The sequence below is a fragment of the Fundulus heteroclitus genome, chromosome 5, assembly GCF_011125445.2.
Source record: "Fundulus heteroclitus isolate FHET01 chromosome 5, MU-UCD_Fhet_4.1, whole genome shotgun sequence".
Taxonomy (NCBI): Eukaryota; Metazoa; Chordata; class Actinopteri; order Cyprinodontiformes; family Fundulidae; genus Fundulus; species Fundulus heteroclitus.
In genome coordinates, this window is record NC_046365.1 from 21452839 (window position 1) to 21586660 (window position 133822).

Below are 133822 nucleotides of genomic sequence, written 5' to 3' on the forward strand. Positions count from 1 at the left end.
CATGAGCAAACATGCATGTGTGTGAGCCCACAGACCCACACCTGTCTGCATGACTCAGATCTGTAGCTGTAAATAATAGAAGAGCATGCTGAGGTCAGACTGTTCAAATGGGGAGAGGAGGGGAGAGTCTTTGTTTAAGCACGCCAGACATTTCTAATAAGCCTGAAAAGAAACTCTGTCGCCCAGAAGAAACTAGGTCAAAACACCATGACATCATCGTGAGCTTCCATCTGTAACAACATTCAGTGGGTGACGATTGCCTCAATAATAGGAAATGAAGTTATATCCAAAAAGCCCGGTGTTATTTATTAGCTTCCCAGTGAATAATATTTATGTTACCAATGTTTGAGTTAGTTTTATTGTCATCTTCATGGATGGCAGTTTTTATTCACTGCTGTTGTTTCTTTAAATAAAATAAAAATAGATATTTGCTCCCATCTAGTGGTTATGCTGTGTCATTGCAGCAGGAGCTTGACAGGTGCACTTTGTATGACCGCTTCACCTCCGAGCCCACTAACTGCACTGAACCTTGTGGATTACAGTGAATTTAAAACTAAATTAAATTATATTACTGCTCATGAAACTACCAGCCTGCTAATATGTCAAAATCAGTCTGAAAAGGGAGTAATTTCTTTGCAAGTTACCCTAAAACAAAGCATGAGAAGATTTCTGTACATTTTGAATAGTTAAAAATGTATTAAAACAAAGATTGAGAGTTTGATTAAAATTATGAAATAACTGGAGAGAGGTTATTCAGAAATTCCTTTTTCATTTATTTTTCTTCCAAACACAATCTAATTACTACTGATTAAAACAAAAAAAATAGTACAAAGCAAAAGTAAACAACTAAATGACTGAATTATAATAATAATCATTTCAAGGTACACACTACTCATCTGTGGAAGAATTGAGAATGATGAACAAAGAACAAGAACTACAAAAATAAAATAATAAAACTCATCAGAAGCCAAAAATGTGTCAACTTTTAACATTCACTGATGACACCAGGGTGCTCGGCCTCATCAGCAACCAGACCCCATTCACGACCGAGGCGCAACATCTGGCATCATGCTGTGATAACAACAACTTGGTTTTAAACATCAAAAAGACCAAGGAAATATTTTAGGTTTTTACAGGGACACACAAAACCACTCTACACTCCATTAGCGTTGAGCTGGTGGAGAGGGCCCAACTTTAAATACCTGGGAGTAACCATTTCGGAGGACCTGTACAGTCGAGAACATTGGTCTCGGACAGGAGGAGCTGATGAGCAGGAGCTCATTGCGGCCGCTTCCCACTCTGCAGCAAACCACTCCAGCGCACGCTGGAGGTTATGGGCTGAAGAAGCCACCAGAACCCAATCATCTGACAATAGGAAAGATGAGATCCTCAGGTTCCCAAACCAGATATCCTCCACGACTTCACCTTGAGCTCCGTCCATTAACACCACAGATAGGATCGGCGACATGGGGAAGTCCTGGCGGAGCTCACTGTGGACTGGGAACAGGCGTGGCTTTGCTTTTGGAATGTGGACACAGCTCTTGCTTTGGGCATATATTGACTGATAGCTTTTCAAAGCACCACCCCACCAAAAAATAAATAAAAAAATACCTTGGGAGTTGTAAACCTTCTCTAAATGCACAAAGCCCATGTAAACAGAAGAACATTTCCACGATCCCCTGAGCATTTCTGCAACAGTACAGATGGCTATACCAAAAGCCACATTGCTCCTCCTGGATCCTAAGTCTTTGACACCCCAGAATAAGCCTTCCCAGTGAGGCTGAGAAGTGGAAACTCTCGATAATTGGAACACACTATTTGGTCCCCTTTTCTTGAACTAGGGATCCAACATCCCTGTCTACCTACCCAACAGCGTCGTCCACGTCCTCCTTGCGACGCTAGCAGAGGCGTCTCAGCTATGACAGCCACACGATGTCCAGAGCCTTCAAAAACTCAGGCTGAATCTTATTCACTGGTTATTAACTAGTTGATTTCATTAGACTGATAAGAAATGTATTAAGCGACTATAATTCACTAGCTGGATAGGTTGCTACACCTCAACACAACATGTCCGCATGCTTTGGGAGTGCCTTTGGGTGCTTGGGACTGGAATCCTTGTGATCTCCTGAGATGAGCTGGAGACAACTACACCAGGTCTCTGAGCTGGTTCTCACAAATGTATTTATTATCATTGAAGATGTTCAAAACCTTTAGTCAAAAGTCAAATCAATTCAAATGTATTTCTGAAGCACATTTAAAATAACACCTTTTGACTAAAAGTGCTTTACCTCTGGATTAATCAAATAGCACACAAACATAGGGCCAAAATAACAAAATTATACATATAATGAAGAAAAAAAAATGGAATAAAAAGTTAACAGCAATAAAAAGTAATGGAACACATTCTGATTTAATAGCCACAACGTAAAAGTGGGTTTTCAAGCAGGATTCAAGCGTGTCTAATGTTGGAGAGGTCTTGATGTGAAGGGACACCTTGTTCCATACGTAGTTTTTGGAGCAGCAACAGCAAAGGCCCGTCTCCTCTGACCTCTGAACAGCAAGGAGCTTTCTATCCATAGATCTCTATTGGCGCCAACCAATGCAGAGCCTCAAAATAAAGTAAGATAATCTAAAGACCAATTTCAAGACCGACTAGCAGCCAGTGTGAGGAAGCTAGTGCATTACATATGTGGTCCTGCTTCAATGTGCCGCATAGTAACTGTGCTGCAGGACTTTGGATCAGCTCCAGTCGGTTTAATGATGACAGATTTACACCTGAATGAAGTATACTGCATTTGTCAAGTTTAGATGGAATTAACACGTGAATTCAATTCTTTATCAAAGTCTCTGGAACAGGAATGGTTTCACTTTTGCGAATTGATGAAGATGAAAAAGACGAGCTTTTATCACCACAAGGTGTGGGATTTGTCTGCAACAACGGTAAACGTATTGCATAAGTATGCATTAAAGTATTCTCAAAATCAATACAAATACTCAGGCCCCATAGTGTTTATACTCCTTCCTGAATCTTCTTTCTCATCAAAGAAAAAAACAAAACTAATTAAATGTGATTATAATCTTTGTGCCGGTACTCTTTTAAAAAAGAAAGCTAGAAAACGGAAAACTAGACAGTCTGTGTGCTTAAAGCAGCACCAAGATATTTTGTTACTGTAATCACATTGGTCTCAACAGGGAATCCAAAGAGAGTCCAGATTTATAGTTTTAATCGGATCATTGTGCAGAAAATACAGACAGTGATACAAATGGGTTGAGAGCAAAGTGCATGTAACGAACAAAATAATTAATCCGTTATGAAGTGATATTTGTGCCTTTTATTGCATTTACAACTGCAATATTACAGTCATTGAAACATAGATGCTTAGCTCATTCACACTAACTGAACCTGTTTATTGCTCTTACGTCTTCATACCCCTGAACATGCAGCTTGGAATAAAGGACAGGTTGAATTTCTGACATGACAGCTTCCAGGAGTCATTCGAGGCCGCAAACCATACTGCTAGGAATGGGAAGCTTGGAGCCTGAGGTTTTGGGTTATTTTATACAATAGAAATATACAGTAATAACGTATTGAATAAATCGAAGAGCCTGACAGGAAAAAGTTGTTTTTTTTGTTGTGAGGTTGAGTTTACGAAGGTGCGCTAAGATACATCCGCAGAGCAGGTGTGAAGATTAAAACAGTTCCGAGGATTGACACTGTGAGGAAGGCCCACAGAAAAATCCTGTCCAACACCTGAGCCACAAATTTCCAGTCCTGGACAACCTGTTGACACACACAGAGAAGTAGAGACACATCATTTAGTTCCCAAAGATTACATTTGTTGCATAAATAACTTTTCAACTTTTTAGACAGGAGGATGAAGCTCAAATGATGATAATATTGAAATTTTTTTTTTTAGACGCATGCAACCACATTTCTCCTATCTGCCTGCCTCCGCACCTCCCGTATGAAGTGCTCCTTCCTGATGTGACGGCTGATGTAGCGAACTGAGCTCGTGGCTTTCTCCAGCATTGCCAACCACGCTTGCTTCTCATCCTCCTTCCCTCCGAAGGCTCCTCTCTGCTGGTTTCCACCGTGACCAGGGACAGCCCTCCTCCCCGCGCCCCGGCGGTGCTTCAGCTCCGGGCTTCGCATCTCGATATCTGGGAAGTGATATCTGGAGAGAATGGCACGAGCTGTCGTCATTATTTTAGTGGGTTTGGAGAAGCTACATGTTCACTGTGAAATGTCTGATTTGGGATTCCTACACATCTTCTATTTCAAATGTCCATACATTTCGAGACCCAGTTTTCAAAGATTTTCCAGACGCTTTGGAAAAACAATAACAGTTGACTTTTATTTTTCTTAGTTTATTAAACCATGAAACATGTCTAGTTTGGTATCTGGCAAAAGGCATTGGTTTATGTCTAATTTTGTTTGCCCAGTCGATAATGCTTGGATTTGTCAAACCTAGATGGAGTTATCCTACACTTTGTACATTTTTGATAGCTTTATTCTGTTTTATTGCTTTGTTTGATTCCTGAACAGGACCCACCTTTAAAAACACTCAAAAGTTTGTCTAAAACTCTGATTTCAGAAGGTGTTGGTGTAATAAAAGCATGGCTTTTGCTCTTTTTGGTTATGTTTTTTAAGGATTTCTGGGGTTCACACTGACCAATACTAAAACCCATTGTATGTCTTTTTTCTTCAACTTACTTTAAAACGATCATGAAATTTGTTCACATCCATAGCACAGAACTGAGAAAAACAAATATAAGTAAAATAAAATATTTTTTTGGATTTATGTGGCTCTTTAAAACCAATTTTCTATCAATTATTGTGACAAACAGAAATTGAATTGAGATTAGGGCGGACGATACAGAAGAAAAGCATATCACTAAAAAAAATTGTATTGATAGATAATGATAATCACCGAAAAATTCAAAACATATATTTTAAGTGCAGCCCTGACCATTTTATGCTGTTGCTTGATGACCAATTTTTAGATAAAGGACAAACGCTGAATTCAACCTCAACCCTTTATTGAACCAACATTTTACCAAATTGCAAGTTAAAAAAATAAAAATAAAAAAGAACGTGTGTTCTCTGAACCCCTTGAAGGGGGCAGAGCTTAGTGGTGGAGCCTTCCTATTCATCTATTGAACTTTTTATTTTTTTTGCTATATTTTTTTTATTGCACTACACATCTATCGATCAATATATATTCTTATTGAATTATCGTCCGGCCCTAATTGAGATGCAGGAATTTTGCATGTTCTCCCTGTGCATGCGTGGATTCTCTCCGTTCCTCCGGCTCCCTCCCACAGTCCAAAAACTTGACTATTAGGTTATCTGGTTACTCTTTACTGTTTCATGAAAAATCTGAGGCTATATGTAAAAAAAGATATGTCTATCTAAGCTTACCTGTCAGTGTGGCCCCTCATACAGAGCAGCTTGGGCAGTCTCTGTAGAAACAGGGTTTTTACCCAGGGAGCCATGGGGTGGTAGGTGGTAGAGGAGCGATGATGAACATTAATCACAAAAACTGTGACAATGATCGAAAAGGTGACGAAGATCATGATGAAGAGGAGGTACTCTCCGATAAGTGGGATCACCTGTTAAAGCAGAAGAAAACACTGATTTAAAAACTTTTAAGCTAAAATATGATGTACTTAGAGGTGTAACTCACCATGAAAGTGAGTTTATTTACATAACACAACACAGCACAATCAGCCCATTTGTTTTCTAAATTATTGTCAATGTTTAATCTAAATATCAAAATATCAAATCCTCCCAGACTAAAACCCATGTTTTAATTAATATTTTATTGCGGCACTATAATCTCACACAGAGCATTTATTCAGTACTGAATTTTATTTTCAATAAAAATGTTTATGTATCCAAAACAGTTCTTTTAAACATAAATGCAGTCAAATATCATTGCATTTGTAATTTATACTTTACTTTTTAAATTCCCTGAGATTTTCTAGGAACTTTTAATTACTTTTAATTATAAAGCATGACTGCCTATTTCCCTGCGGTACAAATGTGACGTGACGCAGAGGCCTGTTTCTCTTAGTGACTCTTAGAAATTGGAGAGTCACGACAACAGTTGTGGGCTGCTCTGCAACAAATAGGAAAAGGCTAAAAGATGATGGCTACTCTCCTTAATTGGCCTATATCTACAGTCACAACAATAATGTGGGGGTGATTTTTGTTAGAATACTTTTGTTAGAATACTTTTGTTAGAATACGTTTTCCACACTCTTTGATTTATTTACTTTTTCGAGAAAAAGTGCAAGTGACATTAATGTTCAGTAACTCTGACTTTTTGAGATTGTAGAATTCAAACACATTTATTTTACACAATCTCACCCCTTCTAGCTCCAAATCTCAAATTGCTGGTGAAGATTCTCAGTCATCCAGGTGACTGGAACAAATCTCAAATACTTTTGGCAAGTCTGAAAATTTTTCACCAAAATGCGTTTTAAAACACAGTTTGAGATTGTACAATCTATTAAGAAAAAAAACAAACACTAAACTATGACCATCATAGTTTGAGACATGCATAAAAGCGAAACATATCCATTTGTCAAACCTGGACTAATAATTCTTAACAGATCATAATTTCTTAAAAGACAATTTGTGACAAGGGCATCCAGTATTTTAGACTTTAAGCAGAATGAGTGAGACAGCAAAAAGGCATGCTCTATACAATTGAAAAAAAAACATGAGATTGAGAGAATGGTTTCTTTTGCAAACCTTTGAAGATGAAGGGATGATTTCCTCTATCACCAAAAGGAATACAGTGAGTGACACCAGCACTGACGTGGAGAGGGACAGCTTTTCTCCCTCGTCTGATGGCAAATAAAAGACCAGCACCGTTAGAAAGGACAGGCCGAGGCACGGGATGATGAGGAAGAGAGTGTAGAACAGGGGCAGCCTTTTGAGGATGAAAGAGTAGGTGATAAATGGGTACCAGTACATCCCATCCCTCCTGCTTCCTTTCATTCCCGTGGCGTTGAGGATCTCCCATTCCCCGTTATCAAAGAAGTCTTTACGATCCACACAGTGGTCCACAAGGACCAGGTCCACCATGTGCCCATCGTAGGTCCATGAGCCAAATTTCATGGAGCAGTTCTGTCGGTCAAAGGGGAAGAAGGTGACGTCCATGGTGCAGGAGGATTTATAACTGGCCGGGGGAGTCCATGTTATAGTGCCATCCCAGCGAACTATGGCTTTAGTCATCAAAGAACCTTCAAAGCGGCCATCAGCACTTGCAGAGTATGAAAAATAGAGAGTAGACATTAACATTTGAATCAAATTGATTGAATTGCATGGGTCTGAATGAGCATTGTAAATATACCAAGGAAAATATGCAATATAATGTGTGATTTTGTTTGAAACAGTAGCATCCAGCTGTTGTTAAGATAATACATGTTAAATATTACAGTTATTATAATGTTATCTAGGACATTAATCTATTATTATTTTGATAAATAGACTTAAGTTAAAAGATACTGAATAGAATATCCATGCAAATTTGATTTCTGCTTGTTTTATGGTAACGATGTGAATCTAACTAAATGATTTAAGTAGTTTCATCAGACGGCCTCTCTACCTTAGTGGGTGGGGCCTACAGTTGAATGCTTAATAAAAAGGTGTGCAGCTCTAAGCTTGCCTACTTTTGTTTTAAAACATTGCTTCCTTCATAAGACTGACGGGCGGCACCGTTCTATATTCGATATATTGACTATCCATGTATTTCATTTAAAAACCCTTTTCAAAATGTCCGATTTGTCTTTCTCGGAAGCAACCGAAACGTGTAGCAGCCTTCTTTCAGCAAGCTGACTGTCAGGGTACAGCAACAGCCAGAGCAGTGTTTTGTTACTTTATCCTTCTATGCTACGGACAGTATATAAAAAGAAAAAAACTTGAATCACTTCTTCTGGCATTCCTGTTAAAATAACTGTAAAATACAGCAAAACCATGAGGGAAAATTCTAGTAGTTTGGAAGCCATAGCATTCTAAAATATTGATATTGAGATCAGGCCATGCCCTGAGGGAACAGGTTACACTGTAATGTGGAGAGAGCGGCGGGACTCACTTTTCATAAAGAACAATGTCAGGCAGCCATATGGTCTCTGATGGCACTCTGATAGACGTAATGCCCCCGTAGTCCTCTGGGTTCCACCTCAGCTTCACATCAGTCCACTCCTATTAAAATATAACACTCAATATGATGCCTTTAGACAACTTCAGCCCAAATGAGTCTGTGCAGCACCATTCACCATTCAAATATGAGTGTTTGTATTTTCATTCCAGCTATTTGACAAACTACCATGAAAACCAAATTATGTTTTTTGTTTGGCAAGAGGAATTGTTAACAGTGGCTCTGAGCTTGAGACAAAAATGTAAAACTGGCAAATGCTTAAGTTCATACATTGTTGGTATATTGCTCTGAATATTAAAGAGTTCCTTGACAAATCATCTTCATTTGTCCACTAAGTGATTAAGAACTTTGTCATTCAGGTTAGACTCAGCTCACCCATCAATTCTGAACTGGCTCTCTGATATTTGTTGGAATATGAAGCAATACTTGTCACTTCACCGAATCAGTATGGAAGGTTCTGCTGAATGTCCCTCCTGTGCCCAAATGGTTTGATGGAAGCAGACCCAGACTGATAACATGCAGAACAGAGACTCCTACTTCAGTGTTGTCTTTTACTACCAGAAAGTTGTGAATATTTTTTCCTTAAGGCTGGTTTACACAACAGGATTTTTACCCTGCTTTTCACCCCTATCCTCCGATTATCAGCGTGTCTCTTAGGATAACCTTAAGGCAAGGTAGGGTAAATTTATTTGTATAGCACATTTCCGTACAAGGACAACGCAAAGAGCTTTACATGATTAAAACATAGGAAAAATAAAAGCAGAAAAAAAGCAAGTATGAATAAATTGTAGATTTATTTGTAACAAAATTAAACATGGGAAAATGGAAACTGAAAGCAAATATTAATGATTATAAAAACAGTTGGGTTACAAACTTCAACTAATAATGTTTTAGTAAAACAGTTTAACTAGAACAGTCGAAGGCAGTCCTAAACAAATGTGTTTTTAATCTTGATTTAAAAGAACTCAGGCTTTCAGCCCTTTTACAGTTTTCTAGAAGTTTGTTCCAGATAAGTGGAGCATAGGAACTAAATGCTGCTTATCCATGTTTGGTTCTGGTTCTAGGTATGCAGAGTAGGCTGGAGCCAGAAGACCTGAGTGGTCTGGAGGGTTGATACACTGATAATAAGTCAGCGATGTATTTAGGTGCTAAGCTATTCAGTAATTTATAGACTAACAGAAGTATTTTAAAGTCTATTCTCTGAGATACAGGGAGCCAGTGTAAGGACTTTAGAACTGGGGTGATGTGCTCTACTTTCTTAGTCTTAGTGAGGATGGGGGCAGCAGCGTTCTGGATCAGCTGAAAACACCGTTGCAGTAATCAAATCTACTGGTGATAAATGCGTGGATTAGTTTTTCCAGATCCTCCTGAGACATCAGTGCTTTAATCTCTTTAGGTGCTTTCGGAGGTTCAGGTCTGAGTCCATCACTACACCCAGATTTGGGGCCTGATGGATGGTTACTAGCTGATGCAACTGAAGCTGTGTGCTAACTTTTGACCGCTCGTCTATTGATCCAAAAATTATTACTTGAGTTTTGCTTTTATTCAATTGAAGAACATTTTGGCACATCCATGCATTGATTTCTTCTAAGCATTTACTCAGCACTTGAATAGGTTCGTAGTCACCTGGTGACATAGTGATGTAGAGCTGTGTGTCGTCTGCATAGTTATGGTTGCTGATGTTATTGTTTTTATGATCTGAGCTAGAGGGAGCATGTAGAAATTGAATAGAAGGGGACCCAGGATGGACCCTTGGGGAACACCACATGTGATTTTTGTCGTCTCTGATGTAAAGTTACCTACTGACACAAAAAACTCTCTGCTTAAGTAGGATTTAAACCAGTTGAGTGCTCTACCAGAAAGGCCGACCCAGTTTGCAGGCACTCTAACCGAATGGAGTAATCCACAGTATCGCTGCACTGAGATCCAATGATATCAGCACTGTGGTTCTTAAGATATATTCCTGCCGTGTGTGGTGTGTTAAGAGCCATCAGGTCCACTCGGTGGATCGTCGGGACCGCTCCGACCTCAAATCGAGGATATCCAACATCTTGGATTGTCTTTCCCCGATATCCTACCGTGTGTGGTGTCCCCCGAGGACAAATGAGCACGCAGCCTGTTGAATGTGACGTGTAGCCAATCAGAAAGCGAGGTGAGGGATTCCCCGAGAGATAAAAAAAAAACTCACCTCCATTTCATAGTGCAGCAATCGTAGAGCCCCCGGTTGCATCGTCTCCGCTTCTTTAACCAATGCCTTTTCTTTTTAGGTTTTTTTTCTCTGTTAAAATCAGTCTACAAACGATCGTCATTATCCTTCCAGGTCGTCGACGTCTATTTACTCTGTGAACTCACTTTTTGATGTTGAAAGGATTTAAAATATTTCCCGTCTGATATGTGAAATATCGGAACAGCGAAATCTGTTCATGTGTGGTGTGTTGTGTTCGCCGTCTGGCCAGACACCACACACTGTACGAGCAAACATGTTTTATCTAGGATTTTAAAAATGTTCGGTACATGTGTTGTCTGTCAGGCTTTGAAAATCGCCCGACTACTTTAAAATCCTGCTGTGTGAACCAGCTTTTATGTGTTTACTAGGTGGACATTATTTCCTTTGTAACAAAGGCCAAAGAGAGCACCTGCCAGGTCCAGATGCGTTTTCTTCCTTTTTAATATATGGGTCTAATGGGCAATTGCCTGAAGTGGCACTAGAAAGGGGGATACATATGTAGCATATTTTATATGTATAATATTTATGTTTTAGCTGGGGATATGTTTAGCTGTACCAAACAAGGTTTTTGAAGAATGTACATCTTCACAAATTTAGACTGTTACAGAGCATGATTGTGGGATGGAGGTGGTCATAAACAGTAGAAAGCATAGTGCACAAACAGGTGTTTAGCACAGCTTTGGGTAAAGGTGTAAGCAATTCTCTTTGGTTACAGCAATGATCCAAATCACTGCATCATTCCTATTTGCGATGGAAACAAATCTCCCTCTACGATGATGGGTTACAGTATAGGTTACACCCTGGCTGCTACTATAACACAGACAGGAATGTGAACCAAAAACCAAAAAAAACAACACGCATTGCACAGGTTGGACCCACTTATTTATGATTCACTATAGGGCCAGTGGTGTGTTGTACTTTCATCGCAATCATCGTATTCAATTAAACATATATGGAAACAAGAGGCTGGAAACAGATGAAATTAAATCAAATACCTAAATGCATACTTTAGGAATCCTTTTTGTAAACTACATTTTTTTAAGCGCATCGAGTTCTTATTTTTACCTGCCAGAGCCAGACATTTGTAGTCATCAGCTGGTTTTTTTCATCCTGCAAGAAAAAGGAGAAAGAAAAAAAAAAACAACCTTTGTGCAAGATTAATAAAGCTTCTTACTGGGAATGGTAAGAAAGGCTAATGAGGAGCAAATCAGAAGCTGGAATAAAGTTAAGTTTAATGAAAGAGAGAAAATTAACTGAGAGATGACCCATTTATGTTCTTGTAATGTTTTGACCTGAGAAAGTACAGTAGAGCAGCTTTCAGTCTTATCTGCCTTGTTACAGTTCGCACAATGCTTCACAAGTAAAATACTATCTCAACAAGGTTGTTTTGTAAGGAGAGTAAAAATTAAATGTGTCTTTGAGGCATCTAAAACTAGACTTTTTAAGACAATTTTTTTCACAGGTTTTTTTTTCACACTTAAACAAAAACATAATTTCTACTCTTAGGACTTGGTCTAAGAGTTTTTTGCAGTCTTAGGATTTAGCTGTTGACAGTTGCCTCATGACACATTTAAATCTTCTAGTTGTGGCCTTACTGTCCTGAATAAAACTTTAATTTTATTCCAATGCAATTACAGATGACATTTTCCAAATTAAATTTTCAAAAGTGTGCCTTGCTTCCACGCTTTAGATTCTGTGTGTTTCTATTTGTTAGTCTTGCACCACCCAGCATGTTAAGATAGAGGGCTGGCATTCCGGAGACAATTTCTGTTCGAAGTCGCCTTTCAGTTTGATTAGATTTGAATTGAAGTGTAATAAACAAAAATGAAAACATTAAATTGGACCTGGATTTGATTGGGGCCTGTTTACTTTTATTTCTGCACAGTGCCCGAGGATGGATTTTGCAGTAAAATGAAACTGGATGATTAAAATGCTTTGCAATAATACAAACTGGACTGGATATTTCAGTGAGAACACAGAGCATATGACCTTTTCAGATGGGCTTCATTTAGTTTCTAATTTCATCCAGTGTCTGACTGGCTTTAAAAATGAAGTCAAAAATACCCTGTCCTTTCTCTGTCAGCTATCAAATCATAATGTAACCATGCTTTTCACAAATTTGATGAAGCACTTAAAATCTGGATCCGATAAACCTGTGTGTCATCGAAAAAGAAACTTTTCAGTACTTTGTTAAATTGCTTTTCATGTACCTTCAAACGAAACATGTTTCATTTATTCAAAGATTGAAGAAAGACAAGCATAGATTTGAGGTAAAATACAAAACTAGCAATGATCAATTTGACCAGGAAAATATTAAAAGAGATATGACAAATATTGGGCTCCCCTGTGGATATTTTCAGCTGCTATCAGTTGCTATAAAGAATAATTTGATTTCAACTTTGTTAAAACTGCTGAGGAGCATCCTTAAAGGGGACACATGATGTTTTTCATGCTTTCCTTGTCACATTTAAATATTCTAGTTGTGGTCTATTTAAACTGCAAGGCTTTGGTCTGAAATCCTCTGCATTGTCCCACAGCCCCTCTTTTGCCCCTGTTATGAGGTGCGTCTGAGAGCAACTTGGTTTGGTGCTGTCTCTTTAAATTCAAAGGGGACACTTCACACCCCGCCTCCTTCAGATTTTTGACCTTGTTTAGCAGCTCCACAGCAAATACTGTGACGTAATTGTTCAAGAAATGTAACAGAGAAAAGAGAAAACTGAACGGCTTGGAAAATACGATCCAAGCAGAATATAAAGATACGTTCACAGCAGCTGGAGAGACTAAATTCAAGGTTTTTGCACTCTAGAGACTCCAAGTACACAACAAAATGTTTAGGGAATTTAACATGACGTGTTTCCATCAAATTTCTAACTTTGAACTTATTGCACCAGATTTGCATGGTGGTTTGATGGATTCTGATGCTATTTTGTGATGGTATCAATGTACTAAAGGCAGTATCCACCATCAAGGTAACATTGCTGCCTCCATATTAGAAACAGAGCTTCTCCATTGTAGAGTCAAATTAATCTTCCTGAGGATCTTCTAATGTCACTCAGTGGCTGATCACATTCTGAGACCACAGTTTTCATTAGCAGACTTTATTTTCATAAATCTGACTAAAGTAGCCCAGCAATACTGATGGTGGGTGCAAAGTTTTGCCATAGAGAAACAATATGTATATTGCTTGGGAAGACCGTTCAATCTTCATAAAAGGTAAATCCCTTGCATTGTCTGATGCAAATGAAACCTGAAATCAATTTTAAATGTCATGTCCTCACCACATCGACCAGCTGTGAGATCTTCAATCCAAAGCGTACAGTTATGGTGTCATTGGCATGCCCGACAGGCCGCACCCACTTCTGATAACCTTTGAAGAGGTTTTTCAGCAAGGAATCTTCCAGCTCAGCCAGTGACACAAAGTCCTCCTGGTCTGTAAAAGATGAAAGGGGTGATACAAAAAAGAACATGATAAATATGATAATGATCGATTTATTATGTCTTTCTTGATTTGAAAAATTTGTCAATAAGGCAAGTGAGTATTTTGGACATATCATCAGCTCTGTGCATATTTTAAAACTCCAAGTTGTATAATGTTGAATGCTTGGATAATGTTGGATTTAAGCCAGTCAGGTAATGTCTATTTGTATAATGATGGAGGTTGTAGTGTAAGCAGATCCACACCCTATATTAACATTTATTATATGAACCTGCGAAGTATAAAATTCAATAATTTCTTTTACAGAGATGCTGTACTTGTGATATTGCCAATATATTAGAGAGCAAACACAGAGAACGATCAAAACGTTAAGTCCAGATTTTTAATGAAGTTAAAAGAAATGCATTGATAAACAAAACTGGAAGTTAACTGCCAAAAGTTTCAGAGGAATAATAAATAAAGCTACTAAGAAGTAATTCTTCTCCAGTGTTTTCATATTCAGAACGGCAACTTACCTGGAATGCCCAGAGAATGTATATTAGAGAATGTAGAGGCCTCAGAGACATTGTTATGGTAAGAAATCCTGAAATCCAACCTCGACAAAACCAGCCCCATAAGCTGAAATACCAAGACTGATTAATAAAATATCTGAAGGTTTTTAAAACTGTTTGTTTATTTTTCTCCACTGAATAAATAAAAAAGTAAAAGATATAGGAGAATTTTTTATTTAGTTGTGTAATAATTTGTAGAAAAATTGTCCAAAAACATAGACATTCTCCTCAGAAAGCCAAAACGTCACTTTTACTTTCTCACATAACATTTAGATGCTAGGGTTGGATAAAATTTTGAATGAACTGAAGGTGCAATAGTTTTTAAATAGTAAAAATTACTATATAACACAGAGTATTTTTTACAACGATCAATCCAGATAATTCTACAGAAGAAACATACTGAACATCTGCAGATATCTGAAAAACTATTTTATATTTTACATTTACATTTCTTTGGACATTCATCTATCTATTTAAAAAGCATTTTAAAATGATCCATTTACCCCTGAACCACAAGGGGCGATTTAATTGTTCTGATTTTATGTGTCAGACCAACACAAATCAGTCAATAATTGTGAAGTGGAAGTAAAATAAAAAAATAATTAGTATAAAAAGTCTGTTTTTTCACATATATTCAGCTCCTTTTAATCCATTTCTACAAAATAATAATAATAATAAATTGCCGGACGTGTAAAATGAGTTATCCTCTATTTACCACAGTTGCCTCTATAGACTTCATTAGTCAGTTCGTGAGAGAGTGATTCGGGCCAAATCCTCAGGGCATGTGTGTGGGTGTGACACGCTGTGCATTCTCATTCACCTTGTTACTTTGTTGAGACTCCACTGTAATCGATGCATTAGCAAGAGAACACAGGCTAACTTCATTATTTATAGCTTTCTTACCATTAGAAGACATTACGTCTCAAAACAAAAGACCTATGAAGTCGCAGCGGAAGGTGCTTTTTCTCTTCTCCCATGAATGTGCACAACACTGGTGTAATTTCAACTTGACGCCAGAGGGGGCAGACATCTGCCAAAATCCTGCAACTTACGCAATGCTTCTTTAAGGCGAAGCAGCCAACTGACCCATTCTGTCATGCTGCAGCCTTGCTTGCTGCACCATGGACATTTCAAGACACTTTCCACCTTTCATACAGCTCCAGTCTCCAGCTCAGTAATCATGTACACCTGCCAGCCACCCTATTTAAGCTCCCTGCTTTTAGTCCTCCCCTGTCGGTTCGTTCTGTTAGTTTATGTTTACTCTTGTTGACTTTGCTCATTGCTGCTCACCTCATCTTGTTCTCATCCAGCCTGAGTTCTCCGCCTGTCTGCTGTGATTCTGGTCCAGCTCCCACTCCAGTCGTGCAAGTATTCATCCAGTCGTGCTGCTTATCCTGCTATGGTTCTGGCTCGCAAGTATTCATCCAGTGTACTGCTGATCAAGTCTGGTTCTCAAGTCTACATTTTACTGTGCTGCTGGTTCTGCCGTCTCTATGCTCCGGCTCCGTCCTGCTTGCCAGCTCCAGCCATTTACAGCTCCAGCCTGGTCTGAACTCTGGTCATTTTCCTCCATAATTCTTCATCTTCAATAAACTCTCTTTTATACAGTACTCTGTGTGTGGTTACTTTCTGGTTCATCTAAAACATGACACATTCTAAGTCTGGAGGAGGTTAACAGATCCACATCTCAGGCAAGAGAGTCTGTTGACAGAAGTTGTGGACTCCCTAAATGTTGCCTTTATGAAGGAGAGGCAGAAAGCAAGCCACTCAAAGAAGTCATATGCGCATTTTGCCACAACCCATGCAGGAGACACAGCAAATGTGTATCAGACCATGCCCAGGTCAGGGAGGTGGATGAGTGACCCTAAACACACCATGCATGCTTGCAGCTGCAGCATCATGCTCAGGGGCCTTTCTTCATCATGGACGGGAAAAGTTATCACACTTGACGTAAGAATGGATGAAGTTGAAATATCCTGGAAGTAAACCTGTTATAAGCAACAAAAGAGTTCATTTAGCAAGGCAATGCCTCGACACAAACAGCAAGAGTTACAACACAGTTTCCTTTTAGATCAAATCAGCGTTAATGTGGCCCACTTAGTTCAAGCCTAGATTGAGTTTCAAGACTTCAGACACTATCCTGTCGCAAACTGTAGCAACCATATATATATATATATATATATATATATATATATATATATATATATATATATATATATATATATATATATATAACAGCCAATAGTCATTAATTAACGTACCCAACTGTCTGCTCACTCTCAGAAGCAAGTGCGAGTATATGAGGTCATGTCCTCAGAGCCTCACACATGCAGCAAAAGTCAACATCAGACTGTGGGCTGGTCATGGCCAAACGGATGCATCCAAGCTCTTGAGGCCAACGAAATGATCACGCTGACACAATCACCTCAGACAGATCAGCTGCCAGGGGAAATAAAAAGAACTCAGAACGCTCTGTGCAGTTAGCCACAAGGCATGGTCGTCAGAGTAAAAAGTGACATCCGCACTCTGTTGGGAAACTATGCAACGAAGCCGCAGCACTCTCACTGCGTCAGCGGTCATTCATTTGCAAACAGCTGGGAGATTTAAGATCCCAAAGGTGGGCACTAACAAAGAACACCATGCAGAAATGTGACTGCGCATTAAGTGATTCCACATAACTTTACTGATCAGCTGAAAGTAGATAAAATGTGTAAGTATCAAAAGGTAAACCAAAACTATCTTACTGTTTACAATTTTGACTTATACTGGCATTCCCTGGCAAATTGTTTTAATATAGGACAGATAACCCTGTTATTCATTATGCAGCTTTGAGATTAAAATGGCAGCCACTATCGCTCTACGCTTGGAGCAGTATCTGGCATTTTTACATGAGCAACACACAAGAGCCTTCTTAAGTGATGCCGTGGCTTCATGAGCTGAAAGCTCGAGGCGTTTGTCCACATAAGAAAGTGATGTTTGGCACAGTCTGTGGTGCAGAGTTGCAATAGAGGGTAATGGACAGAAGAGAGTGAGTTTAATTCAGCAGCCTTTCATATAAGGGGAATGCATCGGAGGGGTGGTGAGAGCTGATAAGGAAGGGAGTAAGACATACTGACCCAGACTAATTCCCTCCTGCATCGTAGAGAAGCAGGATGTTGGAGAAGGAGCAAGCCGATGGTAAAAATTAACTGGGACAGGAGGAAGGAGAACAGACAGCAAAACTGATGTTAACGAGAAACTAATTCACATTTCTCTTTGCATCTGAACACAGTTTTTTTGTTGTCGTTTTCTTTTACTTCGTAAGCCAAATCTTTTGACTGGCTAAATAAAAAACGGCTGGGGGTCATGTGCTGGGGCCAATGTGTCTGGGCAAACCACTGAGACCTAAAGCCTCATTTCAGGCACGAGGAATAAAAACTCTACCAATTCTTAGAAGAATTGCATTCTGCAATTTAGGTCTGCTTTGGTCTGAGAGCAACAAGTATCAGTGACATATTGCATCCCTGCCCTCAAGTTCCAGTATAATGCAGTACATCATATTTTTATCTGAAATTTGTCCAAACTCTGACAATGTCAAACATGATAAAGTTTAAGAATATCTTTTGAGACAGTGGAATGTGACATACTGCAGACAAATTAACAGACAGACACTCAAAGCAGCAGTCGGTTAATTGGAAATATAATCAGCAACACATCAGATCATTAAACTCATTAACACGACTGCTAAACTTTCCAGCTTTTACTTAAGGCGACCAGCTGCATGCAGATGTCTAATTTTCTGAACATAAGCTAAGTGAACAGGTGATTATGCTCTAAATGAGGAGAAAAGGAAACTTTTCAACACCTACACAGAAGTTGTTTTGAAATAAGCTCACAATTATTTTAAAGTGGTAAAATCAACTCTTGGTATTCTGGTTCAGTCAAATGGATGCGCTTTATAACACCTACTGTTAAATAAGCTATTACTAGTAAAAGTAGGGATTTAAAATTTCCAAAATTATATCCAATAACTTATGGAGCTAATATGAATGTGGATTCAACCTGATGGGAACCAGCTTTGGGTTTAAGGACTTTTTAACAGAGAAAATTACAAAAAGTGTAAACAATGCTGCTCCTAGATTTGAATACATTCATCATGTGTGTTGCATTATCTTTTAATGATGCATTTGAAGCGGTCTTTTTTCAAGGTGGAATGATTTTCCAATACAGAAGTTTTATCAGTTTTGAAAAGAAGAATTGGGTGCTCGAGTTGGAACTTATGGTGGAGTCTCTTAAATTCAAAATTCAACATAAAATTTCAAATGTACAGTCATGTTAAAAACCCTAAGTCAGCTTGTGTGTTAATTTGGTCCATTGCTAAGTATTTCACCATGTTTATACCATATATTAGTTTTGCCAGCTCCTGACTGTTGAAGTGGTGCGATCTTAAGAGTTTCCTGAAGCCTGGGGAAAGATGACTGTAGGAGCTAATGAGTCTGGTGAGGAAATTAAAGAGCTCTCAAAAGAATTTTAAATCTGCTATTCCATTATATGGATTTTAGTCTAGAGGCGGAGGACATTTAAAAGCTACAACAAATCTAGAACATTTCCAGAACCAAGATAAATAAGTTTAAATATGATATGATTGTACACACTAATACAAATTATTCATTGGTTCAGTTTTCAACCAGGTGCTACATGAAAAAAGATGATTAAATAAATAATTCAATAATGCATTAATCATAAAAATTTTAAACAAATAACTTTTTAACTCTCACCACAAATTTGAACTTATGTATTTTCTTCTGAGGGTGACAGGTGGTCACTGAAGCACTACTGGAAAATTTATAAGCAATTAATTTTAGCTCTCCAGCTCTAAAAAAAAAAGAACAGAAGTGATGGCAACAAGAACAAAAAAATATTATTCTGTTTTGTGTTCAACTGTCATGCTGCTGGTCTAGGTGAGGGTCTCTCTCCCTTTCTCTCTGCTACAGGGTGTGACATGCAGGTGTTTTGCATCTCAGCTGATTAAGGCACCTACTTAAGGAGCCGAGACCAGGAGGAGGGCGTCAGTTCTTTCTCGCTACCAGCGTGGTACATGACCGACCTTAAACTCTGTCCCGAGTTCTTCCGGACCAACCCTAACTCAGCGTTTTCGATCTCTTGCAGAAAATCGACCAAGGATCCTAGAGGCTCACAAGCCTGGAGCCCTCTGACTGCCAGTCTGCCTGGGTCCTCCTCTTGCACTGACCTGCCTGTCCACCCTCCACCTCTAACAACACTGGAGAGAGTCACTGGATACACCTGGACCAAAGACACACTTCCCCCCGGACCCCTGCCAAGCACCAGCCTCCGTGAGTTCAGCCCTCTCCACCTCTCCATCTATCTCAGCCCTGTCATTTACCACTGTCCTCATCTCTCCCAGCAGAACCAAGAACAATCCGACCAGGAACACTACCCACTCTGTTCAATAAAAGATCATTTTTTATTGGAACTGACTGACTCCGTTGTTGCCCTGATTCAGAGTCGCTTCTTTCAAATATGACAGAAAGAACTGACCAACCCGACTCTGGGGAGCAACTACGGAGCGCGGTCACTCATCAGGGACAATTGTTAGGGCAACATGAGACCCTCCTTCAGTCTATGAGCCAACAACAGAGCCAACTTGTGCAGATGATGAATGTTTTAACCCATGGCTTTCAGGACCTAAGAAACCAATTAAGCGTGATTCAGCCTACCTCCACTTCTCCACCGGCAGCCCAGCCTCCCGCTGATCCCGCGCCGCTTACAGTTCCCGGCGTCGGGGTTTCCACCTCCACCCCCGAACCCTTCTTCGGTGAGTTAAATAAATCCAGGGGCTTTCTACTGCAGTGCTCTTTGGTATTTAACCGCTCACCTCGGTCTTTTCCTGATGACGTCGGTAGGATCTCATATATTGTCGGGCTTCTTCGCGGAAGAGCCCTGAGCTGGGCAGAATCGTTTATTGACGAGACCAGCATTCTTAGCCTCAGTTACTCTGACTTCCTCGCCCGATTTAAAAGAACTTTCACTTCCTCGTTGTCCGAGGAGGAAGCGGCAAAGAGACTGTGGTCTTTAAAACAGGGAAATAGATCCGTGGCTGACTACGCGGTCGACTTTCGTACCCTGGCGGCGCAAACTGGCTGGAACGATCTCGCTCTTAAAGCGGCGTTTTTAAATGGCCTTTCCGAAAAAACAAAGGACGAACTAGCCAGCCGGGATAAGCCCCCGAATCTAGAAGACCTTATTGAGCTAGCGGTAAGAGTAGATGATCGACTCCGGGACAGGGCTCGCGAGAGGCGGAGCCAAGCTCCACCCTCAACGCTACCGCCCGCAGCATCCACCTCTGTTACGTCACCTATGCCCCGTTCGGTTCCCTCCGAGAGCCAACCTTTGGAAGAGCCTATGCAGTTAGGAAACGCCAAATTAATCCCCGAAGAAAAAGATAGGCGAATGAGGGCGAGACTATGCCTTTACTGTGGCGCCTTAGGGCATTTTAGGTTAAACTGTCCTCTTCGCCCAAAAGATCCCGTCCGCCAGTAATCCAGGGGATACTGGCGGGCGTATGCTCTAAAAACCCGGCCCCCTGGTTAACGTTACAAGCCGTTATCTGTTTCCTAGACACTCAACATCCAGTCACGGCCCTTGTTGATTCAGGTTCTGAGCAAAGTCTAATAGATCCTAGCTTAGTTAATAAATTGCGCGTCCCTGTTCGTTTACTACCTTCCCCCATTTCAGTCGCTGCCTTGGATGGCAGGCCCTTATCCACTATTACGCACCAGACCGTTCCACTGAAATTTATTTCTTCCGGTAATCATCACGAGAACATCTCGTTTCTTGTCTTCCCTACTAAGCACTCGCCTGTAGTTTTAGGGCATCCGTGGTTGGCTGTGCACAACCCTCATATTAATTGGAGGGAGTCACGAATTGAGACATGGAGCACCAGTTGCCTGGCCTCATGTTTACAGTCAGCCCTTCCTCGTTCTTCGGCTGACTCTGCCTGTCCTGAGGCTTCTCCTGATCTATCCCAGGTTCCCCCCGAGTATCATGACCTCCAGCGGGTATTCAGTAAGGATCTAGCCCTCAGCCTACCGCCTCACCGTCCTTATGATTGTTCAATAAACCTTCTCCCAGGAGCTCCTTTACCATCTGCACGCCTGTATAAACTTTCTCAATCTGAACAGGGCGCCATGGAGAGTTACATTGCTGACTCACTGAAAGCGGGCATAATTCGCCCTTCATCCTCCCCTGTTGGGGCAGGTTTTTTTTTTTGTTGCCAAGAAGGATAAATCATTGCGTCCCTGTATAGATTACCGAGGCCTAAACCAGATAACAGTCAAAAATAAGTATTCTTTACCCCTGTTAGCTTCTGCCTTTGAGACGGTTAGGGGCGCAACTGTCTTCACTAAACTGGATCTCCGCAATGCCTACCATCTCGTCCGTATTCGTGAAGGAGACGAATGGAAGACAGCCTTCAAGACCCCGCTCGGCCATTTCGAGTATCTAGTCATGCCCTTCGGCCTTACCAATGCACCCGCCGTGTTCCAGGCCCTTATAAATGATGTCCTCAGGGACTTCATCAACCACTTTGTTTTCGTTTACCTTGATGACATTCTTATTTTCTCAAAAGATCCCAGCCAACACCAACAGCACGTCCGTCAGGTCCTCCAACGACTCCTCGAGAATCGCCTGTTCGTCAAAGCTGAAAAATGTGAGTTCCACCGCAAGTCCATCAGTTTCCTCGGCTACATCTTCGAGGGTGGACAGGTGAAGACCGACCCGGCCAAGGTTAAGGCAGTGGAAGACTGGCCCACACCCAAGTCCCGGAAGGATCTCCAACGCTTCCTGGGGTTTGCCAATTTTTACCGAGTATTTATTAAGAACTTCAGTGTCATTGCATCACCCCTTTCTGCTCTCACCTCCACTAAGCTAGCTTTTACCTGGACACCCGCTGCTGATCAAGCTTTCCAACTCCTCAAGAAGAGGTTCACTCAGGCTCCCATTCTCACCTACCCCGACCCCACGGCCCAATTCACTTTGGAGGTCGACGCCTCGGATTCCGGAACCGGGGCCATTCTGTCACAGATGTCTCCTTCTGATGGGAAGCTCCACCCTTGTGCCTTCTTTTCTAGGCGTTTTTCCCCAGCTGAGAGAAACTATGATGTGGGAGACCGAGAACTTCTCGCCATCAAGCTGGCCCTAGAAGAATGGCGTCATTGGCTAGAGGGAACAGAGTTGCCCATCATAATCTGGACTGACCATAAAAACCTTTCTTACATTCAGTCAGCCAAACGATTGAATTCCCGCCAAAGCCGCTGGGCATTATTTTTCTCACGCTTTCATTTTACTATTACCTACCGCCCGGGCTCCAAGAACATCAAACCCGATGCCTTGTCCCGACAGTTCTCCACCGTCTCCGAACCCATAGGCCCAGAACCCATCGTTCCCACGTCCTGTGTGGTGGGTGCTCTCACCTGGGAACTAGAAAGGCTGATCCGACGAGCTCAAGAGAACGAACCAGATCCCGGGGGCGGCCCTCCTCGACGTCTGTATGTTCCGACTGCTGTTCGTTCCCAGGTGCTCCGCTGGGGGCACTCCTCCAAATTTTCTGGTCATCCTGGCTCCAGCCGCACCATCGCTCTCCTCAGGCGTTATTTCTGGTGGCCTTCCCTGAACAAGGACGTGTCCGAGTTTGTTTCGGCCTGCTCCGTCTGTGCCCGCTATAAGGGATCTTGCAGACCACCTACTGGCCTCCTCCAACCCCTACCTACGCCTAGTCGCCCTTGGTCTCATATCGCCCTAGATTTTATCACCGGCCTTCCTCCATCTAGCCACAAGACCGTCATCCTCTCCATCGTTGACAGATTCTCCAAGGCTTGCCATCTGGTTGCTCTCACCAAACTTCCATCTGCTCACCAGACCGCCAGGTTGCTAGTCAACCATGTTTTCAGACTCCATGGCCTCCCCGTTGAAATTGTCTCGGACCGTGGTCCACAGTTTGTTTCCCAGGTCTGGCGTGACTTCTGCCAATGCTTCGGTTCTAAGGTTTCCCTCACCTCCGGCTTCCATCCTCAGTCCAATGGACAATGTGAGAGACTTAATCAGGAAATTGAAAACATTCTCCGCTGTCTCTGCTCCCACAATCCAACCACCTGGAGTCAGCATCTCGCCTGGGTGGAATATTGCCACAATTCACACATCTCTGCCGCCACTGGATTGTCCCCTTTCGAAGCCTCCCTTGGCTACCAGCCCTCTCTCCTACCCTCCTCTTTCCCGGATTCAGTCCTCCCCTCAGTCAGGTCACACCTCCATCACTGCCGTAAGGCTTGGGACCAGACCAAAGCCGCCCTCGAACGCACCTCTGCCCAAAACAAAAGATATGCCGATCGCAAACGCTTACCGGCACCTGCTTACACTCCCGGACAGCAGGTGTGGCTGTCGTCCCGGGACTTCCCATTGAAGGCGGTGACGAAGAAACTCGGCCCCAAGTTCCTCGGTCCCTTCCAGATCGACTGTGTCATCAGTCCCACTGCAGTCAGGCTCAAGCTCCCGCCTCACCTCCGGGTCCACCCAACCTTCCATGTGTCCCAGATTAAACCTGTTACCTCTAGCCTGTTGTGCCCACCGTCCAGACCCCCTCCACCTGCCCGGATCGTAGACGGGCATCCCGCCTTTACGGTGGACCGTATTGTGGCGTCTCGACCAAGGGGTCGTGGCCTCCAGTACTTGGTCGACTGGGCTGGTTACGGCCCTGAGGAACGTTCCTGGGTTCCGCGTTCCTTCATTCTAGATCCCGACCTCATCTCGGCCTTCGAGGCATCGTCCTCGGGACGGCCGCCAGGGGGCGTCCGTTAGAGGGGGGGTGCTGTCATGCTGCTGGTCTAGGTGAGGGTCTCTCTCCCTTTCTCTCTGCTACAGGGTGTGACATGCAGGTGTTTTGCATCTCAGCTGATTAAGGCACCTACTTAAGGAGCCGAGACCAGGAGGAGGGCGTCAGTTCTTTCTCGCTACCAGCGTGGTACATGACCGACCTTAAACTCTGTCCCGAGTTCTTCCGGACCAACCCTAACTCAGCGTTTTCGATCTCTTGCAGAAAATCGACCAAGGATCCTAGAGGCTCACAAGCCTGGAGCCCTCTGACTGCCAGTCTGCCTGGGTCCTCCTCTTGCACTGACCTGCCTGTCCACCCTCCACCTCTAACAACACTGGAGAGAGTCACTGGATACACCTGGACCAAAGACACACTTCCCCCCGGACCCCTGCCAAGCACCAGCCTCCGTGAGTTCAGCCCTCTCCACCTCTCCATCTATCTCAGCCCTGTCATTTACCACTGTCCTCATCTCTCCCAGCAGAACCAAGAACAATCCGACCAGGAACACTACCCACTCTGTTCAATAAAAGATCATTTTTTATTGGAACTGACTGACTCCGTTGTTGCCCTGATTCAGAGTCGCTTCTTTCAAATATGACATCAACTTGCTAAGTGACATCAAACTAAACAGGATTTGCACTGTGAATGGGTTGAAACACATATCAAATGTTCTAAATTAGTTAAGATAATTTAACCTCATTCCATGTTCTTTAAGATTAACTTTGATTCTCTAACTCTGCAGTGAACCAAGATTCACTGAATTATGATGTTTTTCAACTATTTTATTTGTCCTTTTGTTTTTTGTTTTGTGTGTGCATAAGTCCTTAGCTTCTTTTTATCTTAGTTTTTCTTAGTAGTTTAGTTAAGTTTCATTAGCCCAGTAGAGAGGATTTGTTGATTGAAGTGTAGTATTAATTCAGATGAACAGCATTCTATAGTGGTGTTCTCTGATGTTCCTTTTATTTCTGTTAATATATTCTTGAACTTGAAGAGAAGTTGTCACTCATTTATTCTACTTGTGAGCAGAGTTTGCTGTTAAAAGAACCCCAATGTTCCAATCACCCTTTCAACTATTGTCCTAATATGAGCTGTTTGGGCTGAGATTTACTGGACAATACCTAACAGACCAAGAGTTATTTGTTAAGCATTAAATAACTTAAAACCGTGCGTAATGGCACAAAAATGTGGGACAATAAAGTTCAATTAAATTACACTTGCGAGTTTAGGGTCATTGGGTTATCAGAACTAAATAAACATTTTATAATGTTTTTCAAGCTAACCCAAACCAACAAAAACTGTGATAATTTTCTAAAATTAAAAAGCTGTGTTAAAAAATCTTAACTACACCCTATCACTCAACAATTTGCAGAACTCCTTTCATCACCGACAACTTCTTGTTTTCTGTATGAACTTATCAGTCGCTTGGCTTTTTGTTTTCCTCTTTCAAATACAGTATAAACTCTTGCATAGCCCAATTTCAACAAAGCTGACACATTCTCTCACTTTTGACTCAAGAATACTTCAATATCATTTGGTAAAGCTGTCAATTTTGTCTTTGTGCAAACAAAAGGAAATAATTCTCAAGCAAAAAGAGTAAAACATGCATGGAGCTTTTACTGCCTGTTTTTAAGCCATTTTGCTTCCTGTTCAGTGTGTAGAGCATAAAAAGTTAAAGTACAGACTGTCTTGCCCCGCATTGCATCAGACTCACACAGAGTTTTCAAAGAGCTAAAGAGGGGCTTTTGCACACTTTTGCACCTGGACTGAGCTACGCAAAAATACAGGAAGCAGCTTTGTTCTAAGCTCCTCACAGACAAAAGCACGGGAGTCCCATTAGTCCAAGGCATTCTGCTGTAAGGGCCGGCTTCCTTCCATTAAAGCGGGCTGGATAAACAGTGTGTGAATGTGTGCGTGTGCATGGCTGAGACCTAGGGGAAGGTATTGATTAGAATGTGCACTGTGATGGTTGGGGGGGGGGGGGATGGGGGGGTTGAATCTCTGTTGGAAAATTATGATGCATTAAAGCGTGACTGTCTGTATCCACTTCCTGCATGAAAGACCTCAGCAGGAGTATTACAGAGCTTTAGTAGAGTGTGTGAGAGACAAAGCTTCGCTGGTGAATGACAGAGATGCACGAGAGGCCCAGCATGCACAAGCGCACCCCGCCTGCTTCTCAATCTGAAACGCCCCATGAGGGGACACAGAAGGACGATCACCTTGACGCTGCCACATCTGTTCCATGCAGAAACACAACGGGACGTGCCACTGAGCGGGGTAACAGAAAACAAATTTCATTCAATACGTCAGGGGATATGAAAATATTTTACGTTTTAATCATTTTGACTTACTGTACAAGTAACTGGTCACTAGGCTTAGGACAGTGGTGGGATTTTAACTGCAAGACATCCTGGGTAATTATACCAAACTATTACTGTATTTACACAAAAATTTAAAACAAAAACATATCTATATATTTTAGGAGCCTTTTTTTTTTACCCAAACGATTGATATGTTACAGCTAAGTGGCTTAAGAAAAGCAAAAAGTAACTTCAGAAAATGGTCACTTTGGTTAAGTTGATTCTTATAAAATCAATACATTTTGGTGCTTTTGAATCTTTATTTTTTTATGCACACATATCTGAAAAGTCCAAAAGACTGAAGGTTTATATATATATATATAGATATAGATATAGATATAGATATATAGATATAGATAGATAGATAGATAGATAGATAGATAGATAGATAGATAGATAGATAGATAGATAGATGGATAGACTTTGTTTTCATATTTCAAAGTATATTTTCAAATAAGAATAACATATTTTTTCTATTTAAATTATATATTATTCCCAATTAAAACACAAACATTTATAAAATACATAACACATAAGATGCAAATGATTATACCATGGTAACTGAGCCTTTTGAAGATAGTTTGCCCTGTTTATGCCCCAGACATTTAGTTAGGTTTGCTCCTGATGGTTGAAGTGAGAATGGAAATCATGGCAAGATTGACAGAGCTCTTCGAGGCCTTTGGAAAGACGATTTTAATAGTTTATGAGCCTTGTAGGGGATATATAGAGGTCTCTAAAAAAGTTTGAAGTACACCATTCCACAAAACAGAAAACAGTCTTCAAATAAAGGACTTTCAAAGAATGAGAATTAAGAAACCGACAGTCTTTGGTTGAACCATAGCCCAGATCTTGATGTCATGGAGACGTGTGGAGTGACTTAAAACATGCTGTACATCGAAGAACTCCGTCCAACATCTGACAACTGAACATGAGGAATGGGAGAAAGCTTTCTCAGACTGTCAGAGACCGGTGATGACTACAAGAAACGTCTCACTTTAAGTTTTATATATATATATATATATATATATATATATATATATATATATATATATATATATATATATATATATATATATTGTGTTTTGTTTAATCAGTATAACAAGGTGGTTACCTGCCCTTCAATATCACAGTCTTTTCTGGATATAGATAAAAAAAAGTAGTGAAGCATTTCATAATAATGAATTACCGACCTCAGAAGGTGCCCTGACATTTTAACATAATGCACATCAGCTATTCTGGGTTGGAGTAGCTGAAACATTTTCACCATATTGCTTTTGCTAATAATTGTTGTTCCTGTTTAAAATAAGACAGAAGGTAGAAAACAAACAGAAGGAAACTATGACAAAAGCTGACATGTCGTCTGAGAATAAAGCTGAGGCATTCATGCTGGAGGCAGATGAGTCTGGTCAAATCTAAGACAACTGAGACTTAATCTTTTTAAGCGGAGGCAAGCAGAGGTCACATCTAATCGAAATTCTCCACATAGCTATACCCTCTTAGACCAAAACATGCCCACACCAGTAGTGACTGAAAAGAGTGAGCAGGAACATATCATATTTGATTATAAAATGTACTGTAAATAATTTAACGAAGTAAGGCGACTAAAACTAGACTGAACCTGAAACATTAAAAAAAAAAACGTATAACTGATTTAAAACATCAAGAATCATTCGTATTTTCTCAAAGAGAGTATCTCTATTAGCAATTTACATATTTCATATTAGTAATATAAAGAATGAATCTCACAGTTTGATTTATAGTTCACACAAGCGAGCTCACCTCCAGAAGCCAGAGGAAAAAAACAATGCTCTCTTTACTTTTCATAACACAGCTTTTGAGAAATGAGTGTCTTTATTATATGAGGGATTTCATTTCCCTCCATTGCTCCAGTGGTTATTATATACTTTATTGTTCCCGTACCGCTCCCTTCACAGCTCATCGTGTGGCGCGCGTCCCCAGGGGGGCGCTGCGCACTCACTCTTTAATAAATGATGAACGCGCTCCTGTTCGCTGACCCCAGCGTTTTGTCCCGGTTTCTTGCTCGATATGAAATTAAAATTTCGTACGGAATTTATCAAACGTCCACTCCGTAATCAAACCTCTGCTTAAATCGCGCGCACTGGACAGAACAACGGGGCTAAGCGCTCTCTAATTAGTCCCACTGAATGAGGTTGCCGAGATGGAATGTGAGCACAAAAAAACGAGTCCCGACTCATTTTCGGCACCGTGCCTCCTCTATTGTCACATCATCTCACCTCCACCAGGTTGCATCGGGATGCGCTTTCCAGATTCTCACCTTGCGCAGCAGCTTCCCCAAGAGCCAGAGAGACCCACAGCACCGCGGCCGCAAACTTCATGCTTTGTCCCGTCTTCGGCGATAGGATCAGAATGTTCTGCCGTTCTGCGTCTCCTCAGCAGCCATGTGGGAGCCCCAGGTACACCCCCCGCCGCTTTAAATGATAAATGATGAAGGGCGGCAGCTTGTTGGTGGCTGTGCACAACGCGCCCCACCTTCCCGCTGTGAAGATCGCGCTGGTCCGTCCTTCCGGTTCTACGTAACCCGCTGTGCTTCTCCGCAGTTTCTCCAGCGTGTGGGTCCGGCTGCGAGGAGCTCCGGAGCCGGAGGGCTGAGGGCGGGACAGACCCGTCACTGGGATTGGAGGGAGGACACATCTGCGCCGGATACCACAGGGAAATGCTTTACATCAACGTGTAAAGAAATGAACCAAACTGAGAGGCTACATTTGAGGTGATCACTTTAAAAGTTACATCTTAGGTGATTATGGAATTGTTTTACTAGGAATCCCTTTTTCATGTTATTTTAGCTTCTCTTTGGACACAACACAACATCACATTTCTGCTGAACTGAACTGATCGGTATATAGGCTACACCACAATATGAGACAACTCAATACAACACAGAAACCTTATACTTTTTACTCTTAAAGACTTTATATATATATATATATATATATATATATATATATATATATATATATATATATATATATATATATATATATATATATATGCTTTAGTTGGAATTTATACTATTTTTATTTATAGTATAAATCCCAACTAAATTTATTTCATTTGCAAAAATACCATGCTTTGTTTCTCTGAAGCCATATGTAGCCCTGCAGTCTTGATAAAGTATTGATGTGTTGACAACTCAGGACTGTTAATCGATATTATCATCAACATCCGGGACACATGTTTAACACGAACTTGAAGCCGGGGAAGGTGCCGCAGCTGTGGAATCCAAAGGACCTCAGCAACTACAGGCAGGAAGCACCGACCTCACATCTGATGAAGACCCTTAAGAGGTTAGTCCTCAAACATCTTTGCCCCCTGATGAGGTCTTTGTTGGAATTGTTGCATTGTGCTCAGCAGCCTGGTGTACTATGCCATCATCTACCTCCTTCACCGTGCTCTGAACCAACTGGAGAAACCTGGAAGCACTGTGTGGATCATGTTGTCAAATCGCTGCAGTGCTTTTATATACCATCAAGTCAGGACTTCTGAGGGACAAGCTGGAGCGGTCAGGAGTGGACCACCACCTGTCCTAATGGACGCTGAACTACCCCAGTAGCCAGCTGCAGTGCATGACGACAAAGGGTTATGTGTCTGACTGGTCTGCAGTGTTGGTACCGTTCCTATTCACCCTCCACAATGCAGACTTCTCCATCAACCTAGGCTGCCAACTTAAAAAGTTTTCTGATGACTCTGTCATAGTCGACCCCATGAGAGGACAACTCTGGAAATAGGACTTTGTAGACAGGTGCCAACAGAACCATCCCCTAATAAATGCGGGTGGGGGGCAAGAATCTGGTGGTGGATTGCCATAGGCACCAAACCATCACCAGTGAACATCTGGTAGTACTGACATTGAGATAATGAACTCTTACAAGTAACTGGAGTCACAATGCCTAAATACACAAAGGAGTGTTGTGGCAGGCCCTTTCTCCCAGCAGCTGGCGACTTTAGAGCCATCACTGCTCCCAACAACCTTACATACAATACAAAGAAAACCATGGCTATCATTTGCACAATTTTATCTTCCATTTCTTGTGAATAGTGTGTTGTTGTTTTGCTCTAGTGGTCTTTATTTGACAGAACACTGACAGAAAATGGGATTGAGAGAGCAGTGGAAGACATGCAAAGGACCACAGGCTGGGACTCAAAACCAGGACAGAGGCCTCTGAACATGGGTCAGCTGATCTACCCTGTGCCACCACTGCGCCCGATAGTCACTTGTTTTTTAAACACAATCCCTCAGTTGCATGTTTCTATTAAGCTGAGTTTGCTATTTTTAATAACGGAACAAGATTTGTTACACTTAGGTTAAAGTCTCTTATTCATATATATATATATATACACACACACACAAATATAGTTCTTCCTCGTGTGTGTATCTGCTTTTTTTCTACTTACTTTTCACTCTGCTCCTGGTACAAATGAATTTCCACACTGTGTGACAATAAAGGATATTTCTACACTGTTTGCTTTCTAAGTTCAGTTCAGTTCTAAGTTGTGTGTTGTTAAAGTGTTTAAATGCAAAGCTAAAGAAAAGCTGAACTTCATGCAAGGTGTGCTGTGCTTTGTTTCTTTTGGTCAAGCTCGGCATCATTATAGAAAAAATGTTTTGTGAAACCTTTTGTAAAAAATACCAAAACCAATTAATCACAGCATCCTTTACTACACAGCCTTTTTTCCTCAAACCGTACACAAGTTTTAGATTTAATTAACATGAAAAAAAACAACAATGATAACAGTTCAACAGTAAGCAGTATGTAGATGGATGACCTAAATTTAGTTAAAAAAAAATCATTATCAAATAGATGACACTGCTGATTCTGTAATACCAAAGAACTCCTGACATAAAACGAATGTGTGCATTCAAATGAGGACAGAAATAACATGAAAATAGCAATAATAAAGATGTGATGCTGAACAATGAAAAGAAAAATACACTGAGAGGAGCCAGGTCGTCGGGTCAGTGAAGGGCAAAAGGAGAATGGTCTGGAGACGATGTCAGATTACAGCAAACACAGGAACTAAAAATAAGGGGCAATCTACCTGAAATCAAACTTTCAGGGAAACCAGAAGCCACGCAAATGTTAAACACACAAAGTGAAAGTGAAAATAAGAGCCAGTAAACCTGGAATTAAACCTAAAACCAGATGAGATAATTGCTCAATTGCTCATTTACTCAAAGACAAATATTTTTGTCTTTGAGTAAATGAAGGACAATAATCTATTGGGCTTGGTACAAGTTGTTCAGTGTTTCAAGGTAAAGTGAAGCACTTAGTTTGAAATAAATGGCTCAAATCATTTTTTTTAGGAAGCACTGAATGGTTTTCCTTATGAAGTCCATCATGCTGTTTTATTGGCAAAACATTACCATAAATCATCCGAAGGAAGACTAATGTAACATGCATGCACTTTACTTTGCCCTTTCATACATGCACTGCTCTCATGTATCTGTTCTCACATAAGATTTTGTGCGATGTGCACCAAAATTGTTACATGCATGACTACTTCCATGCTAATAACATAAATACAGAGTGAAGTAGAGAGTTAATGAAAAACAGCCCTACTACCTAGGAGGTGACTATGTGATTTGCTAATTCACTCAATATAAACACTTGATGGTTCCATAGGAACAGTGACAAAATACTGTTGAAAGATCCAAGTGCTTACATGTTTTTCTTATTCTACACTATGTGGTGAAAGTATTGCTTGTTTACTTTGAAAGGAAAGTGTTTACATTTAAGCTAGAAGTGGAAATTAGGAAATACTATGAAAAGACGAGAACCTTTTTAGTAAATATAGATTCCAACAGTTAAAGGGGGGATGAGATCAAGGTGTTTCATGTAGTTGAAATTGCTGCAAATGTAAATTATCCAAAGAATTTCATAAAAAATAACATCATTCCGTAAACTGGTCACACACGTCCTCGGCCCCTCCATCCAGACCTTTCCTCTCGGCGCAACACTCCGTCACAAATCCATTATTATGGCATTATTGCTAGAGGATGTACTTGTGTTGCAGGATTTAGGACAGGCGAGGCCAAGCTGACATAATATCCAATATCCAACCTAAATTGTGGTTATAATTGTGTGGTAATCCCCCATAAGTGAACTTCAGCCATTCTGATTCTCTCATCCCTCGGGAGTATGGAGCTAAATCAGTGACAGCTTGCAAATGACATTGAAAAACGATTTGGCATTGTAAAATCAAACATAAAATTAAAAACTGTAAAATCAAACATGAAAAAAAAATAAACTTTGAAAAAATAAACACTGGAAAATCCAACATTGAAAAGTAAAAAATTGAAAAATCCAACCTTGGAAAGTCAAAGATTGTTAGAAAGTAGAAATTTATTATGGTATTCTAATTTTATGCTGCTGCTTTTTTTTTAAATGAGAGTTTAAAATGTTTTGAGTGTCACTGCAGAGTTCCTTCAGCTACGATGTCACTACGAGCTGGCACTGTTTTGCCTTTGGGGGCGGGGCTAAATTGAAGGCTCCTTCACGGGCCTTCCATTTTTCCGGTACTCTTCATCATCTACCTGCAGTGAACTTATGGAAGGCTCCGGTTCAAAGGTACTATTTACATTAATGTTATCTTCTTTACCTTAGACAGCTAAAAATTGTAGTGACATTGTAGCTGAAGGAACGCTGCAGTGATACTGAAAACATCTTTCATTGGAAGAAAAAAAAGCTGCAACATAAAATGAGGGTATCATCAGAAGTTTTTACTTTCTAAGAGCGTTTGACTTGTCAATGTTTGATTTTTCGAAGTTTCATTTTTCAATGCCAAATCTCTTTTTCAACATCATTGAAGGGATTTTTCAATGTTTAAAGGCTGCTTGCTTGATGGTGTGCTCTGACTGGAGAATATGAATTTCGTAGAAAGACAAACTGTTTTAAAGAAAAAGAAAGCTGACGGCCCCTGAGCAGGTCCTGTGGTGCTTGGTCTTGACATTCACATGGCCCCATCAGTGCACAACAGATGACATTATACCCCCAAAAACACAGAAAAATGTAATTTGTTGTCATGGCATCTTTAATTAAAATAATAAAGTTTAAACAGAAATGGTTGAAAAATTAAGGCAGGTTAGGAGGCTGACCGTGCCGGGCAGTAGCAGCGTCTTGAAATCCCAACTGCACACCTTTCTGAAGCAGAGGAACAGTCCTCAGTGGAGGCAGACTGCCTTTCAACTACTAAGAGAACTAGGAGACATGAACTTAAAGCTTAGGGGCACTCTCCTAGGACCCCTCTTCAGAGACAGAAAATTGAGACAGAGGCAGACTATTCTCGACCACCTAGGAAAGAGATAACAGCTTGAGAGAGAGGCACATCTTCTGGGCCCCCCTCTGTCAGAGATAAAAACTTGAGGAAGAGGGACACAGAGAAAGAGGTCTTTGACCCCCAGAGACAACTCTGTGATAAGAATTTGAGACAGAACTGCACCCTCCTAAGCCCCCTTGGGGAACATAAGCATAAGTCTCAGGCAGATGGTGCTGCCTGAGACTGGTCGTCTGTAGATTGGTAAAGGTCCTCTGAAGACTCAAGGAGGCAGAGTTCTGGAATTTCAAAATCGTTAACCACTGGAAATGCCTGACCGCAATAAACCTGCACTGAAAAAATAAATTTGTACCAACACACTAGAAATGACAAACACAGCTCAAAGCCCAACACATTTTCTTCAGTATGGTTAGATCCGCACTGTCTAAAAGGTTCCAAGCTCCAACATTAGATTAGAAAACAAGGAGCTGCAACTCAGAAATATTAAACTATGTAACCCCATAGCATGTGTAATTTTCCCTACTGGCTTTAACAACTAATGGTGCCATTTGTGTAAACTCACTCAATACATTGTCAAGTTTTTTTTCTACTAGAATAATAAATGGAAGGTTTTAGACTATCCAAGCCGATCTTCAGAAGTACCTCCTAATTAATGGAAACTCCCAAATGTTGGTGGCGTCACCGAGTTGCAGCTTTGATGCATTTTTACAAGTCAACAATTCAGGACTGTCTGTTATTCCAGTTTTGGTTATCTGAAATGTGTCATGTTGCAAACAATGCTGTTTTAGAAGATGTCTGGCATATCAGATAAATGCCTACTCCTAAGAATACCTAGCCCTAAGAAATTGTGAAGATCAAAGCTCAGTGTGATAGATAAGATATGATTTAGATGATGCATCGCTGTATCAAAAGATGTGTTTAAGTAAGATGGACATGTATTATTTTTTGTATCTATTCTTTGAAAACCCTTGGAAGGTGTCTTGAGATCTTTGAGCTTCTAATGAGAGAACTGTTGTTCCTGAAATCTGACCCTCGGGTCAAGACTGTCTGTCATGACTGCAGCAGCGCAAGACTAGTCCCCTTTTTATTCTTTTCTCTTTTCCTTTTTCCCCTAATATACAACTTTAACAAAAAATGGATTTCCCTACTGGCTTTTGTGCCAAAACAAAAGCAATGTCTAAACCTGAAATGTCTGAAATGAACTAATTAATTAATTGTAACAATTTTCTGACTATCAATTTACAATTTAATACTCACACCATCCGCACTGGCGTTTTTCTCAAAACTACAGTTAGATGTTGACAAACCTGATGACACCGTTCTGATTTTTGTGCCTACAGGTGACATCTATCTGTCTCTGGGCACATTTGGGGCAAAATTGATTTGAGATGCAATCCATTCGATACACTTGTTCATGAAATTTAGAAATTCAGTTGGAAAAATTTACTTCAGCAAATCAAATTTCAATCTAGATCAAAAATAACTGATGCACACATAATATATTCTGTGCTAGGTGTCTATCTGTATTGGCTGTCAGTCCAAAGTCTTGCTACAGTGTTTGAATGCACTTAATTCTGAGAAATCCATTGTTACTGGCTCGTGTTGCTAGTACCAGTTAGCTTAATCACTTTGGAAAGTAACGTGAAAGGCTTGCAGCTAGAACTGAGTTGGGTACAAGGTTATTCCCAGTTCCATTCACAAGGAATAAGGGATGGTTTGTGCTGTTCTCAAACACAGTTCAAAATCAGAATCAGAAATACTTTAATAATCCCAGAGGGAAATTGTTGTTTCAATACAATCGCCATAACATAAACATACAAACATCACAAACATTTCACGGGGAGGCGATTTACTGAGGCCTCTCTGCCAAGGAACCGCCTTACACGATGCCCACATGGCGCTGCCATTACTCTGTGAAAATATAGAGGCAGTTACTTTTGCACAAGCCATACAAAGTGCAGGTGAGGTAATCCGGGTATCGATCCCACACAGTTTCTTACTCTCTTTGTAAATTGAGAAATGTCCACCTCCTCTGGCTGGGCGTCCTCCAATTAGCAAGTGATTAGGGGATAACAAAAACAAAATTGGACATGCACGATTAGGCGATCTTTAGTATAGCAGTATATACGGTCTATAGTGTCATCTGAGAGGAAGAGTCAACAGTGTGAAGAAAGTTGATTTATTAAAGAGCAAAAACCATCAGAGAGAGCAGAGCGCTCAGATTCATCTTGCGTGCGTCATTTATTTAGGCAATCAAATTAGCAGCCGGTGGACTTGTAAACAACTCAGAGCAACCTAGAGCTGAAGGTAGCCTATTGCTCTCTCACTTTGCTAATGAAGTTAGAGCGAACATCAGTTGGAGAAGGAAGTGAAAGGTGAATCATTCCTCACCCACTCACAAACATGGAGCAGTTTGAGATTAGATGGAGTGTTCACAATCCCCCTGAACACTCACGCACACGTTTGTGACAGGCAGGCTGCATGGTTGAACATCAGTCAATTTGGCTGTTATGGGTAGGATTATTTGATTTAATGCTTTTTTTTTTCTCCCCCAAGCATCTGATTGTTGCTCGACTATTGCCAAGACGTGCACTCGGAGAGGAATCTGTCACACCCGTATCAAGTAAACACCACCTTCCTGCTTATCTAAAGCGCAGGAAGACTGTACCACATCTGTGACAGTACAAAGAGACTGTGTCAAGACAATCCTTTCGGATGCAGAACGAAGCCTCTGTGGGCTTTAAACTGCAGATCAATTTCTGAAATCCGACTCTTTACACTTAAAGTCCAATTTAATCAAGAAAATTAGTTCACATTGGGGTCGTGACAGCTGAAGGGAGGTTGGGAGACTTACTTACATGCACAAACCCACATTTTAAACACTGTGAAACATCCCATTGATTCAGATTAAAGGAACTAGTCTTTTTTTTTTTCTGTTCGTGGTAAATACATTTTCACCTGTGTCCATTATCCACCTTTTCCTTTCATTTGATGATGAAACCCAGCGCTATGCATGGTGGAAATTGATGTTGAATCGGGTTGTCCCTGACTCAGAGTCTCCAATTGATTGTTTGCAAACCTGAACAGGAGGTAATATTTCATGTTGATTGTCACCTCAGTCACTGTCTTCCTCCTGCTGGTGTGACCATAAAGGCATAATGCAGGGCACATACATCTTGCTTTCACTCCACGGAAGGCAATCTTTATGCTTTTAATTAAATTGCAGTCAGTTCTACTTCTGTTTAGCGCTGTGGGTGTGCATTCAGTGACCACTGTAATCAGGTCATGATCAGACCTTGTATCCCAGGCCATGTGTGCCTGGGATACAAGGAGCCAAAAACCAAATTAGCTTTTTGTTTTTGTTTTATTAAAGAAGGATTAAAAGACAGGGTTTTATTTTATAAAGGAATAATTAAAATGGTTGGTGAAAATGTATTTTACCTTTAGTTCCTGAATTCCTTCCTCCTTACCCAGTTGAGCCCAAAATACTTCATACCTTGGCAGATTTAGGTTTAAAATGACTTTCGTTCAACCAATAAAAAAACGAGACAGGTGTCTCATAATAATAAAAAATGCAAAATGAGTATCAACTTTGAAAAGAAGAATTTATCTGTTTTTAATCCTCACATCAAATATTGTGTGTTGAACATTATTAACATCCTTTTTTCAGTAATCAATGAAAATGTCTTTGTGGGCATTACAGCAATCAAGCCCTTCTTAGAATAGCTGATCAGATGTTTTGCAGGTTTCCACTGATATTTTGCCAATTTGTGTTTGGTAATGAGCTCAATGTCCCCTAGGCCCGACCCCCATCACCACAACCTTTACCTTCCTCCACAGGTTCTCCATCAAATTCAAGTGAGAACGCTGATTGGGCTGCGAAACTTTAACATTACTTAGAGCAAGAAGGAACATGTTGGTAAAATTACAAGATTTCTTTAAACCTAAATCTACCAGGGGGTATGAGTAATTAACTGAATGTTGTTGTTGGCATGTTGGCATTGGACAAACGGCAGGGATTGAAACTGGAGACCTTGTTGCTGCCAGACAACTGTGCTACTGTGAAGCCCCTGTACTATACAATCAGATCCAATTTATATAGAGAAATATATAATTAATTTAGTCCAAGACAGATTCAAATTTAATCAAACACAATCTATTTAACTAAATACATATTAATTTGTTATAGTAAAAAGCTGCCCAGTTCCATTTGATATGCTTTAATATGACTTTGCAGCATTCCCAAGTCCTGAATAGGTGTGCAAGGACAGTGAACAGTTACTCGCATTTAATTGTTGAACCTTCATCAATCCCTCATGCTGAGTATGCGGGATGGGAGAGCAATGGAAAGAAAACCCCACTGTTAACAGGTAGACACTCTTCCAGCAGAACTGTACTTAATGTGCATGTATCTGGCTTGACTGGCAGGTAGTTTGAGAAGACAAAGCAGGCACACAAACACAGACAAAGATTATTCCAGAACTATGTCCTATGTCAAAGAAAAAAAAACCCGAAGAATTAATGCCAGCAGAAGATTTCAGAGGCTTCATCTAGGAGAGAAACACAGCAAAAAAGAGAGAATCTCTGGGAAATTAAAAACTGAGTAATTATAGTTTAGTGGCAGCATTGGCTATGTCAAGAAGAGAATCAGGGACCAAAACCGGGAGTTGGTTCCACAGGAGAGGAGCCTGATAATTAAATGAGCTGCCTCCCATTCTACTTTTAGAAGCACCAGTAGACCTGCAGTCTGAGAGCAAAGTGCTTTGTTGGGACCATACGAGGTAATCAGATCTCTGATGCATGATGGAGCTTGATCATTAAGGGGTTTATATGTGAGAAGGGGCATTTTAAAATCCATTCTGGGATTAACAGCGAGCCAATGAAGAAAAGCTACACTAAGAGAAGCATGTTCTTTGTTGTCTCTAGACACTTTGCAAGAGAGACTTGTCCAGTTCATATTCAGGATTTAAAAATTTGAATAAATAAGTCAGTCCAATAAAACGGAAAGATTAAAATTTCAATGCATGCTTACCAGCTTCATCTCAGTTATTACAAAAAGCAGTCAACCCTCAATAGGTAAAAAGTGGTTTATCTACCAAAGCCCTTACAATTACATTGGGTCATTTACTTTGAAATAATCCCTCCACCTGAGCAGGAATTGACTCTTTTTAGGTTTTAGGAAGGGAATAAACACCCTCCCCTCGGAATGTTTCCAAATAAAGTGTCTCTGAATTGTACTTCCCCCACTGACAATGTTTATCCATTTTTAGCAACAGCAAACAGGCTTAAGTCGGAGGCAACTTTCATTCAGTTTTTTCTTAAAACATTTCAACGCCTATCCAGGGGTATTTGTCAATTCTGGTGGCTCACACTTGAGCAACCTGCAGTTGGTGCACTGATGTTTTTCAAGGACATGGAGGCCCATCCTCCTGGGCCCATTCTCAGTCAGATGCAAATCAATGACCCACCCACTACTGTCCTGGATCAAACGGCAGAGGAGGAACTCGTAGAATTGCCAAGGTAGCACGTTTCGTTCAAGTAAGCCTCATATAACAGTGAGCATTGACATTTCCGTTGTTTTCTTCTTCTACTGTCTATGTTCGGCTTCCCGATAGACGAGTCCAACAAATGCCATCTCTCTACGGCGCTGAGTCTGACGTGTGATTTTTGGACGTACAGTGTGACCAGTCAGCTCGCATCAGTGCATCAGACCGTACAGTGTAAGAACAGATATGGTGAGCTGTAAACTTTAAAACCCTACGGTTTCATTGTATAGTTTAAGCGGTATCTGAGTACAACGATTAAAAATATCGTACAATTGACCCCGCCATAAGGGGTCAATTGTGGTGACTCCTCTATTTAAAAAGACAATAATCTGCAACTGAACCAAAATCAGGATCTGTATGATCCAACTAGGAATGGGGACAAAAGAGCAGCCAATTTACATGCTTTACACATTATGAAAAAATACAAAAATATGAAAATGATAAAAGTACCCTTAACCCAAAATTAAAATAATTTAAATAGGTAAATTAAATATTATAGCAATAACTGATAAACATAACAATCAACATCAAATTTAAATAACCACACAGTTTTCACACTATTACTCTATACTTAAGTTATTTTATTGTTATGTGATAACATTTAATATATACTATATAACTACATCCTCCTTTCAGTTATTATGGAGTAACATTTCACCGTATAAATATGCAGAACACTCGCAGGGTGTTCTAGTGCAGCTAATAACTGACCCAGACCTTGACTGTACTGCGGAAACACTGAAATAATGACTAAAATAAAGATTTTTTTTAAAAATCAACCTGACATCAGTTCTCATCTGTTCTCCTTTCTGGATCTATTGTATCAATAATGTGATTTTTAAAACTTTACCTGACACCCTGGTGCTCCCCCTGGCTCTAATAATATTTTATCACTAATCCTTTAAGTTCTCACCCAAGCTTCCTCAGTCTCTGCACCTTTTAATGCTTCAGCTGCCTCGCTACTTATCTATTGATCATTCTCCTGATATTATTGCATGTCAGACATGTTAAATAGCCAAGTGTGATTAGGTGTCCTCGTCACACAGGTGTTACTCTTTTTAAGAAAACAAAGTCCGGCTTTTGTTTAAGCCTAATCTTTGGTGGTGGCATTTTGCTGAGAGATAAAAAAAAACATTATAGGTTGGTGTTGACTATACTTGGGAACTCTGGCAAAGTTACCAGTTCAATAATGCATGGGTGCCCATCCCAAGGTTAAAATGACTTAACTCAAAATGTATAGGTTTCTAAATATAAATGTCAACTAACCACAAAACCATTTCGACTGACCATATTCATGACAACATTCCCTACAGAGTGTTTTACCTCTGAGGTCTCTTATGAGGTCTCTGGTCAGGCTGGTGCTGGTAGCACAGCCTCCCACGTCATCTCAGATGTTGTTTTTTGTCAAATGGAGATTCTGAATTGTACCTGACTGGCAACCTGTGCATGGTGTACCTCGCCTCTCACCCAAAGACCACTGGACATAGAGCCCCCCCCCCCCCCCCCCTCCTTTCCCACACAGTTAGGCTGGAATAGACAATGGATAAGTGAAAGATGTATGAATGTAAGTACTGGTAAAGAATGGGAAGGAAAGAAGGTTTATCAAAAACAGGAGAGAACATTTCAAATGATGATACAACCAGAGCTTAATTGCTGTCAAATTGTCCTTTATAGAGGCAATCAGATTTAGAGAATGATAAGGAGGATAATGGACAATCGAGGAAGAGTATGTCATACCATCATTGAGAGGGACTTATTTTTTTTTATTTTTTTTTACATCTGAATACAAGTGAGATATTTGAATGGAGATTACTAATAAGCGTCCTGATCTGGAACCTTGAACATGACGTTTATTGCGCACTAAAATCAGATTTGAAGAGCTGAGCTAGAGTCATGTTTTTCCTTGCTGCTCATTGCTTTGTACATTCAATGTTGGCTGCAATGTTGCTTATTACTTCAGAAGAAGCCTTTGCTATCTCCTCATGAGAAATAGAAAGGTCAATATCTCCAAATGAGGCGATGCACCCAGTCCACCTATGTTTTTTACATTTTAGGAGGAACTGACACGGCTCTAACAATTGAGAAGAGCACCTGTGAAGGACTTTCTTTAATGTGACTGTCTGAGTCATACTGGTACAACTACAAAAAGAAAAGAAAACTCCACAGCAAAACAGGACGACAAAAACAAGGCACGAAGGTTCAGTGAGATCGGAAACCACAATGCTGATTATGACAAAGCGATAAGTCGGATTTTCTGCCCTAGTTGCCGTGGCAGCCAGGAGCAGCTGCAGTGGCAGGATAGCACTCGCTCTGCTGTTGCTCTCCTCCATTCCCCGAGTCGGTCGATTATCAATGATTCGGAAAAGCGAGGAAGATCCTGCTGGGCCCGCTGCCCAGCACATGGCAGGGCCAAAGGAGGGGATGGTTGTGTGGGTGGGGGGAGGGGGGGGGGGGGGGGGGGGGCGTAGGAGAAGAGGCATACAGAGAGCTATATGTTGTTGGCTTTGTTTTGTTCACCACTTTATTCTTAAGGATATTAATGACCAAAATGACAGACAAAAAAAAGATCTGGAATATAAATATGTAAGCATAAACATCTCCTATTGTCAATTAAGTTGTAGTGGATTTGATTTATTCTCGCAATACCTTAATTTGCCATAGGTGGAGCAGTGTTTCAAATTTACTTGACATTTGTTTACATATATTCACTTGAATGGCCAACTGTTGACCGTTGTCATTATGAAGCTGTTTGTGTAAAAGCTGAAGAAGCTACTGATTATCTAATGTAATTTTGAACATATGCCTGATTTATAAGGAAAAAATATTTGTCTAAAATAAGGCAGCAAATCATAAAGTTTGCGTCTGCAATGACTAACAGAGCCACCCCTCCGTCAGTATTGTAAGAATATGTGTATAAATCAAGCTTATACATATTTAGAGGTGCAACTGTACTTCTTTGCACTGTGATGATCTTCTGTAAATCACCTTAAACTACACTTGTGTCAAATTTGACTTCATATTTTGCACAGCATGGCTACATTCAATCTAATTAAAGTCTGGGCACAAAAACTTTACTTCCTCCACATTGGCCTTCAAGGCATCATTTTTATCCTGGTAAAACTGCAGCACGTCTTAAAAGTGATGTAAGAAAAACTGAAAGTGCAAAAATCAAGGCTCATAACTCACTCGCCTGAATAGATTAATGCTCAATCTAAACTAAATGTCTTTCTTTAATGTGCGGGGGTGCTTTTACCAATAACCTTTTGAAGATGATGCAACATTTATCATCCAACAACATTATCCCAGCATACTCAGCTGGGTGTTGCTAAGATGTGAAGGAGTTGCTCATCTTAAATGCATGAATATCCAGAATCTACACTATATACCATTATTAATATAGGAAATAAGGCATTACAAGTAGTGCATGTGCATTCAAACTGAAAGCACAACATACTTTACAGACTATTTTAGTTACATCCATGAGACATTAAGACGTCTTTACAGATATCACTTTAAATGTTTTAAAATACAAATATTGTAAAGAGTATAAATATGACAAACACGTATCCTCTTTTTAAATTGTTCAGTCCTCCAGCAATCAATAAAGCCTGTAAATTTTAATTAGTTATATTTTCCCATTAATGAGAGCTAAACCTCCACTGTTTGTTCCGTTTCCAATAGGGTTTATAATACACGGATGTGACAGGGTACACTTGAATTGATTTGTAACTAATACAATCTATGTTACACCTGCATCTCACACACAAGTTCCGATCATTTTGCGTGTTCTCTAATTTTCCATTCAATGTGTTGAGCAAGCATTGAGAACCCGCTGCAATAACCACTCACAAAGATAGGGAATGATCTTGAATGTTCTCAAATATGGCACAAATAAATGCTTCCAAGATACATGCTGCTGTTTTTTTTTTTCCCTTAGTGTTGTTCTAACACACAGTTGTATGGCAGAGACCAAGCAAGTTGACAGAACCTTTGCTTATAGCCTTGCTAAAGATCAATTAAATAGATGAAATAGGTTGTTTTTGATATGGACAGTGTGGGTCACTGCCCATGCCACCATTTTTGTTAGGGGGTGGCACGAGCTCTGACAGTGTGAGTAAAAGGAGTTCTCTTTAAGCTGTGCCCTTTGGTAACGGGGAGCGTGCCATCTGTTTGCAGTGCACAGACGGCTAATAATGCCACACTTGCAATAGTGTCTAATTTTCAGATTCCTATTTAGCAAAAAGGACTGTTACTCCTTTTCTCTGGGAATTTTGAATGCCTTTTAACTTATCTTGTTCAAAATCTAAAAAACAGCTGGACTATTCAGCACTATACAAATATTTGTTAAAACTAGACATATGCCTACTGAGATCTTAAAGGGACAGTGTGTAACTACTCTGGCTTTTTACTAGCAAAAATCAAGTGTCCCTTTCGTACATATTCTGCCAAAGTCAAATTACAATCGCATCAAAAATGAAAGTGTTCTCATAGCTTAGAATGAGTAGTTTATAAATGCCTATGTGGCGGTGCACCCAATGGAAGACACCATGTTTCATTTTGATTACAGTAGTGATGAAGCTCGTTCCAGTGAAACTTTATCCTGAATGGAAACAAATACATCAAGATCAACATAAGACATACAATTTAAAGATAATGCTGGAAGCAGTATACTCAAAATGTATTATTCTAGAAGCACTGGGAAAATGTGTTGCTTTTCTGCTTTAATTCAAAGCAGCTAGATTGTGATGCAAACCTTTGTGTAGTTTTTTTTTTTTTTTTTTTTGGTTGTTTAGTAAATATCAGGAAAGCCTTCAGATAGTGGCTGTTATACTCAAAGTGATTAAAACATGTGATCCCATACCAGCTCGTGCCTAGTTATACTGGAATCATGAAATCTAGATAAAAGGTCTCCAGAGTGATAATCTTGGCACAGCACAAACAGGCAAGAAAAAAAAAGGTCCAGTGCAGAGAGTAAAACACACATGTGTCAGAATTTCGGATTTGGTAATAAATGAAGACCAGGTGGGGAACACTTGGGAACAAAATGCAGATCATAGGCAATGATGGATGGAAAAAAATAGCATTGTTTTTGTTCCTTGGCAAAAAAAGGAAACGGAGGGAAATATAAACTAAATATAAAACTGCTTAAGGGGAATGAGCCCCGATGTATTTCATTTGAGGTACTCTGAGTATTATCATGTGAAAAGCTAATTGTTCCCTGAAAACTACAAATAATAAATTAAATGGGGAACAGCACATGCAGACAGTAAAAATTCCAGTCGCAATAGGTTAATAATATATTTTATTAAAACGGAAATTATTTACCCGTAAAATTTAACATTATACTAGGGTAAATAAATAATAATTAGTTAATAAATGCTGATTGTAGACTTTATAATCGTACCAAGGCTGAGAATGTCCTCACAGTGGGATTAATATATCTGTGTTCTGAGGCATCTACAGTATAAGAATGATGTTTGTGTGTGGGAGAAACATCCATCCACTGCTTTGTAACGGAACGCCAGTGCCGATGTGAACAGTGATAGACTCAAAGTTAAAATGACCAACTTCATGTCAAACTGAGAAGTTTTCAATATTATGTAACAGCGCCACAGAAATACACAAAATACACACAATACCTTCATGGAGATGCAAATACTCAACACTGCGGGACAGGAGCTGGCACTAAGTAAAACCAATTCTGTCATTTTATTTCAACTTGCCTGTCGGTTTTACCGAAGCTGTCACAAAAATATTCTGAGACAGCAGTAGGGATCTGACTCATTGCGACTAACTGTCTGTATTTGTGCACACCGTGTACCTCGACACATGCGAACACATGCACCTTCTGCACACATGCTTATTCACATAGACCTACACAGCTCCGGTGCTCTTGCACCTTTGAAGTTGTCACAAAAATGTTCTGGTTGGATAGCCAGAGTAAGACTCAATCAGACTCTTCACTCTGCCTTATTTTAACCCCCCTCTGCTCCTTGCATGACACATTGCACACACACACACACACACACACACACACACACACACACACACACACACACACACACACACACACACACACACACACACACACACACAGAATCCTCAAGTTATGCTGTCACAAAGATTCATTCTTTTGCATCTGACTCACTCAGACTGCAGCAGTTCAGGTGACATACTGTATGACCTCTTACAATAAGTTTCTCTCCCTGCATGTCTGTCACACTTGCACACACTCTGTCCCACACACCCACATGCAGTTATTGACGCATACTCAAACCCTAAAATCTATTCTAATATTATCCTAGAACAGACTTGTCTGAAGCTTCTGCAGTACCCAGCAGTGGCAGCTTTCACAAAATAATGATCCATTATTATGGAGCCTGAAAAGTATATGCATACTGGGACCCAGAAGTGTTCGGATTTCTATGGATTCTTGGAAGACTTTTGAAGTGGTTTCTTTTAATTTGTAGACCCTTAGCTTTAGGCTGAAATGGTCCGTCTTTCTAGCTGTGTTGTGCACTGAGAATAAGGCTCCAACAACAAATATCCGGCAAAATAACAACCGTCTCACACGTTTACGCCCTGACTGTGACAATTCAATTTATTGGAGAATTTTGAATTATTTTTTGTTTTGTTTTTTAAACACAGAACATTTTGGAGAAAACAAACTCTGAGGTGTAAAAAGTAATGGTAGGCAGGGGTTTTAGAGAACTCAAATTAATAAGAGGAAACTCAATAGCTGAAACTGTATGGTTGATAGAACTGGTTGTTGTGCATTACCCTAACCACAACAGGATAATGATTCCCCACCTGATTCATGGCATACTGCAATTAAGCAGCAGAAGAAGTCCAGCTACCTTCTCCAGGCTCGAGTAAAATCTGCAAAACCAACCTTAAAGTATCTTTCAGCGGTTCATCAACATACTCTGATACCCTTAAATAAAGCCCAGCGCTATAAGCACAGTGCTATAAGATAGCAAATTTCAGTAGTCACCAGGTATGTGGACATTATGGGTGGCATGGTGAAACAGTGGTTATCTCTCTTGCCTCACAGCAAGAAGGTTCTGGGTTCAAGTCCTGGCTAGGCAGGGGCCTTTCAGTGTCAAGTTTGCATGTTCTTTGTATGTTTCCTCTGGGTGCTATCTACCCCATGTAAAGACATGATGGTCAGGTGGCTGATCTACAAAATTTTGTTGTATGTATAATGCCAAATAAAGCATATTTTTTCAGAGCTATATTATTAGAAATTATGTTAACAAACAGTATCATAAAGAGAGAAGTTAGAGGTTGAAAAAGGCTGTTAAAGGGTACAAAAGACAGGAAGGTTCCCCTTCCAGCTTAGCAATGACACTCAACAGAAAGCCGAAAGCTCATATTAAGAATCAGCAGCAACAATTGCAGACTGATTTTCACAAATGTGGAGCAAAGTAGCAAATAAGCTCAAAAAGTGTCTTCATGTGGAAATCTGACAGACAATGCTGTCATGATTCTTTAGTGTTTGAGTTTTGGATTTCTGTAGAGGGCTGTTTAGTTTCTTGTTTGTATTCTTTGTGTAACCATTTTTGTTTGTTCATTGTTGATTGGGTTCTTGATTCTTTCTTGTTCATTTTGTATTATATTCTCTTAGATAGATTCTCTGTGTTCCTCCCTGTCAGCTCCTACTGTTTTTTTCTCCCTCTCCCATTGCTCTCTCCCCTCATTGGTCTCAGCTCCTCATTTCTTTTTGATTTATTTTACCTGGCTTCTGCTTTATTCCTCCATCCTGTCTCTACATATATTCTCCCTGGTTCTCTTTGCTCTCTGCTGGTTTCTCTGCTTTCTACACAGACTTGGGCCTCCTACCACCCTGATTCTGCTGTGCCTGTTATGTTCCTGCGTTTCTTGCCTGATCTCTTGGTTAAGAACAAGTTTTCTTAGTTTACTATTAAAGTTATGTCCTATACCAGATCTATACCATGCTCTGTGCTCGGGTCCTCCCTACATCAAATCACACATACAGCAAATGGCCCAATGGGGCTCTGCAAAGTACTAACTCAATGGCATCCAATACAAATGCACAACCTACTTTTTTTAGTCCTATCGTATAAAATCCCAATAAAATGTATCAAAATGCCTGGCAGTAATGTGAGAAAATGCAACAGATTTATATATATATATATATATATATATATATATATATATATATATATATATATATATATATATATATATATATATATATATATATATATATAAAGTCGAAGAGCTAATAAAACAGGAGTTAAGTTTATCACTGATTCAAACATAAGCACTTCCTTCTGGTAGTGTGTGTAAATTTAGAACTGGGATTGACATAATATTTTGCAATCACATTCTGGGAAATAGCTCTTAAAATAATGTATTTTTCATGTGAAATGGAAGAAAAAGCACACCACGCATGCAGCTCCACTGTGCAGCTCCCTCCCACTGCTCCGTCTGAAGTGTTGCTCAGTTTAACATCGAACATTAATTCTTGTGATGTCCTGCCTCCACTAAGGCTTCATAGGAACACTTCTCGGCAGCTGTGGAACATGGTACGGCCTCTGTTTCTTATTTTCCTCTTTACCTCCACCTCCTCTAGCATCCCACAAGTTTATAGATTTTATTAAAATGGAAAGTCTGCAATGCACTTGCATGTGCAGTTAAAAAAAGTTAGAAAAGGATTTCTGAAAAAAGGCCTTTAGAAAGTTAAACAAAAATAATTTGCATTAAAGTTGTAATAAATAAAAATAACATGTTCCTTAGGTTTTCTTTTTTGTCTTGATGTGGTTTGGTAAAACATTACATATTTATTATAAAATGAAAGTACACCACTTTAAACTCCATGGGTACACTTTGTACAAATGTAAGGTTTTTCAAGATGTGATTAGTTCCTCACAAGCTTTTTCCATTCTGGCTTAAAAAATTTTTCTTAATAAACAACTGCAGTGATATCTGGTGTTGCAAAGTCGATGCATTTAAATGATTCAAACACCCGTTAAAGACAAGATCAGTTATACATTAAAGTTTTCTTTTTCCGAAATATGTTAGCGTGTTTTAAAGGAGCAATAAGAACATTTCCTTATTTTTATAGAAATAACTAAAAATAGTGATGCGAAGAACTAAAGGTATGTCTTTGATGGAATATGGAATGAAGTCATACACCATCTCTCTGTGTTGTTATCCAGTCTTGTTTGTAAATTGAGCTGGCAACGCATGCATGCACGTGCATGTAAACAGCTGCCACTCAGGTCTAAGCCCCTCCCTGCCCATAAAATACCACCATCAGAGAGTATGTACAGTGGATCGAAAAACGTTCTCTCGCTAATAGCATTATAAAATAATGAGTTACTTCTTCACTAGCCATGCTCCTTACAAAGGTGATGCTGTTTTGCTGTGTATTTACCCTTTGCAAATATGCAAATATGAGGCGACAGGTAAGAAGAGGAGGGGAAAGGTTGCCAGGTTGCAGCTGGTGTGGAGATAGAGAGAGGCTTGGTTTCTCACAGGTCTTGTTTTTAGTCTACAGACAGTGCACCTAGAGATAAAATTTCACTTATTGTTCCTTTAAGTCTGCGTTAGACTGGCGACCTGTCCAGGGTGTAACCCGCCTCTCTCCCATTGACAGCTGAAGATAAGCACCAGCACCCCTCGCGACCCCACAAGGGATAGACGTGTTAGAAAATGGATGAATGGATGGATGGATGGATGTACTTTTAAGTCAACAGAGTGAAATTAATGTATCAAAAATTAAGTTGGTAATTGGTATGTTTTACCTGGAAAAAAGGAACCAGTGCTCTCAGAGCCAGGACTGGCAGGAGCCTGCCACAGAGTATCTGGTGGTTCAGTCTTAGCTCATGGTCCCTTAGCTGGCCAAAGCCAACAGGAAAGCCCACTACCACCTAGGAGGGATGTCAAGGTAGGGTATAATGGAAACTACTTGTTAGACAAGAGAGGGGGCTTTAGCCTGGCAAGTCCTGGCATCACAATCTGGCTGTAGGGAGAAAGAAAGTCACTTTACTTTTTTCCACAGTGCCTCACAAGCTGCTCTCTATGTATGGAGTCAAAAAGATCTGTGCATGTTTCTAAAAAATTATATTTGTCTCTGTATGTCAATAAGAATACTGCACACAAACTGATGCTGCCATATACGTGAGTCTGAAAAATTGTTTGGGTTAGGATTGTTTTCATGTGAATAGGAATCTAAAAGCTGAATTCAAAGTATTTTGAATACAACTCTAATTCCTATGAATACAAACTCTCCACTGCTGTGGACACGAATTAAAGTTTGTGGGTACAAGTAGACAAGTGTTGAAATGACGTCACAGGGGGGCATAATCGAACGAGACACTGTCTAACCATCTTTGTCCTATGGATTACACAGCAGTTTGCCTACCAGCCTGACATCGGGGATGATGATGCCTTAATCTACCCGCTACACTGAGCTCTGACCCACCTGGAGAAATCTGGAAACACTGTGAGGATCATATTCATTGATTTTGTTTTCAAGACCATCAAACCCCGGCTTCTGAAATACAAGCTGGATAGGTCAAGAGTGGACCACCACCTGTCCCAGTGGATACTGGACTATCTCACTGGTCGACCGCAGTATGTGAAGACACGGAGCTGTGTCTCTGACAGGTAGATCTGCAGCATGAGAGCACTTAAGGGAACTTCAGCTGCTGCTATCACATCTGTTTTGTAAGAATCCACGATTTCTTCTTTGATAGTAGAACAGGAAGAGGGGCCTTGACTAGCTTGCCTTCTTGTGGTTTCTCATGATGTGGGCCGCCTTACGTTTTAATTTGATACCGTTATTTGCTAAAACCAACCTTTGATAGGTGTTGCTTCGTCCAATCAGCTCTGAAAGTTCTGCTGAAATTCCTTCCTTTCCCTAAACAGATTCAAATGGAACAGTCCCAGAATGATAATGTGCAAAATTACAGTGCTACACATTATCAATCTGGCTGGCGAGGTTAAAACAAAGGACCTGGCGGTGGTCTTTTGCAGGCACAGATCCACCACTTTGACACCGGTGAACATCCCGGGAACTGAGGTTGAGATGCACTCTTATAAGTACCTGGGTGTTCAACTGAACAATAAACTGGAATGGAGTCACAACACGAAAGCTCTTTATAGGAAGGGTTAGATCAGACTCTACCTGTAGAGGAGGCTGAGGTCTTTTAAAGTGCCCAGGGTGCTCCTTCTTTAACTCTGTGAGAGCATCAGCCATCTTCTATGGTGTAGTTTGCTGGAGCAGCAGCTTATCTGTAGCTGAGAGGAAGTGGCTGGATAAGCTCATTTGGAGGGCCAGCTCTGACCTTGATGCACTCTGGACCCAGTGCAGGTGGTGGGAGACAGAAGGACTGTAAGGAAAATAACATCACTGTTGGACAGTGCATGCATGGAGCTGTTGCAGAGCTGGAGAACTGTTTCAGTGACAGACTGTTGCATCCTAGATGCTCAAAGGGGCGCTTCCACAGGTTGTTCATCCCAGCTGCTGTTAGACTTTATAATCTCTGCTGCTCCCAACAAACTCAATAAGGGTTTTCCAATATGCTCCTGGTTCCACGTGTTCTTGATCCAGATAAGAATGACAGTCATAGTTGTCTACATTGTTCTGTAATTGTCTGTTTTTCTCTTTTTTTTTACTTGAACATATCATATTTTCCTGAATATCCCTTATAATCTATTAGTTTTTAATTAAGTAATTTTCTCTTCTGCTGTACAACTTAACTTTAAATGTATTTTTTTTCCTTTTAAATAATCTTGTGTGTAATTCCTGTGTTTTCTGTCTACTTGTTTTTGCTGCTGTCACACCCACATTTCCCCACTGTGGGACAATAAATGTATTTCTATTCTATTCTATTCTTTTCTTGCTGGTAGGGAAGCGTTCAGCTCATCTACACATACAATTTGGGCTTTAGAAACTCAACACCCTGAGATGGGCTGTGTTCTCTCCTTCTTTGGTGCTGTCAAGCGAGAGTCACATTAGGTGGGTGTAGGGATATCCATAAGCCACCGACTGAATGCCTGAAGTTCTCCCTGGGGAGTGGCATGATTACCTCTTTGCAGCTTTAAACTGTAGGAGAAAAGGGTTCTGACGGTTATGCTTACACACACAGAGCATCAACTTGAATTACTTGATCTTCTTGTCTTGGAAGAATAACAATCTGGGGAGTCCATCAATCTCCCACATAGACATTACTGACCATTTAGGCAATCACCGCTCCTATTACCAGGAAATATGTAATTAGGAAGATAATTTCTCCTGACCTGAATTGAAGTGTTTTTTTTTCTTCTTCATCTTCTTCTTGATTTTTTACTACTGTGCTGGACATGCATAAATTAAAATTAACCATATGTTCAATTGTAGGGTGATGCATTCACGGTATTCAAACTAGACTAATATGGGGATTGGGTTCATGATTGTTTTTAATTCCTACGGTTTAATCAAACCCACACTGTAATGTCTTGGATGAATGGTTGAAGGCAAGGGATGAAAAAAGGATCAGAGCTGTCAACATATCATCTGGAAGGGGTGAAAGCTGATAGACACACCCAGTTGACATAACTAAATGTGGAGTGAGAACTGGAGACAGAGAGGACCCTGTTTGAAAAATTTTAACATCTCCGGGAATGATTCTCTCAAGTAGGGAGGTTGAGGGTCATATAATCCAAATGGCCAAAAGTCAGGGAATCAAAGTGACTGATGAAAGGAGTCATTAAAGTGGATCAAAATAGTGTAATTTCTTAAGGGAATAGCTCATAGCATACTGTCTTTGTAAAAGTAGAACCACAAAACATTATTTAGAATAGATGCTCACTTGTTTTGTTTTTTTAGTTTTCTTTGCATTAATCAGTGTCTCTGTATGAGGGATATGTATCTGCACAACAAAACTCTAAATAAGACTATTCAGGCAAAAACCTTTGTTTATATATAGTATTACAATGTTACTTAGGGAAATGAGAACGGTTTTTCACATCTAATATTTACCCTCCTTACTCCCCAAACCCATTCCTCAATTAAAATTTTCTAGATTAACTATAAATCCCTGTAAGTCTAAAATAGTAATTATGTATGTAAATATTACGCTAGACACACTAAACCAAGGACAAGGTTGCTTTCTTTCAACCATTCATTTAACTTGGCTTTTAATAAAGGCCTGCTCCACGATTAATTATGGCATTCCATCACAGAAAGGCAATCTTCTTGGAAGGCTCAGATATATGTTAGTAGATCTGTAAATATGCAAATGTTTTGCTATTGGGCTCTTCCCCGTTGTACAAATACTGCAGAAAAAAAGTACTCACCATGTAAAATGCAAGTCCAATTTTGCATCACATACCAGATTTATTTGACCTCAGTTACTGAGAGGTTTTATTATAAATGACCTTTATAGAGCCATGTTATTTTGTTCCATTAATTTTTCCTTTTTTTTTTCTTTGCCCTTTCATTATAATGCTGCCACTGTTATGAACTGGGGTCAGCTCAAATGGCCTTCTTGAATCCAGACTATACTAGGTATTCAAGCATCACTAAACAGAAGACATTTCCAAGCTGCAGGCAACATTAGAACTGTTGGTACTTTTTAACAAGAGGACCCATATCAAAGACCCAGAAATCACTTTGCCACTGTGCACTTTATGGAATTTTTATATATTTTTTTTCCATTCCTGAGTTGTGCATCTCACAGGTAACCTAAAGGTTTGGGCCCTTTTTTTAAACAGAATGACTTGTGAAAGCAATAACATAAATTATTTAAGCTAGGTGCATCTTCACTGTTATTTTGGTTTGAACATATTTAGATTATACAGCCAAAATTGAATATTTACATACACATTATAAAAACAAGCAAAACCTTCTTGTCTCAGTAACAATGAATCACGCTAAACCTTTAGAGATCACTACTAGCTTAACTTCTTCCAGTCAGTGGGCGGCACACTCGCGCCCGCCCTCTCCTGTTTGTCACCGGTTGAAAGGGTCCATTAGCATACCCGTTTAGTATTAGCAAACATTTAACTTACCTGGAAAGCAGCAACCTTGTTTGAGCCCCTTTGCTTCCTTAAGTTCGCTTGAATCTTGAGAAATGTAACGCCGAGAAGAAGCCATTATTCCACAGCTACTATGATCTGGCAACAACTGAGCTTCATCTCACGTGATTTCAACCTACAGTACTTTTCCTATTGTTGCAAAAAAATGTTTTGTCAACTTTGGCATCGTAACCAGAAGTAAATATTTACATATTTTGGACCGGTAAAATTTATAAAACAGTAATTTACATACTATATATTTATTTTTCAGTAGACATTCTGTGGATGTATTGTTTTTGAAAAATTGATCGCTTGGATGAACAAGTTGTAGCTATGACCTTTAATGTTTTAGGGCAGTTTTAAAAGACACTAGATACTGTTAATCACTGTGCATTGTGTTTTGTCACTGTTTGCTGGTATAGAGTACATTATTACTCCTTATATGCAATGGGGAATTCTTCAAATGACGTCAAATTACTAAATTTAGAACAGGCAGTGCACCAGCGTCGTTGCCATCTTGTGGTCGGACAAGCTGTGTAGAGCGGTGAAGCAGACAGCTCTGTCCTGAACATTGCATCAGCAAATGTAATGGTAACAAAAAAACACTGCTGCTTTGGTGTCTGTCAGAGTGACTCTCAATATGATCATCGTGACCATATGAAAGGATTTTTTTTCATTCCCCTTCCTAAACCCCGAAAGAATGCCGAGCAATGGCATCCTTGAATAAGAGCGTGTAAGCGGGAGGGCTTTACAGTCCCGCTGTAACTTTATTCAGTGTTTATTTGATCACTAGGGATCTGTTTTATGCCCTGCGATAGACTGGCGACCTGTCCAGGGTGTACCCCATGTCTCGCTCATTGACAGCTGGAGATAGGCACCAGCACCCCTCACGACCCCAATAAGGATAAGCGTGTTGGAAAATGGATGGATGGATTATCCATTAGCCAAACGTCCTCGATCTGTTCAAACAACCCCGTGCCGAAGTGTTAAATTTTCAGTTTTAACCCACTAACTGAACAATAATGCAATGACCTTCTTCTTTTTCTCCGCTAACAAAAATAAAACATCTCTATTTTGTTTAGGTTTATATTTTTGTTCGAGAGAACAGTGTGAGTGGCTTGGCTTGGCCTAGCTCACATAATGCTGGAACGTGTTAGTTACCACACAGCCCAACCATACTTCTAGCAAAAGAAAAACGTACCTTTCCACTAATACAGCTTTCTTTCCGACAACGTTCAGGCCTCTACATTTCAACCAAAGTCTCAGTTGTTCGATGTTGTGCTTCAAATCTTTTATGAAATGACAGAGTAAAAAGCATGATTGAATGGTGTGACTGCACTTAGATTAGAAGGTTAGATTTACCTGTTGCTCCACAGGAGAGGTAAAACATGCAGCTGCTGCAGCAAGACCTCTGGCTGTCTTCAACATAAAAAAGATTGATTTCATATTATGGAATGAAAAATTGAAAGAAGTTGCATTACACCTATAGAGCTTTACACCAGCAGCAGGACCTACAGTAGCATTACCTTTGCTTTATTTTAGTAAAGGTAGGCTCAGAAAATTGGACCCTCAACATAAAACAAGAGCTGAGCTGCAACATGTTCTACAATCGATAAGCACAAATAACCTGAGATAGAGAGAAATACTCCTACCAGATAACGTTTAGAGTTACTCTGTTCTTCAGCAACAACAAAGACATTGTCTAAAAATGTAGTCTCCAGCTATTTTCTGAAGAATATTTGAAAAGGGAAGAAGCTTTGTTATTCTATTCTGTTAACACTGAGAATTAAGATTGTTAAAACTATTCAAGATAAGAACAGATAAGAAAGAAGTGGATATGCTTGATCTGAGTGTTTTATCTTTTCCAATTATTTAAAACAGGGATGCAATGTTCTCATTTTTTTGCCGGTAGCACTTCTTTCTTTGTAAAAATGAGCAAATAAAGGAAGTAAACTGGCAGAAAAGCTAAGCAGAGACTCACATGGTGTTCACACACCTAACATCTCTACATGAATTAAAAGCTGAAATAGAAAAACCTTTTGACTTTTTGGACAACAAGAGGATACAAACATTAGACATGAATGTATTTGATATGGTGTTAAAAGGTAATTACAACCATTCTGAAACCACATAATGTATTATACCTGATATGGCTTGGCCTATATAGAAATGAAATACACACAATCAATCATTCAGCAGGTAAACTCAAAAAAGTTGTTCATATTTTCAGATTTTTTTATTTCAATACAGAGCATAAGAAAATAGTGCCAGTCAGGTCTGGGCATCAACAGTATTTTTATTTTTATTTGATTATTTCTCTTCCACTATTGCAGCAATGCCCCCTTCAGCAACTGCCGCCCAAGGCAACTGCCTCAGTGACCTCTGCCAAGAATCAGCTGAATAGGCAAGATGGGGGCTACGCCAAGCACAACTAGACAGTTCATCCCACGGCCAACATGTTTCTATATTATGGGCAGAGACCAGAGTCCTTGGAGAAATCCTGCCAATTCCATACAGAACAATCCCAGGCCACCCTGGATTTGAATCCCACACCTTCTGTCCTAGTTTACACAAATCCTGACAATTACAACCAATTAAATATACGCCTTAAGCTAAATGCATTAGAAGAAACAAAAAATACAATATTGTCTGTAACTTAAGCAAAGAGAAAATGTGGCAGAAAAGTGAATAGTGTAAAGATGTCTAAATAAGGATGTCTCCTGATGGTTGGGGTTGATCAAATGGGCTAACCTGGGCTGACCTTTAAAGCGTTTGGTTAGGCTGAATTTGGACAGGAAATGGGAAAAATTTCAACTTAATCCTGTGAGCTAACTGAAGGCCTGGGCTAACCTAAATTAGTCATAAGAAGATGTCCACTGACGTGCCTACTGATACTAGTTTCATTAAATTCAGTTTAATTTATATAGCGTCAATTCACAGCATCTCCAGACACTTTACAGAATGAATTCAATCAAATCATACACAGATCATACAGTTTTGTTTTCTTTACGAATCATAATATAGCATTACATTTTCTAACCTTCCCACTGTGAGCGCTTTTTATTTATATTAGCAGAGGTGATGTCACTGCTGATTTTAGAAAAGGCAGGCTTTGAAAACAAAGTAAAAGTGGTTAGGTTGCCATTTTAAACTGGACTGGGAATCTATTAGCAAGCAGCTCAACAAGCATGGTTTGTTTTAAAAACTGTAAGCAGCACTCTGTGTTTGTCCCCAGTTTCATGACATAGTTTGAAAGCTGAAAAGAAAATTGTTTTTTTCTATTGTATTATAGCCATAATGAATCACAAACGTTTTCCTGGCATATTTTAGAAATTAACCAGAGGTGGAAACAAGTCACTGTTTAGCAAATAGGAAGTAAGTCTCAAGTTTTTCCACCCAAGTGTCGAATCAAGTCACATTTATAAACTTTTCATTTTTGAGACCTAAACAGATCTTTTACCAAATATGTGATTTAATCAGAGTAATTATAATGTTGAGGCTCAATTATTCTAAAAGGCGTTTTTGTTTTCCAGAAGAATCAGCAAGACCAAGTAAACAAATTAATCGGAAAATCTGTGCTAATTTAGCTTTTTACAGACAATATTGATTGAAACAAACAAAATTCAACAAGTTGAAACATACAAAAAACAAACACATCCATATATATATATATATATATATATATATATATATATATATATATATATATATATATATATATATATATATATATATATATATGTGTGTGTGTGTGTGTGTGTGTAAAATAGTAACATTAGACCTTAGAATTAAGAAATTTTCCAGAAGAATCAGCAAGACCAAGTAAACAAATTAATCGGAAAATCTGTGCTAATTTAGCTTTTTACAGACAATATTGATTGAAACAAACAAAATTTAAACAAGTTGAAACATACAAAAAACAAACACATCCATATATATATATATATATATACGTGTGTGTGTGTGTGTGTAAAATAGTAAAATTAGACCTTAGAATTAAGAAATGGTCTGAGTTACTTGCTTCTATTCTGATTTAACTCTTACTGATAGTGTCCCAACATTATTGTACAGAGTTGCTACATAGTAGCCTGCCTATTGTTTTTGTGACGCTGAACACAGCTTTTTTTTTTCTTTTTTCCAACTTTGTGAACCTCCCTGGTAGTGCTGGACGAAGGCCCTTTCCACCACCGTAGGAATTGTTGCTGTCTTCAGAGGATGCAGAAGAAAGGCAGGCAAACAGCACAGCAGGTGCAGCATGCTTGTTGTAGCAATGAGGGGAGAAAATATTGGGATGTTGTGATGGACTGATAGTGCACCTGACACGGTTCCATTGCCAGATGCTTTTCCTTTGCAACACACGTTCTGTTTGGTGTAAGATATCAAGTGTTATCAAGTCAAAGGGAAGTTATTGGTGTGGAAATCTAAGTCAAGTCCAAAATCGTTTACCATTTGATCAAGTCGAGTCTAAAAATCATTAAAGTTGTGACTCGACTTCTAAGTCACATAAGTTGAATCCACTTTTAGTTTCTTGTCATTCTCTGCTTCCTTTGACTTCATTTTAAAAATCATGTACTGAAAACAACTAATTCTGAGTTTTCTTCACATTGGTGTCCTCACAAACCTTGTTGCCTGGGTAACCTTCTTAGTCTATAGTATGGTGCGATTGGAATAAGATCCGATTTTAACCTATCTGTGTGAGTCAAACTGAAAATCAACCAATTCCTGTCACCTGAGATTTCCCCTGGCGCCTCAGTCAGTGCTTAGAGGATGTAGTCCAGATGTGTTGAAGCAGGATTCTGTTGGTAATGACTAGCCAATATTTTGGCTTCAACATCAAACTCTCTCAGTGCTTTTTTTTCTTTTATGAAACATGGAATAGTCTATCAGGAGCTTGAAACTATCATTTTACTTGACACAATTTAGTAACTGAAACTCTTTTGAGTACTTTAATGATAGTAAATGAGTACTTACTACATGGTTTCATGCTTGCTTTCTTTGAATCCTCATATCCCCACCACATATTTTACAATATATCTTTGATCAATAATTTCTATTGTCTTGTTGAAAACAATGCAGTGCGGTTTACATGACTATTCACTATTGGCCAGTTCAGACAAATAAGTTAAGCTCCTGTCGACCTAAAGAAACTTGTAAATCTGCTTCCTGAGTCACTATACACAAATTGCTTGCAGGTGTGTATTTATTGTGCTTGCTAAAATAAGATTGGTTTAGTCTTGCGTTATGCAACACAATGAGTTTTAGTCTGCAGCTTAGTCAGTGGGGCCACTGAACACAGGAATGTTCCTGCAGAGCTTGTTGTCCCCCCCCCCCTCCACCACCACCACCACATTAATCTTGTACATATTTTTACAAAGCTGAAGTGAACCCCTAACAAATTATGTCCAGCAGCCAAACCACATCAATTGCTTTCTCCTGACCTTTTTTTTTTTTCCTTAAATCAGAATAACCGTGCAGCTAATGTATAATTTCTTCTGTAAATACTTTTTCACAAATAAAAATGTCCTTCCACTTTAGACTTCGCTGGCGCTAACGTCCCAAACGTGCACAAACGTGTTGTATAATGTAGTTACGCGTCCATGTCTCCATGTACAGCACTGCATGTTCCTTTTAAGCCGTCGTGTGGCCATGAGCTGTGCGGTCCCTGCCGTGCGGCTCGCTGAAGCCTCCACAGCCTCTGGGCAGCTGTCACATGTTTCATGCACTAATGGCACCATAACTTAGCACAGACAAGATTACGCAGTGAGGCAAACTGCAGTCTGTTTTGTCCCGAGCCTTTGCATGCAGCAAGTTGTGCCGTGAATAACAACATTCTGCTGTTCTGCATTTCAGATTTATGCTTTAATGTTAAGATCCGATGCAGGAAAGAGACAAGGAGGGAATGTTGTTCTCCGCATTTATTTAAAAATCTTTCAAAATATCAACTTCATTTGTTGATTTAACAATTTAGTCTTGAGTGCACCACTCTCTGTTAAAGAGATGTTATTTTTTTTCTGACTCTGCCTTGCTGTATCTGGGTCCTTTGCACTTATTATACCTACCACAAAAACTAAAGAGAACAAATTTCTGCTTAGTAAGGTGCAATATCTGCCAGGTGGGCAGCTCAAACTTTCAGCTTGCTGACAGAAAGTGAGTAAACAGCTGAAACTGAAAAAAAAAATAAAACGATAAAATAAAACCATCAGAAATAAACTTGGGCAGTAACTGACAGGAAAGTAACTGACTGAACGGCGTAGAAAAGACATCATATACAAGCTCAGAGGAGAGTGAAGATGTCAGGTGCTGGAAAGCTTTCAGCATCTTTTGGAGAAACAGACCTGAACCAGCCTTGAGCCTGCCATCAATCACAGAGCTAACAAAGTCAGTCAGAGTGTGTTCAGCTGGAGGGAAAACTGAAGGATCTGGACTCAGCATCAGATAAGTTTGGGTTTACAGTCATTCCCAACTACGTGGACAGAGAGCTTAAACTAGAGCTACTTTGTCTGGAAAACAAGTCCGCCTCAGTCCGAAAAAGAACAATGAGGTGACAGACAGAATCAATAACACAACTTAGTCTCGAGCAACTGAACATCTCAGTGAGTTGCACTAAAGTATGGTCCTGCAGATTTGCATTTGCCCTGTTGTTGTTATCCAACTGATTTCTCTGAAGGAACTCAGCATACATATTTTAGATCAACATATATAAAGTTTTGTTTTATGTGACATTTACATTAAAAACATGACCGTCCAAAAGATTAATCTTGCAAAAAATTCAAGTAAATGGAAATCATAATGATTGATATCAATAATTAGCGAAAAATTTAAAACATAAAATATATTTAAATGCTCCCCAGGCCATTGTATGCTGTTGCTTAGTGACCTATTGTGAGATAAAGAACACACGAACACTGAATTCATACTGTTATACACCCTTACTTCAACAAACATTTTACTAAACTGCAAGTTTTAAAAAAAAGAACGTGTTCTCTCTGAACTCTTTTAAGGAGGCGGAGCTTGGAGACGGAACGTTCTTGGGTCTGCATTTGATTGGTTTGGAGGATGTAATTACTGTAATATTAACTACATGAGGATAGAATGCAAAAGTAAGGAAAACTGTTCTTCTATTGAACTGTTTATTTACTATTTTTGTCTGTTGCACCACACATCTGTTGATCGATATATATTGTTATTGAATTATCATGTGACAAGAGGTGTCACAGATGATTTTGGACCACACATGTGCATCACTGCTACAGAATCAATGCAACTACTAAAACTTTTTCTTGGTAACCCAGAAAGGAGAGCATTGCTATAATGGATGCATAAAAAGACAAAATGCAATATACATTAAAGACTTGGCAGGACTGATGTCCACAGCGAGTTAGAATACATTTTCCACATGGCAAGGCAGGAAAGACACGACAGCAGTTTAAAAGATAAAATAACTACATGTCTTAACATTTGTGTCGAAAACACCTAGAAAACATTATTGCTGTGCACTAATATGAGAGCTGCCACTACATTAGTAGTTGCAAACTGTGTAATTTCACTAAAAATAGGGATTATTAAAAAAGCGCAATCAAATAATGATTTTAGAACTATATTTTAACACAAACATGAGTTGCGCAACTGCATTTTAATTTATCTCAGGTCATGAAATACTGTGTCAGACAGTGATAACTCAAGGCACCAGCAGCTGGGCAATTGACCCTTTGACCGACAAATATGATGATGTGGCAAAGTCAAACTTAATGATGGATTTTATTTGAACACAGATTTTATGGCCGAACTGCACTAAAATCTTCCGTGGAATTTCAGATGGAGGTTTAATTATACCTCTGATGGTGGCGTAGAGGCTTACAGCTATCAGGCTTATCCTTGCAATTTAGTGTACTTTGGTGTGTATACATGTGTATGTACAGAAAAAAAATTACTATAGGAGCATTTTTTTAATTCCACTGTAATGAGAAGCAGAAAGAGGAGAAAGGTCATGTTTATTATGGGTGATGAAATTTGCAGCAACATTAAACAACGTAACATTGAATACATCCATATTGAACATTTTAACAAGGAAGAAAAACAAAAACAAAATGGTAAAACTTTAATTTATGGAAAACATTGGTGAAAAACAATCAAAAATATGTAACTGTTCTAAAGAAAGTTAAAGAAAAAACAGATAGCATTAATGTCAAACTTCTTTCCCGTCGTGAAATAAATCAAAACCATCAACACTATGCAGTCTATATTATTTATTTGTTTTGTTTAGTAGAAAATGGTTTTCAGGTTTCACTAATTTTCTTAAAAAAATAAATTCGCATTTATTGTGTTTTTATTAAAACTTACTTTGATAAACTTATATAGTGATTACATGTCATTTTATACACTCACTGGCATATTCAAGCTTCAACAAGGTGTTGGAAAAACATTTTTCAGAGAGTTTGGTCCATATTGTCAAGATGGTGTTACGCAGTGGCTACAGATTAGTCGGCTTTGCATATATGGTGTGAATCCAATACAGTTCTAAGATTCTCTATTAGATGGAGGCTGTTGGAACATAGTGAACTCATTATGTTTAAGAAACCAGTTTAAAATCCTTTGGGCTTTGTGACATAGTGCATTGTTCTGATGGAAGTTACCATAAGAAGATGGGTATGATTTTGTCATAAAGGATTGGACGCGGTCAGCAACGATACTCAAGTAGGCTGTGATGTTTGAAATAATGCTCAAGTGGTGCTAAGCTACCAAAAATATTCCCAAGACTTCCGCAAGAGTACCTCCAGCCAGTACAATTAGAACAACCCAAAGCCACATCCATGGGGCATATGCCAAGCTCTGACCTTACCATTGAAATTGAGATTCACTGGAGCAACCAAAACTTTTGCAGTCTGTTATGTCCAGTTCTATTGAGCCTGTGCAGATCGAGACCTTTGTCTCGATCTGCACATCTCATCTGCCTACTGTTTTCTGCACAGAAACGGACCTGGACTTGAACCTTGAACACAGACCTTGCCAAGCCATTGATTTCTGTTAACTACTGTGTCATAGATCCTGGCCAGATCCGTCAGTTTCTGCTTGCACCAGGGTTCCATTCACTGTTTTGAATAAACTCCGGTTCTGGCTAAATACCAGATTCTCTGTCTTTTCTGGCAAATGAGAAGGTCTCTGTGTTGTGCTTTTCAAGAGTGTATTTCTCATTTATTGGTTGTAACAAGTGGTTATCTGAACTACCGTAACTCGTCATCTAAAACATGCTTGCTCATTCTTCTCTGATTTCTGACATTTTCACATAGTACATTATAGGTGCTTACAATAAGTTTTCTCTTTTTCAGACCATTGTCTGTAAAATGGACAGTTAATGACCTGCTACTCTCAAAGTCACAAGAAATCCCATTTTTTCCCCCATCCCGATGCAGAGCTTGAACCCGAGTAAATCAACCTCAGCACATCTAGAAGCCAAAATGCTTTGAGTTGCTTCCAAGTGATTGGTTGATGTGCTGTTTGTGCTAATGCTAATAACAAATTGAAAAAGTGGACCAAACAAAATGGGCTTTCAGAGCGCCTTTTTAAAGGAGGCTGATTTACTGTTTTTTGCTGCTTCTTTTGGTGCTTTTTGCGGCGTTTAAAACTCAGTCCACTTCTACTAGACACTTGCCCTGTTGTGCAATTTTAGCATATTCAGAAATAAAGAAAAGACAATCCTGATTTATTATTAGTTACTGTATTAACTCACCGTATCACACCAAGCTCTGAGGTGAGAGCATTCATCATTTTCTTGTGCATGCATCTTATACACTTTTGCGTTCAGTAATGAGACTAATCCTAAGCGACAAGAAAAAAAGGTTTAATTATTAGCCATGGAATTGGGCATTAAGAGTCCTCTGATGAAATCATAAATGAGATGCTATTTTAAGAGAAACTAATCAAGCATAATTTCACTGAGCATTTACAAGGCCATTCGATTATCTTATGAAACAATAACCAGACATGGCATATATAATGACACATTTTTTGATTACAGTAAATAAATAAATAAATAAATAAACTGCCTGAAAAAATAAAAAGCAGTGCAAGGAATTTTAGAAATGTAAAATTAGACAAGACATTATCCAGAAAAGCGATAATTAGATCTGCCTGTCACAATAGCGGCTTGGAGAATCAGACTGAGCAGCTTATATTAAAGTCATCAGTTATTTACTCTGTGAATGTATAGCTGAGTTTAGTGTGGTAGTGGGAGTTTGTTGTCATTTGTTGGCTTTAAATATCTCCAATTCACTTGCAAGTTTTGGATAAAGTTCAAGTCCTTAAGTATCACTGAATGTGCTGCTGATCTCAACATCTGTCAAAGTCATTTGTTTTGTTTGTAAACCTCAGATTATGGTATATGTTCAGATCTCATTTAAAGCATCAGACACGAGAACTGATCAATTAATTTTTGAAAGATCAGTTTTAAAGGCCCACACTAAACCCACCTTTTTTTAGTAACCTGAGCAGATTTGATGAGTAATGCTCTCTCCAACAAACTGAAGATAAACATTTTCAACAAACAGCATTGCAGGAACCACCGTCCCCTACTTTATTGAAAATGACCCTAACCAATAAAACATTCCTTTAGATCTAAAGATATTCCCATTGGTAAATTTCATCAGCCTTCAGATATATAAAGTTACCACATTACAGTGTGTGTTACCATATTGTAGCAAACCAACAAATTTAATTAAAATTCCCCTTTATCAACTTTGCTAGATTTTATTAACGAGAACCAGCACATCCAGTTGGTTAACTGATAAATTGGTGGTCTTTTGGTGTTGCTTGTCTCAATGAGGCTGATAACCCCGGGTTTTACAAAGGTTAAGAGACGAAACCAAAGAGGGGCTGGACAAACAGGCCCAAGGTTCCCAGGACACACACCGTCACGAAGACCCAGAGGAAGATCCTATCAATCACCATGGCCACGTACTTCCAATCGTCTTCCACCTGTGAGCAAGAGAAGGCAAAGAACAATTGTGGCTTTTCGCAAAGAATTAAAAAAGGTACCAGGTTAAGGAAGATCGACTTTGACATAACTAAAAATAAATATAGAAATAAATAAATAAATAAATACATGCTCAATAAATAAATGTAAGCAGCAATTAAGTTATACAATGAGACATAAATCTAAATATCTGTTTTAATTATCTGATTTATTTATTCCTTATTTTAATAATTACGTTATTCATTTATTTTCATTATAATTGTCAATTTTATTTATTAATTACTCAGTTCTTAATTATATATATTTCTGTGCTTGTTTTAATATTTGTGTCTGTTTTATTCTTCCTTTCTATATTTTTACAGTATTTAACTTTCGTTTTTGACAAAGCTAATAGTTAGAGTGGCTCATGTTACCCTGAGCTACCTCTATAGTTATGCTGCTATAGGCTTAGGCTACTGGAGGACATCAGGGCCTATTTTTGTCACTCTACGGATTTCTACTGTTCTCCAGTTTTTCATTGCTTGTCATCATATCAGCTTTTAACTTTTTGTTCTCTTTCTTTTTTCTTTTTTTTTTCTTCATAGTAGGTACACCTGGTCTGACGTTCTGTTAGCTGTGACATCATCCAGAGAAGACGGCTCACCCGCTACTACCATCTAATGTAGAACAGATTACTGGATCAATGTGTGCTTCTGTGCTTTTTTGTCTCTCTTGTTGTGTCTCTGTTCTGTCTTCTGTAACTCCCAGTCGGTCGAGGCAGATGACCGTTCATACTGAGCCCGGTTCTGCTGGAGGTTTTTCCTTCCCGTTAATGGGTGTTTTTTCTTTCCGCTGTAGCTTCATGCTTGCTCAGTATGAGGGATTGCTGCAAAGCCATGGACAATGCAGATGACTCTCCCTGTGGCTCTACGCTTCTCCAGGAGTGAATGCTGCTTGTCGGGACTTTGATGCAATCAACTGGTTCCCTTATATAGGAAATCTTTGATCAATCTGTATAATCTGACCCAATCTGTATAATCTGATTGAATTTGACTTTGTAAAGTGCCTTCATGAATTGGTGTTATATAAATAAAATTGAATTAAATTGAATTGAATTGAATGTCTTTCTCTGTCCATTTCCACGACTAGATGACTGGAAATTAAACGGAGCCGTCTGGATTTGCTGCTCCAGCCCAAAGCTGCTTCGAGCACAGGGGCTGTATTTTCTGTCGGGAGAACTAGTTTGGCACGACACCTGCTGACATCTATTTTCATGTGTGCCAATTACTGAAACATGTTCAGTCAGAGAGACACAACAGATAATAAAGTCTGGAATTACAGTGTTGTTTTCGAATCAAGTTGCTAAATGCCTCAGCTCACTGATATCCTGGGTAGCCACTGTGACAGAGGCCGGTAGCAGCAGCATTGATGGCAACAGGGTGTAGATTCTAGCTAAAAAGCTGATGCTAACCAACCAACAGGGAGCAGTTATCCACATAAGACCCGCCCCCTCCTCATTTGATGAATGAGGTAGAAATGCATACAGAAATGGAAAAAGGACAGACATAAATAAATAGGGTTGAAAAAATAAATGGAGTAAAAATATAGAAAGGAAGAATAAAACAGATTAAAATATTAAAACATACACTGAAATAAATACATTGAAAACCTAAGCAATAAATAAATAAATTTGACAATTATAATGAAAAATAAGTAAATTCTGTGATTATTGAAAAGCGTAATAAAGAGGAAGAAATAAATCAGCTAAATAAAAAAGTGTTTATGATTTAATTACTGCTTTCATTCATTTATTTGCTGTATTTTTGTGCATTTATTTATGCTTATTTATTTATTGAGCAGGTATTTATTTCTGTATTTTTTTCTATATTTATTTTTACTTGCGTCAGAGTCGGTCCTCCATACAAAGTGACTCTGATTGAAATATAAATAGCAGGGGGGAGGGGAGGGTGGAAAACAAGAACAACGGGATAAAATGTTGAACCTATAATGAGAGTCAACATTAAATTGATACATTATTTACACTATTGTACTATGATAGTCAAATTCAATCCACAGCAACAGGCCGTATGCACATCTAGGATGTCTGTTCCCCTTTGGGAGTTTCATTCTCTTTATTTACTGTATAACTAAGAGACGGGGGGATTAAACGCACACTCAGCTTTAACTTATACCACAGTTAACTATCAGAGTAGTTTAGATTAGTACTTCTGTCAGTATGTTTTTTTTGGCATAAATGTCTTATGCAATAGAAACCCGGCTGTATTTTCTATCACCTTGAACGCACAAACAGTATTTTTAAAGAACTGAAAGAGCTTGTGTATCTTCTGTGTGACGTAATTTTTAAGATTCAATAAGATGATCTACACAGTACAGTCTTTTAACAGAAATCTGCTATATGTGTAATATCTGCATATATTTGGACCTAAAGATGAGTCGATACAATGTAACGTGAGTAAAAAAGTGAAATGAACTTTGCTGTAAAGAGAGTGGAGGATGGTGAAACACAATTGGCTAGCGAGATGACAGAAACAACTTTCAAAAGGTGCCATGGCTGTACACACAGATGGATCTGTTTCCCTGTATTTCCCATCAGCCTCTCTCGGCTGCCTTTGTATTGAAGCTCACTAATTCACCTCTTAGGTTACAAGAAAGTAAAGACAGACATCAGTGGTTTGTCTAAGACATCTAAGATAGAAACACTATTTTGATACAAATCTTTGGGTTCCCTTAATAGCTTTTAGATGCCCTATGTATTTTTTTTTATTATTTATGTTTTTCAACATTGTGATAGAGCCGTTCAATATCAAACCACTACCAGGTTTTGGACAAATTCACAAAACATTGCAGTGAGTGCTAGAGAGCCACAGAAACAGACTCCTCTTCCTAAACCCACAACGAGCTGACACTCTCTACAAGCAATTTGCCGGACAATAATTAGAGGCCACTTTTCCAATAATGGCACTAGAGTGTAAGCCCTACATCACCACATATCAGAAAAGCTGTGAAAACACGTCACCTCTTTAGCCTTGTTTCGGCTCCTCATGTTCTCAGCTATGTACTTGACGCTCTCGATGGCCTGTTTGATCTCAGGGGACACCACGGAGAAGGCCATCACCGTGCTGATGTTCTGTGGACTCAGCTGACGAGGCACGTTTCCAGACTCTGGTGTTTCTGGGGTCTCCCTCACATGTTGGCAGGGACAGGGACATTTCTTGCCAGTGCAGCCCTCTATGGCCGCGAGCTTACCATCCCCACCAACTTCCAGACAGTTGAGGGATCCTCCTCCGACCTGCAGGGGGACACATGCACATGCAATAGAAACTACACTCTGTTCAGCATGGAGTTCACTTAACTATGTTTTACTCATGTCTGATTTGGTAAAAACCAACCAATGGCAAACCACTCATGAATGGTGTCAGTTTTGTGACAGTTGTTTTGATAAATGGCCTGGCCTCTTTAAGGATCAGGGGTCTCGTTTATTATGCTTGCGTACACACAAAGCGGGGACCTAAGCGTCACTTTTCACCCAAAGGCAGTAATCTATAAAGAAAAATTTGACGTCAAAATGAGCGGAACCTCGCACAAACTTTGACCCATGTCATTTTGGAAGCTGGGGAAATTGGCTATGCAGATAGTAATGTGGCGAACTTCAGCCACACTGCATCATGAGTCCTCTAAGATGTTCAATTTCTCTCCGTATCTGACTCAACAGACATAATTACACATAAAGACCTTTCAAATTAATAAAAAAACCTATAAGCCACCTTAAATCTTAAATCAATTTCCGCACAGCATTTCATCAGAGATTCTACAATCACATTCCTCTCCCCAGCAATCTCTAGGGTTATGTGTACCACAGATTAACATATAAATTGTGATATGGTGTGAGGCAATTAATTTAATTGCTGTAAAGGGTTAAATACCCTGGTGACACTCTTGCGTAATGCTGCGTGGTGGATGCGGCACTGCGGGAAGAACTTTCAAATGGGAGAATTAGGAGGGAACACGTTTTCGGGGATCAAAGATTTCCTGTCCCATGATAATGACTAGCTAATATGCCCTTTTAAGACTCCATTGTGCATTGAATCCCGCTATAACCTAGAGGGGAAAGTGGGTACGCCATCAGGTGCAGGGTCCTAAACTGCTCTCCAAACCCCAAAGTGCAGAAGAAGTGCCCTATAATACAGCTTACGCCCATGTGAGCTCAACTGGTGATCGTGCCAACGGCTTCCTAAAATGCCTGGGGGGAGGGGAGGCTTCATCATCAGGGAGGGTACCTCTCATTTCTCCTGGCCTCCCTCCTCCTTAGAATGATGATCTAGGTGCACAGCCTCCTCCAAAACAAGAGAGAATTCAACAGGAGCTAATCTGTGAGGAAGTTATTTGACGTTTAACAGTAATCAAGTTCACTTTTTAACACGTTCATTTGATGTGGACAACATAAATGTTTTATCTCTGATTTATGCATTTAATACAGACTTTTCTATAAAAAAATTCACAGGATTTGTTTTTTTTTTTGCTTTTTCTCCATGTTTGACATTGTAAAGCATGAAAAAACAATGATCAGCTGGCTCACTTTGCATTGACCAGTTATAGTTGAACACAGGTGTGTAGAGGGCAGACCGTGAGTATGCAAATGTTCAGATGCAGCTGCGATCTATAAAGAGCAACAGCTTGCTGGTGTGTGCATGCGTGGTTTTATAAATCAGCATTGTTTTTGGCATACACCATTTTCAGCTTTTGGACGCTGACAGTTGCATATGTGTAACTGTGTAACAGTGTAGATCCTATGCGATGTTTTATAAATGAGACACCTGCTCTTCATCTTATTTAGAGGCTGTGAAGTGACTTGAAGGCATTCAAACATCTCACAGCTAAAAGTGACGAGTAAGGCAAACTTTCCTAAGACCCATGTCAAGGACTCGTAGAAGGTTACAAGATGGCTTATGTATTAGGATGTGAGGTATACTAATGTTCTTCCCCAAATAGAAAATGTGCTTTCTTTAATGACCTTTTTTGGTTGTTGTTGCTGCTTGAGTGGATTTAAATCACTTTCTTTTTCAGAGGCGATTAGAAAAAACATATTGCCGATTGAAAAGTGAACATTTCATACCAGGTTACTAAATATTTAATGTGGTATTTAGTGTTTTTACATGGCTTTATATTGCACAAAAATCTGCGTGGACGGATCAGCTTTTCTTATGCAAACTATCGGTTGAAAGTTGTTCTTACCTGGGTCAAGCTATTCTTTCGCTTCCTCCTTCCTTTCCCTCCTCCGCCTCCTCCTCCCCCTCCAGCTCCTCCTGCTTCCCCACTGCTGTCCAACCACCCGGCCTTACCCTCCTCATCGATTGGCCTACGCATCAGCATAATCCTCGGCAGCACTTTGAGAAACACGGACCGCACCCAGCACGGCATGGTGTGGGTCATCGGCGTGCGGTAGTGCACGTTCAGCACGAACACGGTGATGACGATGCTGAGTGTGACAAAGATCATTGTGAAGAGCAAGTACTCTCCGATAAGAGGGATGACCAGTGACGTCGAGGGGATGGTCTCTGTGATAACCAGGAGGAACACAGTGAGGGAGAGCAGGACAGAGATACAGAGCGTGACCTTCTCTCCACAGTCAGATGGGAGGTAGAAAACCAGCACTGTGAGGAAAGAGATGAGGAGGCAGGGGATGATGAGGTTGATGGTGTAGAACAGTGGCAGGCGCCGGATGTAGAAGGAGTAGGTGATGTCCGGGTAAATTTCCTCACAGCAGTTGTACTTGATGTCATGCTTGTAGCCTGGAGCATCAATGATTTCCCATTCCCCGCTTTCCCAGAAGTCTTTCAGGTTTACCTAGGAGACATGTAAGATATTAAAAATGAATGTCCTACTACGAGAACAACAGACAGGGATGACAGATACGCCATTCATTTTTAAATGGCGTAAACTATATGAAACTCTTACATAGTTGGATGTTTAAAGGAAAGTAACAAGATCAGGACCGTGTGCCCTCGAATTACCCAGAAGTCTCTTGAAAAGCATTAAAGTGATATAGTCTAACTAGCATGAGCTGATGCACTAATAAGTTTGACAGCTTTCCTCTGTCCTCTGCTGCATACTGTACACATGTAGACACTAAGGACATCTACAACTGGGGAATAAATGGAATAATACATTTCTTTTGAGACTGGTGATCTGCTTGGGGTCAGAAACTGTCCAGTTGTATGGCTTTTGAGTTTAGAATCGCATATAATTTTAAATGCAGTCTTTCAAAAATCATGTTCAAATTCACAAACTACATTCAAGCTGGATTCAGCTTAAAAGTAGAAAGTTATGCACAGGGGCAGAAAAACGTGACCCGTGTACCGAGGCCTCAGTCCTCGATGTGCTTGTCGCGGGTTCTAATCCCAATACAGAGACCTTTGCAGCATGTCGCTCCGCTTCTCTCTTCCTCCTTTTTCCTGTCTGGCAACTGTCAAACATAGGCCTCAAGAGCCACAACATAAAAATAAAAAAGCTGGAAGGTTTTTATAATTTGATGAGCCTTTTGTCAGGAAGGTTTGTCAGTGCTTGATTAAAGACTAATGAAAAACTAAATAAAACTCTAGCAGCAGAGTCCAGACAAGCCAGAGCATAAAACAACTGCTGGGTTTCATTTGTGGGCCTCAATATGTGGATGATAAACCAGTGAATAATTTCTTATAATCTCCTCATTAGGTGGTTCAGCCATTTTACAAGAAATGACACGTACCCTGCAAGAGTAGTCATGTTCTTTGAACTGATTTTCATTTAGTCGTACTACTTTCTATGTGTGTCCATTCATTTTCGTATTTAGGGTGTTTCACTCTTTACTTAACTGAAGTGAATTTTGAAATATTGTGTTTTGTTATTTTGTTATTTGAATTTATAATTTTGATTAGCGCATCTCTGCAACTTAGTATATCTGGGGAATGCCTACACATGCTGTGGGGTGTCTCATGCTTTAAAGATAAAGTAAGCGTGTTTCCGTTCATTCATAAAATCTTCTTCTGCTCACCATAACCGCAGTACCTTCTTTTAAACTACTATTAAGGAAAGACCAAACAATGTAAAGTGCATAACTGTGAGGTGGAAACCACAATGCATGGTTTTAAAGGTTTGAATGATTTTTTTTTTTTTTTTTACAAATCACCTGACTAGTTTAATAACCACAGAAATCTGGAACACATGCTGTGCATTTGTTTTGAGCCCCTGGACTCGTTAACCCTTATAACCAATTACCTTCAGAAGTCATTAGTTTAGCAATCCCACCTGTATGCAATTTACTCTCATCAAGAATGCTACTGTGCTATAAAGGCCTCAGAGATTTGTTTGAAAACATTAGTGAACAAATAAATCAATGATGAACTAGAAACATTGCAGACAGGTATGGGATAAAGTTGTGGAGTAGTTTGTGCTGTGTATAATAGTCAGAATCAGAAACATTGTTAGAATTGAGCTATAAGTCATTTTCTTTCACAGGGACAGTGAAGCTGGTCAGCTGAAAAATAACTGAAGCTAAATATCAATCTGGGAAGAAAACCTGTTTGGGGCTGCAACAGACTTGACAGTTTACCTACCAGCAGTAATGGCATAGACCACATAACATTACATAGAAACCTACTGCGAGATATATAACAGATTGGTTTAGAACAAAACATGGCTCAGAATGGCCCAGTCAAAGTCCACACTTAAAATGTGTGGTAAGACTTGAAAACTGTTATTTCCGAATGCTGTTTGGAAAAGTAGAATGAGCTAAAACCTGAGTTTCTAAATGTGAAAAGCTAGTAGAGACATACACCCAAAAGACTTGCAGCTGCCATTTTCCACAATTATACTAAAATAAATGGGGGGGGGGGGTATTGTGATGTAATTTCTGTGGCCAGGAATTGCACTAAACTAATATTTAATGAAGCCTTCTCAAGAGATCTGCATCAGAGTGATGTGGCTGTAGGATTTCAGCAAATAACAAAAATCAACAGGCTCAATTTTAATATTCATGTTAACATTTGTGATCATATTTAACTATTCCCATGGTCCTTAAAGGAGTTACAAGCGATATTTCCCCACTAGGTGAAGCTTGAGCACTGTCTGTAGACCAAAACAAAATGTGTAATAAGCTGTGCCTCTTTCTATCTCGCTCCAAGCAGCAACCAAGCTCCTCCTTTGCCTTCTCATGCGTCGCCTTCTTAGCACATATTTGTAAAGGACAAAAACACAGCAAGAAACATTTCTAGTGGAGAAGTAAGTGACTGCTGTTAGCATTGGTCTGCTGGGATCCTCTCCGCCATGTTGCTCCAACACTGCACTGCTCTGACAGTGGCATTTTAGGGCAGGGGGGGATTAAGCCCTGAGTAGCAGCTGTTCACATACACGTGCATGCACGTACATGCATGCGCAGGTTAACGCACAGGAAAGCCCGGCTATGTAAACAAAATACTGGAGAACAACACAGAGAGCTGTGGTGTGACATTATACCATAGTCCATCTGAAATACTGTATTACCTTAAGGCCTTCTTCTCATTTTTTAGTTCTTTCTATCTATAATATTAAAAATATAACATTTTTGCTTATTTTCCTTTAGCTAAGATCAAAGCATCAATATTTATTGTTTTGTTTGCCTAAATGTTTTTTAATGAGCCCCTTAAAAATAAAGAAAATAGTTAAGTATTTGAGATTTTTCTAAATTATTTTTAAGTTTGACACAACTACTCACCTTAGATCCAATGAGTACCAGGTCAATCTTGGCTTTATCGTAAGTCCAGGAACCAAACTTCATTGAGCAGTTTTGATAGTCGAAAGGGAAGTAGGTGATATCCATCGGACACGAGGATTTAAAAATGGCAGGAGGAACCCAGGTGATCGTACCATCAAACTTCAGCAGTGCTTTGGTCTTATCCTCCACCAGGAAGTCACCTACAGCACTGTACGGTGTAGCAACATAATTCCAAGGCAGTTAAGGAATCAAAGGACATAAGATAAGTGGAGTTTAAATAGAACACAAAGGCAAATATTTCACATAATAAGAGGAAAACCAGGATATAGAGGCACAGAAGAAAAGGAAGACATTCTGAGAACCACAACATGTTTGGAATTAAATGTTTTTGATTAATATTACTAGAGCAGCAATAATGAACATAAAGGCCAAATGAAGCTGCAGTTATAAAAACACAGTACATATTAGCCCTGAACAATGGAAATTTACATTATCCTCATTGATTTTACATGTTGAAACAACAGCAACAAATTCTTGTGAAACAGAGGTTTCATCTGTTTCTATCGTTTGCTGCCTTTTTATTTTCGTTTCTTTGGCACTTGTTTCAATTGTTCTGCTCTGTTAGAAAATGACAGATCTTTCAGAATGTTAAATACACAAAACAAATCAGAGTTTGTCAAGTTTGAATCTGAAACTTTTTAAACTACATGAAGTTCCTTAATTAGACCAGAACATTTTGCTTGAAATTAGATTTTATTAGTTTTAAAAATTAGCACCAAGGGGATTTGAAATTATTCAAGATGCTGAATAACCTTCTTGGCTTGTGCCCCAAACGGTCCTTTGGATTGAGCTTTAGTTTTGAGAAAATCAAGATAGCATATTTGAAATAATCGTGCACCCAATGCTCATTTTCAACATGCTACCTCTAACTCAGATCATAAAAAAACAACATAAGTCACCATAACTATGCAGATGACACACAGCTCTACGACACATTGGTCTACATCACAATAATGTGATGTTAGCAGTATCATTGCTAACATTGGCTAACGTTTAAAGCAGTAACATGCTCAACACTGTTGATCAATGCTCTCAATGCACATCATTCCAACTTCTAAATATGACTCACCACAGGGGCGTGTCTGACTGCTTTTATACCTGAATGCGGGGCTATGATGACAAAAGCATTAATCGTTTGACCCAATAGGAAAATTCAACTGCAATAGCCACTGTTTGACCCTAAGAGGCCAGCACTAAGAAGGTTTTGAGACAAATACTGCAAAAATAAACAAGTTCACATTAAATTGTGAAAAAAAAGTGCAGTGCCATTAAAGTAGCACCCTTAGTTTATACAATTTGCCTGCAAAAAAAAAGTTGGTTTTAGGGTTAAAATATGTTATCATTACTCTTTGAAGTCAAGCTAAACGGATGAATTGCAACTGTGACAACGGCGAAAGCCTCACTTGTTGTAGAGAACAATGTCCGGTCTCCAAATCTTGTTCGATGGAACTCGAATGAATTCAATTCCATCAAACTCTGCCGGTATCCATCTTAGCTTGTAGTCATTCCAAATCTGAAAGAGATGAGGCAAAACATTTTGAACACATCTCAATACTGTTGTTTCTATGTTTAATTTACTTTAGGTAGTGTTCCTACAGGATAACGTTAGCAACTTCTGGTACAATACCTGCAGTACAACAGTTTTGTACCTAACTGTATATGGTGAGCAGTGAAGGAATAGAGAAATAGAGTCACATATTGACATCTTTTCATGATCAGTACTAATTATTGGACAACACCGAAACCATTCCTGATCGCATTCTCGATGACAACACAAAATTTACACTTAAAAAAATACCTGATATTTAAAACTACTGCAATTTCAGAGATTTAAAAGCAGCTAAATATGCTGGTTCATAAAATCAGAGCTGATTTATACAAGTCATCCGACCAATTTCTGGAAGATGAAGGTCCAATGATGAATATGTTACTTGTGTAAAGTGTCGTTGATATTCATACATGCTATCCACTCTGTGAAAGACCATTTGTTTATACATGGGAATCACACACAGGAAGTTGCAAAACTGATTATTGTGAATCCAAATGGGTTAATGGAATAAGGTTGACACCACAAACTTCATAAAATTGTACACTGAACACTGGAAACATTCTGCCTCTTTGGAAATCAGCAGAACCTTTTATTGTGTTTTGGAAGAGCTATAACACCGTGTAATCAAATTTCACTGAGCATCACACTTTTATTTGCTCCTGCACAGTCCTCTGAAAAAAGGTTTGTCAATTCCAGTTTTTAAAAAATATCAAAGATACCTACAACAGACATGCCTGTAATAAGAGCAGTTAAGATTGAAAGTGTAAATAAAATCCTCACTGACAATTAAAGGATCACTGCGTCCGCTTACTATTCTGCCAAAATACCTGCAGGTAACGTTTTATGAGCTGTGGATCCATTAGTCTTGGCTATTTGGATGTCACTCGAGATGAATTTATTCATTAGCGAGACGGATTAATATCCAGTCATGACCTGGAAGATTTTTAATTAACCAGTTCATGCTACACTGGTTTTTCCATTTATCCATCTGCCGAGTTTACATTATGATTGCCTGGATAATCTTCGATGGGTTCAGGTATTGTAGATTATTGTGGCCTTGAGTTTCCATCAAAAGGCTAATTTAATGTAACTAAAAACCAGCAGGTGTGTACATTTTTAACTCACTTTATTAAACTTTGAGCATGTTCATCCATATTGCAAATACAAAGGTAATGTCTAAACACATATAACATGTCTTAACTGTGCTGTTAAATCTTCCATAGTATAAATGTCCTTTAATCTTTTGATACATTGGGTTACTGTTGGTGGTGTCCCTTGTTTTGATAAGATGGTTATAATTTTCCTGGCAACCAACAGCAAGACATATAATATGTAGAATTTGTCAACAGAGAGACCTGACATGTCCATGGGTATACATCCCAATACATAGTATGCTAAGCGTAAGGGCAAGTCCACTCTCAAAATTACATATATTTCCTTCTCAATATCCATCCAAACCTTCTGCAGATATTGACAGTCCCAGAAGGGATAATGATCTCCAATCTTCCCACAGCCTCTCCAGTGCAATGGTGAACACGAGAGGAAGAAGCCAGTCAGCACCAGACGAAGTCCTGGAGAATCTAACCTTCACCTTTCAGTCAAATTCCGTAGGTGTGTTACTTTATCTTAAAAAACATTGTTTGACTAGTTAAATTGTCTAATAATGGAGCAAAGGAATACACAAAACGTTGCAGAAACTCCTTGCTGGAAATCCATTCACAACTACCATAACAAAACCAATAAAAGTAATTGAAAGCGTAGTACTGAGGTATATCATTGTGATGCTCTTTTTTCACTGTGTAAGCTGTGAATTGTGGCACAATTTCAAAGGACACTCATATTTGACACAAAATACATATCTGATTTGCAGGGTCTGGTAAAAGTTGTTAGATTCCTTGAACTTGTTCACGTTTGTCAATTTCAAACAACAAACTTCAATCTACATTATTGGGATTCTATGTTGAGACCAACACAAAGTAGTGAATCATTTTTATTTGGGTTTGGTGGAGGCTGCTGTTGAGGAAAATATCTTAGTTGTTATATTAATCAGGCATTTGTATGGAAAATAATAAGGAATGCGTGGCCTCTAAAACTGTGTCTCTCTTTAAGGCAAAGTAAACACGCAGCTTGCAGGATGTGTTGAGAACAGACAGAATAGGAGCCTCTATGTCTGAGGTCCACCCCCCACCCCCCAAACTAATCAGAAGGGGCAGTCAGTCTTTTAAAAGATGCCTTCAGAGTAGTGTAAAGTAGACAGAATCACTTGCATCACCATGGGGCAGAAGGCTGGGTAATATACTGAATACAGCGAAATGGTAATGTAAGTTTTGTGTCTCCTTTTGGAATTCCAAATGAATTAAATATGCATATTTTAAATGTTTGCCTCTGATCATTGTTTCTCCTTTACTGCCAAATCTTAAACCAGGGTAAGTGTACATAGTTCATTGGCTTCTTTTTATCTTAATTTTTCTTAGTAGTTTTAGTTAAGCTTCACTAACCTAGTAGAGAGGATTTGTTGGTTGAAATATGGTGTTAATTCAGATAAACAGCATTATATAATGGTGTTCTCTGGATGTTCATTTTATTTCTGTTGATAAATTCTTGAACTTGAAGAAAAATTGTCACTCCTTTATTTCATATGTGTGCAGAGTTTGCTGTTAAACGAATACCAGTGCTCAAATCATTCCTTTCAACTATTGTCGTAATATCAGCTGTTTGGGCTGATATTCACCGGTCAATACCTAACAGATTGAGAGTTGTTTATTAAACATTAAATAACTTAAAGTAGTGTGTAATAGCACAACAATGATGTGGGGACACTAATCAGGTAAAGGGAAGCTGGTCCCACTGATGGAAAGAAATACTGAGCTGATACAGAACCCTCCTGAAAAAACACCTTTTAGAGGCTCCAAAAGACTTGAAACTCGGGTGGAGATTAACCTTCCAACTGAGAAAAAAAAAGTTAAACCTATATAGGCAGATCTACAATGGCATGGTTCACATCCAAGCATCAGCAATTAAAAATATTTGGTAAGACTTAAAAATGACAATTCACAGATGCTCTTCATCCAGTCTGAGTGACGTAAAACTGTTTTTGCAAAGAAAGGGCAAACATTATGGTCTGTAAATTTACAAAACTGGTGATATACCCCCGAAAATTACAGCAGTAATTTCCAGCAAAAAACGCTTCTAGAAATTTCAGAAATGCTGTATCATCTTCCCTGTACTTTGCAGATTTGCTTTGCTTGTAAAATACCAATAACTAACTTAAATTGTGTGGTTTTAACGGGACAAAATGTGAAAAGGTTCGGTGGAAGTGATGTTACTACATCTGCCAGAAACTGTAGATCTGTGAGTGTGCCTGACCATTTAACTTACATTTATCACAAAAGAACATGATTTTGAGATATCCTTGCTTTTTAATGTCACCCTTCTTCTTCCTCTGTTCTCTGTTACACACAATCACAGAGTTTGTGGATCACTGCACTAAATGTAAAAGCATGACCCTCTCTGACATATCGCTGTAGACACCCAATATGAGTTAAGTCAATAAAATATGTCATACATGCCATGATGTGATTGTTAGTATATTGTCAACTCACATGTCGGAGCCATAGATTTGTTTCCATGATTTGATTGACCTCATCCTGCAGAGAAACAAAAAAGTTAAAATAGCTAATTAGCCTCTGAAAACTTGTAGAACATATGTTGCTGGGAAATCCCCTGAATTTGCTGTGAACATAGAAAAAAATACTATTCTTTTTCCAAACTATTTTCTTCTAGAGCAGGAGATGCTCAGCTGAAAAGGTCAACTTAATAATACATGGTGTCATCCCCTCTCTGCAATTCTCTATATTGCTCATTCAGGTTTGATTTACAGTCCAGTGACTCTCACAATTGTACCCAAGCCACCCACAGAAGCCCATCAGCCAGACCCTGAAAGCGTGAGAATCCGTGCACAGACCCACGTGTGAGAGACATTCATCAGAGCACACCCACATGACCAGGTCAGCGAACTCACCCTTAGATTCATCTCACCTTGCCGAGCAAGCAGATAAAGCAGATTAATTACATTTACATTTCAGTCCAATCCAGTCTACTTCACAAAATGTCTGTCTTTATCTGAGAATTTTCTTTAGAGGGGTTTACAGAAAAGGTCCGACATCCAAGAAAGCCTACTCTATAAAGCTTGCTCTAATTCTCTGCTTTTACTGCAAAGTTTCTCTTGTAGTTTTTCTGTATCAAAAGCTGGGCAATGTAATAATCATAGGACGGCACTTCCCATTTCACAAAGAGTAATAACTGTCTACAGAATAAGTGAAAACATGACACATGGATGTACCCAGGCCACTGATATGTGTATGTGTGTCTCTTGAAGTAAAAAAACGTACTACTTTAACGAGCTGCGAGATGGAGACCTCAAACTCTACGGTAACAGGGTCGGAAACGTTCTTCACTGGCCTGATGAATTGGTTGTACCGTCTAAAAAGCTTCCTGAACAGCCGGTCCTCCGCCTTCGATGCGAGGCAGTCTGAAGTCAAAGAAGGAGAGAGCAGAAAGAGCAATTTGTTACAAAAAAAGGCAAATAAAGTGTGAAAAGAAGGTTAAATGAAAAGCTCTGATCAGTTGCGTCTATCCTCCACAGTCCTCGGTAGCAAGTCCTATCCGAATGTGTCACGTTGGAGAAGGACTGCAAAACTGGAAGAAGCCAGGGTTCGCCCTCCTCTAATTGGGACCCAGCTTCTCATTAATGAGCTTTTGGAATTTGTGCAGTTAATTTTTTATGACAGCTGATGAATCGTCTGCAACGTTTTCTCTTTAGATCATCACGTCACTGCTGAGATTATCAGAGGAAAAAGTTTTCTTTGACCAAGTCTGAGTGCAGGAAAGACCAATCTAATAAATATACATTTATTAATTTATGTTTTGTTCATCAGGCTGAGGGAAATGGATGCTTCAGCCAAAATACCCTTAAATACCCTTAAATTATAACCTACTATTTCTTCCTGAGTATATTTAATTTAAATTTAGTTTTGTTTTTTTTTTTACATGGCCTAAGAATAGACTTACAGTATAGATACTGCAGCGGTTAAATCTTTATCCTAAAATGTATCAATTTCTTTCTCTAAGCTTCAATATTTATTTACATCTGTGCAACTATTCACTGGCAGACCAAGCTAACAACTAGCTATAAGACCTGAGTGTTTAAATTCAGGATAGAACAAAAAAGGCCAGAAAATGTAACAGTCTGTTCCAGATGGTGACAGAAATGATCCTTTGACACGGATCCAAGAACCGCATTCCTTGACTTAAAGTACAATAAACACTTCAAAACTCACATAAAAACCCCAATAAAACACATGAAGGAGCGCCGTTTAAAGCAACCATTAAAGGCGTGTAAAAGTAAAGTTCTTATTATAAAGTCTTTAAAGTGGATATTACAGTAAACAAGCTTCTGTGAACAGCTTTCTGGGCCAGAGGGGCTGAAATGAATGTTGGAGCAGATGGGAAGGATCTTCTGTGATCAGGGTGGCCTTCCCGATTACAAGAGGGGTCGTGCAGTTCGGAGAGGGTTGTTTGAGGTGAACCGATTCTTGTGCTGGTCTGGGTTGTGATCCGTTTGGTTTTTGTTTCACAGTGAGGAGGTTGTGCCAGGATAAAATGTTGTGAAAGTGATTTGATGACTGATTGGATCACCAGAGTTACGTATCCGTCTTAATGTTAAAAGATCCCAGTTTTCTCAGCAGGTGAAGATGCCATGTTTGTTTTTCCAATGGAATCTGTGTGCTCCTTAAAAGAAAGCTGGATGTCAATTCCTGTCCCAAGGTATCTCAAAGACTCCACCTGCTGGCCCTGGATGCGGAGTGGCTGAAAGAGAGACGACCTGCCGTCTTCATCCCTCTACCCCCGCAGCACAACTCTTTGGTCTTTGAGACGTTCAGTTCCATGACACTGTCACAAATAACTTTGAGCGAGTTGTCAACCGCCTGTTGGTACCGGGGCAGAAGATCAGAGTCAGTCATGTGAGCTGCCAGGGACGTGTCATTCGGGTATTTCAAACAAGACATCCATTCACTGTGGCAGGAAATGCTGCTGCTATACACAGAAAAAAACATAAAACACAACATTGAGGGAGCCCTATGTTTATATCCAGCTTACTTGATTTAAACCATTAAAAACAACCTGTTGTGGTCTGGTCTGTAAAAAGAAGTTGAGTTCATAAAATGAGTGATGGATGAATCTGTAGGTGTAACAAGCAGCAGAGATGTCCATGAATTAAATCCTTGCATGTGGCTGTGCAGAGTCCAGGTGTTTAGTGGTGGTGTCTAAAAGCATAAGCCTTGGATCTTCCACTCTACTCTCTAAGTGTTACGAGACCCATCTTTATTTTCTTATTTACGATCAACATCCAAAATGTAGTGGGTGTTCTCATCCTTCAAAGTGCCACCTGGAAGCAGGGGATTAAGTCTGCTTCATAACAGCTCCAAGACAGACCGTGCCAAGCCAACAGCCACTGACTTTTGTAGGCACAAACACACTCTTGGATATATTCATCTGAGCAGGTATTAAAACACCAATGATGTCTGGAAATAGAATTTACTGGAAAAAGGAAATAACGTTGAAAGAAGCTCTGACAAGCATATCTGCTTTTTTTCTCCTGATTAATCCAGTATGGTTTGCTGAGAGACAAAATTGTATGATTAACCTAATGTAGGTGTGTATTTGGCTGGATGGCTGATTTCCTGATTATATATAGCTGAAATTATTTGCAGTTTCATTTGCAAATTTCTTGCATAAATTGCCCGAAGGACCGCATGAGGATGTCAACCAAGGATAAGATGTGCAAGAAGCTATTTTGGTAGAGTGCAGCGAAGTTGACTGTTGACTGGGAAAAGGATGTAAAAGATTGTCCTGAGAGATTTTTTTTCTTTTTTATTTTGATTATGGTGGGAGAACTTGAAAGACCAATTTCTTCTTCAAATGACCCAAAGCGTTTAATCTCATTATTACATATACATATACATATCTATACGTAATGACGATCCCAAGGTATCTGATATATGTACATATACATACATATATCATTCAAATTGACTTTTGAACGTCAGGAAAAAAAGAAAAAAAGAAAAATACAGAATCAAGCTGATTCACATTAGGCATCCTTTTTTATAGATGATAGCTCATCATTATCTTTAGAAATACCTGCATGAATATTGCAATCTCTGTGAGGGTCAGTACTGACTGGTCATTAAAGGCGTTTAGCCAAATTAGCAGCAAACAAGGGATATCCAAATGTAATGATGAAGTCAAAAAAAGTACATTAATACAGCAGCATATATAACCTACTGTTTATTTACTAACAATGTGTGGTGCAAATACTTTCTAGGGAATGTAATGCTAGGTGTGGATTTTCTTTTTATATATCAATAAGCTCAAAGGTGAACAAAGGTCGATTTCTTGCTGACGCATTGGTTAGAAACCCTCAGGTTGGAGGAGAAATTTAAAATGAAGTGCCATGAGGCTCAATAGTTCCTGAGACAGACGCATCAAATGAGCGGTGAAACAAATTGTGGCTTTGATGTTGACCTATATCGCAAAGAAGACTTATCAGCTTCCAGCCCTTTCTTTTTTGTTACTGCCTGCTTTTCAATGAGTGGATACATGGATTCATTCAATCTGTTGGAGAGGATTATTGCGGAAGAGAGCAGCGGGACTGATCTGGACAACTCTGTGAAGTTGGGCCCGGGCAGGACGAACGTCTCATCCCCAAAACGACCAGCAGTTACAAGCATAACTTTCATAACCAAAACAAACAGGTAGAGGACAAGAGGAGCACACTGAGCTTCTTCACAGTGTGGTGAAACCGATGGAAAAAATGTTAAAAGCACAAAAAACTCCCCGGAGCATTTAAGACACAATGGCAGAAAGGATCTTCTCTACCTGTAAGCGGGTCAAAACCTTTAGTGGCAGAACTATGGGGCAGTCACAGCACAGAATAACATTATAGCAAACTGTTGCCGCATTTACTGGATATTACAGTTTTTCTCAAATGCTAAAACACAAAAGCCAATCCTCTAAACCAAATGACCAGTTGTCTAAACACATTTACTAAATCTAGCCGTCATTTTCCAATATCATAAACACATTTCACATGAAGACACAATTCACAAAACACAATCCTCCATTCACATAAATCTTAACACATTTTTCCTTGCTAAAACACAAGTTGCAAAAGAACTCTGCTCATATTCTCAAATGAAAGCTCATGTGATGCAAAATGCTTGCCACAGTCAGCATTATTTGAACAAAATGAACACACCTGGCGTCATTCATTACACACAACGACTCAAAATTGAAAACACCTGTTGCTAATGCTGTGACCACATGTATAAAAGCAAGTTCAGAGTGCACAGTTTGCTGAAGATTCCAAACAAACACAATGGATGAAGGCAGAGTCAGGGGAAGAGGTAATCGTGTCAGAGGAGGGAGAAGAGCTGGCCAAGGAGTAAGAGGAGCAGGCCAAGGAGTAAGAGGAGCAGGCCAAGGAGTAAGAGGAGCAGGCCAAGGAGGAAGAGGAGCAGGCCATGGTGGAAGAGGAGCAGTCCAACAAGGGAGAGAAGGTCCAGGAGGGAGAGCAAGACAACCTCGTACCATCATTACTGACGAGATGTGAGCAACAGTCATTGACCATGTCATTGTCCATGGCATGACAATGGCTGAAGCAGGACTAAGAGTCTGTCCAAACCTGAGTAGGTTCACCGTGGCCACCATTATCAGGGCATTCAGACAACACAACAGGTATTGTACTCTATTGCTTTCTTTGTCACAATACAATTTTACAAGTCTGTGAAAGTAGTCTATTACAGTTTCAAATCAGTTGTTACTGTATTGTAAAACATGTCAATTGACGACACGTTTCTTTCTTTAGAGTTGAAAGAATGCCACATAGAGGTGGGCGGGTTGCCATATTTACAGCAGCACAAGAAACCCCCATTGTGGATATGGTTTGTGAGAACAACCTCATCAGACTCCGGGAGATCAGAGACAAAGTCATTGACGATAATGTGAACTTTGAGGGCATTGATGATGTCAGCTTGGCCACAATAGACCGAGTTCTCCGGCGCCAAAAGATGCGGATGAAACAAGTCTATAGGGTTCCCTTTGAGCGAAACTCTGCACGACACAAAGACCTACATTACGAGTATGTGCAAGTAAGTATACATCCATGTTCACAGTACAGTTAGTAAACATACTGTGTTGCTCAGTGGCCTACATTACTTCTGGACAATACAGTAATATGCTACCTGATTGACTGTTGTTCTGAACACCTGTGCACTTTCACATTTTCACAGAGGATATTACAGTTGCCTGGCAAGAGACAATATAGCCTGTGATGTGGATGAGGTGATGTGGCCTGATGCAGCTCAGCGACATGATGCCGCACAGTGATTGTGGTGTAAATACTGTAAAATGAATAAAAAAAACTTCACACCCTGATCATGTTTTCAAGAGTATTGTTGTGTGCAATAGATTCTGCTTTTGCAGTGAGTTGTGTTACAGTAGTGTACAGAATTTACTATAGATTTATACACTTCAAATGAAACTCACAAATCTAAATGCCCAATCCTCTGCAGAACTCTAAGAAGATCCAGAATTGTAAAGTTTCTAAAAATATGCATTGGCAGTAAAGAAACAAAGAACCTTCTCACAAATTGAGCATTGTGTTTTCAATTGTTTTGCTGTAGTGTGTAATGATGTGTATAGTGTTTACATTTTTGAAAGCTTCGAGCTGCTCTTTGGGTGTGAAAGTTTTAGTTTTGAAGGGAGAAGGTGTGGTTGTGTTTATGTAGCTTTAGAAAAGGGTGTTGTGTTTAGACATTGGAGAACATGGACGAAACATTTGTGAAATGTGTTTTAGCATTTGAGAAAAACTGTAATGACGAAGAACTTAAGCGCTGCATTCCTGCATGTGTGAGGCCTCATGGTTTGGTGAATGAAAAAAGCTTTTACTGGCTAAGCCGTCCAGTTAAAGTTGTCCAAACTCAACACAGCTGTGAACGTGGTAATCTCTGGGATTGTGAATTATTAGGTCACTCGGTAGCAGTCAGGATACTTTGAAGGAGCTATTAAAGTTTAACACTATTGCTGACTGCTGATGTCAGCACGTTTTTTGTGTAAAACAAAAAAATTACAGTGTGAATTGTTAACAATTATAGGCCACCATTAAAAAAATGCTTCTTGTAAAGTCAGTTTTTTACCAGTTATTGGTGTCTGTGTGACATGCGTCGTCGAGACGGTAAGGGCTTTTCAGCCAAGAAATCTGTACTCTGCTCTGATTTTCTCTAAAACGTCTTCGGTGAAGAAAGGCTGGCAATGCATCAATGTGGATGCTCAATTTTATGCTCCCGTTCATGCTGCCACGCTGTCTAGTTAACCCTCTTAAGGCCAAAATAATGTCGTGCCAGATTTGATTCTGTGACTGTAAAATTATTCAGATTTTTTTTTTATGACACAACTTCAACTTTCAGTATCTGGCAGTTTGTGTTTTTCATTGTAAATTAAGTTTAAATGTCAAATTCAAAGCCTCATGCCAAAATCTATCAATGTAAATGATGGTAATGGCAATAAGAGGGTGGGAGTTTTTTTGTGATCAAATAAACATATTACTGAAAACGTCACCTACATTCTGTTGAATTTCTTATTTCCACACATGCAGAAACATATTTAGAGGTTTCTGTTGGATATATAGGTATCATAAGTAGAAAATATTAGTGTGCCCTCATTTCTGGAGGGGATTAAAAAAACGGTGGTAGAAGACTTTGAAAATGCTTTTTACTTTTAAGAAGAGGAGATGGAGGAAAAAAACTGTGCAAAAAGAAATATGATAAAAACTGAGAATAGGAGGCTAAATATGAAAAGAAATCTTCCATGCAGGAGAACTTTGAAGAACTTCATCTGTCCACAAAAAAAAGAGACTTTGCTTTAGTTTCTTTCATTATTTGTCTCCAAAATCATTTAAAATACTATCATCACTGGACTAAATTAAGCTTAGGAAGATAAGAGCAAAAAAAGAAAATGTTAATTAGAATGGACTTCGTGCTGATGAAACACTGCTGACCCTTTTTTTTTATCAAGTCCTCGCCTACAAAGGCAGACGATAACCCCTGCTCACTGCACACAGCACTGACACCACGAACCCCGCCGCTGATGAACTCCTGATGACAGCCCCCCAGAGACAACAAGAGTTTCACAAAAACAAAAATGAAAACAGGAAGAAAAAAAAACACCTAGATGACAAGAAGAAGGGAGAAGAAGGGAATTGGAGAGGAGAGAAACTGAAAGCAAAGCCTTCTTAAGATGTCACTCAGGAGATTATGTGAATCCAGAGTTCTTAGTCAGCCGTCTGATAGCTGCTTAGTGTGTGCCAGCGCTGCGCTAAATGGAGTTTAAAGAAGCATAGGTACTTTGAGGATGAGCCCAGCCAACAATATGAGGTTTTCATACAAAGTTTTCCCAAACAATGTATGGGATGACATGAAATGACAAGAACGAGGGAAGAGAGTCCGTATTTTTTAATCAAAATTTCTTTTGGCCTAAATAAATGTCGTCATGGTGCTCCTACTAGCAGAGCAACTTTCAACTGAACATCCGCTGACTGAATCCAACCCTTTGAGTCCAACAGGATCCTGGACGCACATCACATGGACCTATAACGTGTAAACATTTGACATGGCCGGATGCCTTTCAGGTCAGAGAATCAGCAAAGACCATTTGTTAAAAAAGCCACAGGTGCCTCTCATTTTTATCCGCTTTAAGCTTTCATCATATGCACTATGATGCATATTCTGAAGTCATATTAAATAGTTTAATATCCCCAGACAAACACACATGAAGAAGCCTGATATGTTTCATGAGGAGTGCATTTTATTCACATGAACATTTGAAATGTGAAACGGTTTGACAATAAGCATACATTAAAACTTAGCAGGTGACAGCTCACTAAACCTCTGTTATAGCTCGACACCTTACCTTGCTGCTAAGCAAGGCAAATCCATTGAGATGTTTTTCTTTTTCTAAGTGTGGAAAAGGTAATCAACGGTGCATATCAAAAGGAGCATGAAAATTATCTGTGTATAACGAATGGTTCATTCTACCTAGGCAGTCTATGCTGCTTTCCACCAAGAAGGATGCTCAAAAAGCCGAAGAGTAATTCTTAAAAAAAAATGGAAGGCAGGTGGGGGATGATATAAGGGTCCAATCCATTAACAATTCAAAAGGTTGGTCAGCAGGTAAGATGAAAGCTGGGAATGTGTGTTTTCTCCCTTCTTAATTCATAACTTTGGCCACAATTTTCATTAGTTTATTTTTTCCTCATTCTGTTCTTGTCTGGAAAATGTTTTAGAGTCTCTAGAAAAAGGAAATGCCTTAAAAAAAAACCTGAGAGACACAAGACATGAGTTAAATTCAATTTTTCTGTCAGGCTTGTTTTATATTCATGACAGCTTTCCATACAGCATCATCACAGCGTGTTTTCAGACGTGTGCAGAAATATTTTAGAGACACGTTTGTATGGATTCAACTCATTTATAATCCCTGAAAAGGTTTTTATATTAAAACAAATGATGTGAAAAACTGTGCTTTTCATTAGGTTTAAATATGGCAGTTTTTAAAATATAATTAGAAAGATTCAGCTCAGCTAAATCCCAATAAGCATTGACTCAATGCACTGTACAGGGCAAAGACATTTAATTCAAAACTGAAAATAAATGGTTATTCAAATCAATTCAAGTCCAACTGTATAAATAGTGTTAAAGTCAGTTAAATGCATTCTTAATGGTCCATTTTATAATACCCAGTTCAACTGGTTTCATTTATTCCATTCATTAAATATTCACTAAAAATGACACAAAGTTATGTTCTAATTGTTAGATACTGTATATATTCACTTGTGTTATTTTTACCCCTACATTACATTTGTTTCTGACAGCTTCCCCACACTGACTCAGAAAGTCTTCGTTGCTGTGCTCAGCAGTCTTTAGCCCCTGTCACGAAACACTCCAAGTCAAGATTAGGGCAACCTTTAGCTTTCTCCGTGTGTTTTGTAAAAGGACCGACGTGAACTCCCCTGAAGAAGGTAGGCAGTCATAGGCCCGCATCGGCTGACGTGTTTAGGGTCAAACCAGCGTGGCAAACGATGAATAGACGTGTTGATGGTATGGTTCGTGAGACCAAACAGCAGTATTTACGAGGAGAATCAAAAATAATTTCCAATTAGAAGAATTGCCAGTGAAATGTTTGATTTCAGTTTGAAGCCTTTTTGCTTGCTTGGCTGCCAGTAGTGTTTTGAAAAGAAGGATATGGTGAGACTCAGGACGAGTTTATATGGGTGGTGCTGACGTCATCTTTAGTGCGCCTGTCATTTTTAAAGCTGTGCAGGATATTGCTGTCGTTGTGATTTATAAATGGCCAGAGGGAGCTCAGAGGCATCTCATCTTCACGGATCACGATGAAAACGTTTTGTGAAAGAGACTTACGCAAGAGTCATTAGAAAGACACAGAAATGCTTTTCCAGTTATTTACAGTCAGCATCTAACTCTAAAGGAACTATACCCGGTTCTGCACAGATTTAAACCACGAGTGAGGAGAACACTTTAGTTTGAACTGTAAGCCCCGCCCCCAACAACGAGAAACCCTTGACATGAACCGGGCTAAACAAGGACCCCAAGCTCATGCACAATCCTCGGGAGGAAACAAGTCTTCATTGAGGTACTTTTCTTTGTTTTCTTTGACATAAATGACTGCATCTCAACTAAATTATAATTTATCATGTGAATGGTCAACTCTTACATACATGCCATGCTGTTCTGTTTGCTTATAGCCCCGCACCACGTTGTGCCATTCGCAAAGAAAAGTCGTCACGGTATTTCCTCGTTGCACTGCTTACTAAAAAAAGCCAGAACTCGCTTGATCGACCAATCAATTAGTCAATTGTTATTATCAAATGATGTCTTTTAATTCATAATATGCAGTGCGTAAAAAACATATTTTTCTTAATGAGACAAAAGAATTTCTGGTATAGTTCTTTAAATAAGTTTAATTAAACTTTATGTATATACCAAGGCACTAAGCCAGGCACGGTTAGAATCTTGGAATAAATAATAGCTGGAGCCTTTTGTGTGAAATTTAGGTACACCGACATCCATGTGTATGATACTCTGGTTTACTCTCACAGTTCAAAAAGGCTAACCGGTGATTCAAAGTTAAAGGTAGAGTCAACGAGAACAAAAAGGTAAGAGATGAAATAACAACAAGCCATGCAAATAGGGGGTTTTCAGCTGACGTCACGCTCACGTGACTACTCAGCGCGTCCGCCATATTGGGTGGCAGTCGTTTCGCACCGTTGACCTGCATTGTATGACGCCTTAGGCAGTATTGGAAGTGAACAATGGGGAAAACGTGTTTAATGGTTGGTTGCACGGCCCGTGGAGGTGGAGAACAACGCTCTTTCTATCGCCTACCAGCCGTAATAGTGAATCAGTGTGAAAAAACAAAACAGCTCTCTGAACAACGCCGTCACCTATGGCTGACACGGATATCCAGGTCCAATTTGGACGGTGTTAAGCTGGAATACGCCAGAGTCTGCGGTGCTCACTTTGTCACAGGTAATTAACTGTTAAGTATTTAAAACATGTAAGAAGAATATATTAATAATAGGGCTTGGGCGTTATGACTTATTACTTTCCGCGGCTGTCATGTTGACTGCCTCCGCCGCCTCTACTGCCTATTACTACCGCATACTGTACTCCCTCTCTCAGCCGTGTTTTAATTTGATTAATTTCACCTTAACTTGATTTCAACCATGGTAAACCGTTGCTGTGTTGTGGGTTGTAACAGCGCAACACATGATCGCCATGGGAAAAACATAGAAACAGATTAATTTTCCACCGCTTTCTTGCCTGGAGGCGCAACCACGGAGAACAACTGTTAGAGATAACAAAGAGTCGTCGGCTCGCTTGGATAGCGGCTGCAAGTCAACCGAACATAACTTTCCACAGTATCCCGATGTCAATGAGAGTGTGTTCTAAACCTTTGAAACACATAGCAGCTAGTTAAAAGTACATTACATGCGTGAGTGGTTGTTAGCGCTAACGGTTAGCATGTGCCAGCCCGTCTGAGCGCAGCTTACCTTTGAACGAGTTACTGTGTTCCCACTGTTTGCTGGCTTTATGATCTGCAGCTCCTACCGGCGCCAATACGGTATATACAACTTAATTTTGCACTGGTCATTGTTCTGCTTAAATAATTACAGCCGCGAGCAGCGTTGATCGGCCCTGCAGCCAAGCGCCTTCGCGCACCGCCCGCCGCCGGCCGCCAGCCACCGCAGAAGCATGCGCCGCATTTGCGTCGGATTGTTTACATTTTTACCATCTTATTAAAACTCACCCGTCCACGTATGATGGCGATTTCCTTGATGTACATAACCAGATGTGAACTGGTTGTGAGCCTCTAGACCCTTGTAAGCTCTCATTTCCTCAAGAGTGTGCAGAGGGTTTTCACCGAACACCAGGTAATGCACTATGTCGCCGTGCTCTACATTTGGCCAATCATCTGGATTACGGCTAAACAAGGCACCATGGAGGGCATAGGGGTCCATATGGTCGATCACGGAACATTTCCTCAGATATACGTCCTTATCTGGTCGCTCTAGCGTGCTGGCGTACTTATCCATTCGCGATACGATAATACGTGTATGACAACTAGAGATAAGGAAGTGTGCCACCCAATATGGCGGACCGGAAGTTGGCCAGTGACGTCAGTGAAAAACCCCCTATTGGAGAACAGTAGAACTCAGTAGGGTGAGAAAGATAGACACTGATATCCTCCAGTAGCCTAAGCCTATAGCAGCATAGCTCAGGGTAACATAAGCCACTCTAACTATAAGCTTTGTCAAAAAGGAAAGTTTTAATCTTAGTCTTAAAAGTAGACAGGGTGTCTGCCTCATGGACCAAAACTGGGAGTTGGTTCCACAGGAGAGGAGCCTGATAGCCAAAGGATCTGCCTCCCATTCTACTTTTAGAGACTCTAGGAACCACCAGCAGACCTGCAGCCTGAGAAGTGCTCTGTTAGGAACATATGGGGTAATCAGAGCTCTGATATATGATGGAGCTTGATTATTAAGGGCTTTATATGTGAGAAGGAGAATTTGAAAGAACACCGCTCACACCAATCAATAGCTTCTATTATTGATTTGCATCTGACTTAGAATGGGCCTAGGAGGATGGGCACCCATGTCCTTAAAAACAGCAGTGCACTAACTACAAGTTGCTCAAGTGCGAGCCACCAGAATTGACAAAGTGGCCACTGTCGCTTCATGCTTGCTCAGTACGAGGGATTGCTGCAAAGTCATGGACAATGCAGACGACTCTCCCTGTGGCTCTATGCTTCTCCAGGAGTGAATGCTGCTTGTCAAGACTTTGATGCAATCAATTTCAGATTGAATTGAAAGACACCTGGGTAGGTATTATGACGTTTTCAGAAAGAACCGCACTAAAGTCCGGTTGCCTCCGATTTAATCCTGTTTGCTGTTGCGATGACTCGGTTAACTGAGAATTTGCACAGGCATTCCACTTCACAGTTATGCACCAAGTTGTACAGACCTATTTGCTAAAATTCTGATTAAATGCATATCGAAGGTTTTGGTTATATTGTTACAGAATGTGGAAGAGTTAAAGGGGTATGAACACTTTTGAAAGGCACTCTACAATCAAACCTCACAAAAAATTATGAACTCCTAAGTTGCTTTTAATGTGTTAGAACAATAGTCTCAAACGCCGGTCTTCGAGGATCGGTGTTCTGCAACTTTTTGATGCGTCTCTGATTCAACACACCTGACTCCCGTCACTTGACTGCATGCTAGTAAGGTAGCTTAGACATTTGTTTAGCCAAAATATGGTACTGAATTTCTCAGTTTGTAATTGTGAACATTAATGCTGTCTTATGTCTTTTTTTAAAAAACAACTCTTATTGAGAGACGTTTTGTCTGATGAGCATCAGTTGATTAATATAAAGCCAAACGTGATTTTCACTTGTGCGTTATAAGGTTTTACAAAGATTTTCACTCTGAACTAGCTGGTTTGATGGAGCGGACCACTACATGCATGGGTTCTTTCTAGGTTACATATGTTGATATAAACTGGAAACCACTGTTCAAAGAAAAGAAGAAAGAGGCGAAGACTATAGCTTCGGCTAATCTTGATTCAAAACATTTCAGGTTGCTGAAATGAAACACAAGTTACGGATGCTTCATGAGCACTTCGGTCGTGGATCAAGATGTGAAAACTGATTCAGACAACAACATGTGATGTATTAGAGTTATGGCTGTAATTGTGAGTGGTGCAGAGTTTAAGCAACACACCCTTAAAAAAAAAGCTGTCAGCATTCTTGTTTTAAAATTAAAAAATTGCGTTTCAAACATGAATTTGGCCTGAACTTGAACCGAAGAGAATAGATGGCAGGACATGTGGAGAGCTTCCATCCTTTCGGCCTTTATTGTGAGGAAAATATGTTTTATAGTCTCGCTGACATTTGGAAGGGGGGGATGAGTTGCAGTAACAGAAAACGGGAGACCATTTTATGGGCTGTGTTGAAGGCTCGTGTTAGCGAGCCATTTGGCCTCCATTCTCCGCCTGTGTGTGCAAATGCTTTTATTGCAGAGTAAGAAAGAGAGAAACACTGGGGGAGGGAAAGATAGATGGACATAAATGAGAAGGTATTCACCTCTCATACAGTAATGTATATTTATGATGAAAACTAGCCTGTAGCCGATGCCAGGGATTCAACTGAAGATGAAAAAAAAATAAAACAAAGACAAACACAGGAAAGAGAACAAAGAAAACAGTCAGCTAAAGTACAAAACGATGACAGCTTCTGAACCTTGGAGACTTGTGAGTGAGGTAGCGTGTTGGGATCTTAAGACCAGAGAAGAAGAGTACAAAGAGACAGAGAAGATAAAGAAATGCAGCAGGAAATAAACTCAGCAGGTTACTCTTTTTACATTCTGCCAAGTAAACAGCTCTCCCCAACACTGCTTTTCTTCTTTTCCCTTTATTATTTTTCTGTGGATATACAGTTGAGACCAAATATTTGAATGCTGCACAAAAGGTCATACAACATGTTTATCGCCTCGTCTGACAACACATGAGGCTAACCTTTCCTGGTTTAGCTCAGTTAAAGACTACCAGAGTCCTTTCTATTATCTGTCCTGCATGGACAGGTGAAGTGTCAAGGGCAAAGCGCCACCTAGCCCATTGATGGCTGAAGAGCGGTACCGCATCCCTGTGATTCTGTGAGGATTTGGTTGTCATGGAAATGGATGGATGGATTTATTCCTACTGCTTAAATGCCGAGATCCAAAAGTTATTGCCACAACTTCACCAGCTCCCAAGATGCATATAGATGCATATAGTTCACAGTACTTCAGGCGTTACAGGTTAAACAGCAAAATCACAATATCATTTTGAATATTTTTGGGGGGGTTCTATTTTATTTTCCTAAAATTTTGAAGTTTACATATACTGACTTGAAAGAATCGTAGAAAGCCCTGATGATGATGTTGTGGGGTTTTATGCTTCAGGAACAATTTAACGCAAGCACAAACACTACAGGAATGACCAGCCGTCAAACAGTTCAGGAAGGAGTCACGTTATGTGTTGTAATGATGGACTTGTTTCAGAGTAAGTCAACCCTGGAGCAAAGCCAAAGAACTGGTAGAGATGCTGGCTGAAGCTGGCAGGAGGAGCATCTTTATCCACTCTGAAATGAGCCCTCTTCTGACATGGGCTGAAACTCAGCAAGAAAGAAGCTATTACTCCAAAAGCAGCTTAAAAAAGACAGATTACTATTTATCAATGCACACAGGGACAGATACCTTATTTCTTGTGATCTAATGAAACTGAAATTAAAGTGTTTGGCCATAATGATCAACACCGCAGGCCGAAGAACACTATTCCAGCTGGATCGAAGCATCAACAGACAAACTTCACCCGTGTGGGTGTTTTGTGCTGGAGGAGGGACTGGTGCAAATAAATGGCATCGTAGGGAAAAGAACATTATGCGGAATAATGAAACAACTTCTCAAAGCATGAGAAAAACAACAACAAAGTCAGTTTTATGGCGTGGCAATCACAAAGCCCTGATCTGAGTCAAAATTTACCCGATTGAACAAAAAATGCCAGGAAACTATTGGAAAAAGATTTAAGAAGAATCCCCAAAATGTTTATTGTGGAATATAGCAAACAGGAATCCTAACTGACCAAAAACAGAAAACTTTTCATCTATTTTTAACGCCAGATAGTGAGAAAAAAATAGATATATCTATTTATACAATTTACTTTAACATCTGATTCAGTTCTAAGTTCAGCTGGAAATGATCGGACAGTCACTGGCGACTGTTAAAATATCCAGATACCGATATTTTAAATTGCACTTGTTCACCTTGGGGAGATTTAGCAGCAATTTCCCTTAAGATGGCAAAGAAGTAGGTAACACAAATTTTAAAAGTTTCACAGAGACAAGTCTCTCAAGCTTTGTATTTCTTTCTTTGATTATCATTGTGGTGTTTCTCTTGTTTGAAGATGTGTGGTTCATCATGCTTATCTGTAAAATGAACCTTAAAGGAGTCAGGATCTTTTCTTATTGGTTTCTGAAATATCTGCAAATAAAACCAGTCAGGTGCGGAAAAACCAATAGGCATCCTTTCTTTTTAAGACAGTGTGTTAAAACGTCTTTTTTTAGTACAAGACATAAACTAAACTGATGTAAATAAGCCAAATTCCCTTGGGATTGTTACAAGCAGGTTGAGTGCAAAACTGCAAGGGTTGCAGCAGGATGTATCTTTGTGACTCAGTTTATAAAAACCACCACACACACCCCTCTGTTCTGTGTCACTGCTTTATAAATATTTCTGTGGCTTAAACCTTGCTTCCCACAGCTGCACAAATACCCCACAGTTCACCGGATCATCAGTCATATGTTCAGGTAGCCTCTGTTTCGACACAATGAGCAGTTAAGCAAACGGCCCACAGTATTTAACTTTAAAACCCCTTTGAGCTTAGCTACACTTCAACCTTAATGGAGATTCAGTTTCTGTTTACCTTTGGTACGGATACATTTGTCTATTCGGTGTACACAAATATGCACAGTAACATTTTTCTAACATACCGACACTCGGCTGTTAAAAAAATAGGGTGTGATGTCCATTTTTAAGCGAGGAACGACCATCACATTGATCGCTCCATTGCAGTGCATCAGTTTGTGGTCTGATGTTGCATAATACATGAGTGGGGTGTACTCTTAGGTGGACTTTCAGGAACCTTTTCTGCGTTCAGAAAGTTTGTTGAGTGCACATATGGTCCCATCTTACAGATTCAGAACAAGGGACTGTCTGTTTTTTTATATATATATACATAGCTGAGAGCTAAAGATTGCAAAGAAAACAAAATATTTTTTCTGTAGATTTATCTAAAACAAACATATGATTTAAACCACTACGTTTCAGGATGGGGGGGGGGGTGTCAGGGGCCAGTCTGTGCTTTCTTAGTGTCACATTCCAATGACAACACACTTTAAATGTGGCAATAAGTCATTCATGAAATTATTTACCTGCTTTTGCTATTCTGTCTAGGGTCTGGCAGTGGCTTGCATCATGTTTTAGTTTTTGGTTTGTTATATGTCAGTCTGGTCTTTGAAAGTCAGAACTGACTTGGACTATGTGTAGTTGTACGCACTATATGGTTGAACTGGATTAAATTGCACTATATGGTTGAACTGGATTAAATTGATCTGAATTGAATTTGCTCAGTATTGGATTCCATATAATTGGGGATGGACTGGACCTGTCTGCTTTTTAAAGTGCCTTCAGATGACATTTGTTGCAAAATGGTGCTACACAATCCATCTAAATTGTCTTTAAGATTGCACTGAAGCGTTGTTCATTACTGTTTCGTTTGTGCGTGCATTTACTGTTCGGATCAAGTAAGCAAGTTTGGATCACATTTCAAGTACAGCTAAAAGTTGACATGTGTAATGAAAGAACAACCAGCAAGAAGTGCAAACGATAATATGCTTTGAAAACACAACCTGTGCCAAAATCATAATCATAATAACCATCGTAATTCTAAATAACCAATAACAAAAAGTATAAACCCCAGGGCTCTGATGTAAGACAAAGAACATGTGTCAAAATACACAACCACAACAGAGTAGAGAAAAATTAACTCTCCGGACAGAAAAGCTGCAAAAAACAAAAACAAAGCAAAAAAAAAAAAAAAAAACACATGATTCTTGTGTCTCTTTTTGTTACATGCAATACCAGAGTAAGCAACTAAATTAGCTCAGTATTTTGTTGACTACAGTCAACAACAAAGTAGATTTCAAATATTGTAAGAGCTTGGCAAAGGTTTGAATTACTCCTAGATGACTTATTTCTGTAGCAGCTACTTAAATCAGAGGGACAAGGTGACAGTTGCCACAGCGACGTTGCAATAAATTGGGAGCCAGTTTGACTCATTATGAGCCCTTGAAGAAAAACAGAGAAAATAGTGAATATTCCTTTTTAGGGTTGTACTTGAAATAATGTGTGTGAGAAGGCTGATAAACCAGAAGAAAGCCCATCTGCCACCATGAATGAATCTGATAGCTGCTGTTTACGCCTCAGGAGCAAATGTTTACCATGGGGACTTGATATGCCACAGCATTTGCAATGCTTATGCATAAAAAGCGCACCTGCCGTTCAGAACCAACTCCCAGCTCAACAGTGGTCAGCGGTTAGGATTCTGGATGGATAGCAACCCCCTCCGATCCTTTCCCCTTATCCCACCGTTCCATGTAATCCCACTCTTCACCCCCTCCATTTCCTCCACACCTGAGCCTCATTCATTCATTTTTACTTTTGCCCTGATTATCCTGTTTATTTTCTTCTACTAACACCACCTCTTTTCTGGCCCTACCTTGCATCACCATGTTTCCTTCCTTCCCCCCTTATTCCTACTCCTGTTCCATTATGACTTTTCAATAGGAAATAATCGGAAAACAGTTCAGCAGATCTCGAAATTGCTCTTCATTTCTCTCCAGATCTGCTATTTATGGCTTCCTTTAGTCGAACCTGTTTGTGGCCTTCTTTGTTTATTTTAATTTCAACAAGTCGGATTTTCTTTGAAAACAAACATGCTCCTATTCCTTATAAATATTCAAATAATCCAAGAAAGACTTCATGAAAAACATTGCCTGCAGATATGCACTTATCAATCTGTATACCAAAGAGCTGAAACCTATGAAAACTATTTTATATTTGAGCTATAATAGTGAATTTATGGTTATCGGATTTATGTGGTGACATTCACTGCTGTGAGAAGGCTTTAAATCAAATGCCTTCAGCTGACTCAGTCTCCTGATTGAAGACTTCCTATCTATCCTCTGCCAGAATAAACAATGTTGGCACATGCCCTCTATGAATTACTACCTCACCAAGGGGGGAAAACGGGGAGAACACGTCCTCTAAAGAGATTATTAATCTGTTTTGGTTTTTCACGAAATCTTGCCTTGGAGCAAAATTTGCATTCATGAAAATTCATTTGCCTTCGCTACCGTTCTGCATTGGGTTTCAGTGACCCAGTTTGTGTCAATGGGAGCAGTTTTGGTGGCAATTAAAGATCTGAATGGGCTGTTTGATGTTCAGTTCTGAAAATTACATTTAAACGACTTTTGAGAAGAAATGCTTTCCGGGGTTTGAAACGTTTCTGCATGAGGGTAAAACTTTCAGCCAAAAGAAATACAAATAATTAAAAAAAATTAATCAAACGAACTCAGGAAAGGGATTCGTGGTCGTGAAGAAAAGATGTTGGTTTAACGGAGCGCACAGATCGCGTAAATAAATTACTTATTCACCCGATCAGATCAATCAAAAAACTCCTGATCTCACTTTAAAATCATAAAATATAGCGGGTCTGCAGTCCTACTTTAGGTGAACACCACTTACCTTGAGTCTGTAAATCGACCAGAAGAAGCAGCAAAGTGCACCTCACGTAAGGCTTCATCATTCCCTCTGGCGCGCTTCTGGGATCCCCCCAACGCAAAGGAAAAAAAAAGCAGTCAGTGTAGGCAAAGACGGAAATGAATATGGTGGAACAGCATGGGGAAATGTTCCGTTGCTCCCTCGGCGCCGTCGCTCCTGTTGTGGCCGTGCGCTCCTGAATCCAAACTTGACTGGATTCGTCCCTCCCCTATGAACGCGCAGCTCCCCTCTGGCGCATCTACTCTGACTGCTAACACGGGGAGGGATTAGGATACAGGAGCAAACAGACCTTGATGCGATCGTGAAGTTTTTTAACTTAAACGTGTCAAATAAACAGATTGACCAGTTTTCAAAACTTTGGGAATAATTAAACTACCTCTCTGGTTGTCCCTTTTGATTGACGTGACTCATATTCTGTAGCGTGGTCTCACTTCTTTCGGAGATTCTTTCGAGTTCTTGAAAGTCTCTGCATAAACGTGATGGCAGATGTGAAAATTGGGGACTTTTGAAGGGAGGAGGGATTGTTTTTAAAACCGCTTGTTTCAGCACCACCGAGAGCGCTGGTCTGTTTAAATTGGCTTTGTCTGCGGTCCCCCTAGCCGGACTTTTGAACTTCTTTTCGTTTGAACTCGCCATTCATCGTTTTGTCTGGAGCGCAATCGCCGCATTTCACCATCATCACCCAGGCTGAGGTTTGAGGAAGAGCGTTTGGCATGCGGTGCCTGTTCTCAGCCGCTAAACAGCAGCACTGCGCTGCTGTTTGCGCTGAGAAGACATTGAGATGCTCGCTGTGAGCTCCCTGCGTGTGGCGTTTGCCAGCTTCTAGTCTGCGATGAGTCGGTTAATTTTAGCCCCCGATTTTGCACGCTCGGTTCAACGTCACCCAACATACTGAAGCAAAGACGCGGCCCCAAGCCGAGCCGGGAACAATGCGGAAGATAATTAAGGGAAGGAAACAAAAAGTATTGAGCTTTTTTAAGCTAAAAAGTAATGAAGATGGTTGTTCTAACGTTTGATTTCATTTTGCTGCTTAACTCGTTTGTTATATATATATATATATATATATATATATATATATATATATATATATATATATATATATATATATATATATATATATATATATATATATATATATATATATTTATATATATATATATACGTATATTGCTGAACATTAGTTTAATACGATGCCTTGCCAAAGTACCCATGCCTCATGAGGTTCTTTACATTTTGGGAAATTAAAACTTCAATGTACTTCATTAGGGTTTTTATGTGATAGAGAAAGTAAATTATTGCATCACTGTAAGGTAGGAGGGGAAGCTACATGGCTATCATTGTCATGAGTTATATGACGATACAATAGGAATGAGAATTAGGCATTTTAAGAGTCTGCATCTGAATGGTGTGGACAGTTACAAAAAAAAGGGAGAAAGTGCACTGTAGAGAAAGTTTTGTTCAGTAATAAATGAGGGTAAACAGCAACTCTGCAGCAATAAGGAATAAAGAAATGTGGCAAAGATATCAATATTACAAGTAAAATATAAGCAATGAACGATGGAGAGAAATTAATTGCACATATCCTTATCATGCTGCATATCTAAAGTGTGTTACTGTGTGTGTGGGGAGGGGGGGGTATGTACGTGCACGCCTGTGTGTGTGTTTGTGTGGAGCATCACAGTCCATTTAACAGTTTCATAGCTATTGGGATAAAGCTGGTTTTCACTCTTGAAATGTGGGTATGAGTGAGTTAGAATCTCCTGCCTCAAGCCAGGAGCTGAAAGAGGTGATTGGCCGGGCGTGTTGTGTCTCAGAAGCTTCTCCGGGCCCTCCTTTTGACGTCAGGTATCAAAGGTGTGACCGATAGCTGGAAGATCAGACCCAATAACCCTCTTTGCTGCTTTATGAGCTTCTGCAGCACCTTTTGCTTCTTCTTGTGGTATCCTGCATACAACGCTGTTATGTTGTAAGTAAGGATGACCTCCACCACGCACCAATAGTAGTTCATGAGGAGGTTCTGAAGTAATTCAAACATCCTTAGTTTGCTCAAAAAGTGAAGATTCTGCTGCCTGAGGAGTTGTCCTCTAAAGCTGGGAACCCTCTACAGCTTCTCCGTAAATGGTTATCAGTGCCAGAGTCAATGTTCTGGACTTCCCGAAACCCATCACAATCTCCATGGTTTTCTGCCGTTCAGGATGAGATGTTGGTGGAGCACCGGGTTATCAAGATTACTGCCTACCTCCTGTTGGCTGCCTCAGCACGACCGAAGATCAGTCCCACAATCATATCATCTTCAAATTTAATCATGGTTGGCCGGCAGCGAAAGCATCATGAATTATCATCCTGAAGTCTGAGCTGAGGTCCAGGAAGTGTGTAGGGGGATGCCGACGGCATCCTCTGCTGACCTATTGGCTCTGTAGGCGAACTGCTGCTGATCCAGCATAGCAGGGAGCACTGAGCTGCTGCAACAGAGTGCACCACCACAAATAACTCTGGGACAATCAAGTGAGCTCACAATTATTTTTGTGCGCTTTACAAATATTTGTGAAAAACTAACCAGAAAAAAGGGTATTGTCAAAAGAAAGCAATATGTTGAATTGCATGATTGTAATGAGACAAAAAGAGGCACATATCAAAGCAAATTTATGCGGAGAACCCACAAATATATACTTTTGCTAACCATTGTAAACAACTTTGTTGGAATTTCCTTATTTTGAGTTTCAAGTGATTCTAACAAGATGTAACCAACTAAAAAAGGCGAGATTGAGTTCATACACTCCTCAATTTAAAAATGCACAACCCCCATGTTGACAGCTGAACGACTATGTTTTTTTTATTTCTAAATAATTAAATCAGCCTGTGGTCATCTTCCTCCAGTATGAATCGACCAGCTTGAAGCACATGTGACATAAATAATAACTCAGCCCATGAATCATTGGTGAACTGCTGCTATTATAGTGTCTCTCCTTCACCCTGTGGCTTTATCTTCCAGGATGAACATTGTGGGGGGAAAAACAGACACCGTCATATTAAAAGAAATGAGCAGAGAGAAGAAACCTCAACTCCTATTTTTGTGTGTCTATTAACAAGCATGACCTTTCTAAGTGGGCACTAATTTGATGGATTAAATGCTGCTGATATGAAACAGCCAGCAAGATTATTATTTTTCTTGTTGTTGTTTTTTTTGTTTTGTTTTCTGTTTTTTTTCAGTGACTTATGAGAACACTGGTGGTAGGATAACTAAGAGAGTCCCAAACAACTCTGTAAAACTCAGAAAAACTCTGACCCCAGGTGTAAATTCTTTTCAGGGTTTGGTTTAGACACACCTCTGAATCCCAAATATTAGTATTCCGAACCATAGGCACGTTGAGGCAGAGAGGGGAACCAAATGTAAGCAACATTGAAGGTTGAAGGATATTGGCAATGGCAACAAAGATAATCAGACTGGAGCAATAAAATAAAATCCAGGGAAAGAAGAAGGTAATAAGAATAGGGGTACTGTATGTACTGAAAAGAATGATTACAAGTGGAACAAGAAAAAAAATCACCAGCCCTCAGTACAAAAATATACCTGTATTTATTAGAATTTAGTTTTAGTTTTATTCTATTGCATTTTTTTGTTGTTGATGTTGTTGTTATGGTTCATTTTAGCTTAACCTTTGTCAAAGACAATTCTCCACACTGGTGGAAAGTAATGATTATGTTATTTTCTATTAGAACAGCAATCAAAACACAGACATAAAGGAGGGAGTAAGGATGAAAAAAAAAGAAATAAGGTCCTAACGAAATAAAAGAAGAATTTTAGGAAAAAATAACTAGAACAGAACCATAGCTCTTCACTTATAATCCATCAATCACCACCAAGCACATCCTGTTTGAGGGCTTCTTCGGCCGTCTGGATCCTTCTCATATCAACGCCACCGAAACTGTCAACACAATGTATTTTCCTTTTTCTCTTGCCTCTTCTTTTCCTCTGTCTAGGAGAAATCAGTCTGATCCAGCGAGGCAGCAGCTGCACGAAAAGGACAAACGAAGAAAAACAGAAGAAGCACGACACGGATAATGCGCTTTTGATGTCTCCGGTGTTGCCACCCGACAAACACTGTGCTCGCAGTGTGGCGTCACGACACACTCATCTTTGCCCGCCGTATTAGGCAAGCAGTTTAAGAGGGGGGAACTGGGCTCAAATCTGTGTTTCTGCCAGGACTCTTTATCCTGATGCCTCAGAACCTGCCCCACTGTCCTGCCATGAAATGTTTAATTCACGTCTGTTGTGAAAGCTACGTCCCAATTCCTCCGGTTCCCTGTTTTACTGGATCTTGTTGCATTTCGTGCCTCCTTCCTCCCATCTCCTTTCACTTCACATACCTGCTGCACACTTCTGAGCCTGGGCTCTTGCTCCTTCGGCTCAAACGTCTGCCATTTTTCTTCCTCTGGTGGAATGCAACATATAAAAATATCCATCTGCCTCGCTGGAACTTTTAGCCCATGCTGAATTATTCACATCCACATATCTGCACCACATCCCCTTGACCCTGGGAAGAGCTTTTATCTTCAACCTTAAGAAATTAAATCCATATGGGCCTTCTTTTTCTTTTTTTTTCTTCTTCTTCTTGGTGGTATGATCGTGTCACTGAGGTGAATTTAATGCAGTAGAAGGACGAAGGGCTTCTAAGAGCTTCCAGGAGAAACATCTTTGCTATGAGGTGAGGGGGGGAAATACCAGCATTGGCTTGGCGGCGAAAGAAAGTCATGGCTGCCATCGGGGGGAACAGAAAGTGTGAGTTTTGAAAAAAAACAAAAAAACTCAGTTGCTCAATTCTACAAAAGGCTGAACAGCTGTCTTCTCCTGCCAACCGCTGCAATCTGATGCAATGTATGACAAAAAAGAAAACAGCTTCTGACAAAAAGGGTAAGGTGACGAAATCTCACAGACAGGTTTAGAAAAAATTAAATATAATAGGCCAAAAAGGTTTTAGGGGATCTCTTGCCAATTGTTAATTTGAGAGTTGAATGATGTTAAATTAACCAAATGCAGAAACAGTTTACCGAAATGACATGAGTTAACTATAAAACTATGTTTTGGGTGTAAAATTTTAAATGTATTGTGTATTGTCTCTTAACACAAAGTCAAGTAGAGGAATCAAGAATCCTTATCGTCGCCACGTGTTACTATACATATATATATATATATATATATATATATATATATATATATATATATATATATATATTAAGGTAGGAGCTTCCAAGTTGCAAAAGTCTGATATCAGTGCTTGTTTTTAACCATATGAACATTATCAATTACTGTGTTGTTGTATGAAAAGCTCGTTCGACGATACACTCATTGTTACACCTGCAGGCTCAAATCCATACACATTCCCTGGTAATATTTGGTTCATTTGGTTACCCCCGTATAAAGTCCCGACCTAAACTTTATTAAAACATTTTTGGCTACATTTATGGTTACGGTTCTGTGTTCGCAGCACTAAGGATTTGTTGACGATCTCAGGGTGGCTGAACTGGTGAAAACACACATGAAAACCCAGTAAGCTGAGTAGGGGCAACCAAAAGAAAGAACTGGCAAAGACTCCAGGACTAGAAACACTCAATGATAAATACGGTGCAGGTGCGATGATGATGATAAATGAGCATTAGGTGTGAGAAGGAGGCAGAAAGCAGGACAGGATGGATTCAAACAGAGAGGATGAGTGAAAGGAAAGAACAGTTGGAAATAACTAAGACAGTTTCAACTAAATCCAAAGTATAGCTATATATTATTTACACCATGGCATCCACATGATGTTGTTGTTTGAACCCACACCAAAACACACACCTTATGTATTGATGGTAACATCCTATCAATCTGATATTATAAATGTTATTACATTTTAATAATATTAATTTCAGAACATGTTCATGTTGCTGCTGCTGGGTATGAATAAATTACTAAAGGCAGATTTTTTTGCCCCTTCTTGTATCTTAAAACCAACCCTGGCTAATTTACTTGAAGACTTTAATTTTCTTTTTGCCCAAACCCCATCAAACCAACTTTTTGTGTCTGCATCGAAAGACATGGGGGAACGCCAAGTTCTAGCAATCTTATTATCAGCTTACCGCACCCACCTACACTCACACATGCATATGTTCATTTGTTTGATTGAGTAAAGCAATAATTTGTTTGTCTCTGCCCACACAGGCCTATAGAGAGTTTATTGCTGCTCGCATCGCTTTGTGCAGACCCAAGCACAGACGTACATAAGAATGATTTACATCAGCGCTAGGAATGTAGTACCAGGGAATCAGCAGCATATTTCCAACTTGAGCCCAAACTAACTGAACATCCATGAAGCGTCGTGCTTCTGTGATTTGACGCTTCGTGGTTTTGCTGAACGCATTTCCCTCAAGACAGCAGAATGTGACGGGGCCCGATGTATGTCGTCCAAAAGTAGGTTTGCTCACTCCGACTTTTATGGTAATGAGTCAAGCCGGTGACACCAACCTTTGTTTCTTTCCAATCATCTTCACATTAACATGCAAAGGAAGTGCTGAGCTCAGCAGGTCTGGGGGCGTCGGGATTCCTAAACGATGAGCAGAAATCTAAAATAAAGGCTATTAGTTTGGCAATTGCTTGACGGCTATATGTGAAAGAGGGGGCACTCACACATAACCAAACCCCTCACATAAGCTTGAACGTCTGCTAGTACATTGTAAGCATTGTAGCATAGGCTATGTGTAACTATATTGCGCTTTATAAATAAATAAGTCAATAATCCATCAGAATTAGTCTGAACGACTGGTTTCTTCTGCACTTCTGGATCCGTTAAGTCCTGCGCACATCCAGTGAGCTTCGGTTTCAGTCGACCATTGTAGCTCTGCTGCTCTCACCGTTGAAAATGGCGGAGCTTTTGCAAGAAGCAAACAGTCTTACACGTTTATGAGAAGAAGAGGAAGGCCTCAGAAGAAAGAACTAAGATCAGACTGTGTTTGAGAGATTCAAGATCCCGCTGAGGAGTAGGTGGCATTGTTTTGCACATGCTCAGTTATTCAAAAAGGTACTTGTGAGTTCCTTACATACATTTCCGGAAAGAAATCGTCCACTCTAGCTTTAAGATCTATACATGAGCCACCAAAAAGAGCGACATGTCTGTTTAATCCGAACTAGCAATAAATGGATCAAGAATGTATTTTATTTCCAACACACTAAGGGTCATCCTACAAACTATTCTACCAAGCTAAGAAACACAAAATGATAGAACATAGATGCTGACCGACTACTGAAAGCTAAACTTGCTGTCCCGACAAACTTGCTGCTTGTCGGGACTTTGAAGCAATCAACTGGTTCCCTTATATAGGAAATTGTTGACCAATCTGTATAATATGACTGATTTGACTTTTTAAAGTGCCTCGAGATGACATGTTTCATGAATTGGCGCTATATAAATAAAAATGAGTTGAATTGAATTGAATTAAACGAGGAACTTGAAGCCAGGAAACTGTGAAAACTCAAATTAAGCAGCCAATCCGCCAGAGGTTAAGAGAAAGGGGGTTTCGGTCTCATTCTTGCCTCACTATCTTAACCCAGGAGGAGAGATCTTGGAAGACAAGGAAATAACCTCGTTTGATCCTTCAGAACCAAAACCACGAGGGACAAAACTGGGTCAACTTATTTCCAGCTCCAAGGAGACGGTTTATGTTCGCGGTACTAACTTAGATTCGTGCTCACGCGGTTCTGTTGACTCCGTCTCTCGCTGAGCTGCGGGAAAGTAGGCGTCTCTGCTCCAGGAGCCTGTCTGCCACAGCTCGCTCTCTCCTCAGAAGGTCATCTCCACTGGAACTGGCTTTTTGACGTCGTAACATATCTCAGGTTGTTTCAGGAGCTGGGTGAAAGGCCTAAAGGAAGTCGCTCAAATAGCGAGAGTGTGACGACTCTGGGCTCTGACTTGGTTAGAAGCAACTTAACCCGTCTGTGTTGATCTAAAATGAAATCGAAAGTCAGCATTTTAACTTAAATGCAACCTATTAATGCTGTAAGGCTTCTCAAATAACTGAACGGAGAAGAATTTAACATCCGGGGATTTATTCCCAGCAGGAAGAAATCAGGTATGTGTGCTTTCAGCACAGATTTCTGTCTCAGTGCCATGTTTCGTCCTTTCCAGTCACGATCCTGAACGTGTAGACGAACCCGCATGCACAAGCTGACGCACAGAGGGATCAAATGCCAAGTCGGGCTGGAAGGGGATTATCCAGTGAGACAGACTGACTCAAGTCATCATGCTAAACTGGCAATATCTGCAGGGGCTTCGAAGACACAGAGAAAAGTCAACAGGATTGTGCAGTCTCATCTGGGAAAACTATAGCACGCATACTGCACATGTCCAGTCTGAAACAGCTCATCCAAACTGCGACATCATCGTCCAGCGTCCCTTTCCCTGTCTTTATCGATTTGCGGCTGGAAGCTTCGCATTGAGCTTACTGGACGAACGGCGCTGTTCACGTCTGCATCCATACAAATGAGCAAGAGTTTGCTCTTCGCGCCTAGCTTGTCCCACACGTGCAGCTGTTTGGGTGTGCAGCGTGAAAAAAAGGACAGATAATTGGGTTTATCACAGGCATATTTTTAGTTCCCCCTTTCTCCACACACAGTTTTCGGAAAACTGCGTGTGGAGCAGGAGGAGACTGAGGGAAGAAGTAGAGAATAAAAGAGTGGAAGGAAAAAGAAGAAGAGGATGGAAATGAAAGATGTTACAGGAAGTGGGGAGAGATGGGAAGGAGAATGGATCACAAAGATGGAATCTGGCACGTGTTCAGGTTTTGTGGAGTGTGTAAAGGAAGTGGTGTTCCCACCCTCAGGCAGCGCGCAGGTTGACAGAGCAGAACGTCCCCTCTGGTTAACCGCAGGGTGTGTGTGTGTGTGTGTGTGTGTGTGTGTGTGTGTGTGTGTGTGTGTGTGTGTGTGTGTGTGTGTGTGTGTGTGTGTGTGTGTGTGTGTGGCGGTCAGAAACCCTGCTTATTAAGGAAAGAAACCTTAGCAAACGTAAGCAGCAGCACAGGGGGCTAAATTACCCAGCGTGATTCAGACATCAGGTAATGCTGACAAATAGTAAAAGGCATGGAAATCTCCTGCTTGCTGTGTGGTTTTAGGCTTTTTTCTTCAACACTGGGACAGAAGCAGAGCAGAAAACTATCTTAAACAATAAGAGATACACTTTCTATTAAGGTTTATATTTGGACAAGGGTTAGGGAGTGTCCATCCATCATTTCAATGTTCCCAGGTTTCTACTATAGCTTTCCCAAAGGTCAGTGGTCCAGTGATCCTTTTGGGTGATTTAGATTTTAGGCCTTAAATTTTAGACACCAAAATTAATTTTATTCAATTTTGTTCCGTACAGTGCATCATGGAATTAAAAATAAACATATTCCTCAGAATTAAAATTGATGAATGAATTTATAATACATTAGTTGTTGGAGTTCATTTGTCTATCCTTTTGAATTTTGTCCATTACCAGTTACTGCCTTTGGAGAAAGCAGTCAATCTTAAACCCAAAAGTAAAAATGTTTTTTTAAGACCACAGACGTCCCTTTCAAAGATTGATTTTCATTTTCTTTCTAGTCTACACTGGAGGCACCAAGTTGCCAGTCCATCAAAGAGCGACAGGTATTAAGTGCTGGTAAACCATCAGCTGTTATCCATCTGGACACCTTTCTCACCTTTCAGGGCCAAACAACTTTTCTTGTTTGCTTTCTTTTATTGCTTCTGTCAGAAATGAACCCAAAAAAAAAGCAATTTTACAAAATCAAAAATACTTTCAACCGAGAAAGGCTTGAAAAGGCTTAAATACAAAATAAAAAACTACAGACCAATTTGGGAATCTCAGATTTCGTACATCACAATGTTTGTTTGTTTTTTTCTTTTCTTTTTTGTTATTTTGTCTAGATTTCTGTTTAAAAATGCATTAATCAAAAAAACTACAGACAACTGATTATTTTCAGTAAAAAAAAAAAAAATAAGTAATGGAAAAGCACTTTACCACAGGTACATTTGAATGTCCTGAAGTTATTTATTTATTTTCAGACGTAGCAAATTGATCCTTCTACGTTTTTGCTGGTTTGTTTGGTTTCGTCTGCCATTGCCCTTCTGGTGTTCCAGAGATGGCAAAATAAAACGTACATAAAGGAAATGAGGCAAAAGATAAAATATATTCCATGTAAACTCCCTGCTACAGAGACACTTCCACATCTCCTCAGAACTGTGCTTTACTCTGCGGTTGAGATAAGTCACGACTGACTCATCACAGACACTTAACATTCAGTCATCTAAACAATTTTGCTGTAAAAGAAGACAAGTTTGGGGAATGCTTTTTTTTTTTTTTTTTGCAGGCGAATTACTAAAAAGCAAGAATCTCTTCTTGCAAACAGAATAATAATTATTGGATTAAAAACAACAATCTAGCACACGAGCTAGACTGAATCTGTCTTTCCCCAACACACATCAACAAAGGTCTGTCAGCGTCCTTCCCTGCCAGCCTTATGCTGATGTCAAACACACACACACTGACACACACACACACACACACACAATATATATATATATATATACGTGCACACAAACCTGGAGGGAGCACAATAAATATGCGGTTGGTCGATAGCTGTCCACCAGAGCAGAGACTCATAGTTTTTTTGCTGACTTCAGGTCAGGAATCAGTGCTCCACTTTTGCTGAGTTCAAGAATTTGGGCCCTTTAAATCTTATCATGGTCCATTATGTGTGTGAGTGTGTGTTCATTCATGCAATAGCACATTAAAAGTAACTGTCTTCAGGGGGTGCTTTGGGACGGTGTCATTATTTTTCCACATATAGTACCTCCTGGTTAGCTGATTGGGTTCGTGAATTGGAAGATGTACGCTTGCAGCCTCGCGGATGCCCTCGCTCTCCGCGGAGCAAAAGGCGTTTGTTGTTTCTGTCGATTCCATGACGGCCTGCATTAACATGTGTCCGGACCTAACGACCGTGCGGGGCAGATCCGTGAAGCATCTACAGGGTGATAACAGGATTGAACATACGTGTAAAGCACTCTTTACAGCGCTGTTGTCTGATGCTTTCAGTCGCACTCTGGGCAAAACAACTTCAGGAAAGTTACCTCAAACGAAGCACAGCGTATGCCCTGTTACTGTCACTATATTCCCCTTTTCTCAAGTAAAAATATACTTTAGCCACTTTCTGCCAACCTCGTCAGCCAACCTGAGTGCTGAGCACATCCTTTAATGTCATCCTGTCACAACTCATCCTCACAGAGTCGGCAGAAATTCCTTTATGCTATCTACAAAAGACATAATGTGCTCCCTATTTGTCACCTCAGGGCTCTTAAAGTGACAGCAGCTCGGCTACATTTGCTCTGTTGTCAATATTTAACCCCTGCAAAATCTGAGCCGATATCAAAACCCGCTCTACAATGTGAAGATTAAAAGAATTTGCATTTGTCACAGGATGTTTGGATGGAGTATCTTTCACAAACGGGGATTATTAATTAACCCTAAACCTTGCCAAAAAGAAAATCTGTCATGTTTGTGTTTCGTAGTTATCAGGGACCTGTCATTTTGTTCTTTTTTTTTTTTTTCCACTTTAACCAGAACCTGTCCATGAATATAAAGAAGAAACGTTTTGGAACCACAGCTTTTAATTCAACGTACTTTTAAAAGTGTGACATCATGTTTTTTTCAAGGTATGTATTTGCATGCGCAGTGGATCTAAGGAGTGAATCAACCCATTTAAATGCAAGATTTTGGAAACAAAAACATTAAACCTTTCAAAGCTTTTTCTGCGGCGTGCTCCGATGGTGCAGCGGTAGTGAGCATGACCCGTATACGGAGGCCTTGGCGCGGCTGACCCGGGTTTGATTCTGGCCGAAGGTCCTTTACCACATGTCTTCCCCACTCTTTCAAAAGTCAATCTACTTTGAGAAAAGAAACCAGCCGTAAAAACCTAGAAAAATATCTTTTTCTGACAGACACCTTTGTACAATTATATACATTTTATCATTTGTAATCCGTTTGCAGATAATGTATTTAGCCAAAAGCATCCAAATAAGCAAATGTCAGAACAATCCTGACATCCTGAAAACAAAGATACTTGAATCTTGAATCCTGAATGCCACCAGCTGAGCTTTATAACTTGGTCATCGGACTCAGAGGGTATGAATGTATGATTTGATTTGATGGTAAGATTAAATCAAAAGTTGCTTCAACAAATTATTAGTTTAAACGTGCATTCACTTCTGCAATTATATCAAGAACCTTCTTTTTTTGTCTAGTTCAAAATAGCTTTCTTTTCAGTTAAAACCTAACAACATATACTGTGTGTCTTGTGAAAAGTGAGTGAAACCTTTCAAATGGTCTAATATCACAAACAAAATGGCATTTTAACAAGGATTTCAGCACTTTGGAGAGCCACTGCTTCAAAAATCACTCTTTCACTGCCTTTACATCACTTTTTGTGATTTAGTCTTTCTGGGAAGTTTTCCTAGATTCTTTCTGAGTTTCTCTGACAAGTTTTCTGACGTGACATGTCAAAAAGAAAACAAAAGACAAATAAATAAATAACTCTGCAACGGAGAGAACCCCAGAGATAGAAAGCCACCCAAAGCAGGACGGAGCATTAGGTTTTCAATGCCGTTCGGGAGATGGAAGGTGGAAATGAAGCACTAACCTCTGAAGCAGAAATAGAGACGAGATGATGGTGCAATAATAATTTTATGAAGCAGGAAAGGTGAACAAGACAAAATGTTCCAGTTTTGTGACAATGAAATCTTGGTTTGAACAAAGTGTGTAGAGAGGTTATCCATTGTGTCATATCACCATAAACGATAGGCTTAAATTATCCTAGATGATCTCGTATGAGTCTCATTTTAAAGACACCAGTGTGTCTTTGTTGTACTGAGTCTATGAAGCCTTGACCCAGTCTGAAGTTTCACAGTGGTTCCAAAATATCAAAACTCTCTCTGTGAAGCTGTTTTTTTTTGTGCTCCATCTGTTGTCTTTATCATTTTGACAAAAAGTTTGAAATCTGTCATGCCACTTAGATGAGTGGGGAGTCAGATCATTGTCCAAATTGGTCTGCTTTAAAGTCCAAAGTTGCAAATTCAACAAGTGTGGCTGGCTGCCCAGATTTGGTTGAATGTACATCAGATGAGACCAGCAGCCGTCTGCTACTAGACAAGGGTTCAGCTTCTCAGGCCTTGGAGAAAAAGATGCCTAATTGACCGTTTTCTCTTCCTAGAAATCCTAGAAATCTCCATATCTAGAAAAAGAAAAAGACAACAAGATGAATGCATTACTGAAATTAAGACAGCAATTCTTAATGCCACACTGCCAGACAGCACTCCTTAAAAAATTATATATAAATAATAGATAGATAGATAGATAGATAGATAGATAGATAGATAGATAGATAGATAGATAGATAGATAGATAGATAGATAGATAGATAGATAGATAGATAGATAGATAGATAGATAGATAGATAGATAGATAGATAGATAGATAGATAGATAGATAGATAGATAGATAGATAGATAGATAGATAGATAGATAGATAGATAGATAGATAGATAGATAGATGAACTGTGAATACTGTTTAAAGCAGTCATGCACTGTAGTTACAGCTGGTACAGCAGGTCCTTTGCGGTATGATTATTCCAGCTTTGCACATTTCAGCACAGAAGATTTTACAGACATTCTACTAAGCAAAACATTTCTATACACTGAAGAAAAGCATTCCCACAGCATGATACTGCCACCATTATGTTTCACCATGACCATTATGTCCTCCACACACTGTGCTTGGCAGATAGGCTAAAAAGTTACATTTCGTCTCATTTGAGCGCAGCACATTTTTACTGTCTGTTGCACAAAAACCATGATTTGTGGCAATTATTCCATAAAACTTACTTTTATATTTTTTCAATAGTTTTCTTCTTGCCACTGTTACGTAAAAAACTAAATAAGCAGATATTTTATTTGCAACAATGTTTTGAAAGCTACGGTTCTACATCCAAATTTTGTGCTACTTTTGGTTGATCTATCAGATCAAATTTCAACAAAACACAATAAATATTGTTTTTGGAACATAACAAACTATGAAAAGGCTTAAGGGGGGGACAGTATCAATACTTTGGTCAGACACTGAAGATGGAATGGAAGAAATATTTATGCAGAATTAGAAAAAACACATGTCAAAAGGTACATTCATGTGCAACTTTGCAACTCCTTTCCACTTCTTTCCAATACTTCATATCACCGCCCGCATGTACCATGAAGATTATCTGAAATAAATCAAATTTGGAAATGAGTGGGGGAAAAGAAATCCTAATCAAACTAGGGCCGAGTCTGATCTTGCACAATATTGATTGACCGGTAATCCGTTCTGTTATTTTATGTCCTTTTATTGGGAGCATTTGTTGGGTAACAATTATGCCAGGGTCTATTTTAAAGTCAGTTTTGCAGACTTACTCGGTGTCGTCAGCTGTTGGTGTGTTGTAGCTCTGGAAGAGGGGCTGCATGAAGAGTCCAAGAGTTCCCACCACACAGACCAGGATGAAGATCCAGAGAAAGAGGCGATCTATCACCATGGCCACATATTTCCAGTCCTCGATGATCTGGGAACCAAACCAGAAACTTGAAAAGTTCTGATGGGTTCCTTTGCTGATAAACTATGACCTATAAACCAATCACCCTGAAACCACTTTTTTTTTCTTTTTGCACCAATGGTTCCTCTATTTTTAACATGACTTTAAAATGCTTGCCCTAAACAGTCAATGCTTTTTTGGAGAATCTTCTAAAAGTGAGAAGAACAGAGAAACCTGCAGATAATTTCAGCAGCTGATGTTATTAAGGATTTCAGGTCTTTTAGCAAATATTTTTAACTGCAACAACTGATACCAACAGGCTTGGTAAAAAAAAAGAAAATCTGTCATGAGCAATTATGGCTGGAAAACATGCGAGCTGAAAAGAAAGTTTAAAAACCCAAGGCTACATGTTAAGGGTTTAGTGTTAGCTCACAGGTAGATCAGCTTAGATGTGACAGTGCTTAAATGTCTATTTTTATTTGCTACTTAATCATTCTGACTGTTCCAAATGAAAATAAATGATTGCCAGGAGACCGAAAATAATAACATTTCAGTGTTTAACAATTGATGCCCTCTGAACCTTTCCACATTTTGTTACAAGTACCCAGCCCCCCTCATTCTGCAACTACAGCAGCAAAGTTCTCAGCGTTTGCACAGGTACTGAGTGTTTGCCCATTCTGGTTTGCAAAATAGTTTACTACTTCATTTTTTTCTTACTGTGTGTGCAGCCAATAGTTACCCTTTAAACATATTCTCCCACCTGAGCTGTGGATTTTAGCAGCTCCTCATAAGTTAAAACATGCTTATTGGCTACGTTGTACGTTCTAGGACAAAACAAAGCTTTCAGTTTGGATTTACAAACTAACACTGTTTTAAACTTTCGTCTAACTTTAGTCCTGACCTGCCTGCGGTGTTCTTTGCTCTTCGTGATGTTTGTCCACTGATGGTCTCCAACAAACCTCTGAGAGGCGTCAAAGAACGTCTGTGTTTTTAATATGATTAAATCCCATACGGCTGGGCTCTGTTAACTGCTTTGGGGACTTCTGAAGGTAAGAGGTTGCAATGGGTTTTATTTAGGGGTGCCCAAGAAAAAAGAGGCAAAGTAAAATTCCAGGTACCATTTTCATAGTTTTATATTTTTTAAAAATCACTTCTCAAACTACAACCATTTTCCTTCCACTTTTACGGTAAAACACAACATTTTGTCGTGGCAGCCTGTATAATCCCAATAAAATACATTCGTTTGTGGTTTCTATGTGGGTTACAGAAGGAGGAATACGTTTGCAAGGAACTGTAAACACTATGATTAAAGACGTGCCATGTTCCATAATTTCCTCTGTTAGATCTAATACATCAACCATCTCCATAATCTGCTTTTTCATTTAATTTTTTCTCAGCCCCTCGTTCATTAAAGTCGCCTTCTCATTTAGTTTTTCATTATATCTCCCTTTATTCATCATTTTCTACCTTCTTTTTAAACTTCATCTCCTCACCCCTTCGTTGCTGTCTTCCATCTTCATGTGCTCAGTGATGTATTTCACTCCATCCACCGCTTCTTCCAGCTCCGCATCCAACTGCGCTGCCGTAGGCCTCCCGAAGTCTGGAGAATCCCGGGCGCCGCCCAGCCTCCAGCAACAGCTGAACGACGAGTCCTCGTCGACGTAGAAAGAGTTGCAGTCCGCTGGGATTCCACCGAGTCTGGCGTCGGAGTGCTGCTTCCTGCCTGCGCTGCGGTGGGAACTGCCTCGACCCACGGGGTTACTGCTGGTGAGCTTCCGGCGGAGTTTGTTGCGGATATTGGAAGAGTCCGGGCGTCTCATGAGGAGGAAGGTGGCGAGGCGAACCAAAAAGAGCTGCTTGACCCAGTCTGGCATGAAGTGGGTAGACGGGGAGCGGTGGTGCACATTGAGGACGCAGGCTGTGCTGACAGTCGAGAATGTAACCAGCACCATGGTGAACATCAAGTATTTACCTTGAAAATATTCAGGAAAAGAGAAAGAAAATGTAAGACAAAGGTAGATCTACTTTGTAGAGTAAAGGTTTTTCACTATCAAGAATGATATTCACAAAGGCTAATCTCTGACTGGAGGAATTCAAAAGGTTTTGACCATTCCATCCAGGTGAGGATGGAATGGCACTGTGGATACGTTGTCATGCTACTCTATGCCACACCCAGGATCCAGGTATCCAGCCATTTTGACAATTAACTATCTGGTTCTTGACAATGAAGTTTGTTTTTTTGCTGAAAATAGTCAGGGAACTCTGACAGTTTGGAATTAAACTGCACTTTAGATGCTCCCTCCGAGGGGCTCTCCTCGGAGGGAGCATCTAAAGTACATGAAAGGTCCAATCCATGTACTGAACGGTTTTTAATGTTGTGGTGCAGATTTAGTCTGGAGTTAAGATCCCCTAAATATAGATTTGGACTGCTTCTCTTTACTAAAGCTAATGCTGTTAAAAACAGAAATTTTAACATGTTTAATTTAACAGAAATATTTAATAAAATACCAGGTGATACTTTGGTTTTCTGTTATCAGCAATTCAAAGACCTTTTCCAGCTTGAAGGTTTTTCAAGCCCTTCTGGGCTTGCCGTCCAATATTTCCCTCCTTCTGCAAAGCAAAAGGGAACTTCACAAACCTATGAGCGGTACTGCCAGAGAGGTGGGCGGCACTATCTTTGATATTAGCAGCAGGAACACGGTGAGGGCCAGCAGCACCGAGATACACAGCGTCATCTTCTCCCTGCAGTCCGACGGCAAGTAGAACACCAGGATGGCCAACGAAGTGATCAGCACGCATGGGATGATGAGATTAATGGTATAAAACAGAGGCTTCCTCTTGATGACAAAATCATAAGTGATGTCCAGGTAGGTGATGTCACCGGGGTCCTCATTTTTGCGTGCGGGGAGAGAGACAATGTCCCACTCTCCGCTCGGGGTGAAGTCGTCCCGGCTGGCGAAGTCGCTGGTGAGGATGAGGTCCAGCTCCGTGTAGTCGTACGTCCAGGAGCGAAACTTGAGGGTGCAGTTCTGTTGGTCGAAAGGAAAGTTCTGCACCTCGATGGAGCAGGCGGACTTGTAGATGGCAGGGGGCAGCCAGACGATGTCGCCCGTGTTGGAGACCACAGCGTTGCAGTAGAAGGAAACTTCATACACTCCGTCAGCACTGTAATATGCCAAAAGATTTGTCAAAAGCATTCCGCAGTAAATGTAAACAAAATCCTCTTGTTTTATGAGTTTACAGTTTGAGTGCGATGTATTGCACCAACTCACTTATTGTACAGGACTATGTCAGGAAGCCAGATCAGTTTTGAGGGTATTCGCAGTTTTTTGATGCCTTCGTATTTGTCTGGGTCCCATCTCAGTCTGTAGTCATTCCATTCCTACGGAAAGAGCGACTGCGTTATCAGCAAACCAAAAACACATGAATTAGATTATTACTGAGCACTAGAGAAAGGCTGCCTGGGTACCTGAGACAGCCACACATTGGTGGTCATTATCTGCTCCCTCTCATTCTGCAAAAAATACATAAAATAAAACAATAATTCATTACAAACTTTGACGAGTATTTCTGCAATAAATTTTGATCTATTTGGTAAACCTTAAGTGCTTTTTAGCTAAATACATGAAAGTTCAACCCATCAGAGAACAACTTTGCAAACCTTCTGATGCCATAATACCATCTTTCTTAACGGTTCAAACAGTGTAATTTAGAGTTATTTAACAATATGACAATAAATGTGTTTACTTGATCACAGACAGAAACTAATAACTCATGACATGTATATTGCGTTTCCTCCTTGCTAACCTGAATAATGTTTGGTTTGGTTAAACAGACTGTTACAGTAATGCTTTAGAAATGTCTTGAATTAAAGGGTATTAAATGAAATGTTTTGTGGTCTTCTTATTTCCAAAATCATAGATTATGTACAAAGAGGTGCCAAACTTTAACAAAAAGCGCTGACTATTTCAAAGGGAGTGATTGGTGGTCGACTAGAATAAATATTGAAAACATCGCTGGGGTAAACGTCTTCTGAGCCGGTTTTCTTGGACCATTATTGAATGAAAAAGCTCAGAAAAAAAATATCAATCTATGATTTACCACAAAGATACTTATGTGACTTGCTCAAAAAAAAATTTTATTTAATGTTGCTAGCACTGTACTTGTAAGGGAAACAATAAACACGAAGGAAGGTGCTTTGGTCAGATTAGAGCAAAGCTAAACTATATACTTTGTAGAAGAAGCCTTACACATCATCACAAATGTGAAACATGGTGGCAGCATCATGTTGTCAGTATACTTTTTCTTCAACAGTGAAAGTCAGAGTTCATGGGTGGAAACACGGAGCCAAATACAAGCCAGCCCTGGCAGAAAACTTGTTAGAAGCTTCAGAAGATTTGGAACTGGGGTGAAGCTTCTCCTTCCAGCAGGACAACAAGCTCCAGTGGGGGTACTTTTGTTCAAGGCATACACAGGATTCAGAATGCCCCAGTCTAAGTCCAAACCAAAATCCTGTTTAGAATCTGTAGCGAGACTTGAAACCCACTCCTCACAGATGCTCCCCATTCAACCTGACTTAGCTATTTGCAGAAAAGGAAAATAAAAACAAGCAGAATGTTCAGTCTCTGGATGAGCAAAGTTGGTAGGTGCTTCAAAATAAAATATAAATCGTGTGTCACAGCCCAGATGGGCCATCGATGTTTCACACAGTTTTACAAAAACTTAAGACATCCAAATAAATAAAGCATACCTACAATTTCTGTATTATATTTCCCAATGTTCTCATTCTGGGTTGAGTTTGTACCCTGTACAAAAACCAATGGGCTGTAGCTGCTTGCCCTCGACGAGTCAGTCACGTATGACTGCGAAGACTCAAGGAGACGGGCAAGCAGACTCACACTTGTTCCCACCCAGTGGCAACTCCAAGCTGTCACTTCATCTGCGACTCTTTTCACAGAGACATTAGACTGCACAGTAGAAATGTCTGCACATTTACAACATATGTACACTATTGTTTATTGGTTGTTATTTTTCCGTTTTGTTTTGGGTTGTTTTTGTTTTTTTTTTTTGTTTTGGGGTTATTGTTTTGTTTCTTTGCCTTTTTTGGGGGGGGGGGGTAAAAATTATGTGGAGAATGCAGTTTTGCAGAAAATCCCGTTAATTCAGTGTAACCATGGCTGCATTTTCCAAACAAGTCAAGGTAAGGTTATGTATATGGCACATTTCAGCAACAGGACAATTCAAAGTGAACTGACCACGCAAAAAGAAAACAGAGAAAAGTACATCACAGTGGTATCATAAAAACATTTACGCAAAAGTTGGACTACAAACTTAAACTAATGAGGTTTCAGTTAATAGTTTTATTCAAACATTCAAAGGCAACGCTCAGCAACTAGGTTTTAACCTTGATTTAAAAGATCTCAGGGTTTCAGCACTTTCACAGTTTTCTGGGAGTTTGTTCCAGATATGTGGAACATAAGAACTAAATGCTGCATCTCCGTTTTTGGTTCTGGTTCTGGGTGTGCAGGGTAAGCTTAAACCAGAGAACCTGAGTGGTCTGAAAGTGTCGCGATTTTCAGATGTTCGGTTACTTTAAGCCCAAATTGATTATATAATTGTATCCCAAATATGTTTACATAAACAGCTGATATAACAAAACTTGTGTCACTGTCCAAATATTTCTGGGCCTAAATATATATATAGATAGATAGATAGATAGATAGATAGATAGATAGATAGATAGATAGATAGATAGATAGATAGATAGATAGATAGATAGATAGATAGATAGATAGATAGATAGATAGATAGATAGATAGATAGATAGATAGATAGATAGATAGATAGATAGATAGATAGATAGATAGATAGATAGATAGATAGATAGATAGATAGATAGATAGATAGATAGAGATATATGTTGTTTATTAGGGTATTTACAAATCCCCTTCACACACACACACACAAGTTTATATCAGAGTTTACTTTCACTCTTTTCCTCTGTGCATAGCAATTTCAGTTAACAGTGTTACGTTTACATTTTATGTCATAAAAATAATGCTACTGTCAGTGCCGGTCTGAAAATTAGACATTAAGCAATCTCTCTGGGTCCAAATTGCTCAGCGTCAGATGGGCTTAGTGAGAGCAGCTGATTTAAACTGGACGGCATAAGAGACACTGGAAAGTTGTCTGCTCAGAGCCCAAGGGGGTATTACAAAAATAAAACCTGAACCCAGTCGGCTACAGTTTGTTCACCATGCTGCCTTGTGTCACATGGTATAAAAGGGTCAGCTATCATATCACCAAATTAAAACCCAGTTTATAGTTTCTGACTGACCAGCGCCAGTAGTTGTCATAAAGTCTGCATCTACTGAAGCTAAGTTTAGCTTTACTTCACACAGGTGGCGCTGTTCTAAAAATCATATGTCTAATTTAAATATAAACACATTGGTAGAAAAAAAAATTTTACAGATCAGGCCTTGCAGCCTCTAACTGATTCACTTTCGGCACTGTTCTGCATTCACCTTTCTTTATTTTACCGTTAACTCACATCATCACAACGTGGTTCTGTCACCACCATGTTTTATTTGTGGGTATGATGAGTTCAGCGTGTGAGTTTTCCACCACAGACAAAGCAATGTGGGTTGAAAAGTTCAATTTTTTATCTTACCCGAGCAGAGAAACTTTGCTAACACGTTTACTGTGCTTCCTCGTGTGTTATGGCTTACTGTAGAGGGGACTTCCCTTACCTTTTTCTTTTACAGTTCAACCTGTGCTGTGCTCACTGGTCTAAATTATGCTGTTTGCTGTTGGTTGTGCTGGATTTTATTTAGGGGTATCAGGATAAAATGGGCTACACTACCATTTTTTTCATTTTAATTTGTAAAAAGAAAACTTTGAATAATTTTTGCTTTCCTTGAATTTCAGAATTTTGCACACACAAATGTATTGAAATGTGTCCTTTTTAAGTGACAAATGGTAAAAGGGGTATAAATAAGTTTAGCAAAAAGACTACTGCAACTTGCAAAATGTTTTAGTTGGTCCTCAGTGCACCATGGAAACCTGTAAAGAACCTGATCAACCAAAACCAACGTTTGGCTTTCACTGCAGATCATATGGCGTACTCACCACGCTGATGAGCTGTGACAGAGAGACCTGTATGGAGATGGTGACCTGTTGGCTCTTATTCACCGCAGGTCTGATCAGCTTGTTGTAGCGCTCTGGTCCCAGTAGGTAGTTCACAAGCCGCTCCTCTGCATTCTCTGCTCTGCTCTCTATGGGCAAAAGAACACAGGCAGCAAACATACTCTGAGCTTGTGTCATTTCATAATATGGCTGCTGGTTAAATCAGCTATTAGAAAATTGACCCCACTCCTAGCATGTACATGTTAGTTACAAGCTGGCCGTGAACACTAAAGGTCTAAGGACTACACAGCAGGTTCCCTTTTGCTCTGAGTGTCACTCGCTGGGCCATTTTGAAGATTATCAGAAAAAAAGGAGCCAACGGAAATTCAGTCATGCATCTTGTGGGACAACCCCTCGAAGCGTTGTGTTTGCACATCTTTAGATGATTGGTTATGTAAAAGTGGAGCTGAGAATAACTTGCAGGCAAAATGTTTTGGGTTTGTTTGTTTTTTCTCGTCTCGTGACATTTGCCGTCATCGTGCCTCCATTGTCAAGCAAACTTACAAAAGCAAAGTGGGCATTAAGTGTATGGATGGCTTGCTTCATTGTGCCACATGAACTGCTCCCCTTTCTTCGGGAAATTGCACGCAGAGAGGACAGATGTTTTGTTACAGATGCGCCCTGCCGTTTTAACGTTTATGTCAGAGTGGGTGGCATTTGTTTTTAGTTTAAATGGGGGAAATTAATGCATAAAAACTAAATGAAACAACTGGTCTACAATTTATTTAAACAGAACAAAGGAAAAACGGTTTGCTATTGGTGCTGCCTGTAAAAAGGCTCAATTATAAAATAAACTGTTGGAATTTCATCCCAATCCTGAACACCACAAACTATTATCAGTTAATTTAGTCCTAATCAATGGCCTATAAAAGATATTGCATGGGCTAAGTTATTGCACAGGAAGCATCCTATTGTGGGTAAAAACAAATAACTCACTCAAAACCTTTCCAACCCTTTTTAAAAAAAAAAAAACATACTGATGGCATTGGTTCTAGATCCATTTCTAAAATGATAAATGTTATGGTGTGCACAGTCTTGGTCATCATCCAGAGGAAGATCAGAACATAATTCTAACATAGACCAGCCCTACCTGTTGGCACTCCATGCGAGATGTTCAACTGAAGAGTCAAAAATAATTATAGCATTCTGCTGTTAGAAGGTACTGTTGTTACATTAAAACAATAAGTCATGAAGTCTACAGGCAACAGTCTCTATGCACAGACCGCATCAGACTTCACTGCTGAGGAAAAAGCATGCTGAGCCACATTTACAATTTGCTGCAGAACATCTAAACAAGAAAATGAAATAATGGAAAATACAGTCTGATCAGATGTGACCAAAATTCAATTCTACAGATTTAATCGCTTAGGCCATGTTTGGGAGTGAAATGGCGCTTTGTCATCCCAAAAACACATGCTAACAGTGATGTTAGGAGGTGGGAACATCATGGTGGGGGATTTTCACCACCCTTCCCATTTATCCCAGCTTTTTTAAATTAAAGCTAGGATAAATGGAAAGATTTAAAGAGATGGCCTTCATCCAAAGGTGAAACAATAGTGTGTGTGTGTGTGTGTGTGTGTGTGTGTGTGTGTGTATGTGTGTGTGTGTGTGTGTGTGTGTGTGTGTGTGTGTGTGTGTGTGTGTGTGTGTGTGTGTGTGAGGGGGGGGGGGGGTAGGGGGAGGATGATCCCAAATATATAGACATGGAAAGCCGCTAGTCAGTCACATGACTTGAATCCCATTTAAAATCAGGCGTCATTTTGACCTAATTTCCATAGACAAAGTACTAACTACATTTAAATAAGTGTGTTCAATACTTATTCCCTGTGCTATTTCACTTTATGACACATAATTTATGGGCTCGCCTGTTCTGACTTCCCTGTATCTCGAGGTTACCTTGACCGTTACAGGCATCACTGGTGAATTTCATGTCAAAAAGCTGAAGAATATTTACAGAGAAAGATGTGGCTTTGTTCAGTGCTTTTTACCCTGCTGTATGTGCATTCAAGTGTTTGAGAGCAATATGGACAGACAGAGTGAGAGTAGGTTACACGGCTGCTGCTATTGTTGGTTTAATCTGTGGATTTTACCACAGCTGCTGTTAAAACAATGACATTTTAAATGAGTGCTAGTGTCAAATATAATCACATAACTATAATCCAGCACAAATCTTCTGGCCTTTAGGGAAGTGTGAACACAGAGAACAATACTTTAGATGACACAGAAAAGTGATGATGTCGTCTGAGTTGCATCATGTCTTTGAAACCATTTAAAACCTTGTTTGCAGAGAGTATTTGACACATCCTTTTAAAATGATGTCTAACCAGGGTTTGCTGATTGTTCGGGCTAAGAGGACAAAGCTAAATGTCCAGTAAGTTTAATGGTGAAATAAGAAAAACCCAACGCTCAAAAAAACAAGAGCTAAAAAGGTAAGGTAAGAAGAGTTAAAAAAATCAGAGACACCACTTTTCAAACAGAGAAGCATTCAAGTGTGTTCTCTTGGAGAAAAGACATAGGGCTTTCTCGGATGCTGGAACAAAAGTAGCCTTCAGTAAATAATTCACACAACCCATCTGCTCTTACTTTCGAATATTTTTAGAGTGCACAATCTTCCAGGTAAATGGAATAAAGCATTTCTGCATGAGGGTGAGACAAATTTTACACAACATTCAATTTCACCAGATAAATTCTGTGTGTGTGTTTGGGGGGGGGGGGGGGTGTCCTTTGTTAAGAAATACTCATTTCTATCTAAATCATTGGAGTAACAGCTGTTGGCACTCCTGCTGTTAATACTTTGTACAAATGTTTTTTTGCACTTAGCCTCTCCGTATAACATTTCACATGGTTGGAGACCAGTGAGAGAAAAACATCTTTAATCATCCCTCATTGTACAATCTATTCCGTCCAAAGTCCAAAGTTCTGGCTCTTTAGCTCCCTCAATGAGTTTCCTTGAGGATTTCGCTCTGGATGGCCATGGAAGAAGTTTTATTTTGGATCATTCTCCTGTTGAAAGATCTGCTGACACTCCATTTTCAATTTACAGCCGAGTCCGTCAGATTTTTAAGAAGAAATCACCTTTTACTGCAGGCCTCTGATGAGCCCATGATGCCATACACGCTAACAGGATTCATGACAATCATGCCCACAGCTAATATCTAAAAGCGGATATGAGCCGTTTCTCCACTTTTTCATTCCTAGTTTTACACCAGACACACCTGAATTGTTTCTTCCTGAAAAGGCAGGCTTTCATCAGACTAAACCATAACATTTCAATTAAATCCACAGTGGAGCTTAGTAAACTCCACACGCTTACACTTGTGATGGTGGGGAGACTGTTTTTTTCTTTTTCTGACATCACTCTAACTCAATCATTTGGCATTTAGATAACATCTGGTGCTTGTTATGGAGACATGGTTATCTCAGGATGAAACTCTGTGTTCTTTGCAGAATATTGCTTTGAGCTGTTCATGGTGGCATGTTATATATGGGTGCTCTTACAGCCTATTGGCCAAAACAAATGTGCCTCTATGTCATTTCATATTTATACAAAAGGAGAAAGTCATTAGTTATTAATGAACCATCCCTATCCACCATGATCAACTTAAAAAAAGTGACTCAATAATTAAAATAATGCCTGGGATTACACTTATTTTAAATTACAGTTGATTTTGCTTCTTAATGTGTGAATAGACGTACTCACAGTAAAGGCTAGAGGTTTTTTTTCATATTTCACTGTAAAATGATGTGACTCCAAAAACAGATTAATTAAACTAAGGCTTTTTAGACATAGTTAGCAGGGTTGACCACAAATTGGTTTATGTCTGTAAAGAGGCTTGAAAATGTTCATAGTTTTACAACTATGCACCCTAGTTGGTGGTTGAAAACATGTGGGTACCCAAAAGTAATATCATCTTTATTGTCATTGAAACATACATTACAACGAAATTTGTTCTCTGCTTTTAACCCATCAGCCTTGGGGAGAAGTGGGCTGCCATGAGCGGTGCCCCGGGAAGCGTTCTGGGGTTAAGGGAGCCAGAGTCTAGGCACTGGAGATCGAACCGGGTACTTGCATCCTTCTCTGAGTGCAAGTGTGCTGCTCTAACCACTAGGCCAACACTCCCCATATACCGAGACGCAGCTCGATTGGCAATTTGGGGTTAAGTGCCTTGCCCAAGGGCACATCGACATGTGGCAAGGGGAAGCTGGAATCGAACCTTCTGATTGCCAGGCGATTACTCAACCCATCAAGCCACAGTCGCCCTGCTGCAGTCGCCAAAAGGATAAAAGAACATGAATAAAGTTGTTTACTAAATAATGAAGAAAGACAAAGAAACGCAAAATTGAACAACTGGATGCTTACCAGTATGTCACACAATGAGTGGGCCTTTGTTTTGTTTTTTTCTTGTTATCATTACTATTATTATTATTATTATTATTATTATTATTATTATTATTATTATTATTATTATTACTATTATTATTATTATTATTATTAGCTAAATAAACTATAAAATATTCAAAAGATAGGATGTGTAAATAATTGATAAAGATAAAACACAAAATATTTCACATTTTTATTTGGTTCTCAATATTTAAACCGCAGCTGTTGTAATTGTTGTAAACTATGATGATGTTATCTAGTAAACATATTTTTTCATTGTAGTATACCAATTAACAACTCTACCAATTAACAATGCTACTAATTAACAACTCTATTAAGGGCACTTCAGGTGAGGTTTTTGAAAGAACTAACTCACAGTTTGTCCTTTATTTGTTATCAGAAGGTCTTTCGGGGACCAGAAAAACAAACGCATGTTCTTATTCTCGGGATTATAGTGCAAATTAACACTAAAATACAATCCTTTAAGAAACAAAACTCCTAAAAAGTTAATGCAGTATATTTAGCTTTATGAACGTGTGTGTGTTTATGTATGTGTGGAAAGATACGTGGACGATAAAGCAGTCTAGAGATCTGTGCTGTTAAATGGACATCAGCACCACGGACAGTGTCTGTTACCTTCCTTCGTCCATAGAACTGAATAAAAGCGTAAAACGGAATCTGAAAACATGTTTAACATCGCAAAGTTGTTGAGATTTAAAGAGTCGGGAAAAAAACTCACTTCCAAGAGACAGGATGAGGAACAGGAAGAAAGGGTTGGGTGTCATCTCCTTCTCGTTTCCTTGCACCAACTTGAAAGAAACGTAAGTCCCTTTAATGACACTATTCAGTCTATGTCGTCCATCGTAATGAAACAGACCTTTTCTTTCCTATTCTTTAAGCGCTACTGACCCGGTTTCAGGCGCTGGAATCTTAAGAAGAAGAAAAGCGGAAATCTGGAGTTATTCAAATAGGTTTAGCGCACCAAAAGACTTCTACTCAAAAACCACATTGTGGTCGTTCATCACAGAGCGTCAAAAGCTACGTGGTATTTTTCCGCCGCAGCAACAGAGCCAGCCGCTGTCACAACGTCGATCCGGATCAAACAGTCAGAGAGTACGTCCAGTTTGGCGTCGCTGCTGTCTTCGGAAAAGTCAAAAGCAAACTTCTTTCATTCTGACTTGAACCACCTTCCTTCGGCGGAAGTTTGCGGACCCCTAATGAAGCTCATGAGTCGCTCCCGTAGGAACTGTGACGCGCGCCATGAGCGCGTCTCTGCGCGTCTCTGCTGTCACTGGCGATCCGTCTGCTATGGCTAGGAGCCAAAATGAGAGGTCTGGACTCACTGGAGAGGTTAGGGACACTTTGGTATACACGCTGCGGTGCCAGGGTGATAAGTCATGATGAGCGGAGTCTCCATATGGGCTTTCGCCTTTTGTGGTATTAAAACTGTGTAAGTTCCAGCTGAGGAAAAGGATCAATGCTTTTTTTTTATTTTTTTTATATATATATAAAGTTAGATTTGCCTCTAATCTTTTAGAGGTTTCTGTATCTTTTTAGATTTCTGTATAGTTCCTAGATTTGATTTTAAAACTTTCTCAAGAAAGTTTTAAAATGCATGGCCAAATGGTGGCCACTGATAATCTCTCCAGATATGATAAGATATGATTGAAAATGTAAATTATAAATACATATAACACATTTGGTGTTGTTTTAAGAAACTTTATCTTTAATCAGCTTCAATGCTAAACATATGTTTCCCTCAATGCATCTTCCATTTTTGTCACTATATATTTTAAAGATTTTTATTTTTGGCTTTTGTTTGGAAAAAAATCTTTATGATAAATCAATAAATGTGAACCTAATTTTTCACGTTTATTAACTTACTCTTTATATTATAGTGTTGCCACTTTTAGAGAGAAATGGCAACTAAAAAGGTTTCAAGTTAGTTATTTTCAGTATCCACTTCATATATGATGCTGGGGCTCCACCACAGGACACAAATTTTAAAAGTTCTCCCATCGACAGACAGGCTGAAAATGGACGGACGGACGGATCGATCGATGTTGTAAAATAAAATTAAATGATGCCTCTTTTAAACTAACTCATTTGGAGACCAAAAAAATAGCTTGAAGTTAAAAATTAATCAGATTGTATTACTACATATTAATACACTGAGAACTTATTTACCTTTGGCTGAATGATCCACGGTCCAGAGGTTCAAATTCTTTCTTTATTTATTTTTTTTCAAAACAATAGAATGAATTGTAATTTTAGATATTTTAGAACTACCGGGTTGGAAAAATTATTTGCAAAATATATTTGTGTGCGTGTGAGTGAGGGAGAATCGCTGCCATTGTGACAACAGATTCATGTTAGGGTATATTCTGTTGCACAGAGTTGCAGAGAAGGAAAATGCAGAAAAAGACAAGAACATACTGCCCCTCATTCAGACCTTTCTGCACATGTGGCTCATGAATAAAACATCTCCGACTCAAAAGCACAAAAGCACAGGCTTGTTTTCACTGCAGGGTGGTTGAGGTCTAAGTTTTCAAGCCACTTTTTCATAATTGTCTTCGTTTTCCTGCTTCTAATGGAAACAAGTGCCTCACATATTCAGATTAGGAAACAGCAGATATACTTGAGTGACTTAATTGATGCAGTTTGCAGGTGCATATATCAGGTTTAAACTGAGGCCATCTAGCCATCCTTTGCATGGCCCGGTGAAGATTTCAATCTGCTTTAATAGAAAAGCGTCTCTTCTTCAGTCTAGTTAACTGGCACAAGGTTGCTACATTTTACAGCAGTTCGCAACACGGCCACGCACCAACTCTCCTTCTCCATCATCACCCTCCACACATCCGTGCAGATTTCAGGGTGAGAAATAAAAGAGCACACATGGTACAAGCCATGTTTGTCATTTTATACTCGCATTGAGACTACGCATTTGATCAGAATCGATACAAAACTGAGGCGAGCAGCTACAACAGTGAAGATCCATGTTTATAGCTGTATAATTAGATGGTCTGCTCTGTGTGGGTACCTGGTCAGAATCACAGATTTGTAAGAAATATTCTTAGTTAGTTGTTTTTTTTTTTTGTTTTTTTTTTATTGACAATAGCTTTAAATCAATACACAAAAACCACAGGTACATCTCACCAAATTAGAATATCATAGAAAAAAAGTAATTTATTTCAGGAATTTCATTCAAAAAGTAAAATCCACATTGCATACATTTGTTACCTTATTTTATTGTGATTATGTTGGCTTACAGCTAATAAAAACAAATGTTATGTTCTCAGAGAATCAGAATATTACATAAGAGCAACCTGTTATAGAGAGGCTTTTGTACTGGCATGTCCTACATAGTCATAGGGAAAGAAGGTGAAGGCAGTAACTGACATCTTCTGGGTGATCCACAAAAAGTTGTAATGGAAAATTGAGTGAGTTTGAAAAGGGTGCAAAGGAAGTAGGTTGACCAGCAACTTTGAGAGAATTGAGAAGCAAAGAACCACGTTACCTGCTGCTGTTGGTCCTCTGTGTTTCATCAACTCCACAGTTGCCTATACCAGGAAGTTATTGTCCAATTCATGCCAATACTTCTTAGCCAGAAAACCTACCTCACCTAAACTGAGACTCTATGCGTTCTTGTCCAGAGGAAGATGAGACCTAATAATGCAGATTAACTGAAGGCTCCTACCTGGTTCTCTATAACATCAAGCAGTAACACAAGTCATTTCTTTCTTTTGTTTCTTGTATTTCTGCCCATGGTCACATGCATGACAAAAGGCCCCCTGAGCTCAAATGCAATAATGCAAAGGTTTGGTGCTGGTCAGCCTGTTCATAATTTAAAGATAATCTTGAGTTTGCTCCCTTAAATCCTGGATGCTGCTGGAGAGATGTAGCAGGACATGGAAGACGTCCTGCCTCGTTCCTGTGCCAAAGACGCCGCGTCCTCAGGACTACTGACCGGTGGCACTGACGTCCATATCATGAAGACCTTTGAGAGGCTAGTCCTGGAGCAGCTAAGGCCCATGGTCAGGCCCTTCACCGATCCACTACGGTTCCCCTACCAGCCCCGCCTGGGAGTTGAGTACAGCATCATCTCCCTGCTGAACAGAGTCTACACTTACCTGGACAAGCCGGCGAGCACTGTGAGAATCATGTTCTTTGATTTCTCCAGTGCTTTCAACACCATCCGTCCGACTCTACTGGATGAGAAGATGACAGTGATGCAGGTGGAGGCCCCCCATGGTGTCCTGGATTGTTAATTACCTGACGGGCAGACCACAGTATGTACGCCTGCAGAACTGTGTGTCTGACAGGGTGGACAGTAACACTGGGGCCCCTCAGGGGACTGTCCTCTCTTCCTTCCTCGTCACCCTTTTCACCTCAGACTTCAACTATTGCACTGAGTCCTGCCACCTTCAGAAGTTTTCTGATGACTCAGCAAAAGTTAGGACTGTGGTGGGCTACTTTGTCAGTTGGAGTGAGCTGAACCATCTGCAGTTCAATGTGATAAAGACTAAGTAGCTAATAGTGGATCTGAGGGGGACAAAAACACCTGTGACCCCTGTTTCCATCCAGGGGGTCCCTGTAGACACTGTGGAGGAGTATAAGTACCTGGGAGTTTACTTTAACAATAAGCTGGACTGGACTAGAAACACAGAGGCGGTCTACAAAAAGGGCCAAAGCCGACTCTTTTTCCTGAGGAGGCTGAGGTCTTTTAACATCTGTCGGACAATGCTGAGGATATTTAATGAGTCTGTTGTTGTCAGTACGATCTTCTTTGCTGTCACATGCTGGGGCAGTGGGCTGAAGGTCACGGACAACAACAGACTAAACAAACTGATCAGGAGGGCTGGTGATGTTGTGGGGGAGGAGCTGGACACTCTGACGGCAGTGGCAGAGAGGAGGATGCTGTCCAGGCTACAGTCCATCTTAGACAATGTCTCACACCCTGTCCATGACACACTGGCCCAGCAGAGGAGCTCCTTCAGCAGAAGACTCCTCTCACCCAGATGCACCACAGAGCGCCACAGGAAATCATTCCTGCCTGTGGTCATCAATCTCTACAATGCCTCCTTCAGAGAGTTAGACACCCCCGCCCCCCCCCCATTAATTAATTTTAAGTAATTTTAATTCTGACTCAAAATTATTGACATTTATTCATTCTTTTGCACTGTTTTGCACATTATCATTATCACTATATTTATATATCTACATCGACATATAGTATATATATATATATATATATATATATATACATACATATATATAGATAGCTATAGATAGATATAATATATATATATATATATATGTAGATGTATATATATATTATATATATGATATCTATATGAATCTATACATAGATATATATATATATATATAGATATATATATATATATATATATATAAAACATCTACATATATATATATATATATATATATATATAAAACATCTACATATATATATATATATATATATATATATATATATATATCTATATATATATATATGCACACACACACACATATATATATATATAATCGAGTTTCACAGATGCGCTGACAGGAGTGGGATGTTATGATAAACTGAACTGGAGATGCAGATGAATTTCATCAGCGAGAAGAACTAAGCGTTTTCCCCCACCTACCTGATCAGTGTACCCGCACAGATCCCCCATCCATCACCGGTAAATGAGATTCTAGCGTTTATGTTGTTTGTCAACATGTGTATTTGTGTGTGTGTGTGTGTGTGTGTGTGTGTGTGTGTGTGTGTGTGTGTGTGTGTGTGTAGGAAGGGGGGTGGCTATAGCTTTGCCAATTTCTGGGTATGAGGCAGAGGTGCCAAACCGCAGCTGTGAGTTTGCATGTTGAATTTTCTGCATTTCAAATTTTCAACATTTATGGTGTTCGAAAACCTTGAAAAATAAACACATGAACCGGATACATGGATGGAGTAGAAACTGATATCTGCAGCTGAAAGTGTCAATTATGGTGCAGTAGTTTCAGTGTGCCACTGCGCTCTGAGATTTACTGTGGTCTGAAGCTGATGTGCCTTCATTGAACATAAGGCTGTATACACACTGGATGACTCTGGTTAACAAGCCTCTTAGTGGCCTGGTTTCTACTTATTTGCACACTTTTATTTTGGAGAACTCAAAGTCGTTATGCCTTATGATCAAATGTCATTTAGTATTTCTCTGCTCACCGTATTTGAACTGAAACAGGAGAGAAAGCCATCAGTCCAGTCTGAACTGAAACTGTCAGAGCTGCTTTCACTGAAAACCTTCGGCTCTCTCTTAAGCGGCCGACAACGGAAATCCTTCGAACGGTGCCTGTGCTTTAAATCTTAAACTGTTACTGTTTTAAAATTTTATATTGTTATTGTAACAATAACTCATGCTCTTATTTGTCAAGTTGTTCACCCTTAGTATATTTTTGTTGTATTTTTTTTTATTGTTGCATGTGCATCTGACCTGTCCACGTTGATGGATGGGTCTTTTATCCAGTTAAATCAAGGTTTTGGTGGTGGTGGTGATAAAGTGATGGTCTGGAGCTTTGTTGCTGCTCAAGAATCTGGAAATTTTGCCATAGTTGACGAATTCGGCTCTCTAGAAGAAAACCCCAGAGGAGAACATCTGACCTTGGGGGCCAGGATTTGGATATTTCCTCCCTTCATAAATAAAATCCCTATTCCAGCACTGCATCTTGTATTTGATCAGGTTTTCTCGGACTGATATTAATGTTTGTTTCATGATCTCAAAGATTTAAGTGTGACAAAGAAAAGCATCAAAAGAAGAAATCTTTGAGTTCCGGGATATTTTTTCTCAGCGTTTTAAGTGTGCAACTATAACCTCGTCAGGTGATATGGATTTATATTAGTTGACATAGTGCGCACTAATAAAATATTAAACTTTATGTGGCATTTATACAATGCTGAAATAGAGCAAGTTTAAATACATTTACAAAAAAAATTAACAAATAAACCTCTTCTAGAATCAGCAAACTACCTGACTTGTTCCCGTTGGACTCTTTCTATGACAACACAGGCTTGAACTGAATCACAGAGTCTTTGTTCAAACCAGCACAAGGCTGTCTTCAAAGCTAGTGCTGCACCATTAATCGCTAACGTGTTTATGTCCAACAGCTGAAGACAGAAGACATACTTCTTCAAACACGGTTTAGTTATTGCCGAAACGGCTGTTGCACATGAACGTCACGCTCTTCACCACAATCTCATTTCCCCTCGCCTCTAATCTTTTGGTCCATATTTCCAATACTGTCGGTGTTGTTGTGTGCTTCGCTCAGGTTCAAACCGAGGCCAAAAACAGAAGTTGTATTTATCTTGTTCAAGTTTCCATAAATTAGAGCCATTCATGCGGGTTTTCTGTCACAACTAAACCCATAAAGTAAAAAAGCATTGCCAGAAAACAGTAGGATAAATAAATAAATCCCTTTAAAAATAACTAGGTTGATGCGCAGTTATTATTACACCTATGAGCACAAACATGACATTGATGTTATGACAAAATGTTCCCAACATTTTAAATCTGCTCACAGTTCTCCTTCAAAGGCTTGTGCAACAGTTGGCGTACATTAATCCATCGTGTATACCCGCGTATCCATGAAGGGTCAGAGGGGATCTCCAGTGGTCGTTGGGCGAGAGGCGGGTTACACCCCGACAGGTCACTGGTCCATCACAGGGAACACAGTTGGCAGCAGTATAAATATCTTAGTTGTTTGACTGGAATAAAATTTACTTCAATCTCAACTTGTCTGAAGCTTAAAGGCTTCCGTTTTAAGTGATTACAGGATTAAGTGGGACTTAAAAAGAGAAAAAAAAAACTGGCAGCAAAATACAAATCATTACGCAAAGCTGAAACTAGAAACTAAATGCTTTGTTCTTTTTGAGGAAAATATGAAAGTTATGTCCTAGCGTAAATCTCTGCCTACAGTTTACTTTATTTTTATTTAAAAGGGGACAGTGTACATTAATCAACATTAAAACAATGTAAATGTACCCGAGTTAGCTAAAGAGTGCTAATTTTCATCGGTAGTCCCCCAGCCAGGTGTAAATAAGGCAACCTTAAAAATAATCACAAGTATAAAATCACAAGATAAAATTACAATGCCAATTACATAAAAAACATTATGGTTAAGAAATACAATTCATGTAAAATAATTATAAATTATTTAAATACACACAGAAAACTTTAGTGCCCACAAGTTTGGCTCTCTATGCATCATGAATCACCTGATGAAATAAGCATAAAAAAACAGCTGTTTGGTGACTTTTTACATTTTAATAGTTAACTGAAAAGCTTTTGAAAAGCCTAAAAAGTTACACAAAAACGTTTTACAACACAGAATGATCAAAATGATTTACATAATAATGAACATCGATAATTTTTACATTGTTAAAAAGAGATTTCAGTTGAACAACACGCTGTACGCTGTACTTTAACTTGAGCGCAGGGATGAAAACTGTCCCCTAGATGGCGCTGTTAAGCGATATGTGTCTAGGGGCTTACTGGTGTTTATCTCTCTGTTGGATATGATCCAATACCAGCACATCCATCCTTTATAGGTCCTTTACTGTAGCCTCGTGAGACCATCCCGATCTCGCGAGCTTTAAAGGTTTCACTCGCAGATCAGTCTGGATACTCTCCGTTGAAGAAAATTTGGAGCCGTTCACCAAACGAACGCCTTACAGCCCAGCAGTGGGGAAACTGAGGTGGAACAGCAGGAAAATTAGCAAATTAAAAGATAAGGAAAAAATACGGTAGGTTACAGTTTTAGTTATCAGTAAATAGCCAACTCGTGAAATAAAAAGAAGTGTGCAACTCAGTAGGGTGATTCAACAAAATGTATTAAACATGTCTGCATTTTTATGCATAAAAAACACCAACAGACTATTTACAAGAATGAAAAAACTGTGCAAAAACACCGCTGATCCAAACACCTATGGAGCTTTGTCCACGTTCTGCACAGCTAACTACAGATTCCTGCAGCATTGTTGGTTTGGGTGTCTCTCATCTTCCGCCTGAAAACACTCCATAGATTCACGCAGAGGTGGATGTGAAGAAAGGTGCCAAGCCCAGCAGGAAAATAAAAGCATCTCTGTAAAACTTGCCTGCAAAGGCAAAAGACAGTGGACAAACACCAGCAGATAACATGATTCTCTGAATCATCACTGATCGTGCAAAGGCCGTGACTCACCGGACCCCAACTAGTGTCCAATCAGACGGGAAAACAGATCATAGAGTCGTAGCAATAACACCTGGTTGAAGTGAACGGGGCCAGGTAGATCGCTTGCGGTTCTACACAGCTATGTCTGAGTAGTTTTCTGACCGAGGTAGAGCCCTGGTCTATCTTGGTCGGATCTACGCAGCAGATGGACGGGAAATCCATGAGTCAGACAGGAAGAGAGACACGTTGGCAAAAGTAAAACACATCCACATTGGGGAAAATACCAAATAGAATATCTGGAAGGCAGGGTAAACGGTACGCAATTTCAGGCCGAGTTCATCCCGGAAAACACACAGCTCAATAACATCTTAATAAACGGTGCACTTACCTATGGTAGGAGCTCAGAAGTACAGAAAACAGAAAGTGAAACATGGCTGCCGCAACTGCAGCTTTACTGCCCGGATTGTTTATGCTGGTGGAATTTCGGGTACATACCCTCACTGTGAATACTCGATCTCGTGAATGTGGTGGTCCACAGAGGGACCCTCTACGCAGCCAATGTGTCA

General features: G+C 39.6%; 3 protein-coding genes across 5 annotated transcripts; all 3 read right to left on the bottom strand.

Moving 5' to 3' along the window:
• Positions 1-3207: 3207 nt before the first annotated feature.
• Positions 3208-29394, bottom strand: chrnb3a (cholinergic receptor nicotinic beta 3 subunit a). Its single transcript, XM_012870217.3, has 8 exons — positions 28907-29394; positions 13677-13828; positions 11464-11508; positions 8106-8215; positions 6761-7274; positions 5423-5613; positions 3959-4175; positions 3208-3781 (listed from the first exon to the last, which is right to left on the bottom strand). The coding sequence occupies exons 1-8, from the start codon at positions 28965-28967 to the stop codon at positions 3647-3649; spliced, it is 1425 nt and encodes a 474-aa protein (XP_012725671.2). The 5' UTR covers positions 28968-29394; the 3' UTR covers positions 3208-3646.
• Positions 29395-61475: 32081 nt separating this feature from the next.
• On the bottom strand, positions 61476-98601 carry LOC105931529 (neuronal acetylcholine receptor subunit alpha-3). Of its 2 annotated transcripts, none has more exons than XM_036137180.1 (9): positions 98252-98601; positions 97840-98125; positions 79196-79335; positions 78407-78451; positions 74659-74768; positions 73196-73403; positions 69703-70314; positions 67487-67762; positions 61476-64472 (listed from the first exon to the last, which is right to left on the bottom strand). In XM_036137180.1, the coding sequence occupies exons 2-9, from the start codon at positions 97898-97900 to the stop codon at positions 64347-64349; spliced, it is 1578 nt and encodes a 525-aa protein (XP_035993073.1). In that variant the 5' UTR covers positions 97901-98125; positions 98252-98601; the 3' UTR covers positions 61476-64346. The 2 variants fall into 2 exon arrangements, with proteins under 2 accessions (XP_035993073.1, XP_035993074.1); XM_036137181.1 differs by having other exon boundaries at positions 67487-67759; positions 98252-98600.
• A 12299-nt stretch (positions 98602-110900) lies between these two features.
• On the bottom strand, positions 110901-125362 carry LOC105931432 (neuronal acetylcholine receptor subunit beta-2). 2 transcript variants are annotated; one of them, XM_021320267.2, is made up of 9 exons: positions 124974-125362; positions 124804-124873; positions 119627-119772; positions 115968-116012; positions 115771-115880; positions 115137-115663; positions 113992-114470; positions 112383-112528; positions 110901-111171 (listed from the first exon to the last, which is right to left on the bottom strand). In XM_021320267.2, the coding sequence occupies exons 2-9, from the start codon at positions 124847-124849 to the stop codon at positions 111156-111158; spliced, it is 1515 nt and encodes a 504-aa protein (XP_021175942.2). In that variant the 5' UTR covers positions 124850-124873; positions 124974-125362; the 3' UTR covers positions 110901-111155. The 2 variants fall into 2 exon arrangements, with proteins under 2 accessions (XP_021175942.2, XP_012725564.2); XM_012870110.3 differs by having other exon boundaries at positions 124804-125362.
• Between the last annotated feature and the right edge of the window lie 8460 nt (positions 125363-133822).

What these genes read in the sequence shown, in the direction of transcription:
- chrnb3a (XM_012870217.3), bottom strand. Translation starts at nt 28,967, where the DNA reads ATGAAGTTTGCGGCCGCGGTGCTGTGGGTCTCTCTGGCTCTTGGGGAA. An exon ending in TCATCCCTTCATCTTCAAAG is followed by an intron (nt 5,614 to 6,760) that starts GTTTGCAAAAGA and finishes CTGCTTTAACAG; the next exon opens with GTGATCCCACTTATCGGAGA. An exon ending in AGGAGCACTTCATACGGGAG is followed by an intron (nt 3,782 to 3,958) that starts GTGCGGAGGCAG and finishes GTGTGTCAACAG; the next exon opens with GTTGTCCAGGACTGGAAATT.
- LOC105931529 (XM_036137180.1), bottom strand. Translation starts at nt 97,900, where the DNA reads ATGATGAAGCCTTACGTGAGGTGCACTTTGCTGCTTCTTCTGGTCGAT. An exon ending in GGTCGATTTACAGACTCAAG is followed by an intron (nt 79,336 to 97,839) that starts GTAAGTGGTGTT and finishes CTTTGACTTCAG; the next exon opens with ACTGCCTCGCATCGAAGGCG. An exon ending in GCCGAAACAAGGCTAAAGAG is followed by an intron (nt 64,473 to 67,486) that starts GTGACGTGTTTT and finishes TCTTGCTCACAG; the next exon opens with GTGGAAGACGATTGGAAGTA.
- LOC105931432 (XM_021320267.2), bottom strand. Translation starts at nt 124,849, where the DNA reads ATGACACCCAACCCTTTCTTCCTGTTCCTCATCCTGTCTCTTGGAA. An exon ending in CCAATGTGTGGCTGTCTCAG is followed by an intron (nt 115,881 to 115,967) that starts GTACCCAGGCAG and finishes CTCTTTCCGTAG; the next exon opens with GAATGGAATGACTACAGACT. An exon ending in TGGAAGACAGCAACGAAGGG is followed by an intron (nt 112,529 to 113,991) that starts GTGAGGAGATGA and finishes TTTGGTTCCCAG; the next exon opens with ATCATCGAGGACTGGAAATA.